Raw genomic sequence first — 113,379 nt, 5'->3', positions numbered from 1 at the left:
TGTGTATATGTTAATTCCAACCTTTTATTTATCTCTCCCCTCCCAGCTTTCCCCTTTGGTAACCTAAGATTGTTTTCTAAGTCTGTTACCCTTTTCTGTTTTGTAAATGAGTTCATTTGTATCAATTTTTAGATTCTGCCTATAAATGATATGATACTCATCTTTCTCTCTGTGACTTACTTCACGTAGTATGATCATCTCTAGGTCCTTCTTTGTTGTGGTAAATGGCATTATTTCATTCTTTTTTTATAGTTGAGTAATATCCTGTTGTATATATGGACCTCATCGTCTTTATCCATTTTCTGTCGATGGACATTTAGGTTGATTCCATGTCTCCACCGTTGTAAATAACGCTGCAATGAAGTTTGGGATACATGTGTCTTTTTGAGTTATTTTTTTGTCGAAATATCCTCCCAGGAGTGGGATGCCGGATCATATGGTAGCTCTGTTTTTAGCTATTTAAGGAACTTCCATACTGTTCTCCTTAGTGGCTGTTACCAATTTACATTCCCCCTAACGCTGTAGGAGTGTTTTCTTTTCTCTAAGCCCTCTCCAGTATTTACTGTTTCTAGAGGTTTTGATGACAGCCATTCTCACTGGAGAGAGGTGATACCTCGTTGTAGTTTTGATGTGCATTTCTCTAATAATTAGCGATGTTGAGCATCTTTTCATGTTCCTTTTGGCCATGTGTATTTTTTCTTTGCAGAAATGTCTATTTAAGTCTTCTATTTATTTTCTATTGGGTTTGTTTGTTGCCGTTTAGAGTAAGTTCTGATATAAATATAGACTTATTAATGCCACCTTATTAATTGCTTTTGTAGTCCTATTGTTCTCTTTTCATTTTTTCCCCCCATCTTTGTAAACTGGTGATTTTCTGTGATGGTATGCTCTTTTCCCCTTTCCTTATCTTTTGTGAATCTACTTTAGGTGTTTGATTTGTGTTTACCATGCATCTTACATAAAACTATCTTTGAAATAAAATAGTTCATTTTACGGTGACAGCAACTTAACTTCTATGGCGTAAAAAAATTCCTCCCTTTTCCCCCACTCTTTTATATTTTTGATGACATCATTTACCTCTTTTTACATTGTATATTTTTTATCAACTTATAGCAGCTGTAGTTATTTTTAATACTCTTTTCCTTTAGCCTTTATAGTATACTTAATTCATTAACACACCATCTTATTACAGAATTAGGGTTTGTAAATATGACTGTATATTTGTCTTTACCAGTGTGTTGTATACTTTCACATGTTTTCATGTCATTATTTGGCCTCTTTTCATTTCAGCTTAAAGAACTCCTTTCTGTGTTTTGCAAGGCAGATCTTGTGCTGATGAACTACTTCAACTTTTCTTTGCCTGGGAAAGTTTATTTCTCCTTCATATCTGAAGGATAACTTTGCTGGATAGAATATTCCTGGTTGACAGTTGTTTTTCTTTCAAGACATCCCGTACGTAATTTTCCTGTAGAGTTTCTGCTGAGAAATCTGCTAGTAGCCTAATGGGGGTTCTTTTGTAGGTTACAATATTTTTTCCTCTGGCTACCTTTAGGATTCTCTTTATCTTTTTATTTTTGACAGTTTCATTATAATGTGTCTTGGAGGTCTTTTTGCATTGAGATAATAGTGTGATGTCTTAGTTTCATGAACATGGATGTCCAAGTCTCTCCCCAGGTTTGGCAAGTTCTCAGCTCTTATTTTTTTAAATAAACTTTCTGCCTGCTATTCGCTTTTTTTCTCCTCCTGGAACCTCAGTGGCTCTGGTATTTGTATGTTTGGTGGAGTCTCATAAGTCATGTAGGCTTTCTTGGCTATTTTTTGTTCTTTTTTCCTTTGTTTTCCTCTGATCACATTATTTCAAAGTTCCTACCCTCGAGCTCACTTATTCTGTTTTGTCTATTGTGCTGTAAATGCTCTCTGTTGCATTTTTCATTTCATTTATTGAATTCATTAGCTCCCGAATTGTTTTTTATGATTTTTACCTCTTTGTTAAATTTCTCATTTTGTTCATGTATAGTTTACGTGATTTCATTAGAATTGTCTTTCTGCTTACTTTTAGCTCATTGAGTTTCCTCAAAAAAGCTATTTTGAATTCTTCGTCAGTTAGATCACAGAATTTCATGCCTTTCAGTTCACTTATTGGATGATTATTGGAGTCTTTGGTGATGATATACTTCCTTGATTCTTCATGTTACTTGTAGTTTTGTGTTGCTGCTTTTGCATTTGAAGCAGCAGATACCTCCTTAAATCTTTACTTGCCTTCAGATGGGATATACAGCTGTAACCTCTTATAGCTGAGGTTTTCTCCTACCTTGTGTGGGTATACCTCCTCCACACTTCTTGCTCCCTCTTGTGGCAGAATTCTTAAGCTTGTATAGCTTCTCTGGGGTTTGGTTTATTCTACAGCGTTACTGCAACAATAGTTGACTAACATAAACTCTTAATGATTATATTTTAAGAAATTCTGTATACATGAAAACATATAGGTACAATTTTACATAAGTGCATAACATAATTATGATCATGTTACACATTTTTTTAAAATTTATTTTTCTTTTCCTTATTAGGTTGGCTACCCCTCTCCCCCCATCCCACTGATGCCCCATTTTCCTTCCCAAGTAATCCATGTTAACAACTTAGTATGTACCTATCTGTATTTTCTCCATATTTATGTACTCACATGCAATGATATGACCACATGTACGTACCAGTGACATTCAAAATATGTAGCAACCAGTATGCACAGTGTCAACCAGTGAGAATAAACACTAGCTGAAACATCCAGTGGCTGTATCAGTTTATGCTGGCCAAATGCCAACCCTGTACACAAACACACACACACACACGATAAGAATTTCTGTCACTGTTTATGTTCTACAAAAATGGAATCATATTATAAACATTTTGCCTTATTATTGTTTTTTATACAATCCCTTAAATTCCAACTGTGATATGGTTTTCTTCATTCTTCTTAATTGCTGTATAAGACATATTAAGTGGGCTGAGTGTATTAACATTTATCCAGCAGTACCCTATTAGTGGACTTCCCCTTTGTTTCCAGTGTTTTTGTTACCATGAGCAATGCTGCCATGAACATTCTTGAACATACATCATTGTGTACTGGTGATTTTATCTCTAGGGCATCCAGTCCCAGGAATGGAACAGGTAGACTGAATGATGAGAGGTAAATTTTGTTAGATGGTGTCTGAGAACTTTTCAAGGTTCTGGGACAATTTACATTTTTATCATGAAGATTTAAAGAAATGATTTCTCCTACATAGCTATCAGTAAGTGGCTTTTTGATTTTTGCCAACCTCATGGGTACAAAGTAACAATCTGCGTTTCCCAAACCAATCGTGAACTCACACACCTTTTCCTGACTTGGCTATCTGGATTTTCTCTTTATATCTCTGCTCATTTCTCTATTGTGTTGTTTGTATCCTTGCCAATATGTAAGAGCATTTGCATGATGCAGATGTTAACCCTATGCCTAGATTAAACAATTTTTTCTTAATCTAGGATTTGTTCGTTGGTTGGGTTTAAGTTACCTCTTGCCTTACAAAATGTTGTCACAGTCATGAAAATGTGCTTCCCTTTATCTCCCTCCTTTCTCATTTCTCATTTCTCTCTTTCTCTTCCTTTCTTCCCCATCTTTCTCTCTCTCTGTGTATGTGTGGGGTGTGTGTGTGTGTGTGTGTGTGTGTGTGTGTGTTTGTTTGCGTGCACACCTGTTTTCCTTCCCCTCGTTCTGCCTTTCTGTGTCTTTCTTCGTGCCTCTTGTTCTCTGTCTACTCCCTCTCACTGCTGCTCACCCCTCCCTTTTCCCGCTCCATAAGAATACTAATTTTCTGTGCAGAGAGCAGTGTATTTTCTTGCTTGTGTTACTTACAAAGCCAAGACAGAAGCGAGAGGTGACTGAGGGCAACACAGTACAGGGTTAAAACAATGCATTTTCAAAATTGGCTAAATTTGAAATCCTTTGAGTTTTTTCTTTTTATATGGCTTCTCCAGTTCACCCTCTGAGATTCTGATTCCACAGGTCTGGAGAGAGGTATAATGTACAAATGGATGTCTATTTTAATATCTCCCCAGGGGATCCCAGTACAGCATCAGGGCTGGAAATCTGCTAAAGCACTAGATCAGGGAGGCTAAACAAATGCTCCCCAGTGTGGCCAGTGTGCTCGGGAGATTGGACAAGCTAGGCTGTTGTAGACTCAGCTAATGACCTTCAGCAACCAACCAGCTCAGCATAAGACAGCATGAGGGGCTCACATGGAGTAGAAACAAGGGTGAAGTAGGTCTGTAGGCCTGATACTCCTCCAATGGCGGAAGAGAGAAAGGTGTGAGGCACAACTCAAGTGCAGCTGCAGTGGGGCAAATGGGCACAAGGGGGCAGTGTGGCTCCATGTGGCTCAGAAGCCAACTCAAATTGAGGCCCGACGCAGGCTCTGGGAGAGCTCCGGCAGGGTGAAGGGCTGTCCCCTTTCCACTCTGAGTCCCTGTCCTACAGAACCTGGCTCTCAGATGATTAAAATTCATGCAACATTTATTAAGTGTGAATGATCTCATGTCAAACACCGTCCTGTATTGTTTTATTTAATCTTCATAGCAATCCAAGGTAGGCATATTATTTTCTTTTTTACCAAAGAGGAAGCTGCAGCTTAGGGAAGTTAATTAATTTCCTAGCAGGTGGGAGAGCCAGGAGTTAGACTCAAGCCTGTCTGACTGCAAGCCAAATATTCTTTTCATTCAACAACTGCTTTATACAGGTAACATTTGATTCTGAACGTATTAATAAATGCGAATTTGCCAAATAATTTATTCATGCATGCTGATTATTTCTTTTCTTCTTTCCTTCTCTCTTAACCAAAGGGATCAGTAAGAATAACTGTGTTAGCTAAAAAATCTTAAAGCCCACAGTCTGCATTTTAACAGGAGACTGAAGAAGTAAAGAATGAATGGCTGGTGGTGGAATATCCCCTTGGGGTTTCCTCCTCTGCAAAGCTGGGCCCGGGTGTCACAGTGAACGTCTGCAGACCTAAGGCAGGATTTTATTTGGCTGACGTGGTGTTATTTAAAAAGTCTAAATTTCAGTTCAGCATAGTCCCTACCATTCCCTTTTCTTTCCTTCTTTATGCTTTACTCATCCGTGCTACCTGCCGGGTATCTGCTGATGGCAGTAGAAGACCCTTTGGGCCTTGAACTTCACCCCACTCTGTCTCCCTTCCCTGGCTCTCCTTGCCTCTAGGTGTTGTCATTGTCACCACTCTGGCTGTTGTCTGTAGCTGGAGGCTCTCCCACCTGCGTTGGCTGCATCCGTGGGTCCCCTCTGCTGCTTCTAGCACCCAGACCAGCCCTAGGTTTGCCAGGGCTAAATTTAACTGCAGCTGCTTCATCAGACGCTTGGGTATTTTCAGCCATAGAGGCATAGGGTGGCTGAGCTGGAAGTTGCTGAGGGCTGCTGGCCAGGGCTCAGACCCAGTGTTTTAGATTGAAATCAGCATCCAGGTTGTTCCAAGCGCTTGGTCTCTCCCCCCAACCCCCGACCCCTGTTTTTTCTTAATTGGAGTTCAGGAGAAGGGAGAAAGCAAGAAGTGATAGAGAATAGGACAGCACAAGGTAGGCCCTGGGGACCCTCTGTATTTGCTCGGTCATTTCTCTCTTCTCCGTAGTCAGTCGCCCTCATGGCACGTGACTGCCGGAAGATCAGGAGCTGGAGACCGTGCTCTCCAGCCATGTCCAGCAAGGGTGATGCACGTGGCTGGGACCACACCCGATTGGCAGCTGAGAGCAGGATATGGTCTGTATTGCACGGTGAGGGCTGCCTGCTGGTCTGTTCTCTCCTGGCCGGCTCGCCCCGGAGTCACTCTCCAGGGAGACACCACCCTTGCTCTGAGCTCCAGCACTCATGTCATCAGGTGTCCTTTCTTGACCTGGGTCTTCGTGGACAGGGCTGTGTTCCCAAAAGCCTTGGTCCAAGGCTCTCTGAAAGTTCCCAGCCGGCGAGTACTGTGGGGTTGGTAGGCCCTCTGGCCAAGAGAGCAGGTGTGTATACGTGCATGACGGCAGGTTCTCAGTGACAATTACAAATAGAACAGGAAAATGGGCCCAGAGATGGAGCGATGGCACTGAAGGGGTGGGGAGGAGAGGCGATACACAGAGAGGGAGGATATAGCCCCCCAGGGTCCTGGGGGCCCTGGGTGGAGGAGGGGTCTGCCCGAGCATGGGAACCAACCCTGGCTATTCTCAACTGCTGCCCTTGGCTGTGAGTGAGATGTTGTCAAACTTCCTACAAATCCAAGTGAAATAGAGAGGATCTTCCCTCTTTCGCTAACTCCACCATGTCCACGGCAGGAGAACCTCTCCTGACTATTTCTCGTGTCCAGTGTACCTACTGGATGGCACCAGCAGCCCACAGCTCTCACACTGGAAGGGGCCTTGGGATGCTCTGTTTGGATCTGCTCACGTTACAGAGGGCAAGCTGCCAGTCTGAGGTGGTTAGTTTTATGTCTGGGCTCCTGACCTATCCTCCCCTGCTGTCCTCAGCACCTTTCTCGTTGTCATGCCAATATTGACAAGAGCTAGCAATCAGGACTCTGCTCCAGGTACATTTTAAACACTAACTCATGTAGACCTGACACCAGACCTACCTATGAGGTAGGCACTGCTATCATCCCCATTTTACAGATAAGGACGTGGAGACTCAGAGAAGTTAAGTGACTTGCCCAAGGTCACACAGGATTTGGAGCTGGGTGTTCTGGCTCTAGAGCTGTTATCCATGGCGTATACTGCCTCTCAAGGTGCTTCACTGGGACTGCCTGTTTCTTGTCCAGCTCTTATACCAGATTGTGAACAACCTGAAAGGGATTGATTATGTTTTAACCCCCTTTGGATCCCAAGATTAACCTAGAGCCCAATATAGTAGAAGCTCAAACAAATGTTGGTTGAATGAGTGAATGAAGAAACAGAAGCATGGACTTCCCTGGTGACACAGTGGTTATGAATCTGCCTGCCAATGCGGGGGATATGGGTTCGAGCCCTGGTCCAGGAAGATCCCACATGCCATGGAGCAACTAAGCCTGTGTGCCACAACTACTGAGCCTGTGCTCTAGAGCCCATGAGCCACAACTACTGAGCCTACGAGCCACAACTACTGAGCCTGTGTGCCGCAACTACTGAGCCCACGTGCCTAGAGCCCGTGCTCTGCAACAAGAGAAGCCACCGCAATGAGAAGCCCACGCACCGCAACAAAGAGTAGCCCCCGCTTGCTGCAACTAGAGAAAGCCCGTGCGCAGCAACGAAGACCCAACACAGCCAAAAATAAATAAATAAATTTATTAAAAAAAAACAAACCCAAAGCATTAGTTAAACCGTTGTTCCTTGCCCTGCATTTCTGAGACCTAATGTCTCTGAGGGGTTGTGAGTGCAGGGTAGAACGTGCTGGCCTCTGCGGGGTAGCAGGCTGGGAGATCCCAGCAACCCTCACCTGGGTAGGAGTCCTCCCGCCTCCTGCCCTGTCCCCTCCCAGCCCCGCCGCCTCACCTGCCTGCCTGTGTGCTTGTGCGCACCTGTGCACGTTCTTCTGGAGCCTGCCTGCAGGTTGATGAGTATGCCAGGCATCAGCTGACTTCCCTGGTGACGGCGGCAGCTTCACCCTTGTGACCAGCCAGAAGCCAGGAAGGCAGTGAAGGCTTCCCTCTTACGTGCCTCACCACTGCCTTGGAGGATTTTCTGTGTGTGTTCGCTGTGTTCTTGACACCCAGGGCCACTCAGGAGGTCTCCCAGCATCTAGTTTTCCGATGCTAATGCAGGCAGAGGTGCCTAACACTCCCTGCAGCCAGGGAATGAGGGGCTAGGTCTTAAAGGGGGACCCTGGGGGAGGCACCATGGCATGCACTACCAGACACTTTTACCCCAAAGATGGCAAGAGAAATGACTAGATGCTGAAGTTGAGAATGGGAAACGGATGAAACAAAGAATGGTCCTCAAACTGTGGTCTTCCAGTCACCAGCAGCAGCAGCAACTGGGAACTGGGTAGAAATGCACATTCTGGGGTGGGATAGGGAGGCTGGGAGGGAGACGCAAGAGGGAGGAGATATGGGGATGTATGTATATGTATAGCTGATTCACTTTGTTATACAGCAGAAACTAACACACCATTGTAAAGCAATTATACTCCAATAAAAATGTTTAAAAAAAAAAAAAAAAAAGAAATGCACATTCTCAGCCCCATCCCAGAACTCATGAGTCGGCCATTCTGGGGGAAGGGGCCCAGGTGCCTGTTTTAACAAGCCTCAGGTGATTCTGATGCAACCACTGTTCCCTCCAAACTGTCCCACTGGCAGGACTGATGAAAGCCTTCAGTGAGCAGTTACTGAGTTCTGGTCCTTTGTAGAGGGCCAATCAAGGCACAAAATAGGTTGGACACAATCCTTGTCTCCCTCTTCCCCCACCCTAATGGAAACTCTGGACCAAGTAATGAACAACAAAGTACGGGGCCAGTCATTACACTGGCCAAAAATCCCACTTCCACAAGAAAGGAAAATCAAGAGATATGTTTCTTATCCAAGATTTGTCACATCTGTTGGCCACCGAGGATCAACAAATGAATAATACATTAAACTAGTATCCTCCAGTCTTTAAACAAATGAAAAAATGCTGGTAACTGATTGGTTAAATTGCAAATCATGATTTGCCCCACAAAGACTCTCAATATGTATAGCTACTTAGAAGCAACAATTTAGAAACCTTGGGAATAAAAGATTGAAGACCAGTACAATGTATCATACAACCAAGCCCTCAAAGCAAGTAGTGTTATTCCAAGAATCTCCAACTAGGACAACATACTTATGAAAAATTTGTTAATTTAGACTGTTAGATTGTTAATTTAAAAATCAACACTGGCCTGTCTCTTGAATCATCATTTATGTAAAATCATGTTAGTAAGTATCCTAAGTTTAAACTCCTACTTATTCAAGAGAAATAGTTAATTTACTAACATTTTAATTCTTCCAAGTCAGGGAAGTTTGCACCCAGTAGATTACAACTGCTTTTTGTATGTAGTACAGAGCTTGATTTGTTTTTAAGCCAATCTGACCATCTCTGTCTTTTAATGGCTAATTCCATTTATTTACTTTTAATGACAATTGATAATGCTCATTTTATTCTGCCAACTTACATTATTTTACTTTGCTGGTTCCTCTTTATCCCTTGTCTTACTTTCACTAGTTTGATCAAGTTAGCATTTATTATTATTATCTGTTAATTTTTACCAGTTATGTTGAGGTATAATTGACATATAATAAGGGCCACTTTTTAAAGTATACAATTTGATAAGTTTTGACATACATATATGTATGTCCATGAAACTATCACCAGAAGCAAGGGAAGGAACATAACCATCACCCCTGCAAGTTTCTTTGTTCCTCTCTTCCCTCACCCACTTTATTTATTATTTTTTAACATCTTTATTAGAGTATAATTGCTTTACAATGTTGTGTTAGTTTCTGCTGTATAACAAAGTGAATCAGATATATGTATACATATATCACCTTATCCGCTCCCTCTTGCATCTCCCTCCCACCCTCCCTATCCCACCCCTCTAGGTGGTCACAAAGCACCGAGCTGATCTCCCTGTGCTGCGTAGCTGCTTCCCACTAGCTAGCTATTTTACATTTGGTACTGTATATGTGTCAATGCTACTCTCTCACTTCATCCCAGTTTACCCTTCCTCCTCCCTGTGTCCTCAAGTCCATTCTCTATGTCTGCGTCTTTATTCCTGTCCTGCCCCTAGGTTCACCAGAACCATTTTTTAAAAAAATTCCATATTATATGTGTTAGCATACGATATTTGTTTTTATCTTTCTGATTTACTTCACTCTGACAGACTCTAGGTCCGTCCACCTCACTACAGATAACTCAATTTCGTTTCTTTTTATGACTGAGTAATATTCCATTGTATATATGTGCCACATCTTCTTTATCCATTCATCTGTCAATGGACACTTAGGTTGCTTCCATGAGCTGGCTATTGTAAATAGAGCTGCAGTGAACATTGTGGTACATGACTCTTTTTGAATTATGATTTTCTCAGGGTATATGCCCAGTAGTGTGATTGCTGGGTCGTATGGTAGTTCTATTTTTAGTTTTTTAAGGAACCTCCATACTGTTCTCCATAGTGGCTGTATCAATTTACATTCCAACCAGCAGTGCAAGAGGGTTCCTTTTTCTCCACACCCTCTCCAGCATTTATTGTTTGTAGATTTTTTGATGATGGCCATTCTGACCGGTGTGAGGTGATACCTCATTGTAGTTTTGATTTGCATTTCTCTAATGATTAGTGATGTTGAGCATCCTTTCATGTGTTTGTTGGCTATCTGTATATCTTCTTTGGAGAAATGTATATTTAGGTCTTCTGCCCATTTTTGGATTGGGTTGTTTGTTTTTTTGATATTGAGCTGCATGAGCTGCTTGTAAAGTTTGGAGATTAATCCTTTGTCAGTTGCTTCGTTTGCAAATATTTTCTCCCATTCTGAGGGTTGTCTTTTTGTCTTGTTTACGGTTTCCTTTGTTGTGCAAAAGCTTTTAAGTTTCATTAGGTCCCATTTGTTTATTTTTGTTTTTATTTCCATTTCTCTAGGAGGTGGGTCAAAAAAGATCTTGCTGTGATTTATGTCATGGAGTGTTCTGCCTCTGTTTTCCTCTGAGTTTAATAGCGTCTGGCCTTACATTTAGGTCTTTAATCCATTTTGAGTTTATTTTTGTGTATGGTGTTAGGGAGTGTTCTAATTTCATTCTTTTACATGTAGCTGTCCAGTTTTCCCAGCACCACTTATTGAAGAGGCTGTCTTTTCTCCACTGTGTATTCTTGCCTCCTTTATCAAAAATAAGGTGACGATATGTGCATGGGTTTATCTAAGGTAATTATTGATATGTATGTTCCTATTACCATTTTTTTACTTGTTTGGGGTTTGTTATTGTAGGTCTTTTCCTTCTCTTGTGTTTCCTGCCTAGAGAAGTTCCTTTAGCATTCGATGTAAAGCTGGTTTGGTGGTGCTGAATTCTCTTAGGTTTTGCTTGTCTGTAAATGTTTTAATTTCTCTGTCGAATCTGAATGAGGTCCTTGCTGGGTAGAATAATCTTGGTAGTAGGTTTTCCCCTTTCATCACTTTAAATATGTTCTGCCACTCCCTTCTGGCTTGTAGAGTTTCTGCTGAAAGATCAGCTGTTCACCTTATGGGGATTCCCTTGTATGTTATTTGTTGTTTTTCCCTTGCTGCTTTCAATATTTTTTCTTTGTGTTTAATTTTTGATAGTTTGATTAATAGGTGTCTTGGCGTGTTTCTCCTTGGATTTATCCTGTGTGGGACTCTGCACTTCCTGGACTTGATGACTATTTCCTTTCCCACATTAGGGAAGTTTTCAACTATAATCTCTTCAAATATTTTCTCAGTCCCTTTCTTTTTCTCTTCTTCTTCTGGGACCCCTATAATTCGAATGTTGGTGTGTTTAATGTTGTCCCAGAGATCTCTGAGACTGTTCTCAATTCTTTTCATTCTTTTTTCTTTATGCTGCTCTGCAGTAGTTATTTCCACTACTTTATCTTCCCGGTCACTTATCCGTTCTTCTGCCTCAGTTATTCTGCTATTGATTCTTTCTAGAGTATTTTAAATTTCATTTATTGTGTTGTTCATCATTGTTTGTTTGCTCTTTAGTTCTTCTAGTTCCTTGTTAAACATTTTTTGTATTTTCTTCATTCTTTTTCCAAGATTTCGGATCCTCTTTACATCATTACTCTGAATTCTTTTTCAGGTAGACTGCCTATTTCCTCCTCATTTGTTTGGTCTAGTGGGTTTTAACCTTGCTCCTTCATCTGCTGTGTGTTTCTCTGTCTTCTAATTTTGCTTAACTTACTGTGTGTGGGGTCTCCTTTTTGCAGCCTTGCAGGTTCGTAATTCCTGTTGTTTTTGGTGTCTGCCCCAAGTGGGTAAGGTTGGTTCAGTGGCTTGTGTAGGCTTCCTGGTGGAGGGGACTGGTGCCTGTGTTCTGGTGGATGAGGCTGGATCTTGTCTTTCTGGTGGGCAGGGCCTCGTCCAGTGGTGTGTTTTGGGGTGTCTGTGGCCTTAGTATGATTTTAGGCAGCCTCTCTGCTAATGTGTGGGGTTGTGTTCCTGTCTTGCTAGTTGTTTGGCATAGGGTGTCCAGCACTGGAGCTTGCTGGCCATTGAGTGGAGCTGGGTCTTAGCATTGAGATGGAGATCTCTGGGAGAGCTCTTGCTGATTGACATTACATGGGGCTGGGAGGTCTTTGATGGCCCAATGTCCTGAACTCGGCTCTCCCACCTCAGAGGCTCAGGCCTGACACTAGGCCGGACCACCAAGACCCTGTCAGCCACATGGCTCAGAAGAAAAGGAGAAAAAAAAGAAAGAAAAAATAATAATAAATAAAAATTTAAAAAATATATTAAAATAAAAAATAATAAAAACTAAAAAAATTATTAAAATAAAAAAATAAAAACAGTAATAATAATACAAAAAGGAGAGAGCAACAAAACCAGTAAACAAATCCACCAATGATAACAAGTGCTAAAAACTAAACTAAGATAAACAAATGCTAAAAACTAAACTAAGATGAAAATCAGAACCAAACCAGTCTCAGACAGCAAACCCCAAGCTACAGTTGCTCCCAAAGTCCACCACCTCTATTTTGGGATGATTTGTTGTCTGTTCAGGTATTCCACAGATGCGGGGCACACCAGGTTGATTGTGGAGATTTAATCCACTGCTCCTGAAGCTGCTGGGAGAGATTTCCCTTTCTCTTCTTTGTTCGCACAGCTCCTGGGGTTCAGCTTTGGTTTTGGCCCCGCCTCTGCATGTTAGTTGCCCTTAGGCATCTGTTCCCTCCCAGACAGGATGGGGTTAAAGCAGCGGCTGATTAGGGGCCTCTGGCTCACTCATGCAGGGGGGAGGGAGGGGTACGGTAGTTATAATTGGAACGCGGGGCGAGCCTGCGGCAGTAGAGGCCAGCGTGATGTTGCAATAGCCTGAGGCACACCGTGTGTTCTCCTGGGGAACTTGTCCCTGGATCACAGGACCCTGGCAGTGGCGGGCTGCACAGGCTCCCAGGAGGGGAGGTGTGGAGAGTGACCTGTGCTCGCACACAGGATTCTTGGTGGCGGCAGCAACAGCGCTAGCATTTCATGCCCGTCTCTGGTGTCCGCGCTGATAGCTGCAGCTTGTGCCAGTCTCTGGAGCTCGTTTAAGTGGTGCTTTGCCTTCTGTGGGCAGACAGGGAAGGAATCCCCTGTTCTCGTGCACCCTGAAACAATGGTCTCTTGCCTCTTAGGCAGTTCCAGACTTTTTCCCGGACTCCCTCCCAGCTAGCCGTGGCACACTAGCCCCCTTCAGGCTGTGTTCACGCAGCCAACCCCACTCATCTCCCTGGGATCTGACCTCTGAAGCCCGAGCCTCAGCCCCAGCCCCCACCCATCCCGGCGGGTGAGCAGACAAGCCTCTCAGGCTGGTGAGTGCCGGTTGGCACTGATCCTCTGTGCGGGAATCTCTCCACTTTGCCTTCTGCACCCCTGTTGCTGCACTCTCCTCCATGGTTCCAAAGCTTCCCCCCCGCCCACCCCCGTCTCCACAAGTGAAGGGGCTTCCTAGTGTGTGGAAACCTTTCCTCCTTCACAGCTCCCTCCCAGAGGTGCAGGTCCCGTCCCTATTCTTTTGTCTCTGTTTTTGCTTTTTTTCTTTTACCCTACCCAGGTACGTGGGGAGTTTCTTGCCTTTTGGGAGGTCTGAGGTCTTCTGCCAGCGTTCAGTAGGTGTTCTGTAGGAGTTGTTCCACACATAGATGTATTTTTGATGTATTTGGGAGGAAGGTGATCTCCACATCTTACTCCTCTGCCATCTTGAAGGTCCCCCCCTCACCCACTTTAATCTCCAGGCAACCACTGATCAACTCTCTGTCACTATAGATTAGTTTGCACTTTAAAGAATTTTATAGAAATGGAATCATACAGCTTGTACGTGTTTTTGTTTGACTTTTTTAGCCAGCATTATTGTTTTGAGAGTCATCAACGTTGTTGAGTGTATCAGTAGCCCATTCCTTTTTATAGCTGTGTAGTATTCCATTGTATGGATATCCCACAGTTGGTTTATCCATTTGCCTCTTCATGAACATTTGAGTTATTCCTAGTTTTTGGCTGTTACACATCAAGCTGCTATGAACTCTCATGTGCAGGTGTTTGTGTGGATGAATGCCCTCATTTCTAGGCTAAATACCTAGGAGTAGAATATGGTCTGAGTATGTTTAACATTTTTAAACACTTTTGTACTGTTTTCTAAAATAGTTGCTCCATTTTACTTTCCCACTATCAATGTATGAGTGTTCTAGTTCTTTCACACCTCAACAACCTTGCTATGTTTAGTTTTTAAATTTTTAGACTTTTGAACAGGTGTGTAATGTTATCTCTTTGTTACTTGATGTTGCATTTCCCTAATGCCCAATGATGTTAAGCATCTTTTAAAAATTGTGTTTATTTGCCATCTTTATATCTTCTTCGCTAAAGTGTTTGTTCATATTCATTGCCCATTTTTATGTTGGTTGTTTTCTTGTTACTGAGTTTTGAGAGTTCATTATATATTCTGGAAATAAGTCCTTTATTGGATATATGATTTTTAAATATTTTATCCCAATCTATGGCTTGTCTTTTCATTCTTAAGAGTGTCTTTCATAGAGCAGAAGTTTATTTTTATTTCTAATGATGTATGATTTAGCAATTTTTTCCATTTATTGGAATTGTGTACTTAGTGTTATAGCTAAGAAATCTTTGCCTAACACAAGATTTTCTGCTAGGTCTCCTTCTAGAAGTTTTATAGCTTTAGGTTTACATTTAGTTATATGATCAGTTTTGATCAATTTTAATTCTTGAATGTGGTGTGATGTGTGGATTAAAGTCCATTTTTGGGGGGATATGTATATAGTTGTTTCAGCATCATTTATTGAGAAAATGGTCCTTTCTCTTCTGAATTGCTTTTGCACCTTTGTTGAAAATCAGTTGTCCCTAGTGTGGATCTACTTTTGGGCTCTATGCTGTTCCATTGGTCTATTTGTCTATCTTTACACTAATACCACACTGTCTTGATATCTGCAGCTTTATAGTAACATTGAAGTCAGGTGGTGCTACTCCTTCAACTTTCTTTTCCAAAGTTGTTTGTCTGTTCTATGTCCTTTGCATTTCTCTATGAATACAGTCTTTCCCCATTGTGTGTGATGTTAGTGATAGGTTTTTCATAGAAGCCCTTTATCTAATTAAGAAAAGTCCTTTCTATTTTGAGTTTGCTGAGACTTTTTATCAGAAAGATGTTGGATCTTGTCAAACATTTCTTCTGTTATCTATTGAGATGATCATGTGGTTTTTCATTTTAGTTTGTTAATATGGTGAATTATATTTATAAAACATTGGTAGATTGTTTTTTTAAATTAATTTTTATTTGAGTGTGGTTGCTTTACAATGTTGTTTTAGCCTCCACTGCACAACAAAATGAATCAGCCAAACACATAAAGATATCCCCTCCCTTTTGGACTTCCTCCAATTTAGGTTACCATAATGCATTAGGTAGAGTTCCCTGTGCTATACAGTATGTTCCCATCAGTTGTGTATTTTATGCATAGTATCAATAATCTATAAGTGTCAATCCCAGTCTCCTAATTCTTCTCACCCAACCCCTTTCCCCCTTGGTATCCATACCTTTGTTCTCTGTGTCTGTATCTCTATTTCTGCCTTGCAAATAAGATCATCTATACTATTTTTCTAGATTCCACATATATGCGTGATTATATGATATTTGCTTTTCTCTTTCTGACTTACTTCACTCTGTATGACAGACTCTAGGTCCATCCACCTCACTACAAATAACTCAATTTTGTTCCTTTTTATGGCTGAGTAATATTCCATTGTCTGTATGTGCCACATCTTCTTTATCCATTCATCTGTCAATGGATACTTAGGTTGCTTCCATGTCCTGGCTATTGTATATAGAGCTGCAATGAACATTGTGGTACATGACTCTTTTTGAATTATGGTTTTCTCTGGGTATATGCCCAGTAGTGGGATTGCTGGGTCATATGGTAGTTCCATTTTTAGTTTTTTAAGGAACCTCCATACTGTTTTCCATAGTGGCTGTATCAATTTACATCCCCACCAACAGTGCACGAGGGTTCCCTTTTCACCACACCCTCTCCAGCATTTATTGTTTGTAGATTTTTTGATGATGGCCCTTCTGACTGGTATGAGGTGATACCTCCCTGTAGTTTTGATTTGCATTTCTCTAATAATTAGTGATGTTAAGCATCTTTTCATGTGTTTGTTGGCCATCTGTATGTCTTCTTTGGAGAAATGTCTATTTAGGTGTTCCACCCATTTTTGGATTGGGTTGTTTTAAAACATTGGTGGATTCTTAAATGTTAAATTAACCTTGCATTCTTGGGATTAAACCTCCATTGGTCATGATGTATTATCCATTTTAAACAGGCAGTTGTCTTTTAAAGAGTTAAATAAGAAGAGAAAATATTGGACCAATATAGTGATCATTTCCAGTGTTCTTCAGTCTTTTGTATGGATCCACATTTTCACTTGGCATCATTTCCATTCCTTTCCCTCCTCATTCTTACCTTTCTGAAGGACTTTACCATTTATTTTGTAGTGTGGAACTGCCAATGAGAAGTTCTTACCACTTTTATATGCCTCAGTGTCTTTATTTCACTTACATTTTTATTTATTTTATTAAAAAATTTATTTATTTATTTATTTTTGGCTGCTTTGGGTCTTCGTTGCTGCACGCGGGCTTTCTCTAGTTGCAGCGAGTGGGAGCTACTCTTCCTTGCGGTGCGTGGGCTTCTCATTGTGGTGGCTTCTCTTGTTGCAGAGCATGGGCTCTAGGCACGCAGGCTTCAGTAGTTGTAGCATGTGGGCTCAGTAGTTGTGGCTCGAGGGCTCTACAGCGCAGGCTCAGTGGTTGTGGCACACGGACTTAGTTGCTCCGCGGCACGTGGGATCTTCCCAGACCAGGGCTCGAACCCGTGTCCCCTGCATTGGCAGGCGTATTCTTAACCACTGTGCCACCAGAGAAGCCCTCACTTACGTTTTTGAAAGATACTTGCACAGAGTATAGATGATTTTTTTCTTTCAGTACTTTAAAGATGTTGCTTCATTTTTGGCTAACTTATATCGTTTCTAACATCTTGCTTATTTTTGTTCCTCTGAATGTAAAATGTCTTTTTTCTCTGTTTTCTTTTAAGATTTTCCCTTTAACACTGGTTTTCAGAAATTTGATATATTATGTGCTTTGGTATAGTTGTATTCATGTTTCTTGTGCTTGTGCAAGGAGTTTGTCGAACTTCTTGGATCTGTTTATAATTTTTATCAAATTGCAGCTATGAATTATTCACATATTTTTGTTTCTCCCTCTCTTTTCTCTCATTTGGAGTCTCTAATTATATGTGTATTAGGCCGCTTGATGTTTTCCCACAGTTCAGTGATGCTCTGTTTATATTTTAGTCTTCTCCCTGTGTTTTATTTTGGGTAACTTCTACTGCTATGTCTTTAAATTCATTAATCTTTTTCTCATAATGTTTAATGTGCTTTTAATCTCATTTTTTTTGGTACCACAAATATTGTAAGTTTCATCACTAGAAGTTGGATCTTTTAAAAATATCTCCAATGTCACTACTTAACATGTTCACTATTTTCTCCAGCTTTCTGGACATAAGGAATATAGTTATAACTACTGTTTTATAGTAGTTATATACTATATTCCTGAAGTTGTGGCCTGTATTTTGAAATTATAACACATCTCTGTGAGGTAAAGAATCTGATTGGCTCAAAAAAGCTTAAGCCTTTATCTCCTGTGTAATATAGCCTTTAAAAACCTCTAAGGACCTTTTGTGCTAATTGGGCTTCAGGGCAGTGATATTCAAATTGAGAACTGTTACTTTAAAAGTTATATAAATGGTCATTTTTCTTCGTCAGACAAAAAATCCTCAGACTCCATGTTTGTATCTTCTCCCTTTATGCCCAAGGCAAGTATATCAATAAACGTGATAAATTCCTTGCCTTCCAGAATGTTGCTAGAGATGTATTATTGGCAAGAACAAAAATGGATCTGAAGCATCAAGTTCTAGGGTATGAGTCTACACACAGAACAAACAAAATAGAGCAAATGGATTTGGGTGATGGAACCTGGAGACATTTGTTAGGTTTCTGGCACTGGAGGAAGATGTACTTCTTGAAGGTACATATCAGAGTGTCAGAGGGGCTGGAAGCCACAGGATGAACACAACATATTGTGGTTCATCAGTTTTACATGTTGATAAAAATTTATAACACGGTTTAAAAGTAAACAGATATATTATGATATATAATGCAAATTTTGCAGGATTTTAAGGTAAAAATCAGACTTAGAAAAAATATTGAGCCTTGGGTTACCTTAGGCCATGCCCTCAGAATTCAGGAGGCAGTGGAGGTTCTGATCATTCTCCTTCATGGATAGGGCTATTTCAGTGGGAAAATTGAGGAGCCTTGCTCTAAAACTTCAGTACCCCTACAAAGGAGAAGAGAAGAGCCCCTTATGGGAGGCCTGCCACTGTGCAGGGGGCATGGAAAGAGATGTTGATGGACTGAACCCATGCAGACACCCTCAAGAGCTACCAAAATGGGGACAAGATCAACTCACTCACCCATCCATCCCTCCTTCCCTCCATCCAAGTATTGAACCATCTATCCCTCCTTCCCTCTCCACCCACCCATCCACCCATCCACCCATCCACGCATCCATCCATCCATCCATCCACCCACCCACCCACCCATCCATCCATCCATACATACATCCATCCATCCATCCATCCATGCATCCATCCACCCATCCATCCATCCATCCATCCACCCATCCATCCATCCACCCATCCATCCATCCATCCATGCATCCAAGTAATCAACCAAACATCAGTCCATCCATCCATCTTATAAGCCTTTATTAAGTGCCTCCTGTGTATCTAAGATAGTAATACTTGATGAAAACTAAAATGGATAAGAAATGGACTCTGATCTCAAGGAATTTAATGTCTAGTGCAGAAGTTCTCAAAGTTCTTCCTGCTGCAACATATATAATTACAACATATTTGCTAAATTTATGAGCAGTGCCAGATATTGTTCAAAGTGGTTGACATGAAATAACTCATTTAATATTTACAACAACTCTTTGATGTAGGTACTATTATCATTTCCATTACACAGCTGAGGAGCAGGGGGACTGTGTTCTCCGGGCTGGGAGTCATCGTCTAGAGGGACAGGCATGTTTATGAGTAATTATAATGCTATAAGTGTGATTGGAACATAAGAATAGTGAGACTAATTGTTTCTAAAGAAGCGGGGATCCCTGATTCCAGATGGAAGACCAACTGAGCATGGAAACCCCAACATGGAAATTCCTTTTCTTTCCTGCGAATTATCACAGAATCACAGAATCTTGGGCCTGCTACACGTATACCTTGTTTTACTGTGCTTTGCTTTATTGCACTTCACAGATATTGTGTTTTTCACAAATGGAAGATTTTGCCCGCGTGGAGCAAGTTGGTCAGCACCATTTTTCCAATAGCATCCGCTCACTTTGTCTCTCTCTGTCACATTTTGGTAGTTTTCGTAATATTTCAAACTTTTTCATTATTATTATAGTTGTTATGGTGATCTGTGATCAGTGATCTTTGATGTTACTCTTGTAAAAAGATTACGACTTGCTAAAGATTCAGATAATAGTTAGCATTTTTAGCAGTAAAGCATTTTAAAATTAAGATATGTACATTTTTTAGACATAATGCTATTGTACATTGAATAGACTACAGTATAGTATAAACATAACTTTTATATGCACCAGGAAACCAAAAAATTCATGTGACTCACTTTATTGCAGTATTTGCCTTATTGAGGTGGTCTGGAACTGAACCCGCAATATCTCTGAGGTCCGCCTGTGTGTGACTTTTCATAGCATTTGGCCTGTTTTCAACAGCTTCAGTGGCAAAGCACTCCTGACCTCACAAGGCCTCCCATTTTGTCTTTGGCCAGGCCTGAATGGTGGGAAATATTATGTTTTATCAAAATCTACCTCCTGATAATTCCTGAAAACCAGCCCTAGTTCTGTTTCTTAGGGCATTTTTTTCTTAAGTTTCTGTGAATGGGATGTTAATAGACATCATATGGGGAAATAGAAGAGAGTTGTGTACACAATAGATACGGTAAATAAATTCTAACACAGGTTTCTATATTAGAGGATTTTCTCAGAATCTTGTTTTGTTTTGTTGGTGACTGCGCGCCACGGCCTGTGGGATCTTAGTTCCCCGAGCAGGGATCGAACCTGCACCTGCTGCTTTGCAAGCAGGGAGTCTTAACCACTGGCCCACCAGGGAAGCCCCAGAATCTTTTGTATGCTAATGTGCTTTGTGAATCTAGGAGGGAGATTGCCTTTGTGGCATTTTCCAAATTTATTCACCCTGCCAACTCTTTTCTTGATAGGCCCGTATTTACATCCCATTGGAAACAGCTGGGGAAGTAAGGCTCTGATGTCTCTCAGTTAGAATTAGCATGATCCTTCTTTCCCAGGCCAGCTTTTCAAATGCTTGGGCTTGTGCTCCAAATATAGTCTTCTCCAAACTAAACATCTCTGCAACTTTCAGCTTCCTTCATGGTTAGGTTTTCAGACCTTTCTCCCTCTGGTCACCCTTCTCCAGTTTGCCAATGTCCCCCCTAAAGTGTGCGGTTCACAACTGAATATAATATAGCCCTGTGGTAGTCTTTGGGTTGGTTCCATTGGACACAATTAGAACCCTCAGAACACTGTCATTCTGCCGTTTTATTTTCGACCTGACTGGTGGGGGGTGGTGGTGAGGGTTAAGTGACTCTAAGCACAGAAATGATGGATGCCAGGGCAAGAGAAGCTTGTGGAATTTGGAGCTGTTCAAGGAAAAACTAGAATGATTTTTATTTTTGAAGGTTTGAAATGTCTTAAATAAGCACAAGTTTGAAAGCCTATTATGTGCAAGGCACTATGGTGGGTAGAGGAGATGTAAGCCATTAGTCTTGCATGCAAAAAGCTGATTGTTGAACTAGGGAGATGGTTAATAGAAAAGGCCAAAAATACAACATAGCATCAATTAGGCAGATTAAGTAGGGTGGTAAGGATTTGAGGAAGATTCACTGTTGGCTGTTTTTGTATTTTCTCCACAATATCCCATATATCCAGTGAGGATGAGTAAACATTGCTGATGGGCTGAAAGAGACATGCCTTGCTTTGAAGAGTCTATAGCTTGGTGGTGAAGTGAAGCTCTGATCACTGAATATTTTTTTCCCGGTGATATTCTATAGTATTAGAAATGTGTTTTCTGGAAGAAAATAATGTTTACTCCAAGTCAAAAATCATGTCCTGAACTGGAGTGAATTTCTAAAAAAGTACTATGCATAAATGCCAAAACAGAGAAGAAGTTTTTTTAGAGTACAAAGTATTACTCAGAATAAGCTAAGAAACACAAATATTTTCTTCTCAAGGCAACTCGCACACCCAAGGCAGAGCAGTGTGGTGGCTAAGAGCACAGCCTTTGGAGCCAGACCTCCTGGTTTCCACTTCTGTCTTCCACTTCTTAAGAGAGAGACCCTGGCTAAGTACTTAATTTCTCAATGCCTTGTTTTCTTCCTTCTTCCCTTCCCTTCCCCTTCTTTCTTTCCTTCCTTCCTTCCTTCTTTCCTTCCTTCCTTCCTTCCTTCTTTTAATATGGGGCTACTAAAAAGTGCTTACCTCACAGTATTGCTATGAGTGTTAATGAGGTTCTATGTGGAAAACTGAGAATACTCAGGATATCCCTTTTTATTTACTAATTGCTATAAAATACATCACCCCAACACTTAGCTTAAAAACCAGAATCATCATTTACTCTCTTTCCTAGTTTCTGTGGATCTGGAATTCCGGAGCAGCTTAGGTAGGTGATCCAGGCTTGAGGTTTCTCGTTCAGTTGCAGCAGATGTCTTCTGGGGCTGAGGTCATCTGAAGGCCTAATTGGAGCTTGAGGATCCACTTTAACTCGCGTGGCTGGCCAGTTGGTGCTGCCTGTTGGTGGGAGGTCTCCATCCGCCTTCAGGTGGGCCTCTCTACAGGGTCGCTTCAGTGTCCTCACAACATGGCTGGAAGCGTCCCCTAGAGTAAGAGCTCTAGGAGACCAGTGTGGAACTGCAATGTCTTTTTTTTTTTTTTTTTTAATATTTTATTTATTTATTTATTTATTGAGGCTGCGCCGGGTCTTCGTTGCAGCATGCAGACTCTTAGTTGCGGCATGCATGTGGGATCTAGTTCCCTGACCGGGAATCAAACCCGGGGCCCCTGCATTGGAAACGTGGAGTCTTACCCACTGGACCACCAGGGAAGTCCCTGCAATGCCTTTTATGACCTAACTTTGGAAGTCACACACTGTCACTTCTCTTTTATTCCACTCTTATTCAACGGGGAGTGGACTACACGATGGCATGATTATTAGGAGGTGACCATCGGTGGGGACCATCTTGGAGGCTGGCTGCCATACCCTTCGAGGAAGTACTGTGTTCTACTGTGTGACTGATATTAGGTATAGGATACTTAAATACAGAAATTTTCTTAAAAGTAATTAATTATTTTTGGCTGCTTTGGGTCTTTGTTGCTGTGCACAAGCCTTCTCTAGTTGCGGCGAGCTGGGGGTTACTCTTTCATTGCAGTGCACAGACTTCTCATTACAGTGGCTTCTCTTGTTGCGGAGTACAGGCTCTAGGTGTGCAGGCTTCAGTAGCTGTGGCACGCGGGCTCAGTAGTTGTGGCACCTGGGCTCAGTAGTTGTGGCTTACGGGCTCTAGGGCGCAGGCTCAGTAGTTGTGGTGCATGGGCTTAGTTGCTCCGTGGCATGTGGGATCTTCCCGGACCAGGGCTTGAACCCGTGTCTCCTGCATTGGCAGGCGGATTCTTAACCACTGCACCACCAGGGAAGCCCTTAAATACAGAAAAATTTAACATCATGTAGTCCATATAAATACTCAGCATTGTTTTCTCAAAGGAGAGTTTTGTTAACATGACTCCATTGCTATAACTCACATTATCAGGGGTTTTGGTTTGCATTCCCCTCAAAGTAGAGCCTGAGACAAGGACTTGGGTACCAGAAATTTATTTGGGAGGTGATTGCAGGAAGTCGGAGGGAGGGAGTGGGGATGTGAGGCAGGGAAGCAGGGAAAGCCAATATAAGGGTGTGTTATGGAGGTTGCTTGCTATGGTGAGTGTGGACTTGATTCCTCTGGGAGCTGCTGAGTAGGGTGCAGAATTCCTCCCAGCATTATCCTCCTGAAGGGAGCATACACTAGCTTCCAACTCCCACTGACTGAGGGTTTCCCCTGGGAGGTGAACTTCCCTGCACGTCAGATCCGTACCTGCAGTCAGGCTAAGAGGCCCCTACAGTGTTGGGGAAGGCTCTGAGATAAAATGGAAACCTCAGCTCTTGCTGGAGCTGGGATGCTGTCAGCACAAGGTGAGTGTGAGCTCACAGGTGGGCTGAGGGGTGTGACGTGGACCCCAGAGGCGTTTGCTACACCAGGTTAGCAGGACCTGGGGCTTAAGTGGATGTGTTAGTTCAGCTCCCCCAAGAAGCAGATGTCAAGAGAAGATTAGATGTGCAAGGAATTTAATGGGAAATATGCCTTGAGGAAGATTGGGGGGGGGAGAGTTGGAAGAGACTGGGAGAGCCATCAGACAGTAATGCAAATCTGAGCTCTGGGGAGGAGAAGGGAGGGAAGAAAGGTTGGGGAGAAAGAGTCTTAGATTGTGGGGCAGGATTAAGAACGGTTCAAGCCAAAATCTCCCATCAAAACCATCCTGGGCTTCACAGGATGCCTGTCCTGGTGTGCAGCGTGGCCTCGTGTGCAGCCCGTGTGCAGCGTGGCCTCGTGTGCAGCGTGGCCTCGTGTGCAGCCCGTGTGCAGCATGGCCTCGTGTGCAGCCCGTGTGCAGCGTGGCCTCGTGTGCAGCCCCTGTGCAGCATGGCCTCGTGTGCAGCCCCTGTGCAGCGTGGCCTCGTGTGCAGCCCGTGTGCAGCGTGGCCTCGTGTGCAGCCCGTGTGCAGCATGGCCTCGTGTGCAGCCCCTGTGCAGCGTGGCCTCGGGTTCACCTCAGCTTGGCCATCAGGCAATTATGCTCCCTCAGTCAGGTCTCAGGCATATTCTCCTGGCAGCCACCATTAGTTTTGTGCATGGACAGCACAGGTAGTTGCAACAAGTCTTGTACTTGGGGAAACCAGAGGTAACTCACCCCGAGATACTAAGATCTATCCTTCCTCCTTTGTCTGCCATACTGTCTGAAACTCCTCCATAAGAAAGTGATCTCCTTGTTTAATTTTTGCCCTGTCTTCCAGCTCAACTCTGAGAGAAGTAACATACTGAGTTACTAACACTTTAGTATGAACAAATTATCCTAGTTATTTTATTCTATGACAGACAGAAGGAATCTGGGACAACATGAAAGCATGTAGGATTTGGGTGAATAGCACTTAAGGGAAGGGACACAAATGTGAAGGATAGGGGACCTCACTGGGTCCACTTTCCAATTCCTGCTGGGAATGGAACAAAACCAACATTCAGACTCTCCATAGTGAAATAACAAGAGAAACGTGCTTTCAACAAGTGTCACCACTCTTTGTCCAGCACCACTGTCCCCTACCTCCTTAATATTTTGAAGGAGGGTATATTTTTCTGGGTCGTTGGAGAAATTAAGTGAATGTTGTCCAGGTGGTTGGAATATTTGAGTTGGGAAGGAGGGAAGAGACTCTGAGATTTTTCAGAAGTTGGTCCATGAGTCAACTCTATCAGAATACCTAGAGCTCAGTAATGTACATTTCTTGCTTTCCCTCCCCACCCATGTCCCCCAACCCCAAACTAATTGAATTAGACTCTCTGGGGATGGGGCCCAAGAATAAGTATTTTATAAGCATTTCTGGTGATCTTTGTGTGAACACTAAAATTCGAGAACCACAGGTTCAAGGGGACTGTAGCTTCTAACACATAATCACAGCTGACCCATATCTTCTCACCTGAATTCCAGACACCAGCTGCCTCTGACTTCCAACTGTGTCCTTGACATTCTTTCTGGGATGTGTACTGGGCTTCTCAGACTCAACATGTCCATAGCCAAATGCCCAGTTGCCTACCTGGCCCTCCTAGGAGGCTTCTCCACCAGCCTTAATGGCACCACAGTTAATGGCAACTCCATCCTTTCAGTTTGCTCAGACCAGATGCGTCCTGCCTTCTCCCTTTCTCTAGTTTTTTATACCCATCCAACTAGCTCAGCTTCAAAATACAGTTGACCCTTGAACAGCACAGGGGTTAGGGGTGCAGGCCCTCTGTGTGGTCAAATATCTGCATTATAACTTTGTAGTCAGCTCTCTGTATCCATGGTTCTGCATCCTGGGATCCAACCAACGGTGGATCCTGTAGCACTGTAGTGTTTACCATTGAAAAAAACTCTGCATATAATGGACCCAAGCAGTTCAAACACGTGTTGTTCAGAGGTCAACTGTGTAGCCAGAATCGTTACACTTCTTTTCACCTCCGCTGCTACAGCCCTGTTCTGGTTGCCATAATCACTCCTCTGGCTTTATATAATAACCTCCTAAGGCTCTTCCTGCTTCTGTCTTTATAAGTTTTCCCTTCCTCTTACCTCTAGGCTATTCTCAGCAGTCAAAGTGACCCTGTACTCAAATCCACACCATGGATCCCCATCTTTCAAGTAGGAACCAAAGTCTTTATGGTGGCCTACCCCAGACCTTTTCTTCTACAACTCTCCTCATTTGCCCTGCTCCAGCCACGCTTGACTCTCTGCTCTGCTGGAATGCATTAAGCATGACCCTGCCCCAGGACGTTTGCGCTGGCTTTTCTTCCTGCCTGGACCACTCTTCCCTCAGATATCTGAAGAGCTCCCTCCCTCACCTTCTTTCCTTAAAAGTTACCTTCTCAGGGAGGCCTACCATGACCACTCTATTTAAAGTTGCAAACTTTCACTTTCTGGATCCCCTTTACCTATCCCCCCCGCCACTTTTATTGCTATATAATTGGCATATAGCACTGTATAAGTTTAAGATGTACAGCATAATGGTTTGACTTACATGTATTGTGAAATGATTACCACAGAAAGTTTAGTTAGCACCCATCATCTGATGTAGCAAAACGAGAAAATATGAAAAGAGAAAGCAAAAAAAGAAAAGAACATTTTTTTCTTATGATGAGAACTCTTAGGATGTATTCTCAACGCCTTTCCTCTACATCATACAGCAGTGTTCACTACAGTCATCACGCTGCACATCACACCCCTGGTACTTATTTATCTTGTAGACTGTAAGTTTATACCTTTTGACAGCCTTCCTCCTATTTCCCCTTCCTCCAACCCCCAGGCTTGGGTAACCACAAATTTGTTCTCTTGTTCTATGAGTCTGAGTTTTTATTTTTTTTGTATTTTTTAGATTCCACATATATGTGGGATCATATGGTATTTGTCTTTCTCTGCCTGACTTATTTCATTTAGCATAATGCCCTCAAAGTCCATCCATTTTGTAGCAAATGACAGGATTTCCTCATTTTTAATCACTGAATAATATTCCGTTGTATATATGTATACATACATATACATACACACAATGGAATATTATTGGATATATATATGGATATATATATATGGATATATAATGTTTTCTTTATCCATTTGTCTCTTGATAGATGTTTCCATGCCTTGGCTTTTGTAAATATTGCTGCTATGAACATGGGGGTGCAGATATCTTTTCGGGTTAGTGTTTTTGTTTCCTTTGGAAATAGTCCCAGAAGTGGGATTGCTGGATCATATGGCAGTTCTAGTTTTAATTTTTCTGAGGAACCTCCACACTGTTCTCCATAATGGCTGCACCAGTTTACAGTCCCGCCAGCAGTGCACAAGTGTTTCCTTTCTCCACATTCTCACCTGCATTTATCTCTTGTCTTTTTGATGGTAGCCATTCTAACAGCTACCAAATGGCAGAACCGGAATTTGAACTAAAGCTGCGTTAGTTCAAAGGTCTTGTGGTGAGCCAGTACATTGTTGCTTCATAGTGTAGACATTCCTAATGATTCTTAACCTCTGTCCTATGCCTCTTTAAAAATCAGTTTACAAGCTTAAAGCTGTGGCTCACACACTATTTGTTTTTAAAAAGGTTTATTTTGATTTTACTACTATTACTTCACTGTTTATTTAGCTAAGGGTTTCTGTTGGCAGTTATGGGAGCATGTGCCCCTTATCCTTGTGCATTTCTGAGATTTGAGAATCTGCTGATCTGTTGGCATCGCCAGTTCTTAAGGCTGCTGGAAAGAATCCTTCCTGTAACTTCAAAGACTGTTTCCTGTCTCCTTCCATCGGACTTTTATGACTCTTTAGCGGTCCCTCTGAAGGCAGTCAGCAGGGATGCCTTTTTTTTTTAATGTATTTAATATTAATTTATTTATTTTTGGCTGCATTGGGTCTTCGTTGCTGTGTGCAGGCTTTTTCTAGTTGCGGCGAGCGGGGGCTACTCTTCGTTGCGGTGCGCAGGCTTCTCATTGCGGTGGCTTCTCTTGTTGCAGAGCGCGGGATCTAGAGCGCAGGCTCAGTAGTTGTGGCGCACGGGCTTAGTTGCTCCGCGGCATGTGGGAGCTTCCCGGACCAGGACTCGAACCTGTGTCCCCTGCAATGGCAGGCGGATTCTTAACCACTGCGCCACCAGGGAACCCCGGGCTGCCTTATAGTAGTCTATTTAATTCAAGACCACGGGTTTCTTGAGTATTTCTGCCCTCGGCTCTGAGAGCACAGAGGATAAAAACATAAAAACGGTCCTTGCCTCCTCGGGCTCATGGTAGAGGCAGGGAGAATGATGGAAAACGACACAGCAGCAGAGACAGCGTCTCCTGGGCTGGCAGGCAGGAGCTGAGCCCTGCTGCAGCACAGGCTGGCGGGACACGTCTGCCCAGCATGGGGGAAACTCCCCGGGGAAGGTGAAGTGCAGGGTGCAGGTGGGAAGGGAAAAGCAGCAGCAATTCTGGCAGCAAAGAAGAGAGCTCGAGACAGGGCTGGGTACAGCCGCATGAGGTTTATTTGGGATATGCTAGAGAACTCAGTGTGGGCGGGGTGAGCTGCAGTGATTGGATTCCAACTGTGAAGAGGCAGGGATGACACTGTAACCCTCACGGAAGGTTTTGAAGGAGGGGATCCGCGACCTGCTTCAGATTACAGTCTGCAGGTGGTGGTGGGGGGGAATAAGGGCCCATTAATCCGTCTAATCCGCCTTTCTGGAAGGAAACCTCTGCCACAGAGCAGACCATTTCTCACTTATCCTTGTGTGCCTGGCAGTGCTCTGCTTAGAGTAGACAATCAGTAAATACACAGTGAAAAAAATGTCTGTTTACATACACACACACACCCCCCAATTTATATTTCTCTCTTTTCTTTTTTCTTTTAAGTAGGGCAATTAGGAATAGATTCAGACACCAGAAGGAAGTTCTCTGATCTCACACTGACTGCAGGGGGCTATAGGCTTCAGTTTCTTTGCACATTGATGCACTCATTGTGAGATGAACGCATTTCCTCCTCTTACTTTTTCATGGGTTTTATCAAAATTTTGACTGCTCCGAGCATCTTCCTCATCAGCACAAATGCATTTGGTATGGAAATAATAGTAGAATATTTTAGGAGTGGATTAACACGAAGATCCTAATGGTTAGCTAGTTGGGTTACCAATGCTACTGCCTGCATACAGGTAAAGGGGAAAAGGTAAAACAGATTCATTTTCTTGCATCCTGGATTTCTTTTAATTTTCTCAGACATAAATCAATTCATAAGTTCAAACAGAAGAAAAAAGTACATGCTTTAAAGAAAAATGGGAAAAACAAGAAAAATCCCTACCAACTACAGTTTTGAAGAATGGAAATATTATGAATTTTTTTCTTAATTAATATTCATTTTTAGTAGAAGTGTGAACACGTGCCTACCACATTCTGTTGACGTTTGTGGATTTATTTTTAGAAAGAGGGAGAAAAATAGAGGAAGATAGACTCAGAGACCGTCAGACATTTAGCTCCTTGTCTGCATTAGAGAGTTTATTGAGATTTAGAATAAAAATTAGCAAGAAGCAAATATTATCCACAAAACGCCAAAAGACTTGGCCTGGCACCTAGAGGTAAAGTTTAGCCCCTTTCTCCGTATGAAGAAGGCACATCTATTTCCTATTCTTTTGGTACCATTTTCCCAAAGCACACACACTCATTAACTGATGGTTGTGATGGAATTCTGTCTTTCTATTTAGCTTCAACAGCGAGATTCTTAACCATTTAAAACTTATTCAGAAATAAAAACCCGCTCTGGTCAATGGAGAAACCACTTTATAGGTCTATATTATTTTCTATTTATATTTATTCTATTAAGTCCTCATTGATCCTGGGAAAATGATGAAGTCTTACATTTTTGCGTTGTTTTATTGCTTACAAAGCATGTTTCATTCATTACCCTATGGAAATCTTAATACTCTAAAGGGAAGACATTTTTATTTGATTACACAGTTAGGAAACCTGAGATTCTGCTATTTCTTGAGATCACTTGGCTAGCATTTCACAGAGTCATGTCCAATACCTTTATAGTCTGACTCCTATATCAAGGTTTGCTCAAAAAAAAAAAAAAAAAAGAAAGAAGGAAAGAAAAGAAAAAAAGGACTGACTATAACACTGCAGTAAACCTGCGAATCTTAATAGGGAAATCAGTTGTGTTCTAATTTCTAAGTACTTGATTCAAGCAGAAATTGAAATAAAAAGTATAAAATTTAAAATGAGCCACTCACATTTATTGATGACTTACCATGTGCTAGGCATTGGAAAGTACATGCATCATCTCATTTAATTCTCCTGACAACCCTAAGAAGTGGAGAAATATAGTCGCTTCTGATTTTCTAGATGAAGAAAGAGTTGAGAGAAAAACAAATAAAAATAATGTTTACTGAGGGTTTCCTCTGCATAGTCATAGTGCTATATGTTTTACATACAATTTCTCAGTTGTTCCTTAAATCTGTGAAGGAGAAACCCATTATATAGATGGTACAATCAAGGCACAGGGAAGTGAAATATCTTGTCCAGGTTCACATAGCTAGTAAGTGGCAGAGCTGGGATCTGAATCCAAATAGTATTCTGCCCAGAATCTGGGCACTTCCCACCTAGCTAATGCTGCAGGCCAGTCTTTTCTCATTCTGTTTTGGTCAAAGGTTGGGAAGATGTGTGATCATTCAGGGTACTCTGGGCTCTTGGGCACGTCACGGGAGCAGCATCATACCTTCTTGGACAGGCTGGTGATGAGCCACCTTTTCCTACAAGAAAAGGAAGAACTTAATAGGAACTTTTACAAGGACTTTGATGTGGGGAGAGTCTGTCTGGAAATACCACATTATTGGGGCTTGAGCAGTAAATATGCTTCAGAGATTTTCACTGTAAGGCAGGGGTTTGGACCAGTTGGAAGTGTGTTTACTCCCATGAGTCTGAAGAGAGAACAAGTTTAGGTTAAGTAGCTATCAATAACAGTTGACGATAAGCAAAAAAAACAACTCTGGGACCGTGATTGTCACAATCTCTTAAATAGATTATCAGGTTAATACTTACTACATGTTTATTTTATATTATTTGTTTTTGGTTTCAGGTGCACAGAATTGGATTAATGTAATCCTGCTTTGTAACACACTACACTGGTCCTTGCAACTTGTTTATACTGATCATTGTTTTAAATAATTCTATTTTAAAGCATAGTTTAGTGCTTCTAGGTACTCTGGACCCAGAGCTACAGCTCTGGTGCATGGTTTATCTGTGGAATCTTTTCCAAAATTCTGGACATAAAACCTAGAAGGAAGTGGCTTTGGAGCATCAGCCCTGAAACCAAGAGGGTGGGGGCAGTGACCCTGCCATTGGTAAGAAGCTTCTCTCCTTTCCACCAGGGGTTAAGGTCTCAGGGCAGGGTCAGCCAGGGACTTGGTGAAGACAGAGTATTCATGACATCCTCCGCAGATTCCAAGGAGATGAAACAAACAAGCGGTCATTTTCCAGGAAAATTGAGGCCATGCTTCCTGTGCCCTGAGAATCCTCATACTCAGCATTCATCTGCCAATTTAAAAAGTTGCTCATACCCTCAACCCTTTTCCTTGGGAGAGCCAGCTGGGGTGAGGCCAGTGCAGCTGCTTCTGAAGGGAAATTGGGGAAAATGCACCTTGCCCGTGGCCTGGTTAGAAGTCCTCTAACCAGGCATTTACAGGGAGAAGTTGAGGTTGCCTTGCAGAGAAATTTCTTCCCATCCAGGAAGACTTTCATACTTGTCTCTTTCTTCCTCATCACAACTTCTTCTTTCTGTGTCTATGGAAAATATATTTGTTCTAACTTCCCTGCCCCCAAAGTGGATTTTAATTGTGATACCAAAGTGGGGCATTTTGCGTTTCTAATGGTTGAGCTCATTGGAAAGACTATTCCTCTATCCAGGGCATTGGGGGGTTAGTTTTGTTTTGTTTTTTTTTTTTGGCTATTTGTTTCTAGTTTGGCAGCACATTGCAATGGCCAAGAGCATGAACTCTGCAGTCATGTTTACTGGTTTCAAGTTCCAACTCCAACATTTACTAGAACATTTTTTTTAAACCTTTGGCAACATATTTAAGTTTGCTAAATTTTAGTCTTTTTCTGAGATAATGGGAACTACTTCATAAAGTTGTCATGCAGATAAATTAAAGCATCCTTTGTAATTCACTTAGCACAGCTCTCAGCACATAGTAGGTCCTCAGTAAACGTTAGCTGTAGATGCTATAATGAAACGTAGGTCTTAATATACTTGTACTTTTATTTCTCCTGGCTGGATGCCCCCAAGTAGGATTTTTGGGTTCAAGAGTGTGTGCATTACACATTTTGTTTTATTTATTTATTTTTAAAATTTATTTATTTTATTTATTTTATTTTTGGCTGCGTTGGGTCTTCTTTGCTGTGCACGGGCTTTCTCTAGTTGCAGTGAGCAGGGGCTACTCTTCGTTGCGGTGCGCGGGCTTCTCATTGCGGTGGCTTCTCTTGTTGCGGAGCATGGGCTGTAGGTGCGCGGGCTTCAGTAGTTGTGGCTCACGGGCTCTACAGCTCAGGCTCAGTAGTTGTGGCACACGGGCTTAGTTGCTCTGCGGCATTACACATTTTAAATCACGGTGCCTGATTACTATCTAAAAAGTTTGCAGCAATTTATAGTCCTATTAATTAGCAAACAGAGTAACCTTCTTCTCCAAACCTTACCAACATTGGGAGATAAGGAATCATCTCAATTTTGGCTAATTTGATGGGTGGAAACAGTTTCTTATTATTTTAATTTGCGTTTTCCTGATCTCTAAAGAGACAGAGCATCTATACGTAGATTTATTGGCCATTTTCGGACTCTCTTCTATTTCTGAACAGTCTATGTCTGTTCACAGCTTTTGTCTATGGGATTTTACAAATACTGCTATTTTGAATAAACAAATATTACTAATTTATAAGAAATCTCCATGAATTAAGGATATTATCTATGTTGAAAATATGTCTCTCATCCTATTATTTGTCTTCCTTTTCTTTTGTGATCTTTTGTTATACTGCCATTTACATTTTTTTATATAGAGCAATGTAACCATTTTTCTTTTATGTCTCCTGGGTCTTCTCTTATTTATCAAAGATGTTTGAGTGCCGTGTATATCCTAGAATCATACTCTTGTTCTCATTTCACTACAGCAAAGGCTCTCAATTTTCTGTGGGCATCAGAATCACTTATGAAGCACTTTAAAACTGTGTTTTCTTGGGCTTGATCATAGGATTTCCAGGAGTGGAGCTTAGATGCATGCTTATGAAAAAGGAGAGTCTCATTTTGAAAAATGAGTCCTTCTTAAAAGTAGGTTCTTTGTTTCCCCCATCCCCACCCCAAAAGTAGGTTCTTAAATTGGCAAAATGTTGATATAGTTGTTGAAGTTGGATGCTGTTATTGGGGCCCAGTAGGTGGCCCCAAGATGTGCCTCAATGGCATACTGATAATTTTGAATTAAAGTTATTTAAGAAATGGCCAATGGAAGAGGGACACTGTGACCCTCTGCTGTCTCCTTCAAAGCAGGAAATCAATCTCTCATGTGAAAGGTGTACTCCTTACACCTACAGGTAGAAGGACACCCTTATTGCCAGAGGTAGGGAATTTGGGCCCAGAAGCCTGTATAAGTAAATCTTGTTACTTCTTTAATTTACTACCCCAAGCCCAAACTCCATTTAGATTTTTCACTAATTGAGCACCCCAAACCCAAGTTTCTTTGTTGTGTCAATTCCTCACAAATTTGTTGCTTCTTTGTCTAAAAAGTATAAAAGCTGCCTACTTTGGCTACTTCTTAGGTTCAATTTCTATGAGACCTCTGTGCACACAATTAAAATTAGTTTCTTTTCTCTTAATCTGTCTTGTGCCAATTTTATTAGTCCAGCCACAAGAACTCAAGAGGGGTAGAGGGGGAATTTCCTCCTCCCAACACTATAGATGGAATGTTTGTATCCACCTGAAATTCATACGCTGAAATCTTAACCCTTAGTATGATGGTTTTAGGAGATTGGGCCTTTGGAAGGTAATTAGGTCATGAGGGTGGATCCCTCCTAAATGGGATTAGTGCCCTTATAAAAGAGACCACACAGAGCTCCCTAGCCCCTTCCCTTCCCCTATGTGAGGTTACAGTGAGAAGAGGACTGTCTGTGAACCAGGAAGAGGGCTTTCACCAGAACTCAACAATTCTTTTTTAAAAAAAATAATTAATTAATTTTTGGCTGCCTTGGATCTTTGTTGCTGTGTGTGGGCTCTCTCTAGTTGTGGCAAGTGGGGGCTACTCTTCATTGCAGTGTGAGGCCTTCTCATTGTGGTGACTTCTCTTGTTGCGGAGCACGGGCTCTAGGCATGTGGGCTTCAGTAGTTGTGGCATGCGGGCTCAGTAGTTGTGGCTCCCGGGCTCTAGAGTGCAGGCTCAGTAGTTGTGACACACGAGCTTAGTTGCTCCACGGCATGTGGGATCTTCCCGGACCAAGGATTGAACCCATGTCCCGTGCATTGGCAGGTGGATTCTTAACCACTGCGCCACCAGGGAAGTCCCAGAACTCAACCATTCTTGCACTCTGATTTTGACCTCCAGCCTCCACAACTGTGAGAAATACCTTTCTGTTGTTTGTAAGCCACCCAGTCTATGCTCTTCTGTTACAGCAGCCCAAACGAACTAAGACACTGGGTGACAGGCACTTGAGAATTCATTATCTGTTCTCCTTACTTTTGAATATGTTTGAAAATATCCATAAGCAGTAACCTTAAAAGAAGAAGTTCTGATAGCGTGTGAAGCTTATCAAAATTGCTGTCCTAATCAGAGTTGGCTAAGCAGCAGAGATGTTAAATCGACTTGGAAGGTCAGCTAGGAAGGGACGTGGCCTCCTCATGGTGGTGTTGAGCAATAGTGCAGCCGCCCATGTGGGCGCTGAGCCAGAGCACGAGCAGCCTGCCAGGGCTGTGCTGGGTCCTTGGACCCTGAACCCTTGGACTCCTCTCTTTCCGATTGCTTCACGGCTTCTCTCTCAGTTCTGCAGGACCCCGTGAAGAGGCAGGAGCAGATATTTCTGTTCCTTGGAGAGGCAAGTAAAAAGTGGAAGTCAGTCTTCAAGTCTCTCTTTGGGAAGATAGCAGCAGATGGTGGGAGTGGTTGTGTTCTCATTTGCCATCAGACTGGCCTCTCTCTCCCTCCATTAAAAATCCTTTGTCAGTCATCTTACACGCACTCTAAATGTTCCATTTTCATCTCTCTCTCTTTTATCCCCAGCATGACATTCTTTTCCTAGTCATGGTAACTTCTTGGTCTTGACTGTGATTTGCTTACTTCTGCAAATCTGCAATGAAGTGTTAGGAACAGTATTAAAATAGAGGCCCTACCCCAGTGACACTTACCTGGAGGCCCATACAGTACCTATTATTAACAGGACGCACAGTTGAAGGAGGATAAACATAAAACACACATAAATCAACCTGGGATGCTTCACCCAGACTTTCCCAATCCCTAGTCCTCACCTCTTGCAAAATACTACTCAGAACACAGCTCAGGGGAAGCCCAGGACAAACTGCCTCTCCATTTGTCAATGTGTAAGGCTAAAGATAACCAGATAATCAAAGAGAACCATCAGTGCAAAGGAGGAGTTGAACCATGAACAAGCAGAACAACCTTCTGCTAGGGGAAAAGGAGATAATGCTGGGGAGGAGGAGAACTTTTGAGGTGGTCTCAGTAGAGATGGGAGAGATTCAAGAGGACATTATATCCATAAATTGAAAGCAAGTTGCCATTGAAAAGGATAGTCAGAAAACTAGAGTTCTTGAAATTGAAATCTTGACAATATGATTATCAAAATTAATTTCAGGGACTTCCCTGGCAGTCCAGTGGTTAGGACTCTGTGCTTCCACTGCAGGCAGTGTGGGTTTGATCCCTGGTCAGGGAACTAAGACCCCACATGCTGTGTGATGTGACCAAAAAAAAAAAATTAATTTCAAAATTCCACGAAAGTCTGAAAAATAAAATAGATGCAGCCAAGGACTGAAATCGAAATCTGGAAGATAAAGTTGAAAAAAGAAATCTTCTGAAACTTAGAGACATGATGTCAAAAGAGATAAAAAAAGGTTGGGAAAAGATCGAAGAAGTTTACCCTCCAATTCCTCTAATAGGAGTCTCAGAAGACGGAAATAGAACACGGAGAAAGGATGTGACTTTTCTCAAAAGAGAGAAATGACTTCGTCTTCAGATTGAAAGGGCCCATCTCGATACATATTGGTGACACTTCTGCCCTACAAGGATAAAAAAGAGTATCCTTAAAGTTTTCAGAAAGAAAACATAGAATTGCCTGACTAAAGTCACAATGGATCAGAAGACTCCAATCAGCAACACTGGACGTTGAAAGAAAAGGGAGCACCAAGTTCCATGTTCTGAGGGAAATGATTTGAACATATAGATATACCCAAGCTAGGCTAAGCCTAAAAATACCTTTGGACACAGGCAAGGACTCTGAAAGATTGTCTTCTCTATCCTTTTTCTAGAACAGCTACTCAGCACTGTACTAGAGCCAAGCAGAAAAGGAACCCACGAAAGAGAAAAACATGGGCTCCAAGGAACCAGTCTAGGAGGACAATGACATGACATCCCAAGACAATGACATGACATCCCAAGACAATGACAGTTGCATCGCACACCTAGACAGCAGTGAGTCCAAATTAGAACAGGAACTTAGAGGGCTCCATGGAAACAGTTTTCAGGAAGAAAGTGGGTAATATAACACAAGTCTTGTGATTAGGATCTAGAAGTCTCACCACAGCCTTCGATCAATGAGATGGTGGCAGAACTCTTTTTTTTCCCCCTCAACAAGAAAAAGAATGGCCACTAGATATTCGAGAAATAAAAGGAAACACTCTACAAGAAAGTCATGGTCTGAATATGAAGCAAGTCAGATTTTGAGCAGTTAGTGTATATGAGAAATAGTGATACACCCTCTGAATTAAATATCAATACAATCTGTCGATACAATCTGTTTGAACTTGTAATGGGTACTCGGTATACACATTTGCCTGTGTTGAGTGTGCTTTTTTAGTCCTGAAAGTGATTTGCCATTTTTATAGCACATTTTCTTTACATATCAGCTTTTCCCTAATAATTTTTTTGAAGAATCACCCAGAGAATAAACTTAGGTATAAATTTTGTTCTCATTGTTTCTCTTTCCCTCTCAAAAAAAAAAAAAAAAAAAGGAAATGTGATTTTATGGTTTTTAACATAGTATTGGTGACTTTGGATTTGCTTTTTTGTTCTCATGTCAAAGCTTATATTTATTGCCTATCTTTTTTATATTTTTTATTTTTTAAGTTAATGTTCATTGGAGTATAGTTGATTTACACTGTTGTGTTAGTTTCTGTGGTACAGCAAAGTGAATCAGTTATACATATATCTACTCTTTTTTAGATTCTATTCCCATATAGGTCATTACGGAGTATTGAATAGAGTTCCCTGTGCTATATAGTAAGTTCTTATTAGTTTTCTATTTTATATATAGTAGTGTGTATATGGCAGTCCCAATCTCCCAATTTATCCTCCACCCGCCATTCCCCAATGGTAGCCATAACTTTGTTTTCTACATCTCTGACTCTATTTCTGTTTTGTAAATAGGTTCATTTGTACCGTTTTTTAGATTCCATATATAAGCGATATCATATGATATTTGTCTTTCTCTGTCTGACTTACTTCACTAAGTATGACAATCTCTAGGTCCATCCATGTTGCTGCAGTTGGCATTATTTCATTCAGTTTTTATGGCTGAGTGATATTCCATTGTATATGCATATCACATCTTCTTTATCCATTCCTCTGTCCATGGACATTTAGGTTGCTTCCATGTCCTGGCTATTGTAAATAGTGCTGCAATGAACGTTGAGGTGCATGTATCTTATCTTATCTTTTATTTATTTATCTATTTATCTATTTATTTATTTATTTATGGCTGTGTTGGGTCTTCGTTGCTGCGTGCGGCCTTTCTCTAGTTGTGATGAGCGGGGGCTACTGTTCATTGCAGTGTATGGGCTTCTCTTTGTGGTGGCTTCTCTTGTTGCGGAGCATGGGCTAGGCGTGCAGGCTCAGTAGTTGTGGCTCACGGGCTTTAGAGCGCAGGCTTAGTAGTTGTGGCACACAGGCTTAGTTGCTCTGTGGCATGTGGGATCTTCCTGGACCAGGGATTGAACCCATGTGCCCTGCATTGGCAGGTGGATTCTTGACCACTGCACCACCAGGGAAGTCCCTGGGGTACATGTATCTGTTTGAATTACGGTTTTCTCTGGATATATGTCCAGGAGTGGGATTGCTGGATCATATGCTAGCTCTATTTTTAATTTTTTAAGGAACCTCCATCCCGTTCTCCACAGTGGCTGTTACCAATTTCCATTCCCACCAACAGTGTAGGAGGGTTCCCTTTTCTCAACACCCTCTCCGGCATCAGTGGTTTGTAGATTTTTTGATGATGGCCATTCTGACTGGTGTGAGGTGATACCTCATAGTAGTTTTGATTTGCAGTTCTCTAATAATTAGCGATGTTGAGCATCTTTTCATGTGCCTCTTGGCCATCTGTATGTCTTCTTTGGAGCAATGTCTGTTTAGATTTTCTGCCAATTTTTTGATTTGATTGTTTTTTGTTTTTTTTTTTGATCTTGAGTTCATGAGCTGTTTGTATACTTTGGAGATTAATCCCTTTTCGGTAGCTTCGTTTGCAGATATTTTCTCCCATTCTGTGGGTTGTCTTGTTATTTTGTTTATGGTTTCCTTTGCTGTGCAAAAGCTTTTAAATTTAATTAGGTCCCATTTGTTTATTTTTGTTATTTTCATTAGGAGGTGGATGAAAAAAGATGTTGCTGCGATTTATGTCAGAGAGTGTTCTGCTTATGTTTTCCTCTTAGAGTTTTATAGTATCAGGTCTTACACTTAGGTCTTTAATCCATTTTGAGTTTATTTTTGTGTATAGTGTTAGAGAATGTTCTAATTTCATTCTTTTACATGTAGCTGTTCAGTTTTCCCAGGACCATTTGTTGAAGAGACTGTCTTTTCTCCATTGTATATTCTTGCCTCCTTTGTCATAGGTTAGGTGACCATAGATGTGTGGGTTTATCTGTGGACTTTCTATCCTGTTCCACTGATCTATATTTCTGTTTTTGTGCCGGTACCATACTGTTTTGATGACTGTAGCTTTGTCATATAGTCTAAAGTCAGGGAGCCTGAGGACTTTAGATTTTGATTAGACAGTCATTTAAGCTCAGCATCTGGAAACTTAAACTTATGGACATTAAGAAGCATAAGCTGAAAAAAATACCCATTAACCTTAATGTCAGACTCATATTTTTGTAATCTATTTGAAGTGTTCCTTAGTAACTAATAGGTCTTGTTTTGAAGAAAAAAAATATATATATGTATAAAATTCAGCCACTCCTCTAGTTTCACTTCACTTTTTTCCTGCTCTATCCAAGTAAAATGAAATGAGAGAATTTTTTAGAAATTTTATTTTTTTATTGACGTATACTTGACATACAACATTCTATTCGTTTCAGGTATACAACATAATGATTCAACATTAAAGAAATATTTACAGCAGTTATCTTTGGGTTGTGGGATTGGAATGGTGTGTGTGTGTATATGTGTGTGTGTGTGTGTATGTGTGTATAGTTTCCTTCTTGATGTCCCACTTTCCACTAATCATTGCTTTCACACTTGCAGACTCATATTTTTTTTAAAGGAGCTCACCTACTTACTGATAGCAGGTATAGGTTTTCTTGTTGAATGCTCCTGCCTACAAGATTTTAGTTTCTCAAGGACTTGGCCTAGGCCTCTACCTTGTTCCTCTTCCTCTGGCCTGGCTCACCCAGCCTCAGGCCTCCCCCACCTGGTCCTGGAGGGTGTCCTGGGCAGATGAAAGCCTCTTGGCCCTGTGCCCCATGATCCCTGCACTCTCATGGGCACCCCACATGGGGTGAGGGAGAAGGGGAGGCAGCCGGTCCAGGTTCGGGTAAACATGGTGATGGGAACCCACATTGCAAGAGCCTCGAGTTCTCTGTACCAATCATTAGACTTTCAGAGTTGCATAAAGTATAAATCTGAGGCCCAAATGCTTACTAATATCGAATCAGCACAATAAACAAAGTAATCAATAAACAAAATAGTCTGGGAGGAACAGACTAAACTCAGAGCCTCTTCCCATGAATAAGTATTTGTGGGGACAGAGCATTTTTGGAGAAGTGAATCGGCTCATTTACCTGTAGAGATGTGGGGAATTGTCGCAAGGGCCTGAAAGGGTAACGAACATAGGAAACTCTCAGTGTTGGTATCATTGTGAAAAAGCCTTTCATGGAAAGGAGAGAGACTAGCACAAAATGTGTTTCCTCCCCTTAAACCATAGATTCTTCTCCTTGCCGTGCTTTCCTGCAGACAAGGAAGGCCTCTAGCAGAGAGAGTGAGAATAGAAAGGGGAAAGGAGAAAATGGAGAGAGGACATGGAAGCTGGTAATGAGGATGAAACCCCGAGAGGCAGTGAGTACTTCAAACTGCACCATGAGTCATCGAGTGACGCATAGGTCTGTGGGTCAGTTTCCTGTCTTTGCCCCCAGATCTTGGCATTATCTTGACTTTCATCTCTGTGTTCTGCTTGTATCATCTATATTCCAAAGGGCAAGGCCATTTTTAACATCTTCATAGCTCCTACATGCTTCCTGTTGGAAGGCAAACTCGTTAGAATACATCTACATCCCAAATTAAATATAATTTTTTGGTAAACATTTTTGACAGGATACTACGTTGAACCATAGGAAATTGCCATTTTTACAGACCCCCAGAACTGTCACACGTTAGCGGTTTCATATTGTTCAATCTAATAATTTTGTCTTTGAAAGTATTTGGCTGTAAGTTCTGTCTTTAATTGACCATTATTTGGAATTCCCTGGTTGTCCAGTGGTTAGCACTTGGTGCTTTCACTGCAGTGGTCCTGGTTGGGGAACTAGGATCCTGCAAGCCAAAATAAATCAATAAATCAATAAATCATAATTTACCATTAGCTAAGCTTTCTCTGCAAGTACTACATAGAGGCTGGGAATTTACGTAAACTGAGGACTTGTAACCTACAGATTATTATTCGAGGTAATGACACTTTAGATGCTCGTAAGTACGAAAGGGAATAATTAGTGGAGTTGACTTAAGTGGCATCTGTAAACTGTCCTTTAAACATTTATTAGCTAAAACCTCCTCGCTGTTTTTATTTTGGGGCTGTGGCCGGTTGGCTCCTGGTGGCAGGCTCTGATGAGTGATTGGTGTGCGGGAGGTTTATTAGAGGAGATGCTGGGCTAGCACCCGTGGGGGAGGGGAAGGAGCCACACTGGACAGAGGCTGGGCTGTAGGGTTGTCACATCCCGCCTCAGCAGCCGCATAGAGAGCTTGGAGCAAGGATGGTCTTCATGCTGTCCAGTTTGGGGCACCGGCCGCTGGATGTAGGCTGCCATCTGCCCTGAGAGGGGACTGTCCAGAGAGGGCCAGCAGCTGAGGGCTTTAGCCAACGATGTTCCCAGCAGCTGGGGAAACAACCCTGTTGTCCTGACGTGGGGCTCTAGTCAGTAAAACACAGCATCCACGACAGTGCCAATTTTTTTTAAGGCCTTCTCGTAGCACTCTAGCACTGGGCCTGGGGGGCAGAGGGGTCAGTGGCCTGTGTGAGAAGCTGATGGGGCTTGAGGCTTTTAAATAGACTTTTGGCATTTAGGGAGAGAAAGGCTTTCAAATAGACTTAAGAGGAAAAGGGAGAGTATTGGGTGAGACTTGCCAGCAGATGTCAAGGTGGAGAGAGGTCTGGGTAGGGTCCCAAGTCCTGCCTGTTGGATCCTCAGTGGTCTTACCTGTGAATCAAGGGGGGTACAGACCTGATGAACCCCATCTCTTCTTCCAGCCCTAGCACTGGGCAGTGCTCTGAGTCTCGCCCCAGCGATCCCAAAGTAGAGCAGATCAGAGTCACTAACTGATTCAGATTTGAATTAGGCAGTTTGTGGATCTTTTCCTCGTTCCTTGCTCACTCCTGGGGATTGGTGAGGCAGAGATGAAGGCAGGATCCAAGCCAAGCCATTTTACAGAGAATCACATTGATTTCTCCTTCCTCTGGCTCGAGACTCTGAACAGGCACATATATGAACAGGACAGTCCGTTTCATTACCGAGCAGCAGGCAGCAGGTCACAGAAAGAAAAAAAAGAAAAAAATTGGAGAGGAGCTGAGAATTAGAAAACCAATGGCTGAGTCACACGCCCGCTGTGTTCAGTTGGGCAGCACATGGAATAATACAGAGACAATTAGTGTGGCCCCTGTGCAAGGATGACACAGCAACGCGTGAAACATCCTGTATTTTTTCAGGGGTGATGAAAAAGTTCTGGAGATGGATAGCAGTGAATGGTTGTACAATGATGAGAATGCACTTAATGCCAGAGAACTGTGCACTTAAAATGGTTAAACGGTAAGTTTTAGGTTATGAATAGTTTGCCACAATTTATTAAAAAAACGGACATGGCTGTAAGGGATGGGGGGTTGGATAAAAATGTCATAAAGTAAAAGTCATGCAATTACACTGATGAAATCAATTACAGCCAAAAAATAGCAAATCTCAAAACCCAAATGCAGGCAGTGACGTGCGCACCCCGGCATAAATACAAAGTAGCGGAAAGAGCCAACCTGGAATCAGCTGGGTTCAAAGCCTAACTCTGCCACTTCCTAGCTGTGTGACCTTGGACAAGACACCCAACTTCTCTGAGCCTGTTTCTTATTTATAAAATCAAAATGATGACATTGGGGCATCCCTGGTGGCGCAGTGGTTAAGAATCTGCCTGCCAACGCAGGGGACATGGGTTCGAGCCCTGGTCCGGGAAGATCACACATGCTGCGGAGCAGCTAAGCCTGTGCACCACAACTACTGAGCCTGCACTCTAGAGCCTGCGAGCCACAACTACTGAAGCCCACGTGCCACAACTACTGAAGCCTGTGTGCCTAGAGCCTGTGCTCCGCAACAAGAGAAGCCACTGCAATGCGAAGCCCTCGCACTGCAACGAAGAGTAGCCCCTGCTCGCCGCAACTAGAGAAAGCCCACGTGCAGCAACGAAGACCCAACGCAGCCAAAAAATAAATAAATAAATAAAATAAATCTATTAAAAAAAAATTCAGAATGCCTGTGCTTTAGTCATGGTTCTGCCACTGTGAAAACATGGGCAAGTGACTCACTTTTCCTGGATTTTGATTTTCTTGTTGTGAAACAAGAGTTGTACTCAATGACCTCTGTGATTAGTTCCTGCTCTAACTTGCTTCTGAGCTTCACAATTTCAGAGCACTCCAGACCTTTACTGGAAAGTGTGTGTCCGGGAAAGGTGAAACTCAGAAGAGCCAGTTCTGTTAGTTTGCTAGGGAGACCATAACAAAAGTACCAGGAACTGGTTGGCTTAAACAATGGAAATGTACAGTTTCATAGTTCTGGAGGCTAGAAGTCCAAGATCAAGGTGTCTGCAGAGTTGGCTCCTGTGGGGACTTTGAAGGAGAACGTGTCTCCCACCCCTCTCCTCGCTGCTGGTGGCTTACCAGCAAGCCTTGGCGTTCCTGTCTTCTCTGCCTTCATCTTCACGTGGCATTCTCCCTGTGTGTCTCTGTCTCTATGCCCACATTTCCCTTTTTATAAAGACACTGGTCATATTGGATTAGGCCCACCCTAATGACCTCATTTTAACTTGATTACCCTTGTGAAGACCTTATTTCCAAGTAATGTCTCACGCTGAGGTACTAGGAGTTAGGATTGCAACATATCTTTTTTGGAGGACACAATTCCGCCAGCCCGTAACAGCAATCATAATACGTGGTTAAAAATTTCTGTATGGAAGGAATGAAGAAGTGGACTAAAAATAGGTCTTTGAATTTTTTCAGTTAGGTGATACCTTTTTCTTATTTCTCTGGAATACCTGAAGTTGAGTTTGTCAGGTATTATCGGGTTTGAGATGCAGTGTCCTTTCAAATGCTCCCCTCTAAGGAAATTTTACGTGTTCCTTTTTCTTTCTTCTCCCCCCTACTTGCTTGTTCCCCTCATTCTTTTGTGTCTCCAACTCTCATTGTATTAATTCTTACTCCATTCTCCTTCATCACCCTACCTGGATCTCAGAAAATAAGGGAATATCTGTTCTTTATTCACCATCCAGAGTAAAAATGTAGCCATCATTCTCACTGAATCATGACTTCTGCTTTCAAAGCCTCTTTTCTTCCTCCCCACTTTTCCAGGGACTCAGAAACCTTGGGCCTGGAAGGGGCCTGAGATGTTTTCTGAGCCCAGAGGTGGCTTGGGTCTCCTTGAACGGCCTATATTTTTAGGCTGGGCATGACCATCTCTCCGCTTTTCAAGTATGTTAGATATCTCTTTCTTATGTCAATTTAAAATCCGTTTCCCCATTCTGTCGCCAGTGAGCTCTCTAGAGTGTGACAGAGCGAAGCCATTGCATCTCCCATGGGAAGCCCTTGGAAGCAACACCGGCCACACAGGTTCAGACTCCTCGTAACATTTGAGAGGTAGTTTTCTCTGGTTCTGCTAGTTATTTAGCCAGTCAGCTTCAGGGTCTGGGACTAGTTAGCTGAGGTCACTTGGGTGGGTGATATAACCTCTTTGAGCATCAGGGTCCACATCCTTGAACTGAGTTACAGCTAAAAGACTTGAACTTAAAGGGCCTGCTTTCTTCCTGTCTAGCTTCACTTTTCTGAATCTCAGAAGATCATAGTACTGGGGGCTTCCCTGGTGGCACAGTGGTTAAGAATCCACCTACCAATGCAGGGGACACAGGTTTGAGCCCTGGTCCAGGAAGATCCCACATGCCGCGGAGCAACTAAGCCCGTGCGCCACAACTACTGAGCCTGCGCTCTAGAGCCCACGAGCCACAACTACTGAGCCCGTGTGCCACAACTACTGAAGCCCGAGAGCCTAGAGCCCGTGCTCTGCAAGAGAAGAGTAGCGCCCACTTGGCGCAACTAGAGAAAGCCCACGCACAGCAATGAAGACCGAGTGCAGCCAAAAATAAATAAATAAAAATAAATAAATTTATTTTAAAAAAAAGATCATAGTACTTACCTTCCCTCATGGGACTGCTGTGAAATCAAAGGTGATAGTATTTGTCAATTTTGTTGCTGTTGATGTTGTTGTTGTTGCTAGTAACTACTGCTGCTGCTGCTACTATAAAGGGCCTGGCAGGAGTTCCTCTTTCCAGGCTGGGTTAACAGCAGAAGTAAATAAAAAACTTTTGCTGCAAGTCACCCTGAGCTTATAGGAAGTGGTTGGGGACAGGATGTGTGGGAAAGCCAGGAGGGTTATTCAAAGAATTATTTCCAAAAAAAAAAAGAATAATTTCCAACCTGTGACCCAAGTTCTGATTGTTAGCCAGCTTCTAGAGCTGTCTGGGAAATGGCCAAGTTCAATTCTTAGAAGATCAAACCTGGGAGAAGTGCATTCACTGTTTCGGAACAAATTAAGCAAAACACAGGATGACTGGCATCCTTTTGATCCCATCCCTCATGCATATCAAGAACTAGCTCCCTTTGATTTCAGAGACTTTAAGAAAAAAGGTACAGAAATGAGTTCTTTTGTTTAAAAAAAAAATCACAAAAGAAAATAATAGGGGTTTGTATCTTCCTGGCTGGCCCTCTTTCTCACACATCTCTCTTCTGGCATGAAGTAGAACAACAGAACTCTGTGTGGACAGATTACAGTGCACTTACCAATAGAACTGAATGGGCCCTCCCTCGTGGATGTGGCTCAGAGACTCCCACTGGGTAGCACTGATGGCCAGTTGGGTCCTTTCCACGGAACCACTGAGCGTTATTTCATCCTTGGGGTTTGCAGGGTGAGTTTGCAGCCATCCTGGGCTTCTTGTCGCCTAGTGTCTAAGAGAGCATCTGGTGGTCTTTCCAGCCACTCTAATGAAGAGAGCAGAGAGGTTGCTTTCAAGAGCCCAAGGGCTTCGCATCTGTCATGCTTACACACGAATGATTTTAGTATCCAGAGAATCACATCAGGAGCTAGTTAAAGCCATTCCTAAATTATTTATCTGGGTCAGATTTTTGTTCACTCTCTTATTCAAGATAAAGAGACTGTTGCTCTGATAGTATCATAAAACCTCTTAACGAATCTTCCATGTTTGCTCTGTGCATTTCTGATACCCTAGTGATTGTTAACTTTGTTTGGGACCTGACCTTGGTATAAAAAATCTACAAAATTTACCCAAGTCTTTATTACCTCTACGTGTAATCAGCTGAAAACTTGTTATGTAGCACTGGTGAAACCGCCTGGTAGTGGTATGAATGTATATTTAGAGATGACAGAACTAAGGAATTTGAACCTTTATCATTAAAAAAAAAAACCCTAAAGAAAGCAAAATATAAAATATACATAATTTTTAAAAGATTAAGGTACCCATATTAGAGCAGTCGTTCTCAAACTTTTCTATTTATCAGGGTTACTGCAGTAGGTCCTTGGCATAGCCTTTCAAAATCTGTTTTTTAAAAACTCCACTGATGATTCTGATAGGCTCCATTCCACAAAATAGTCTTTTATATTTTTAAATTCAAACTCTGTCACCACTGGCCCTTGTGCTGTTAGTTGTTCTCACTAACTCAATTAATTCCCTTCACTTTAGTTATAAACCATAAGCTGAACTTATTTATTGCATACTTTAAAAAAAATATTTATTTATTTTTGGCTGCATTGGGTCTTTGTTGCTGCGTGCAGGCTTTCTCTAGTTGCAGCGAGCAGGGCTACCTCTCATTGCGGTGTGCAGGCTTCTCATTGTGGTGGCTTCTCTTGTTGCAGAGCATGGGCTCTAGATGCATGGGCTTCAGTAGTTGTGGTATGTGGGCTCAGTAGCTGTGGCTCGTGGGCTCTAGAGCTCAGGCTCAGTAACTGTGGCGCACGGGCTTAGTTGCTCCGTGGCACGTGGGATCTTCCCGGACTAGGGATCGAACCTGTGTTCACTGCATTGGTAGGCAGATTCTTAACCACTGCGCCACCAGGGAAGTCCCTACTGCATACTTTTAAAACATTTAGACTAACTTACAAAATCTTAGCTAAGGAATTCTATTGCTCACAAAGTAATTTCTCTTTCATCCCTTGTTAAGCTTTTATTTCTTTTGTCTTTAATCCTCTTCTAGCTAAAAACAAAACAAAAAAACCCCAAGAAAAACAAGAGGAGTGAATAATTTGAGAAAAATCCTTTAAGTGGCCATGTACATGTGTTTTCATGCATGTAACTGTGTTAGCCTGGGGCTTTTTGGGTTGCAATATCAGAGTCTGCCTCAAATGAGCTCAAGCAGAAAAGTGAATTTATCGGCTCATGGAACTGGAAAGTCCAGGGATGCAGCTGTGTCAGCTTGATTCAGAGGATTCGAATCACCCCAACTTCCTTCATGATCTGAGCCTTCTTTTCTCTCCTTGGACATAGGCTTCCTCCATGTGGCTAAAAGCAGTGTCCACAAGCAGCATGAGATTCACAAACCCGTAGCCACGTACCCTAATAGAAAGACCTCTCTTCTAACGTCTGCTTTTTAATTCTATGGACGACTCCATTTATTACCCCTGCTTGGGTCCCATCTCATTGGTGTGATGGTGCACTGTGATTGACAGCGCCACCTAGACTATACGGAATGCAGAGGAACCCTCCAGAGAAAAAGTTGCTCTAGAGTAGAGGTTAGCAAAATTGGTTTCTCAAGGGCCAGAGAGTAAGTATAGTAGGCTTTATGGGCTACATGAATCACTGCTGCATATTCTTTTTCTTCTCCTACTAAGCTTTCTTTCACACTGAGGAAAAAGTACTGGGAGTAGGATCAAAATTGAGCAGAAAAAGGAAAATAGGGACAAAGGAAAAGAGGGAATGCAGAAAAAATGGGTGAGGGTAAATTGGTGCATAATTTAGAAAGTATTAAGGCCATGTTCCTTATTACAAAAGAACAAAATAAGCTCTAGAGCTGTGAGGCTAGAAGAATGATTATTGGCATCCACCCTTTGTGAGAGTAAAAGGAAAATTCATTTCACTTAAATAGGAGCAACTGGAAAAGACTGTGGTTAATGTCCATACAACGTTCTTGTAAGAAAATATATAAGGAGCAGAATAACGTTCCTTCAGATAATGAAGGCACACAAGAAGGACATGGTCACGAAAGAGATGAAAACCATAAGCTAAATTTAAAAAAAGCTAAAATGAAATAAGAAAATGATAGAAGCATGGAAGAACAACATAAATCAAAGGTACAGAAACTCATACATGAAGTATTTGGAAAAATAGGAATATTTGAAAATAAAGGTGACAGAACTACCTCAGACAAGAATTGGAAACTTAAAATCATTTTAGAAATAAAGATTAAACTATACTGAATATAAGAGCAAATAAACACATCTAATTCATTTTATTTATTTTTATATATTTATTTTTGCTGTTTTTTGAAATATAGTTGATTTAAAATATTATATTAGTTTCAGGGTATAACATAGTGATTCAATATTTTTATAGATTATAGTCCATTTAAAGTTATTATAAAGTATTGGCTATATTCCCTGTGCTGTACAATATATCCTCGTAGCTTATTTGTTGTATACGTAGTAGTTTGTACCTCTTAATCTCTTACCCCATCTTGCCTCTCCCCCCTTTCCTCTCCCCGCTGGTAACCACTAGTTTGTTCTGTATGAGTCCGTTTCTGTTTTGTTACATTCGTTTGTTTTATTTTTTTAGATTCCACACATAAGAAATGACATACAGTATTTGTCTTTCTCTGTCTGACTTATTTCACCTAGCATAATACACTCCAGGTCCATCCATGTTGTAAAAGGCAAAATTTAATTCGTTTTTATGTCTGAGTAATATTCCATTGTGTGTGTGTGTGTGTGTGTGAGAGAGAGAGAGAGAGAGAGAGAGAGGGAGGGAGGGAGATATCACATCTTCTTTATCCATTCATCTGTTGATGTATACTTAGGTTGCTTCCATATCTTGGCAATTGTAAATAATTCTGTGAACAGTGGGGTGCATATATCTTTTCAAATTAATGTTTTTGTTTTCTTTGGATATATACCCAGGAGTGGAATTGCTGGATCATATGGTAGTTCTATTTTTAGTTTTTTGAGGAACCTCCATATTGTTTTCCATAGTGGCTGTACCAATTTACATTTCCACCAACAGTGCACCAGGGTTCCCTTTTCTCCACATCCTAACCAACACTTATTATTTCTAATCTTTTTGATAATAGCCATTCTAACAGGTGTGAGGTGATATCTCATTGTGGTTTTGATTTGCATTTCCCTGATTAGTGATGTTGAGCACCTTTTCATGCACCTGTTGAGCATCTATATGTCTTTGGGAAAATGTCTATTCAGATCATCTGCCATTTTAAAAATGAGATTGTTTGGGGTTTTTTGTTTGTTTGTTTACTATTGAGTTATATGAGTTCTTTATATAGTTGGGGTATTAACCCTTATCAGAAATGTGATTTGAAAATACTTTCTCCTATTCTTTAGATTGTCTTTTTATTTTGTTGATGGTTTCCTTTGCTGTGTGGCAACTTTTTAGTTTGATGTAGTCCCACTTGTTTATTTCTGCTTTTGTAGCCTTTTTGCTTTTTGTTGCCTTTGCTTTTGGTGTCAAATCTAAAAAATTATTTCTAAGACCATTGTCAGGGAGCTTATGTTTTCTTCCAGGAGCTTTATGGTTTCAGGCTTTGTGTTCAAGTCTTTAATCCATTTTAGTTGATTTTGTGTATGGTGGAAGATAGTAGCCCAGTTTCATTCTTTTGCACATGGCTGTCCAATGTTCTCAATACCACTTATCAGAGAGAATATCCTTTCCTCAATGAGTGTTCTTGGCTCCTTTGTAATAAATTAATTGACCATATATGCATGGGTTTATATTCGTGCTCTCTATTCTGTTCCACTGATCTATGTGTCTCTTTTTATGCCAATACCATCCTGTTTTGATTACTATAGCTTTATAATATAGTTTTAAGCCAAGCAGTGTGATGCCTCTAGCTTTGTTATTCTTTCTCAATGTTGCTTTGGCTACTCAGAGTCTTTCATGGTTCCATCCGAATTTTAGGATTATTTGTTCTATTTCTATGAAAAAATGCCATTGGAATTTTGATAGGAATTGCATTGAATCTATAGATCACTCTGGGTAGTATGACTATTTTAATAATACTAATTCTTCCAGTCCATGAGCACAGATGTTCTTTCCATTTATTTGTGTCTTCCTCAATTTCTTTCATCAATGTCTTACAGTTTTCAGAGTATAGATTTTTCACCTCCTTGGCTAAATTTATTGCTAGTTATTTTATTCTTTGTGATGCAATTGTAAATGGATTGTTTTCTTATTTTCCCTTTCTGAGAGTTCATTATTAGTGTAAAGAAACACACTGATTTTTGTATATTGACTTTTGTATCTTGCAACTCTAATGAATTTATTATTTCTAACAGTATTTTTTATGGAGTCTTTAGGGTTTTCTATATAAAATATCATGTCATCTGCAAATAGTGACAGTTTTACTGCTTCCTTTCTGATCTGGATGCCTTTTATTTCTTGCCTAATTGCTCTGGCTAGGATTTCCAGTACCATGCTGAGTAAAAGTGGTGAGTGGGCATCCTTATTTTGTTCCTGATCACAGCAGAAGAGCTTTTAAGTTTTTTCCCATTGTGTATAATATTAGCTATGGGTTTGTCATATATGGCCTTTATTATGTTGAGATATGTTCCTTCTATACCAACTTTGATGAGAGTTTTTATCATGAAGGGATGTTGTTGAATGCTTTTTCTGCATCTATTGAGATGATCATATGATTTTTATGTTTCATTTTGTTAATGCAGTGTATCACATTGATTTATTTGGAGATGTTGAACCATCCTTGCATCCCTGGACTAAATCCCACTTGATCATGGTGTATGATCTTTTTAATGTATTGTTGAGTTTGGTTTGCTAATATTTTGTTGAGGATTTTTACATCTGTGTTCATCAAGGATATTGGCCTATACTTTTCTTTTCTTGTAGTATCCTTGTCTGGTTTTGGTATCAAGGTAATACTGGTCTCATAAAATGAGTTTGGAATTGTTCCCTCCCCCTCTATTTTTTGGTAGAGTTTGAGAAGGTTTGGTATTAATTTTTCTTTAAATGTTTGCAGAATTCACCTGTGAAGCCATCTGGTCCTGGACTTCTTTTGTGGGAGGTTTTTGATCACCAATTCAATCTTCTTACTAGTAATTAGTTGGTTCAGAATTTCTATTTCTTCCTGATTCAGTTTCGGTAGGTTGTATGTTTTTAGGAATTTATCCATTTCTTCTAAGTTGTCCAGTCTGCTGGCATATAATTGTTTATAGTAGTCTCTAATGATCCTTTGTATTTCTGTGGTGTCAGTTGTAATGTCTCCTCTTTCATTTCTGATATTTACATGAGTCCTCTTTTCTTGGTGAGTTTGGCTACAGGTGTGTCTATTTTGTTTATCTTTTGAAAAAACCAACTCCTAGTTTCATCGATCTTTTCTATTGTCTCTCTTTCTCTTTTTATTTGAAATCTTTCTCATTTCTTTTTTTTTTTTTTTTATAAATTTATTTATTTATTTATTTATTTTTGGCTGTGTTGGGTCTTCGTTTCTGTGCGAGGGCTTTCTCTAGTTGCGGCGAGCGGGGGCCACTCTTCATCGCGGTGCGCGGGCCTCTCACTATCGCGGCCTCTACTTCTTGCGGAGCACAGGCTCCAGACGCAGGCTCAGTAATTGTGGCTCACGGGCCTAGTTGCTCCACGGCATGTGGGATCTTCCCAGACCAGGGCTCGAACCCGTGTCCCCTGCACCGGCAGGCGGATTCCTAACCACTGCGCCACCAGGGAAGCCCCCTTTCTCATTTCTTAATGTAGGCATTTATCACTATGAACTTCCTTCTTAGAACTGCTTTTGCTGCATCCTGTAAGTTTTGATATGTTGTATTTCAATTTCATTTGTCTCAATATTTTTTGGTTTCTCTTTTGATTTCTTCTTTGACCCACTGGTTGTTCAGTAGCATGTTGTTTAATCTCCACATATTTGTGAATTTTCTACTTTTCTTCTTGTAATTGATTTCTAGTTTCATACCATTGTGGTCAGAAAAGATGCCTGACATTATGTCAGTATTCTTAAATTTATCAAGACTTTTTTTGTGGCCTAGCATGGGATTTATCCTGAAGAATGTTCCATATGTGCTTCCAATAGACTTTTTTTTTTTTTTTTCCTCCCCTGTGCTATGTGGCTTGCGAGATCTTAGTTCCCTGACCAGGAATTGAACTCGGGCCCCCTGCGGTGGATGCGCAGAGTCCTAACCACTGAACCACCAAGGAATTCCCTCCAACAGACTTTTAAGAACTGCAGGACAATTGAGGAAATTTGCACACTGACTAGATAGATATTTGATGATATTAAACATTGTTATTTTTAGGTGTAATGAAATATATTACAAACAATGAAATTTGGGTTTCATTTAGAATGGGGTGAAAATGAATTCCTTCTCACTTCTGATATTCTATCAGAGGAATCAGCTCATTGATAATGCTAAAAATTTGTTTGGAATAGATGCTACTATTCCTCATTAAGAAGTGTGCTTATAGATATATGGGTTATTTAAGTGTCAAAAACTTTTGAAAAGGAGCTAGCTCTGAACACAGACATATAAATCTTCAGATATGTGATAAGCTGTGAAAACAAAAAAGAAGTCATCGACTATGCTACAGAATGCTATCTTTCTCACATTACTCTGAAAAACAGAGATAGGTTGAAAAACTAGTTCATTTTAGTCTACTTGAATCAAAACAGAAATACTGGTTCAGATTATTTGAAAAGACCTGATTTGTTCTTTCGGGCTAGAGCTTCTTTAAGCAAATGTGTAAATTCATACAAATAGAAGAACTGAAAGACAGTTTTTCTGCAAAGTACTAATTATCACTCCTAATGTGGGTCTCTTAGAATGAAAGTGTTAAGTATAATCTCTTTGAATATTCTATATATTCCATATATCTCTGTATATCTATACTCTCTCTGCATATTCTTAAACCAGTAGATTTAGAAAAGTTTTCAAAAGTGAGATTGGATCAGGATATGTGCTGAATTGTCACCTGGGCAGTTAGATTTCTTTGAGTGTTCCAGTCTGAAGAAGGACATATTCCGATCAAAGGAATCTGTCCTGTGTCTAATAGGCTCAGCCCCCTTTACCAGGGTGTGAGTGCAGGATCTCCAAGTGCATAGTCTTCGCAAGTTGCTCCCAGTTTCCCACGGTACCACGTACACTGGAAAACCTTTGAGAGCTTAAGGAAGAGGTCAGGGTGGAGAGCCCACCTCTGGTTCTTTTCATGGTTTTGCCCTTAGGGGTTGGTTCGTTGCAGATTTGTTAGGGTGCCCTCACCTCCCTCTTTGTTCTTTGCTCTCTTTTCACCCACAGCCCGAGCTGGCTGAGGTGGCAGTCTGGATTGCTGGTGGACCTTCTGGATTGCCTGCTCTTTCTTTCCCCACTTGGAAAGCTCTGCACATATGATTTCTTATTTTTCACGCCTTGTCCCAAACCTGCAGGCAGTCAGCTGCCTGAGAAGTTGTTTTGATGAGGTTGATACAGCCCTTCTCATCTCCTACCGGCTCCTCAGTGAACAGCCTAGGTCAGAGTCAGACGGCACTAAAAACAGCTGGAAATGCCCTAGCTAGTCATTCTCAAGTAGCTGGGTCAGATGAGGCACCCAAAGAAAAGAATCACAGAGACTGATGTACAGCCCTGAGACCTGCAAGTGCTGATTTACGGAAAGCCGGTGTGTGATTCTGGCAGCAGAAGAGCAACAGACATGCACGCATTCACACACACCCATACTGCACACACACTGCACACACATTGACCAAGCACTGCAGAACCTCGTGGAAAAATAAAGTGCCAGTTGTACATCTAGAGTTTGGCAGAGAGTGGCTCTTGGAGGGGCCTTCCTGGAGGAATGAGAGAAGGCCAGATCTGGAGTGAGGTGCTGCATGTGGACAGGCACAGGGGTGAGGGAAAGAAGGAAGGGCTCTCCGGCGTGGCTGATGCAGTGCAGTCAGGAAGACGAGCGTGGTGGCTTGCGGAGTCGCACAGCCCCGGCTGGAAGTCTCACTCTGTTCCTCACTAGCTGGTTACTTTCTCTTTGTTTTCGTCAGTTGTTTCACCTCCGAAGTGGGGATGACGACTACCACAGAGAGCTGCTGAGGGGGTTAAGGAAGGCCATTCATGCAAAGTACCTAGCATAACACAGAGTTAGCGAGCGTAATTTTTCATTTCTTTCTTCACCTAGGAAATGGCACAATGAGAAAGTTTGTTTACTCACCACATTCCTGAAGCTCATCCGGTTATAGTCGGAGCCCCTAAGTTTGGCTTAGGAGCCCACATGATGTGAGGCTTCCTGGAGAGCTACGATCTTGTGCGTATAAGACCAGGGTGGGCGATGCTGTGCTGGGTCCATTTAGGCCCGTGGTTTTCAGCTGCAGGTCATGACCGTTAGTGGTTCAAGATCCCGATTCTGTGGGCTAGAACCAGCATTAAAAAAACCCAGTAGTGTAGGATTAAACCAAACAGAACAGATTTGGCTGTATCAGAGGGCACTGCACCAAGTAAGGGTTTCAGTAACATATGTATATGTGCGTGACGGAGTTGCAGTATGAAATGTGTTTCTTACTGAAGGTTGTTGTCAAAAAGAAAAAACAAACAGGCAAAAATTATGGTGTGGAGGATCAGAGATTGTATTTAGGGAGTTCTGACTACCCTGGGAGTTCAGGCCTTCTGATCAGTGAATTCCTGAGATCTTTGTACCATTTGTAGTAATCTGGGGGTCTGTTGGGGAACGATCTCATTTGACCGTTTTTTGCATGAAGCAGCTGGAAATTCTAGTCCGGAATTCCCCACAAGATGCAGATGAACGAGGGCTACTTGAATGGTTGACCCATTCCCACTCATCTTTTTGCCTTAAAAAGCATGAGTATTTGGCTCCAGGTAACGAGGACCTGGGGGCATGGAGTAGGAGAGGCAGGTGGAGGGTGAGACGTGGCTGGACCGTGAGGGATGGAGGGAGGAAGAAGCGAGTGTTGTAGGATTATGAAGCGCCATTAGCTCAGCAGGTACCTGGTAAATGTCTTCCGGGGGTCAGGCCCCAACTTAGACCTGAGACATGCATGTGCGGCTAGAAGGTCAGGCATTGTGCCTGCCCTCACAGAGCATAGCATCTAGTGGGGAAACAGATAAGGGGCTGCCGAAGTAATTATTTATTTATTCCAATGAGTTATATTTTTTTGCCTATTAAGAGTTAATGTGTCCCTGGATGTAACATGGGACTGAAATAGCTTTTTAACTGTTTGTGGCACATATATTACTTTGTTCTGTTCCTAGTTTCAAAACTAGCTGACAGGGAATGAGGTATTTCTCCCTGTGTATATACATACACTCACACGTGCACACACACACGTACACATACGTACACAATGCTAAGTTAAGTTGTGAGTTTTGGGATCCTCAGTTTTTTCAACGGGCTAGTGACTCCCAATGGCAGAAAGCTCTCCTCGCCTACCTCCGGCAGTTGGAGAAACTCATTTCCAGAGGCGTCCTGGGCACCTCGCTGATGAGGCCAGCACTTGTAATTCTGTTTATCAAAAATGCTTTTTGTCATTTCTTGGTAACAACAGCAATACTTGCCCCTCGTGGAGAACATAGATAGCAGAGAAAAGTATAGACCTAGAACTCTTTTGTACATGGAAATTATTGTTAGAAACCTCTTTAGAGGTTAATTTTTTCCAGGTTATCATATGTGAAGAGGAGAGGAAAGAACATTTTTAAAAAATTGAAGCATAGTTGATTTACAATGTTGTGTTAGTTTCAGGTGTACAGCAGTGATTGTTTTATATATGTCATCTACTTTTTTTCAGATTCTTTTCCATTATAGTTTATTACAAGGTACTGAATATAGTTCCCTGTGCTGTACGGCAGGATCTTGTTGTTTATCTATTTTATATATAGTAGTTTGTATCTGCTAATCCCAAACTCCTCATTCATCCCTCCCCCACCCCCTTTCCCCTTTGGTAACAAGTTTGTTTTCTATGTCTCTTTTGTAAATAAGTTCATTTGTATCACGTTTTAGATTCCACATATAAGTGCTATCATATATTTGTCTTTCTCTGACTTACTTCATTTAGTATGATCATCTCTAGGTCCATCCATGTTGCTGCCAATGGCATTTTCAGTCTTTTTTATGGCTGAGTAATATTCCACTGTGTCTGTGTGTGTACATGGGTGTGTGTGCATTACATTTTTGTCCATTCATCTGTTGACAGACATTTAGGTTGCTTCCATGTCTTGGCTATTTTTTTTTTTTTTTTTAAATTATTTATTTATTTATTTATGGCTGTGTTAGGTCTTCATTTCTGTGCGAGGGTTTTCTCTAGTTGTGGCAAGCGGGGGCCACTCTTCATCGCAGTGCGCGGGCCTCTCACTACCGTGGCCTCTCTTGTTGCGGCACACAGGCTCCAGACGCGCGGGCTCAGTAATTGTGGCTCACGGACCTAGTCGCTCCACGGCATGTGGGATCTTCCCAGACCAGGGCTCGAACCCGTGTCCCCTGCATTAGCAGGCAGGTTCTCAACCACTGCACCACCAGGGAAGCCCCTTGGCTATTTTAAATAGTACTGTTATGAACATTGGGGTGCATGTATCTTTTCAAATTAGAGTTTTCTCCGAATATACGCCCAGGAGTGGGATTGCTGAATCATATGGTAGCTCTAGTTTTAGTTTTTAAAGGAACCTCCATACTGTTCTCCACAGTGGCTGCACCAATTTACATTCCCACCAACATTGTAGGAGGGTTCCCTTTTCTCTACACCCTCTCCAGCACTTATTATTTGTAGACTTTCTGATGACCATTGTATTGACAGATGATTTGTAGACCATTCTGACTGATGTGAGGTGATACCTCATTGTGGATTTGATTTGCATTCCTCTAATAATTAGCAATGTTGAGCATCTTTTCATGTGCCTACTGTCCGCCTGTATGTCTTCTTTGGAGAAATGTCAATTTTGGTCTTCTGCCCATTTTTAAATTGGTTTGTTTGTTTTTTGCTATTGAGCTGTATGAGCTGTTTGTATATTTTGGAATGTAAGCCCTTTCAGTCGCATCATTTGCAAATATTTTCTCCCATTCAGTAGGTTGTCTTGTTGTTTCGTTTATGGTCTCCATTGCTGTGCAAAGGCTTCTAAGTTTGATTAGGTCCCATTTGTTTATTTTTGCTTTTATTTCAATTGTGAAAGGACATGTTTTGCCATTACTAGATGGAAATGGTTTGAAGTCATTCTCCTCTTTCCTCCCTGTAGGAAAAATGCTGTGACCTTTGTTTCCTCAGGCAGGCTAGGGTGGGGACAAGTTGTATAAACCTCACAGAACCATTCTTGGCCATCTTTCACAGTGCCTTGTTCTCTAAGCAGAAAGGAGGACACTGCTGGTGAAGTTTTAAGATGGAAGTAACAAGGTTTGTAAAGCGCTTATAGTCCTGCATCAATATTTGGGTAGTGGTTTATATAGAGCAGTGAGTCTCAACCAGAGATGATGGGTGTTTACGAATTCTCTGGTGGTTTATCCAAACTACAGAGACCTGCTGTATAGCACAGGGAGCTCAGTTTGGTGCTCTGCGGCGACCTAGATGGATGGGATGGGGGTGGGGTGGGAGGGAGGTCCAAAAGGGAGGGGATATAGGTATACTTATAGCTGATTCATTTCATGTACAGCAGAAACGAACACAACATTGTAAAGCAATTATACTCCAATAAAAAAAAAATAGAAACGAACACAACATTGTAAAGCAATTATACTCCAATAAAAAAAAAATAGAAACGAACACAACATTGTAAAGCAATTATACTCTAATAAAAAAAATTAGAAACAAACAAAAACAAAACAAGAAACAAACTACACAGACACTTTTAACTGTCATATCCAGGAATGTATCAGATGTTCAGGAGTAAGTTTATGTTTCAGAAAAGCCCCACAGGTAATTCTTACCCTATCCCTCTCCTACTCCACCTACTGATACAAAGGGGAATGCATGGAAACCCTGCTCAAAGATACAGACAGTAGAGTTGAAAAGTATAAACAGTGGAAGCTAAAGGGTTCTGGACAAAAATAAACAGGAGGCACTATTTCTCAGATGCATCTTTTCCTGCAGTAAAGCATCCACTGACATCCCTAAATGTGGCTTCCCAGGCATCAGCATAACCTGAGGGGAGACAGCTCTTTGCCAGAGGTACATATTATCCCCAAAGCTTGGTAAATACAGCTCTGAACCAGAGCAGGCAGGCTCTCCTCCTTGTGAGTGCCACACTTTGTTGGCACGGCTTGGGAGCCCAGTGATGTAATGTGTAGTTTCAGCCTGCCTTGTTCAGAAATCCCAAGCAAACAAGTCCTCTGATTTAAAGGAAAATAGCAGCAATTATTTTCAGTAAATTATTTAATTTAAAAAATATTTTCATCCTTTTGGCATCTTATACTTTAGACATGTCTCTTGTAAGCAGCAAATAGTTGGATTAAAAAAACATTCTTTTAACTGATTGTGTGTTTGTGTAGGATATGTTTATGTACTATTGACATATATGTTATATATATTGAATGTATGTAGCATGCATCCTATTATTATTATTATTCTTTTGCTGTTTTTGTCCCACTTGTTTTTGTTACCTTTTCTCTCACTTTTGGCCACCTTTTGAAAAATTTTGATCTTTTCCTGTTAGTTTGAAAGTAACATACTTTGTTCCTATTCCTATTAATTCAACATACATACTTAACCAAAGTCTAAAATTGATCAATAAGTTTAACCTCCTTCTGACGATTCAAGTGCCGTAGAACACTCTGAATTCCATTTACCTTGCTCCTGAGTTATGCTATACCTGTAGACTTTAAATATTGTTTAACTTAAATCCATAAGACATCATCATTGTTTCATACAGTTTTGTTTAGTTGCCCCACATATATTTACTACTTCTATTGCTCTTCATCCATCTCTTAGAATTTTCTTTAGTGAAGGTTTGCTAGTAACAACCTTTGAGTTTGGTGATCTGAAAATGTCTTTATTTTTATTCTTGAAAATTATTTTTCAAGGGAATAGGGTTCTACGTTGGTAATTATTTCCTCTTAGGTCATCGCGTTGTCTCTTGGCTTCCACTGCAGCTTGTGGGATCTTAGCTCCCTGACCAGGGATCGAACCTGGGCCCTCAGCAATGAGAGCACAGAGTCCTGACCACTGGACTGCCAGGGAATTCCCACAATCTCTTTTTCTCTGGCTGCTCTTAAGACACTTTCTGTACTATTGTTGATTTGCAGTTTCACTATAACATGTCTGGGTGTGGCTTTTTAAAATTTATCTTGCTTGGGATTCACTGAGCTTCTTTAATCTTTCACTTGTTGCTTTTTATCAGTTCAGGTAAATCCTGAACCCTCAGATCTTGAAATATAGCTTCTACCCCATTTTCTTTCTTCTTCTAGAGCTCTGATTAGACATACGTTAGGCCCTTCTGCTCTCCCATGTTGCTTACCTTCTTTTTGATTTTGTCCATTTGTTTTGTGTTGCGTTCGGAATAATTCCTTCTGACCTGTCTTCCCTTGGGTTCCCTCTACGGCTGTCTAATCTGATTGTTAATCTCAGTTTCTGTATTTTTTATTTATACAAATTCCGTTAATCCCTTTTTCAAATCTGTTATTAAAAAGATTTCCTATTCCGTGTAGCTTCAAGCTATTTCATTAACAAAAATATTATGCATATTTTATAATGTCTCATAATTTCTGTATCTGAAACTTTTGGATTTTTTTTGTCACTCTCATTCATGGTGTCCTGTTTCCTTGTGTGATTACTTTTTGAGTTGCTCATTTTCCTTAGAATATTATTTTGGGAATTCTTTGAGGCTTAGGATGAAACAGTATCCTTTCAGAGAGGATTTGCATTCTGTCAAGCATTTAGGGAATTCTCCCAGTCCAGTTTAATCTAAATTTACAGCTTGAGGTTTTTGTAACATGTACGGGGTGTGAATTTGGGTTGCAACTAGGTGCAAGGGCTAGCTTGCAGTGACAACTTGTCAGAGGTTTTTCTTAACTCGGTCTGCCCAGAGCTAAGGCAACTTTTCTTGCAGGGCCCTAGTGGTGTTGGGGTAAAGGTTTACTACTGGTTCACCCTCATCCTGAAGTAGCCCTTTGCAGGACCTGCTTTATAAAGGGTCTTTGATTTCTGTTCACATGTCCTGTCAGGCCCTAGAAACTGAAGTTCATAGTCCTCAGGTTTGGTGGATACCCCAGGACAAAAGTACCTTCAGTACTTGGTTCTCTATTCCACATCCCATTTTCACTTGGATTTTGACCTAGTAATTTCTTACTGATCTGTTTGTTAGTTCAATACAAAAAAAAAAAAAAAAAAGTTACCCATTAGTTTTTGTTGGTTTTTAGTGAAAGCCGGTCAGAATTACCTAGTCTGTTTACATTTCTGGAAACAGAATCGTCTAGTTATAAAAATACAGAGAAAGCTTTTGTCAAAAGTTTGGTGTTGCTTGGTTTACAGAGAAGATTCTGTTTCTCCATCTGTAAAAGAGACGTTTAAAATAGCCACCAATTTTGGAATCTGCATCAGTGAAGTCTGTAGAATCCCTTGCGAGTTGAATTAAAATCATATTTACTTACTTTGCCTTGTTCCGAAAACAATTTAAGGTGATTAAAACCTTAAAATTTCTAAGAGCACCACTAGACGTTCAAATAAAGAGGGAAGGGCATTTGGTAAAGCGCACCCTTAATCTCTGTTCTGCAATTACAGGCATATGTCATTATTTTACTGTACTGTTTTACTGCGCTTGTTTTTTTTTTTTTTTTTTTTACAAATTGAAGGTTTGGGGCAACCCTGCATGGTCAGATGATGGTTAGAATTTAGCAATAAAATATTTTTTAATTAAGGTACATACATTGTCTTTTTAGACATGCTATTGTGCACTTAACTGACGGCAGTATAGTGTGAACATAACTTTTACAGGCACTGGGAAAGCCAAAAGTTCATGTGACTCGCTTTATTGTGATGTTTGCTTTTTTGAGGTGGTCTGGAAGAGAACCCGCGATATCTCCGACGTCTGCCCGTAACTAGGAGCTCTCATGGCGGAGTCTGTGTAGCAACCCCCTTAAGTTATATGCAAATTGTTTTATTTGCAAATGAGAGTTCTTCTCTGAAGAAGGTCCACAGCTGTAAGCACAGTCTCAGAGGTCTAAGATCCAAGGAGAGTTATGAACTACTTAAGTACATACAAGGAAATCTTAGGCAAATAATTTATCCTCTTTATATGTTAGTTTTCTAACCTATATTTTGATGAAACAAACACTTCATGAATTTACTCTAAGGGTTTTCCAAAAAGACAGTAATATGTGAACATGCTTTGAAAAAGTCATCCGTGTTTAAGAAAACAACTTAGTAAAACGTTCTACTCGTTTTCTGGTTTTTTTTTAAACACTTATTAAAGTGTTCAGGGTACTACAAAGGGTACCAAAACACTGTAGAAAAGTGTTCATCTTAATGACATTTACTCAACAAACATTTAAATATACTGAATGCAGGAGATACAGATGAATAAAACACCATTCTATATTGCCTCATGCAGGACCCAGAACCATGGACTGTAAGAGCTGTTTTAGAAATACACTCAGTACCTATGGAGGCCAGAGGAAGGGCATGTGGGGTGGGGATGGCAGATGAGCGAGTTGTTGCACAATTCTTGGGGGCGTTACCACCTAACACCTAAAATGAGTTAGCCAAAGGCAGCGTTAGTAAGGAGAGGAGCGGGGAAATGGTGTGATGTGTGTGCACGTGCAGGAGTGTGTGTAGGCAGAGCAAGTAGGTGCTGCTGGCACAGAAAACAGAGGGCAAGACATGAGGCTGCGTGTGTGGCAGGGGCCAGATCAGGGAGGGTTTTGTGGGTTAGGTTGGATTCTGAGCATCATCGTGGGCTAAAGACAACACCAAATGCTTTAAGCAGGGGACTGAAATGATTCGATTTTGTTAGAACACTTTTTTGGTAGTACACAGCAGGAGGGGGAGGGGGCTAAGGATGGAAAATCTACTTAGATATTTTTTGTATTGTTTCAGGAAGAGATTTGTGCGCCTAAAGTGGGAGTGGGAGAGAAGATAGATTATAACATTATTTAGTAGGTAAATCGATAGGAATGTGTAATTGAGGACATGTGTAGGGTAACGGAGAGGGAACTCTCGCTCGGGCGGTTGGCTGAACCCCCAAATGAGGTAGAGAATCAGGAGGAATATGCTAAGTTTGGCCTTGTTGTATGTGAGTAGGTATCTGGGTGGAAATGCATCACAGGTAGAAAAGTCTGGGCTAGAGAGAGAAATGCGTGGAGGCTTGAGTCAACAGGTGATTGCTGAGAGCATGAGAGTGGCTGAGATCAGCCGAGATAAATATGGAGATAAGTAGGACACGCCAAAATTGAAAAGGTAAGTGTGTGAAGAGCCCCAGAGAGAGAAGGCACCCGAGCTGTTCCAGCACAAGATGAAGCAGTTTCAAGGACTGAATTACTAACAGTGGCAAATACAGGGGAGATCCTCTGGTAAGATAAGAACTAAACATATTCATTTGACAATCAAGAGGCCTCTGTTTTGTTTAATGAGGGATGAGAACCAGATGGGAGATGAACAGCAAGTGAGGCAGTAAATGGAGAGGAAGTGTACACAGAGTTTGGATATGAAAAGGAGAAGGGCGACTAAGCTGGTGCTATCAAGGGAGTGACTTTTTTTTTTTTAAGGACTGGAGAAACAGGAACATGTTTGCTGGCTGAGGAGGAAGGACTAGAAAGGGAGAGGTTGAAGATAAGCGTTGTTTTTGCCCAGGCTCAGAGTTCAGGCTACTTAGGAAGACCTAAAAAGAATTAAATGTGTAGTCAATCCATCAGGAGGGCTCCTCAGCCCAACAGCTGATCCATCCATCTTAATACAAACTACAGAACGTCTTCCCTAGTTTACCTCAAAGAAGTAACAGCTCAGTAGGCAATTACAAAATTAGATAAGAAAATAAAGTAAGTCAGGATAACTGTACTTTTAATACTATTTTGCTACCAACCAAAGAAAGATGCTTCTTTTCTCTGGGATGAACGTAAATCAATGTAAACCAAAATTGTATTTTTCTGCAGAGATTATGCTATAAACTGGTAGAAAAGTCAATTGACAGCTTATTCTACTCGCCAAGAGAACAGTATGAGCCCTGAAAAGTGGTAAAAAGATCCCTTGTGAATATACCAACTAAGTCACCAAGAGTCCTATATACCAATAAGGTGAGGGGTCAGTCAGCCCATGTGAGAGCATGCAGGCAAAATTCTTGATTACCAAGGACCCATTTTCATGTTAGTTAAAAAAAATTTTGGTGAAGTCGGTAATTTGAGTGAGTCTAAAATTCCATTCAAGAATATATTTCTCTTTGCTGGAATAACAAATAAATAAGTTTTAATGGAATGAAGAACTGTGAACCAATTAAGATAGAGTTGTCTCCGGGGGGGGAATAAATAATAATTAGAGAAACTTTTGAATAAAATAAAATAATTTGAGGTGGGAATAACCTGAATACCTGAATAAGAGGTGACCGATTTTTAACTGGCGCAGAATGCTTTGGCTGGTTTCTTTAAAAAAGAAAATGTGACTCTTAAAACATTAAAAACAAAAATTCAAAAATGTATTTAAAGGCTGGAACACTTGGGCCTATGTCAGTTGAAAGGGGATGCTGCAGCAAGCTAGCAAAGCCAAGAAATTTTAAACCGAGATTATTCCTTCCTTCCGTCTATTCATTAGCTCAACAAATATTGCTTAAGCATCTGGTAAAGGACATCAAGCCTTTGGCAATACACAAAGCACTTTTTAATCAGTTTGTCCACGCATGTTTGGACCCTTCCAGGAGGCGGAGCTCCTCCTCTTGCAGGCTCGCCTGCGTCAGCCGTCTCCACTGCCTGATCCCTTTGAGGCTCACACCCCTCCTTGCTGCTGCCTCCTGCTCCCTTCCCTTCATTCACTGAACACACTGCCACCTGACTTAGTTTTCCTCTCCACTACGACTCTGGATGATCTTAATGTCCACCTGTCCAACCCACTTGTCTTTTTAGGTTTCGTGATCTTGTTTCGTCTCCAATGATCTTCCTTAACTTCATGTAGCCACTGCAAGGTCATGCCTTGGATCGTACTTCACCACGAACCTGCTCCTCTCAGATCACTAATCCAAGCATCCTGGTCTCAGGCTAGCATTTTCTGTCCTTCCCAAGCTGCTTGTTCAACAACTCCCAGTAGATCAGAGCTGTCGTCAGACTGTCCATTGGGCTCTCTACTGTCTTCCCAACACTGTGTGTTGCCTTCACGTCCTTACCTATTCAGTTTAAGTACCGTAGGACCCTTTTTCAACAACTCAATTTTAATAATTATTCAGTTATTGTCCTTTGTTCTATCAGACTTATCTGGCAAAACTCCAAGTATCTCAATTTTCTGTGCGTCTGTACCTAGGCATCAGGGTGTTACTAGGGAGGGCAACAAAAATACAACCACAAGAGGCAAATTTTCAGTATAAGTTCTCAATCACCAACTAGTTGGGGAACTACAGAATGGTGCGGAGGACCCAACACCTCTGGGCACTTTACTCTCCACAATAACTGTTTTAAAACTTGCATTTTCAACCATCTGCCCTGGTCTCAAATTTCACAGAGAAAACCAAAGCCTGCATACGCACTAGCTTCTCCTTTCTTCTAGATTAAAAGCACTCTGTCCATCGGAAGCCAATCCTTTGGACCCCATCCTCCTCCACCTTCTTTGGAACCCAATACCATGCTGATTCCTTTGACTCTCTGGTCTTCCACTTCTCCCTCTTTCCTGGGTCCTTCTCAGAGATAAAGCAGTACCTAAAAAGGGAAAGGGAGACACACTGTTGCCTCATTCTCTCTTCCTTCACACTTCCAACTTTTGGGAGCTATGCAAGATAGCTTCTTTCTGACGTCTACCTCCTCTACTACCTGGAAGGGCATGTCTCTAAGCTGCCAGTTATTTCCAGGAGGTCAAATCCAATAGATGCTTTTGAATCCCTCACTCTACTTGATTTCTCAGTAGTATTCAACACCTGTGCAAAAAAAAAAAGCCCTTCCCTGGGCTTCCATGACTTTCATCCTCCTGGTTTTCCTTTCATTTCTTTAGCTACTGCTTGTCAGTCTCCTCTGCCTGCTCATCTGCCACTTAAAACTTTTGAGAGTGCCTATGGTGTTGCCCTGGGCCCTCTTTTCTTTATAGCAGAGATCCGCACATTTTTTTTTTCTTTAAAGGGCCATATAATAAATTATTCTAGGCTTTGCAGGCCGTAAGGTCTGTCACAACTACTCAACTCTGCCACTGTGACATGAAAGCAGCCATGAACAGTAGTTTAACTAATCGACGTGGCTGTGTTCCAATAAAACTTTATTTACAAGAACAGATGGTGGGTTGGATTTGGCCTATAGCCTGTGGTTTGCCATGCCATACTCTATACTCTGCCTAGAGAAGCATCCTCTCTTGTGTCTCCAGTGACCATCTATACATCACATTCATATCCAAATCGGTATCTCCAGCTACCTAAAATCCACATTTAAATGTCTCAAAGGCATCTCAAATCTTACCTGAGGAATTGTGCTCTCTGCCCCCAAATCTGATCTTCCTCCAGTGTCCTTAGTAAAAGGCACTGCCATAGAGTGCACAAGGCAGAAAGTAAGAGGCATCCTAGATGTTTCTCCCTCTTTCATTCTCTAATTCTTTGAACTGGAAGAATACCTAAAAAAGGTAACTCTGTAAATGCCATTATTTGAAGCACACAGTCAAATTTAACATTTCACTAATAGAGCTAAACTTTATTTCCATGTTTATTACATGTTTATCTTTGATGTTGAATACATATTAGATTGATTTAACATACAACTTGGGAGAAAAGCTGACATTCTCCACTAGATGGGTTAAAGAGGAATGTAAAACTACAAAATACGTGTTTAAGTTTGAATTCTAAATTATGGCAAACAGAACAATAATTACCTTGCCATTTTTCTCTTTCTAGTTTTCCAAGATGGATTTCATTATAAAATGTTGTTCATAACAATTCATTTCAAGAAAGGAAATAAGGGATAATCATTAAAACCATTTTACTTTAAGTATAGAGTACAAATAAAGAGTCTTAATGCAGAACTCCTATCTCCTATTTAAAATACAAATAATACTTCAGGATATTATGAACTGAGGGGGACTGACTGTTGTAAACTGCAAATCTAATGACTTGAGCAAACCCACACTTGCCATTTGCTTTTGTCTGCAAGAGTCAGGCTGATTTAAGGGTGACACAACAGAGTTCTATTTGATGTCTATGTCACCCAGTTGCTACTCAGAATGGGGATGGCCAAATACTAAGTGCTTACGTGATGGGGATTCAGGATTAATCAATTCCAAGTGGCTAAGAGCTATAACAGAGTTCATCATTCCATCCCCCAATCTATGGCCATGTACAAATGTACAGATTTTAGCATTCACTGAAAGTTGTAAAATAAAACTCCTCTAGATACTCTGAAACGGCTGAAATTCAGAGTGTATAAAGACTGTTATCTGTAGTATAATTGCAGTGTTGAAGCAAAATCAAAATTATGCGTGGTTATCAAAGTTGTTACTGGTAATAGTTTCTTTTCCTTCTCTATAAGCCCCTTAGCATAGTTTGTGAAGAAAGGTGTGTTCTTAATACTCCTACTCTTTACTTAGATTTAAAAAATAATAAATCAGCTTAAAATGATTTTCTGCCAGGGATTACAGGATGACAACTCTTACTGGAAGTGTGAATGATGCCTACTGTTCTCATCAGACAAGTGTTTAGAATCATCTGCAAAAACCCATATTCTTCTTAATAATAATGCGTACAAAAGATGTTTAATAAAGATAACTCACCTCTAATTAGATTACTCTAGTGATAAAATATTTTCTCATGTAACTGTTTAGGCCAAATGATTTATGGCTTTTCCATTTTTAAAATTTCACTTTTAATGTCATGTTGTTAAAGCTTTTCTAAATACTCTTCTAATATCAGATTCTTAAGTGAGAAAAGACAAAAGAGTGAAAAACTCCGTCTCAAGACACACTCCTTTTCTTACAACAAGGTCGACACACTTTTCTGTAAAGGGCCAGATAATAAACATTTCAGGCTTTGTGGGTCACAGGGTCACTATTGCAATGACTCAATTTCTGCTGTTCTTGTGAGAAAGCAACCATAGACAATATGTATTTATAGAAAGAGTAGTCCGAATTTGGCCTGCAAGCCATAGCTGGCCAATCTCTGCCTTAGAACAGAAAGGACATCTAAAAAATCCTGGTCTCTAGTCAAATGTGATGACTGATTCAAAATCTAGCAGTTTAATCAATCACTCTAGAACACGTTGATGTTGAACACCGAATTTAGCCAACTTTCCGCTTCTGGTTCAGATTATTCAAACTCATGTCATCATGCTTTTCATTTGGGATAATTTATCTTCATTTAAGAACTTGCCTAAGCATTATTTACTGAGGGATTCAGTTTAAAATTAATAAATGATGTCCATAAAATTGAATATCCAATTTAATTTTTGAAAAAAATGAAAAATATAACAGAATCAAAACATTAAAAATAAGTACACTCACTACCCATTCCAGTAATTCATTTAAGTCATATCAACTACAGAATAGGAAAAATAAATTCAGAAGTGTAATTACTTTAAAATACACTACTTCCATTTCTGTCAATATTTTACATTTATGTATATATTCTAGAGTGTAAGCAGAAATTCTCTCTAAAAATCTCCTTAAAATCTTGAGGTGCATTATTAGAGCCACAGGCAATATCTGACATATAAAATTGCAGTACAGGCCTTTCAAATTTGGCATTTCACTGGTACAATACAATGACCAACGTGTATAATCACTGTACAGTGCCTAGACATTCCAGTAAGAACCATTATTTTCTTTAATGTAGAATGATTAATACATATTCTACAAGGGGCAGTGAGGTTTAGTAATTCTATTGGGTATATCCTGACATAATTTTCAAATTGTATAATAACACAAACAACTTTGTTAAGGCCATGTTTTATTTGCTGATTAATGGACAAAAGGCAATGTAATTTATTTTCAAGTATTTTCTTGAAAGTCTGTGCTCATAAAAATCATGAAAAGTTGGAAAGGCTGTTAAATCACTGAAACTTTAAATATATCTTACACAATCTTGTTTGTACAAAAATACAAGTTAAATATAAACATAAAGTAATCATGATAATTTTATGCAAATCTGTTTTACGTGATCTTCAGTTATATATAAAAGTTTCTTGGTTCTGTTTGTGAAAAGATCAATACCAGATTGAATTACTATCTATTGGCAAAGGGCCCTAAAAAGCTTACTTTAGCAATTATCTTTTACATGGTTAAGAGCATTTCCTAATTTGAGATCACCTAAACACTGGAAAAAAGAAAAAATGTAAAGGGCAGTATGTCCATAAACCAACAAATAATGTGGCTGTAATGTATCATAAAACACAAAGAAACCCTACACATCTGTACAATAAACATTATGTATTACATACTCACACACACAGGTGTATACGTGTGTGCATGCACGTAAACACACACACACGCACACGCAGGCACGCGCACACATACCCAGTCATAAAACAAAGCCTAATGAGGTGTTGCTTCCAGTTCGATATTCAGCTGTGCATTTTTTCTTACTTCATCAAATGAATAGCTTTTTGTCACCTTCCCATTCTTGAAGACAGTATGGAGAAGATCCTGCACAAATATAACAATATTAAAATTTAATGATATTAGACTATCAAACGAAATTCTTAAGTAATGCTTTGATGAATTAGGTTAGTCAAATACACAGAGATGTTGATAGTGTTCAAATTATGAAATGATTTTATTCATAAAGAATGCTGGTGGAGCAGGCATGATCTAAAATGGGATGTAGAGATATTTAACTTTTATGGAAAGGAATGATCTGAAAAGTACATTCTTAAAACAGTTTTTCTTAAAGGAAAAATGAAAAAACCTAGTTGACCCATCTCTTTTTTTTCAGGTGGAAGATGCTTACTGCTTTGGTTGCCCAGAAGAACTATGGCTGTCACTGATAATCACGACTGACAGATCAGCAAGGAAAGCCTGCCAGACCTTCCCTCGTTCCTAGCCAAGACTCAACACCGATTAAACTTCTCAATTTGTAATTTACTAAACTTCCTAATCACAAGTTTTGGCCTTAAAGAAACAAGCAAGCAAACAAAGCCAACACTAAAAACAAGCAACCAAACCCCAAACAGAAACATAAATATTGATTTCTTGACTAATGCATAGCCACTGATTTTAAAAACTCTGTGTATATTCCAAAAGTCACTGATACGTGTAATCCATTTGATCCACACAAGGATAAAACAAAGACAAATTAAGAGAATTAGGACTAAATTCCCTTTTGAGTCTGGTAAAGCCATTCCTGTCTCACTAAGGAATTATCTGCCTCTAGTTTCTCTCGAAAAATCCATAGAAGTAATCTACCGAAGTTCTGTGCCGAAGTTTTCCATCTCATCTGAAGGTGAGGAGCATACAACGTTATCTAACGTTTTTGTCATTATGTTGTTTCCTTTTTATCCTACGTTTTATTTTTTATTTAAAAAATTTTTTATTGAGGTATAGTTGATTTACAATATTAGTTTCAGGTGTAAAACATAATTTAATATTTTTAGATTATAATCCATTTAAAGTTATTATAAAATATTGGCTATATTCCCTGTGATGTACAGTATGTCTTTGTAGCTTATTTATTTTATACACAGTAGTTTGTACCTCTCACTCCCCTACCCTGCCCCTCCTCGCTTCCCTCTCCCCACTGGTAAAGACTAATTTGCTGTCTGTATCTGTAAGACTGTTTCTGTTTCGTTATATTCATTTGTTTTATTTTTTAGATGCCACATACAAGTAATAACATACAGTATTTGTCTTCCTCTGTCTGACTTATTTCACATAGCATAATACCCTCCAGGTCCATCCATGTTGTTGCAAATGGCAAAATTTCATTCTTCTTTTTTTTAATGGCTGAGTAATATTCCATTGTATATATGTGCCACATTTTCTTTATCCATTCATCTGTTGATGGACACTTAGGTTGCTTCCATATCTTGGCTATCGTAAATAATGCTGCTATGAACATTGGGGTGTATATGCATTTCAAATTAATGTTTTTGTTTTCTTTGGGTATATACCCAGGAGTGGCACTGCTGGGTCGTATGGCAACTCTAATTTTAGTTTTTTGAAAAATCTCAATACTGTTCTCCATAGTGGCTGTATCAATTTACACTCCCACCAACAGTGTAAGAGGGTTCTCTTTTCTCCACACCCTCTCCAGCATTTGTTATTTGTAGACTTTTTGATGATGGCCACTTATTCTGACAGGTGTGAGGTGAAGCCTCATTGTGGTTTTGATGTGCATTTCTCTAATAATTAGCAAATGTTGGGCATTTTTTCATGTGCCTGTTAGCCATCTGGATGTCTTCTGTGGAAAAATGTCTATTCAGTCCGTCTGCCCATTTTTAGATTGGATTGGTTTTTTTGATATTAAGTTACGTTAGCTTTTTGGATATTTTGGATATTAACCCCTTGCTGGTCATATCATTTGTAAATACTTTTCCCATCATGTAGGCTGTCTTTTTGTTTCGTTGATGGTTTCCTTTGCTGTGCAAAAACTTTTAATTAGGTTCCATTTGTTTATTTTTGCTTTTATTTATTTTGCCTTGGGAGACTGATCTAAGAAAATACTACTATGATTTATGTCAAAGAGTGCTTTGCCTATGTTCTTTTCTAGGAGTTTCATGGTATCATGTCTTACATTTAGGCTCATTACTGCTTTGGACACATTTTATATCTTTTTTGTTTTGTGTATCCCTGAACTACTTATTGCGGATATAGGTGATTTTACTGTTTATCTTTTAAACTTCCTTAGTATATGCTTGATTCGCTACCTTTACTATATATCTGCCTTTATTGATGAGGTATTTCCTTTTGTAATTATCATGTTTCTAGTTACAGCATTTTTCTCCCGTTTAGATTACTCCTATTAACGTTTCTTGTAAAGCTGGCTTGGTGATGCTAACGTTTAGCTTTTGGTTGTCTGTAAAACTTTTGATATCTTCATCAAATCTGAATGAAAACCTAGCCAGGTAGAGAGTATTCTTGGTTGTAGGTTTCACCCTGTCATCACTTTAAATATATTGTGCCATCCCTCTGGACAGCAGACTTTCTGCTGAAAAGTCAGATTATATAGCCTTATTAGCGTTCCCTTGTAAGTTGTTGCTTTTCCCTTGCTGCTTTTAATATTCTCTAATTTTTGCCAATCTAATTACAATGTTTCTTGGTGTGGTTCTCTTTGGATTTGATCCTTTTGGGGCTCTCTGTGCTTCCCTTTCCCAGGTTAGGGAAGTTTTCAGCTATTATGTCTTCAAATATGTTCTCTGCCCCTTTCTCTCTCTTCCTTCTGGGACTACTACAATGCAAATGTTAGTTGCTTGATGTTGTACTAGAGGTATCTTAAACTGTTCTCATTTTTTTTTATTCTTTATTCTCTTTAGCTTCAGTGATTTCCATTACTCTGTCTTCCAGTTCACTGATCCATTCCTCTGTGTCATTTAATCTGTTGATTCCTTCTAGTGTATTTTTAATTTCAGTTATTGTATTCTTAATCTCCGGTTCTTTATATTTTCTGACTTTTTGTTACAAACTTCTAACCTCTCACTCTGGTTAGCCAGTCTTTTCATGAGTTCTTTGATCATTTTTAAGATCATTATCTTGAACTCTTGTACATGGTAGGCTGGTTATGTTTTCTGACCTTTGAGAAGTTGCCTTTTGTAGAAGTCCTGTGTGTCCCAGCAGTGAATCTCTTCTGGTCACCAAAGCTATATGCTGCTCTAGGGCTCCTCCTATGTGGGTTGCTTGGGTCCTTCTGTTGTGGCAGAGTGACTACAGCAGGCAGTCTGGTAGATGCGGCTGGCCCCCAGTCTCGTTGGTTGCCAGGCCTTGTGTGTAGACTGCTCGCGGCTGGTTGGTGGGGCTGAGTTATATAAGGCTGCTAGCTGTGGAACCCCGGGGCTAGTGTCAGCCCACTGCTGGGCAGAGCCAAGTCCTGAGGGCTGGTGTCAGACAGCTGGTAGGTAGGCGCAGTTGCTAACACAGCTGGCTGTGGGGTCCAGGGTGTCCTGAAGCTTGTGTTGGCTTGCTAGTGAGTGGGGCTAGATCCAAGAGCAGCTAGCTGAGGGGCCCAAGGTGTCTCCAAGGTCAGCTACTGGGTCTGATTCAGGCTCCTTTCAGACTACTGCTTCTGCCCTGGGTCTCAGAGCATGTGTAAGTTTGTGTGTGCCCTTTAAGAGTAGAGTCTCTATTTCCCACAGCCCCCTGGGTGTCCCGAAATAAGCCCTGCTGGCTTATCTTCCTGGTGCAGGACCTGCCCCAGGCTGGAGAGGCTGAGGTGGAGCTCAGACCCCTCACTTCTTTGGAAGAACCTCTGAAATTATATTCTTCTCCTGTTGATGGGTTGCCCACTTGCAGGTATGGGTCTTGACTATACTGTGACTCTGCCCCTCTCACCTGCCTCGTCATAGTTCCTTCCTTATAGCTTTAGTTGTAGATCTTTTCTGGTAGATTCTGGTCTTCCTCGTCAGTATTTGCTCTGTAAATAGCTGTAATTTTGGTGTGCCCATGAGAGGAGTTGAGCTCAGGGTCTTCCCACTCCACCATCTTGAAACAATCTTATCTGTCCTTGTGTTGTTTCAAATCACACTGCTCTTGCTGTGACATTTTCTTTATGAATTTAACTTTAATCTATTGAGGAAAGGTGGTTCCTATTAAATCAAAATGTCTAGATGATCATAAATTGATTGATTAGTGACTCAAATGTTCTTGAGTATCATTCGCATACTCTTAAAATCAATGCCTTGTTTTACTCATAGTTATGACCATGTCTAAAGTGACTTTTGTCCATGTGTGATAAACCAATTCAGCAAAGTCTTGGTAGTACAAGAATTAAGTGAAGGCTATGCAAAGAACTGCATAACAGGCTATATAAAGGAATCTAATTCTAAAAGTTTTAGGGACTTATACATATTTTTCATTAAACAGAAAAATCATATTGTATTAATTCTGGCTCAAAATCTTAAAAGAATATAATAAAAGTAAGCAAAATATGTGATGTGGTATAAAGGATCAAAAGTTAAAAACGTCTAAAGTAATAAGTGTGTTTATGTTTAGTGTAAACCCTCCTCTGAGAATATGAATATTCATGAGTAATTCTCCTCTAAAAAGGAGTACTTTCTTTTTCAATCCAGTGGCTTAAAAACAGAAATTTTATAAATATTGAGTTCAGGAATATAAGTGTACTTTTGTATGTTAACGAGCATAGAGACTACTTTAGCATACTATATGTGTTTCTAGTTTCGTTGACTAAAATCAGAAGACTTGGTTAAGTCTAGGTTTCACCATTTATTAGTTATATAATCTGAATCAAGTCTCATTGTTTTCACATCTTACACTACTAAGATAATGTAATTTGCCTTTTTTAGTCATTAGAGCTGCTGGGAGAATCAAATGAGACTACAGAAAACCATCTGAACTGGATTCTATTGTTTTGAAAAAGGGAATTATCTTTAACATTTTAGAATTTGGATAGCCCTTCTTTTATCTAATAAAATTACCAAGTTTTACTATAACATAAACAGCTATGAGTAGTCTAAGAACAGCATCCTTTAAGTATTCTTAACTATTCCTGTTCAGAAACGATTCACTGCTAATTGGCAATAAGAGTTAAGATCAAATATATGCAAACTTACTGAAGCTCATCAATCACTCCCTGCTGGTCACTATGTAGAAAACCGTAATTTTTTTTTGAAATGTTACAAAATATTTCACCCAATGTATGTAAAAGTCTCATATTTACTATCTAGCCATTTCTTGCTTTTCATTGCATTTTGGAAGGCTAGGTCAGCAACTGTAAACACTTTAAATAAAATAGAACATAAAAGCTTCCTTTCTTAATTTGAAGAGTCAACCTACTACTGTTTAAAAAACAAACCAAACCAAAAAAAAAACCCAAATCAGCATAGATACATACATGACCATATTCTTCAAGGTCTCCTTTTCCTTCCTCAAGTGTAACAAAATTCCCTGCTGGTGTCCTATGCAATGATAATCGGCCCTTTTTGGACCTTTTGTTGGGATCAGCAACCGGGTCCTTGAAGACATTAATCTGGAATCCAAATTAAGAAAGTTGGAGAAATAGAAGACTAATCATCAGAAATGTTCACTCAACTCCCATTTAAAAAAAAAAAAGTGTGTACATAATTTATATAAATTTTAAGGCACTTTGTACGTATAACTAAACCAATCCACACCTGGCTTTTAGAGACAAGACTCTAGCCTGTTTTGGAGGACAGAGTCCTCTGTGATGAAAAAGGTATGAACAAAATCCAAATCCTGGATATCCTTTCTTACCAGTGTAGAATACTAATACTCCATCTGTAGTAAGTCTTTGAGGTTAACAATGTGATCCTTAAGGTATCTCCTTTTGTATTATGCCTTGCCCTTAAACTGATCTAAGTATAGCACATGTGTGTTACTGAAAAATTAATCTAGGTCAACTCAATTATATAATCTGTGGCAAGGGAAGGAGGAGTTTACTGCGATAAAGCCTTTCCTATTTCATAACCTTTTCCCTTTTGTTACTTTTTATTCTATTACCTTGTTACTGTCAGAAGCAAAGAAGACCTACAGAACCTAGAGACCTAGAGCACAACGTTTCAGGATCAGAAAGGAAGAAGCAACTGGAGATGGCTATAAAAGGAGAAGCAGAAGAGGCAATCCCAGAACTCGCCAAATAAAGATGGTGGTGAACTAAGGTAGGGAACCAACCCATGTCTTCTTAGGATCCCCTACACACACCCTTTAATACACAGACTCTCAAGAGCTTTTGAAGAGTTAGGGAGACTGTTGTTCAGCTGCTTGCAGCTTGGGTTCCCTTGTTTTAAGGCTACCAGAACATGATTCTAGTAACACAACTCAAACGTCATAGTTCACCTTCCTAAAACATTCTTTGACGGTGTTTACATATTTGCAGAGTTTACATACGTGATGGCTAGGTTAGCTGACATTCTCGCTCAAATATGGTCACCTTTTTGATTCAAAGGTATATACTGAAGTAGTGGAAATGAATTGACCTGCATCATCTCTCTTAAATAATCTCTCATTTTCCCAAATCTCCATTTTTTTCTGAAGTCAAGTTATCACGCCCTGTCTCTTTTCCTTCTTTGTTTCTGCCTCAAGGTCAGGGGTACCTGACAATACAGTAACAGTTCAGGACCATATTATCCTTGGACTATTGCGTTCAGTAAGTGCATTCAACATACATACATAAGATAGTAACAACACAAGAGTAAAAGTTCAGTGACATACCCCAAGGCCATTGGTTACAACATAACTACATTTAAAGGAACAATTCAGGAGATCTCTTGTTAACTTCTGTAGCAAAGCTCCACCAGAACCGAAGGAAACATTTTCTATACTCCATTTTTTTTGCTTCATGCCTTCCACAATCTAGATTAAAAGTAAGATATAAATAAATAAATAAATAAATGTAAGCCAAGTAATTTGGAAGAGGAAGGAGGTAATTTTCCATGAGCCATATTGATGAATAAACCATCCAAAGCTGTTTTATAACACAGTAAATAATGAGATAAGAATAAGGTCTACACAAAGTTACATTCCACTCTTTTCTTTTAAAAGACCCACCAACCCCAAAAAGGGCAGCCCAAGGGATAAGTGTAGAAGGAGGGGATTTCATTCAAAGTTCCTGAATTTGTGTTGTAGTCACAGTGATTGTGGTTTAGGTTGGGGGAGGGAGGAAATGAGAGGGAGAAAAAGAATAGCTATAAATACCTAAGGTTACTTGAGTAAACTCTCATCTACCTCTTGCAGTTACTGCCCAGATGCCAGTAGCACAAGCAATGGGGCCTGGACGTTTGCCCCAAATTACTAGATTCTAGAAATGACACTCCTCATCACTAATAAATCTCAATACATGTTATCACATGTCATAGTGCATGTCATATGTAATGGGGCATTTAAAAGTCAACGGATATTGGTGGTAAAACAGTATAAAATACCCTCTCCTGCGTAGCAGTTGAGACATTGGCAGTCATCTTCCTCTGGCTGGTACTCCAGTGCCATAATCAAAATTATGAACTGACTGGGTGTTAAGATTTATCATTGGATCATTTTTTGGGAGAATGATCATCTAAAAGCCACAAAGAGAGACCTATATGAACACAGAGTTCCAGGAACTAGAATAGTTCTTTCAAGGGACACATAATTTAAAAGTTACATTAATTTATTAATCTACGTTATTATCAATATCATTTGTATTTCTTTTTCCTAAGCAGGACTTACTTATTTATCTAGCATCTGTCTTCTTATTTAACATATTCCATCACTTTTATGGTAGAAGGTGGCAAATAAAATTTAATAACCATTTTTAATTTCTTAAGAATAGTTGAAAGGAAGTAATTGGAAAGTCTGGTTTCATTTTATTTAAACAGAACTTTCAGAAGTGATCAGAAAAATCATAAGCAAGTTTAATAGTTTTAAGTGAATCATTAATATAAATTTGCCATATTCCTCCCAATACCAAAAGTCTCAAACTGACCTTTTATCTATGCCTTATTTTCAACCTTGCAAGACACAAATAGATAAACTCCAAGGACCTTCATCTTTTAACAAGCCCACATTTAAAAAAAAAATCTCAGCCATCTAATTCTCCTGGTATACGTCAGGAATCAAGATGGAAACATATATAATTTATTTTAAAGTGATTCCTTAGGCTGTACATAAACCCAGACTCATGTCTTTTATTATTATACCTGAACCCAAAAGTACTCAAGGGCCCTGAATTCAGATTTATTTTTCACTGAACTAACTGTAAACTAAGTATAACTAAAATAATCATAAAAACCTTATAAAACAACACAAAATTAAGGCATGTTCTAAAAAGTGAATTTCAATACGGAAGAAATACAAGGAGTAGAACAAAAAAATGGAGGATAAGAAATGGAAACAGATAAAGATGGAGGGTAAGGAGATTTGGGTAAAATATATAGAGAAAATAGTTTCAGACCTGTCACCTGATTTTAGGTAAGCCTCAGAAGCACAAGAAGGAGTAAATCACAAAGAACAGTATCACCTAATGTCATATCTCTGTATTTTAGGACCAATTTCTTTAAGATATTCTTCCCATATAGCTTTGCCAAAAGTTGTGAAATTTAGACAATTTAAAGTTTAAGTGAATTTTTCTATTAATGTTACAGGAAATTATGGAATTAGAGTAAAAATTACTTTTTAAAAATATTTGCACATACAAATCAGAAGGAAATCTGACTAGACATAGCAAAAATGCTACATGAATTCTTTTTCTTGCTTCTAAAGACTTACTTTGACACACCTCCAGTATGAAGAAAGCAGGTACTACCCTTTAGGTAATGAGTGCATCCGCATTAACACCAACTATTCATTCTCTGACTGCTCTGTTTAAGGTTTCACCAATGCCAGAGAATATCTGTCTCAATATTTAACTTCTTGCTCATGGAGTTTTAAAAAAAAAAAAAAAAAGGTTCAAGTTCTGAACTGATTCTCAACTTTAAAAATGCATACACATTTTCAAAGTTTATTTAGAAAAACAAAAAGAAAAAAAAAAAGAAAAAAGGAAAGCCAAAGAGCTTCAGTTTTTAAAGGGAAGTTCAAATACCTGATGGAACAACTGAACTTAAAGAGCTGCCCCTAAGAACAAGGAAGGGTAGGTATAAGCAACGGGAAGCGCGCTGGGCTAATGCGTATTCTGATATACAGTACCCTGCCCACACTTCTTCATCTGAAAGGGCAATAAGTATGTGTGAGGGTACCTGCTAAAGTGGAGGTATGGGTACTAGTTCTTAACTGATACCAAGGTCAGAAACCTTCAATTCAGCTGAGCGACAGGACAACAGCAATTAAACATGCCAGCTGAGATTTCAATGCTCAGGTCCTCCTCCTTGCTGCAGATTTTTCTTCTATTTATTTCTTCCTTCCTTTTCACATCAAAGCCTTAGAAGAGCAGGGGAAGTTTCCACTTTTCTTAGGCAAGGCAGTTTGGGAGAGTTGGTAGAGGAAACCTCATTTCTGTTATTGCAAGACATCTATTCCAGACATCATGTTCGAACTCTAAATGCATATCGCCACAGAAGTACTGATAGTTATATGCAATAGTTCTTACTTTTATTTATTTAGTTTAATTTTTTTTGTTTTTGGCCACCCTGTGCGGCATGTGGAATGTCCCCGACCAGGGGTGGAACCCTTGGCCCCTGCAGTGGAAGCATGGAGTCGTAAGCACTGGACTGCTGGGGAGGTCCCAATAGTTCTTACTTCTAAACGAACCTTTGGAAAACAAACTATTTATAATTTGGGTACTGACCTTACTCTAACCACACTGAACTCTTTCAAACAGAAGGTTCCATCTGAAACTATATACATTAAAATTTCAGTGCTTTATAGTAGCTGACAGTCTACAGCATGGTATCGCTGACAGTCTTTACTTTTAATACCTAAAATACTCCATAAAAACTGAGTTCCTCAGAAGCTTATCCGAGAAACAAAAGAGGAAAAAGTTTTAAGATAGCATAAAACTTACGCTATTTGGTTAATAAATCTAACAGTAATAGTGGTAACAGTCAATGCTAAATTTAGAAGAGGTGACAAACCATTCGATAATTTTTGAAAAAGCACAGATGAATATCATTCAAGTTTCACACTGTTAGAGTATATGAAGCTCCATTCTATTAAAACTGAGACCTATTTGTACAGTGTCAAGACTTTGTTTTATATACAAAAAATATTCCTTGACTGGCATTTTCTTGTCTCCTAGTGACACTTCTTTGGGCTCATCATCCAGGGTGGCCAATGAGGATTGGCAGCATGGTTCGGCCGGTACGTCTGTATTTTAAGTTAATATATTTTAAATATACTTCTATATTTTAAATTTTAAGCAATTAACAGAAAAGACATAAACCATCTTAAACACTTATTATAAGAATCACAACTGTACTTAAATTATTAATGTGTTCTTTAATTATAAGGATTGCTTTATTGAAACTTTTAATATAAAATACGTACCTCTTGTAAGGTATTAATATCTACTCCATCCCCTTGAATAACTCTAAGATAAGGTGGCAGCAACTTGTAGCCCTCTGAGTTCTCAGTAACAGGGAACTTCTTACCTAAAATATCCAAAACCTGTATGGAAAAATACACACCCAAACACAAAATAACTAATACTGAAAAAAAAGTGTTAAAGCTTTCCAAAGTTTAAAAAAAAAACAAGATTGTTAGCAAAGCAAGGTCGAGAATATAAAAATTAATCAAATTAAATTTTACAATACTATGTATAAGCCTTCTAAAATTTTGTCTCAATTCCTTTTGATTATGTTAGAAACAGGCATGCAATTTTCTACCAAGTAAACTTATACTGTAAAGTGGCTCAGAACACAAGTAGTTTTCCCTCACATTTTTCAAATTAGATTCAGGAAAAAAAACCCCTTTAACATTAGGAGCTTACAGTGGTAAATATAATCTTTTTCAAAGGTATATAAAACATCATTTAAAAAACATGATTATACTTTTGATTTGGATTTTTTTCTGCTTGTGCTCAATAATTTAATTTGTCTGATATAACTCAAACATGAATCCACCTGAATTACAAAGTTCAGAGAAATCATGATATGCAGATAAAGCTGGAAATGAAGCATATATAACCCATAGTTTCTCTGAGGTGCTTCTCACTTAACGATGACACCCATTATTTTAAAACCAAATTGCTTAATATGCCAAGCTGTCCCACTCATTCATTAACTACTGCAAGTTTGGGAGCAGCTGAAATACCTCAACACTGACTGAAAATTTCTCAGAAAGCTTGGTCAGAGATTCCAAAGATCTACCCAACAATCACTCCCTTTTCCTAAATAAATTGGTTTAAAATTCTAACAATGAAAACATTCCATACTGATAACTTTGTTGATTCTTGAAACTAGGTTTGTATATTTTTTATTCGGTAACAGGAAAAACATGCGACCTGTTCAGTTTGCTAAAACCAAATCTGTTCATATTTCAGGCTAAGATCAGACCTTCAGATTGGCCTATTTACTTAACAGGATAGGAAAAGACCTCCTTGATTCTACACCCCGCTTTCTTAAGGGGTAATTCATCACCTAGTCATCAGCTGGGAAACTGTGGTAAAGAGGGAAGGTGATAGCCACAAAGACCTACGTTGGATACTTGGCTTATTTTACATGTTGTGTGACCTTGAGCAAGTTTATTTTAACCTCTCTAAGCTGGTTTCTTTGTCTATAAAAAAGAGATCGTAATATTGATCATAGGGTTTTCATAGAGATTAAATAATGACACAGCTAAAGCAAAGCACACATAGCACTCTATTTTTCTAGTAGTAAGCATCAATAACCTGCTCTTATTAGTGCTTTTCAAAGAAGGTAAGCCAAGTCCTAAACACTAAAAAAATGCAACAGGGCTACATTGACAATCAATAGTATCTCCAAAGAATCTCTACTTGAAAACTATTTTCAAATTATTTTTATTCCACATTACATTGCACGTATTTCTTTTGCACTAAAACCTTCAAAGGTACAGCAATGATAAAGGAAAAAGAAAGAAACCACAAACTTGGTAACCAAATCACAGGACTGGTTAAAATGGTAACACTATTAATTAATTTTGAAGGTAAAAAGAAAAAATATCCATTCAACAGTACTTAACTGTTTCTTTGACAGTATATAAATAATCCATAACTCTGGATATCCTTTCTCTGTTATTAATGCGTGACCTTGGGCAAATCTGTTACTCTCTGGGTTGCAACTCTAAAATAAGGGGACTGGTCCAGGTCCAGAGAGTTCTGAAATGATGTGTGTATAAATGAAATTAAAAGTAGTGTCGATGCAGCTGGTCTATAGGCACTTTAATAGTCAACTTACGTATTAAAATTTACCTTTAATACAGTGTCAAGAGGATTTCCAGAATCAGGTCTGATTATGAGTGGTGCCTCTGTACTTCTTGATACTATTAAATGTCTTAGATCTTCACCCCAGATTTTCTCACACGCATTATAAATGTCATAGCTATCGCTGACCACAGATACAGGCACTGATGAAAATTGTGTTACTATATGTTCAAAAGCATCTTTTTCATGGTCCTTCCCCCAAGCTGTTATGGTACTAGAAAACAAAATGAAAATACAGATTTACTTAGGCAGACACATTATATGTTCCTGAATCATATCTCATGTTTACTATACTACACCTTCAACACTGCAGAGAAGGTGAGTGATTTAGTTTAATAAATGCACGTCAAAAGGTTAATTGAATATCTGAGCCAAACCACTCCTTGGCCAATTTTTAAGACTATAAGTAATCTCATTCGTCTCCAGTAGTTATTTAAACTCTTAAGTCATGTTCAACCAACTATAAACTATGTTTAGTATTCCTGAACCTACCCATTTAAAATGAGTGAGCTAAAAAGTACCTGCTGCAGACACTTTCTACGTTACACTGAGATGTCAGAAGGAATGAACACATACTCCCGCTATTCTGCTAGGCCATGCAAGCACTTGGCTCCCTTCTGTGCATTTTCAAAACCATATACCAATAATAGTAGGGACACATTTTATCTTTCTTACATTTCAAAATCTTACACTTAAAAGCAATTAGTTAGGCAATTATTTATACTATACCATGCATAGATATAGTCAACTAACTCTTTACCTGTTATATCTTCAATTGGCCAGCAACAGGTAGTCATTTATTTCACTTACAGATTATCCACTAGTACTTAATATATGCTCCGGGAATAAGAATTATAATATTTAGTTTCAGCAAAACATAATTAAGATGGGAAATAAAGCGTGTGAGTTTCTATTAGGCAAGAATGATTATAGTGATTTTTACACTGTCCTCAATAATGGTGGTTCTTTTTGAACAGATTAATGACATGTAACCTAAGTACTTGCTGGTTAAAAATTACTTATATTATATATTAGTTAAAATTCTTAAAGAAAACTTCATAATGAATTTTAGAATTGTTACCATTTTCTCATGCCAAGCAATTTTTCTTTCTCCCTAATTTGCTACTCTTTGCCTCTACCCCATTTTCCAAAGTAAAATGATGGAAAGTAAAACAACCCATTCATTTAACCCCAATGCAGATATAAGATTATCTCAAAACTGTTTGAAAAGTCATACTAATTTATTTTTGAAATTGTTGTTTTATTCTTATTTTTTTTCCTAAAGGACTGAAGTAAACAACTTTTCTTACGCTGGGGATGGCAGAGCATGCACATTTCAGGGGTATCAAGACTTAGCTACCCAGAACTACTCTCGTCTGAAATGGAGAGAGAGCATATTTATATAAAACTCATTTTACAGTGAACAAAGTAGCTTTGATGCCAACTCTCCGCTCAATGCAAGCGTCTGCAGGCTAAAGGGAAACTGAGAAATAGATCAAGAGAAGCCCCTTCTTCATATCAAGAACTGCTAAGGTCCCCTTCATAAGGGGGAGAATTAAGCTCAAAGAGTACCAACACTGGAGAGCTCTGCAATGTAAGAACAAACTCTTAGAGTTAGAGGTCACTGTTTATGCACTTAGTTTTTACTAGCATTGTATCAACAGTCAGCTAACTCTGCTATTTGTATCATGTCTAGCAAACTTAATGGTTCATTTTTCGTCTTTATCTTACTTGCCTTCTCTTTGGCACGTGAACTTTTCCGAAGCTTTCTTTCCCAATGACTTCAGTGACGTACCCCACGTTTTGATTTTTTCCCCATACTTCTGTGGGTCCTCTTCAGTTTCCCCTAGATGCTCTCCTTTCTCAATATGACCTGGGGCACTGCTCTCTCTCTACACCTCCCTATGTGAAAAACACTCAAAGCTTTTAAAAAATACCTTTGTAGTGAGGTATTTGTACCTGTACAAATCTGTACCTTAGCCCAGGTTTTTTTTTTCTGGACTACAGATCCATTTTGTTTGTTAGGGAGGAAAATGAGTTTCTTCACCTCATCTTCCCACAGACATTTCCCATAGCACCCTCCACATAATCTAATCATAATAACATCTAGTATAATATTTGGTATATGGAGATCATAAATATTTGTTCAATGAATTCTACTTATGCTACTGTTCCAATTTCCAGCATCAAATTTAACTTGATACCTTTCCAAAGTTTGAGGAAGAGTTACGTAATTGAATATTTTAAAGTCCAGATTCATATATATTCTTTAAGAAAATATGTATAACAATAATGACAATGTTCTAAATTTTAGCGTTTTCTTATTTTAAAGTTCTCTTGGATGTTAGTTCATTTTCCCTCAATGACCTTCTGATGTAGGAGATGTAAAATTTTAGCTCCTCCTTTTGTTGGGTTGGATGGAGGAACTGAAGAACAGAGAGATAAATGACTTGCCCAAGGCCACCCAGTATGTCAGCTGTAAGGTCACTCAGATTTCCCAACTTTCAGTCTAGAGCTCTTTTCACTATACTTTGCTGTTGTTTAAACGACTTGTCTATTTAAGAACACCTGACACATTAAGGAGTCAAATTTGCAGATGTAGTAAATATTTCGAGACTATAAAAATACAATAGATTTTCAACCTGTTTTAACATGAAAGCCCTAAAGAAGGTATCATCTTTATTCTCAGATGTATAGTATCATACTCATGATGTTATTACTTTGAAACAAAAGCATCAATGAAGAGTCTAATTATGAGAAGCTTTTTAAAAGGTGTACATATATCCAAGACCAAAAATAAAAATACTGCAGCCCTAAAATCCTGGTCTGTTAATGTCACTCTTATTTTTCCAGTTTCACCAGTCTTGAAACTTACATGTGAAAGAATTCAAGTCCCTACTAATAAAGCAATGCTAATAAATGTTAGCTGAATCTACCCTCTACTGAGCCCCAATTCAAATCATCACGCTGCAGCAATTTCATCTCCCAAGCCAATGCTCGTGTTTACCCCCTTCTTTCCATTTATTTAGCCACTTGGTTCTGAACCTCGTCATCTCTCAGAATTATTGCAACAGCTTCCTAACGTTTCATTTCTCTCTATTTTTCAGTTCATAAGATAGCCCACTATTAAAGTAATCTTTCTACAGTATTTCTCTGATGACATCACTTATTTGCTCAAAAGCTTCAACGCCCACTTCCATTTGAAAATGGAATTAGAATAATCTAGCATGATGAGCAAATAGTTAACATCCAATATCAAAATAAATTTGAGGGCGTTTACTAACCTGTCTTTCCACTCTACCCTACATTCCCTACAAAATCTCCCTACAAAATACATTTCAGCCCTTATTCCCTAAACACATCCATACCTGCCTCTTTCATTCTTGCTCTTTCAGGACAATGCTTAACACATGGTAGACATGTAATAAATACTTAGAGAATGAATAATCTCCTAATGTCTGCCATTAAATGTCACCAATCATTCAAGAAGTCAAGATTTGCATACCATCTCTATAAAACCTTCCTTGATCCAACCCTACCGGTGGAACGTGACCCTACTTTTCCTTCCTTTGCACTGCTACAGCACTTTAACTGTACCTCTTTAAAAGCACTTAACAGAGCACAAGGCTGCTAGTGTACTATTTTTAATCCAAAAGATAGGATTAATTCTTTATATCTTTCTATCCCTTGTAGCACCCAGGAGACTGCCTGGGATCAAAGCTCAGCTTTACTCACTGCTGGTTTTAGCACCCTGCAATATTCAAGTATGAGTAGAATTTAATAAACTGCCCCGAACTAATTGTATTAAATAATTTGTGTTATAAGAACCAGAAATAAGCTTTGGCATACATTTTAAAAACTCCACTAACTTTCAATAAAATTAACTCTAGGACCAGAGCAGCTGTAGCCTAGATTATAATTGTCTTCTAGTTTAACTTGAGATGCTTTAGTAAAATCTGATAAGGAAGCGTAAGAAGACTCTGAACACTCTTCCTTTCATCAAAAGGGCTAACTTGCTCATCTACAATTGAGGGTACTGGGTTCAGAAGATAACTTCCAGAACAAAGATGAGTGAAGTCATGCAGAAAGCAGGGAAAGGGAAAACACTGACCAGGCTTCACAGTGAGTGCTTCTAGACTTAATGAATACAACCTATCTGCACACGGCAATAGAGAAGCTAAAAAAAAATCCTTAAAATAAAACCTATAGAGCAATATATATAAGAGTTGGAAAAAAGCTCCTAAATTGTTTCTATTAGGACAGTTAAAAGTTCTCTACCTCCCCGAGACCAGTCTTTATACAGAGTATAAATACTGAATTAGTATTGCTTAAATTCATGAAGATTTACTGTGCTACCTGGCCCTGTAGTTAAACAAAACATCACTGAGTTACAAGAATGAAAAAATTTAGTTATAGAAAACCAAGGTTAGATAATAGGAGGATGAAAACAGAATTTTACCTGTGTTCTGCCGCTGGAACAGAATAGCCTGGAACAGGATCTTTCGTTCCATAGTATTTTTTAATTAAAGCAATTCCTGCTACTGTATCTGTTCCTTTGAAGTTAACCAAATGAGCAGATGCTCCTATGCCAGCAGTCTGGAAAATAAACCATAAACCAAAATCCAAAAAAAGAAAAGACCCATACTTGAGGTATAGAGCATAGCCCCCAAAGCAATTATTGTCTTCAGTTAAAGAGATATTTAACTATTATCAGAGATAATAGTTTCTTATGACAAAGATCCAGTTTTTCCTAAATATTTAAGGATTCAACTGTTACCTCCTCAAAGAGACCTATTTAATAGCGATCCACCCCCACTTCCCGTCACCTCCTTTTCCCTTACTCTGCCTTGGCTTCCCTGTAGCATTATCTGACATCTGCTAATATTTATTTTACCTGTTTATCCACCTGTCCATCCATCCATCCAATACATAAAGGACAAGGATGTTTACTGAAGGCTGTATTTCAGGTATTTCTAAAAGAGGCTAACACATCTTAGGTATTTAATGTATATCTCTGACTGAATCTCTGGAATTTCAAAATGTGGCCTACTTAGAAGGAAGATCGATGCCAGTAACTTCCCAAAAACTTTACAGTGGTAACTGTAACCTAACCGACAATCCACATTTTATTAATTGAGGTTCACTTCAGTTTCTTACCTCTTGGGAAGAGACTCCTCTGTAGCCAAAGTCGTGTAACTTGTACTCCAGACCATCTAAGTTACCAGACGTTTCTAACAAATATTTGGCCAATATTTTCTTCTGCTCTCTGGAATTTGTGGCCACTGTGATTGGATACCAGGACTGAACAAGAATAGTCTGTAGTAATAAAATCAACCACAAACATTAATACATAAAAAATTGGGTTCTTTCTGAGGAAAATCCTAGCCTTCTCTGGAGGTATGTCCTGGACTTCCATACTACTAGAAATACCAACTGGACATTTCAACTGTATGGCAGGACGCCTACCACATGCATTTCAGATACAGTGCCGAGCTCAGCTCTGAAATCCGCAACACAAAGGATAAGCAAACTCGGTCCTGAACAGTAGAGAATGTCAAATTACCTATATTCCATCCAAAGCTCCAATGAAGCAAATAATATTTAGAAAGACTATCTGTGATGAAGGACCAATGTATTTTTTTATTTTCAATCTATTGTGGACCAATAGTTTTATAAAATATACTCACACTTGGATGTTGAGGCAATTGCCATAAAAGTTTCTAAATGCTTATCCTTGATTTCTGTATTTAATGTGGACCTGCATCAAAGAGTTCATGGACCAGCACTGGTCCTTGGACTACACCTTGAATAGTCTACATCTAAAGAAGTTATTTATTTACTCCTCTAGGTAGTACTGGATCTAATTTTTCCTTGGATCTAACATGACTACTGGTAGGTTATGTACTTGAGGTATTTTTGCATAGCACTAGACAATTCTATTCATTGAGCTATGCTTTATGTCCTTGGTTTTTATCAAAAGTCAGTATGAGAGCCACATGAAACATTTCTGCATATGCTATAAACTTGTGAGGTCGCTGTCTATTTTATAACTCAGTTCCTATTACACAGGTTCCCAAATGAGGAAATGAAAGAATTGCTGGGTTCCTACTTTCTGCTAAGAACTGTCCCTTGGTTTCCCTTTTTTCCCTTGGCTGCCAGGAAACTCCAAAGAAAGTCTGATGCTTAATCACAGCAACTATACTAATTATTATGGCTTAGGAATTCACTCCTCCATTCTAGGATCATAATTTTCTATCTTTTATTTTGTAAACCAGATAGTCTGCTATTACAAGCAGCTTCAAATTTGTTTTAGAAAGAGCTGCTAAGATGACAACAATGTCTGTGCTCACTCAAAAAGCTATACTTCCTTAATTAAATTTTACAAAACAATCTTTTACTGAATACCAGCTAAGTGACCAATAAATAAAATAAGTAAAAACAAACAAAAAGATTATTTACCCTTGGACTTCCCAACTCAGTCACCTAAGAAAAACTGCAGCATTAGATTCCTATGATTGATTAACTATGGCTCCAAATTCTTTGCAGCTCCTCCCATCAAGAGATGGAATCTATCTCTTCATCCCTTGATTCCGAGCTGTCCTTTTGATTTGCTTTTGACCAACAGAATGTAGCAGAAGCCATATTTATGACTTCCAAGCTTCTCTTTCGAGAGGTTTTATAGCTTCTACTCACATTTTCTTAGAACCTCGAGACTGCTGTGTTATAAAGAAGCCTAAGTCATGAAACGAGGTCCAGCAGTCCCAGTTACCTGAGCTGAGGCCCAGACATGGGAGTGAGGCCATTTCAGACTGTTTTATCCGAGCTGAACCCTCAGCTGAATGCAGACTCATATAAGTCCAAGCAAGACCAGCAGAGAACCATCCAGTCAACCACAGAATCATGAGAAATAGCAGTTGTTTTATTTTGGGGTAGTTTGTTACATAACAGTAGAAAACTGACGCAACTCCTAACTTGAACTCTGTGACAAATCACCTCTATCTAAGCATTCTGCTCCTGAAATTATTCTTTCGTAATTTCAGTGATTCCACTGCCACTGCCCATGATTATCCTACTTCTAATTTTGAGCTTCTCTGACTTACTCTTTATACTGCCACTGGTTATCCTTCTAAAGTTAAGAGTTTTATTCAGGTTTTGTCATTCCTTAAAATCCTTTAATGGCTATCTATTGTCCACAGAGGAAGAAGGCCAATTCGTGTTGAAATTTGAGGGCTTTTACAGTCTTGCCTGTTTACCATCTAAAGATTTATCCCTTACGATATTTTCCACTTTTATGCTATAGTCTCCCTTGGGCTACTTGCCATTCTAAGAATACCTCAGCTCTTCCTGTCCCTTATTAAAAGCTTATTTTCCACTTCATGATTTCTTAGACAGAATTCCCTATTTTTGCTACCAATTCAGCATTCTTACTTATATTAGTGGTTAGTTAAGAATAAGTCGCTCCTCCTCCAAAGGCCCTTAAGTAAGACATATCGTACTCTAATTTCTGTGCCCAGGATTTTCTGGGTATATAACTGTAATCAATACTCATTTGCTAAATTTAATTCAATCAACTCTCACATTTTTAATGTGACTTAGACTGATATTATCTAGGAGTATGAGAAAGATAGAAAACATAATGTGAAAAACTCTAGTTGAGTTATAAAGGTAGAAGATTGACCTTACCCCTTGAAAAATGCCAGGGAAGGAGAGAAATAACTATGAGACACAGTGATCCTTCACATCACCATTTCCTTTTCATAGTCCAACAAAATCAGCTTAAATTATACTCTTAATAAAATCACTCCCCTTTAAAAAAGATCACTGTAGGTGTAAGCAAGGGAAAAAAAGGCAAGTTAGTTTGGGTTAATCCAAGGTCTAACAAAGTGGCCTTGTTGGAAACTTCTGTAAAACAGCAATTTGCCCACACAAATCAAGATAAAATTTTTAGCTGAAAACTAAGACTAAAGTAAATGAACCTGCAAGTTTTATTTAAGAAGTGTTCATTATAACGTTACTGTGCAGGATAAGGAATTTTAAAGAATAAGAAATGGTGTGGTATAGTAGAAAGGGGACTGGACCTACACTGTTAACTAGCCCATTCACCTCTCAAGGCTTAATTTCCTCATCTGTGAAATGAGGGCATTTGATCAATGTAATAGTTTTAAAGTCATCTTTTCTTTTTAACAGCAAAAAGGTATTGTTTTGTTTTTTTTGGTTGGAAGAAACGGTTAAGTTTAGCCCAATATGCTCATTCTTCAGCCCCTCATAAGTCTGAGACACCTCTGAAGAACACTTAGGCTCTCTTAAACATGTTCTGAAATCTGATTTGAGGACTAAGGTTTCTTCTAGCACCGATACTGAAATTGATAAAGCAATTCAATAATTTTAGTGGGTTTTAAAATTCAGTGTACGGTGAATCAAAGAATGTTGTTATTAATAACTTTGCACTGGGAATTCCCTGGCAGTCCAGTGATTAGGACTTAGCGCTTTCACTGCCCGGGTTCAATCCCTGGTCAGGGAACTAAGATGCAGCAAGCTGCGCAGTGCGGCCAAAAAAAAACCACACACACACACACAAACTTTACACATACTGGCAAAGGGAACTGGAAGGAATACTACTTAGTACTGTTATTTAAAATGTTTTAAATCAAAGATTTCCTGAAGAAAATCTCAAGTTTTTAAATAACAAGTTTGTTGGATTTGGTAACAGATTCCATTTATAAGGTGGTAAACTTGGGCTGGAGATGGATAAGAGGAAGATGAACCTCCTCTAACCCCACAGAGAAACCCACGCAAGAGGCAAAGTGACTCTGAGAAAGCGTCTTCCGGAGACCTGGTATTTAGATTACACACAGTTCTTTATAAAACATAGGATCTATCACAAAGGGATTGTTTCAGAACATATATTTTTGTGCCTTAGATAAAAATACCTACCAAGGAATGAAATTATTTAAATAATATAGATTAGAATAGAAGGTAAACTCAATAAACAAATGAAAACAGGGAATTTTTTTTCTTCAAAATCTAATAGTATCATATTGGATTTTATGTTTAATAATTTTTAAACTAAAAATATTTTTATATTTGCTAACAAGCTACTGCTAAGATGGCCATATATAAACTTTTTTACTTCATGGTTTTTTTAGTGAAATACACCAAAATACCAATTATTAAAACAGGTAGTTAAAAAAAAATTTTTTTTAAGGCTAGTGTTTTTCACTTTCTTAAGAGGATAAAGAAAAACATACATGAAAAGCAAGGCAGACTTGGAACTAGTTCTCTGCTAAACATCTGCTTTATGAAACTCCAATTCAACACAGGGGAAGAGTACTTATTGACTAAATCCTCAATCAGAAAACTAAAAAGAAAAAAAAGTGAAGAAAGATGATTCACAAATGATGATTTTCAAAATAAGATTTATCTGTTTGGGATCTTTTGGCACTGAACGTAAAGGATACACTAGATGATGCGGTTCAGAACTCTTCTACTCTTTTTATAATGCCTTCCCCTCAAAATAAAATATCTGCCAGTAAAATAGTATGAGGACTGTTAATAATATGTTTCCTTTTACTCTGAGTTTATGAGTTAATTCAAAGTTTTAAGACATAGCAGTAAACTATTTTAAATCTTTACTTTAGTTAATTGTTCACTGTTTCAGAGCCTGTTAGGCTACTATTAGTTGATGGCCCACCCAGAGTCTAAAAAGAAAGTTTTAAATTTCCTGTCAACTTAGCAAAAATGTATTTCAGAAATATTCCTGACCTCTTACTTTTCCTGAACTTTTTCCAGTCTTTATAAATGAACCTCAAATGTGTTATTTTATAATAGAACAACAAATTAGTTTAACCAATACATTAATAAGATATAGACTATTAATATCAAAGCGATGAGGCTGTGAAAACATGATTGCTTAAGTATAGATACCAGGAAAACAAACAAAAGCCTTGTAATATAAACTCACAGTCTATAATGTACTCTCCTTTTGAGATTAGAAATTAAAACGATCAGTGAATCTTGAATATATTTAAATGAGAAATACCAGGTGGTAGAGTCTAGGCCCTAAACTGATTAGATAAGAATAAAGAAAACAGTTACTAAGAAGTTGAACAAAATTCTTTTAGTCTAACTGGAACAGAATAGCCATAAAATGTCTTAAGTTACTAAAAATACACCTGTGCTGTTTTTGTAATCTTTCTCTATGATGGTATATATTTAGGATTGCAACAAATAAGATGGAGGCCAACTGAGCTTTAACAGTAATAATTATTTACAATTTGATTTTAAAATCTCAGAAGACTAGATTTTACTGGAAGGAAACTTAAAGATTATTTAGTCCAACTGTCATTTTATAGGTGAGGAAATTGAGGCCTGGAAAGGTTTAGTAAATTGTAGGAGGTTACATAACTTTATTGGTAGCATTTTTTAAACTAGAATCCCAGTTGAATGGTTTTTACATCTACAACTAATGTTAAGTAAAAGTGAAAAGCAAAACAAAACAAAACAATTCACCTCAATCCAATTTGTAAGCCAGTAACACTCTGGATCTGTGTTTTCCACTGTGAAGAGAACATTTCCTCTGGGAATGACAGAGCCCTCAGGAACAGCTTTTACTTCTATTGGAAGATGCCCATCATATTTCTGGTAAGAGACAATAATGAAATTATTAATTCAACAGGTGGTATGCCATTACCTGTTTAAATAAGGTTCTTTATATTTTACAGAAGCTAAACTTACTGTCATAGAAATTGCAATTGTAGATCTTATTATATTGCTAGTAATCTGGTCAGAATATCCTTATCCTCCTGAAATAAAATTAGCTAAAATGATTAACAGTTTAGTACTAGCATTAATTTTTAAATTTTATGCTGTAAAAGTACTTCTGCTAAGAAAACTTGTCACTTGAAGAGAATTTCAAACTGATTTCAAAACAAAAAAGTTGTTTCCTATTCTTTCCAAAAAAAAGACAAGAGTTTATTCCAACATATTCTAAGAGCACTACCTTTCTTCTAAGTAGGTCATTTTCATAAAAGAAAGGCTAAAGACTGAAAGATAAAATAATGGACTGCTATTAGAGAGCATAACAAAATGAATAAACAAAGTAAAAGAGAGCACTCCTTGCCAGTAGAAGAATCTTAAATAGGTTTTCTCTACACTGGTAGTAGACCTGACACCATTTTGGCAGTAAACAGACCAATCATAGGTAAACTTTCTAGAGCTCTGGCAGTCAATATCCAAGTGCAATAATTCTCTCCCAAATTAGGCTGAGGATATATAGTGGCTACATGGTATGTTACTAGATATTTAATTACGCCTCCCCCTTTTTAAAGATAAAAGCTGTGGCTAACTTTTGGCTAGTAAGGTTTATTTATGTGATTTGGGACAAGGTAACTAGATAAAAAAAAAAATCATGTTAGAGGAGAAAGAATAATGCCTTAAAATCCTAGCTTGGATGCAAAAGCAGGTAGGAAACTGTGGGCAAGTCATTTAGAATCTCAAGGTCTCAGACTTCATGCTTGTAAAAGGGGTTACACAAGATTATCTCTAGGGAATCTATGAATCCCTAAGATTCTCTGAATATAAAATAAAAATATTTACCACCCTGGCCACTGAGAATTCTATTACTAAGCATAGCACTTAACTTACCTATAACTATAATCCTCACAACAAACCAAATGGGTTAAGTGTCAACCAAATGAGTTAGTCAACATAACCAAAATATGTTAGCCAACATATTTTACTGACCTTACTTAAGATATGGGAAAACTAGCAGTGTGCTTACTCAACTTCTTCAAAGACCAATAATTACCAAACAGTAAAATTCAATATTACGATATAGGCAGGAAGTTAAAGTATTTCTAATTACTTTGTGTTTGATAGTTTACAATGAAAAAGACATTCATTTTAAAGATAATGAACACTTAACATAGCAAGATGCCAACAGATCCCATTCCCAAGCTATCTTTGTAACAGAGAAAACCACCAGGGGACATTCAACACTTATGACTCAATTCCCATGTCTTTGGATGCCCAAAAGTTTAAGCAAGGAATCCAAACATGTTAGGTAGGAATATTACAGTACAATAAAGAATGAAAATTAACTTCATAGATTTGCACCAAACCATTCTTCTAACTATTCAGTAAGGGAAATGTCCTAGAAGTATTGCATAGTGACAGACTCACAGCATCTATTTTCTTAGATAATGTACAGTCCAGAAAATAGGCTTAAAATTTCAAATTGCCAAATAACCATGCCCTTTCTTAATTATAATGTATTTTCAAAGAAAGGATTAAATTACCTTCCTGAAAAATGCTAGTTTTTTAAATTGTAATACATATTACAACAAATTACTTAGATATGCTATAGATTTTAGATACTAATGATGTGTTACCAGGAAAAAAAAAAATTAAACATTACCATTAACTTTTCACAAGAATGTCTAAATAGCCATTATATTTATAGGGTCACAGACAGAAAAGAGTTATAATTACAGTTGACCCTAGTACAATACGTGTGTTAGAGGCACCCACCCTCCTCTGTACAGTCAAAAATCCATGTATAACTTACAGTCAGCCCTCTGTAACTGTGGTTCCTCTGTATCTGTGGTTCTGCATCTGCGGATTCAACCAACTGCAGATTGTGTAGTACTGCAATATCTACTACTGACAAAACTCCACATGTAAGTGGACCCATGCAATTCAAACCTGTGTTGTTCAAGGTTTGAATACCTGTGCTGTGTATAGTCTAATCTTCTATTCAAATTCCATGGCAAGAAATTCTGAACTAAAAGCAAAACCAAAATACATAGGTCAAAACATGAAACCATTTTTTACCTCAAGAATGTAGTTCCATCCCTTTTCATTAAAGACATCGTCTTGGAAATGCTCTTTGTACACCTCTTTGGCTTCCTGGATCTTCTCTTTGGTCACTACTTTACCTAAAAAAATAAACATCTCCTGTTTACATTTCTAAAGGCATGCTGTGAGTTGCTGAGTTGTCATAGGATTAATGTCTCTAGCTATTTCGCCCATTCAGTGGATTAAAAAAACAAGAACTGGGCTTCCCCGGTGGCGCAGTGGTTGAGAATCTGCCTGCTAATGCAGGGGACACGGGTTCAAGCCCTGGTCTGGGAAGATCCCACATGCCGTGGAGCAGCTGGGCCTGTGAGCCACAACTACTGAGCCTGCGCGTCTGGAGCCTGTGCTCCGCAACAAGAGAGGCCCGCGATAGTGAGAGGCCCGCGCACTGCAATGAAGAGTGGCCCCCGCTTGCCACAACTAGAGAAAGCCCTCGCACAGAAACGAAGACCCAACACAGCCATAAATAAATAAATAAAAAAGAAACAACAACAAAAAACCAAAAAAAACCCAAAAAAAACCCAAGAACTGAGGTCAAATGATTCACCCAGAATCAACAGCAGAGTCAGAAAAGGAACTTGCACTTCTAACCACTCGCTCTAAGCATAAATGTTAATTTCTTATTTGAAAAGCAAATTTGCAAAAGAAGAGATTATTACATGTATAGTATTTTTAAAAAATCACAGTAATAAATTAACTTTTGGGAGATTTTTTAAAAATCTCTATTAATTTATACAGTCTTCAGATTTGAGAGTAAGCTTTTGATAGGTGGCTTTCCAGGTGAATCTGCTCACTTTATTCATAAAGGATGTCTGTGGGGCTGATAATCCAATAATTTTTACAATGCCTAAGTTTTTGCCCCCCAAATACACTTTTAGCTAACTTTATCTGTAAAATGAAGGTAACAGTAGAGTACCTACTTTTAGAGTGGTTGTGAGGACGAAATGAGTTAAGACATCTGAATTAAAGCACTTAGAATAATGCTGGCCTATAACAAACAATATATTTTAGCTGTAATTAATAATAAATAACATTTTATAAAGTTTTTAAGCTGTAGAAAATTGAAGTGTGACATTAGTCTTTGGTAACTTTCTCTAAATAAGATCGCTAGTAAACTCATTTATAACATCTTGGGTAATCTTGTTGCAGTGAAGTACTTTGGATATCCAAGTAGACTTTCAATAGTATAACATATCTGAACTATCTGATCTTAAAATTGCCAAGGTTATAGAAAAACGTCATTATCTGCATAAAATTCAAGTTATTCTGTATTCAATTCTGAGATTACTTTTATTTGAAAAGGTTAGAAATGAAATTTTCCAAAATGTATAAAAACCTTGGGAACTGTTTCCCCCCCCAAATACCATTACAAAATAAGACTAGAAATGGACTTTCAAATAAGAAAGCACAGAAATTATTTCAGGGATTTTTTTCTTCTTTAAAATGCATTTGAGGGACTTCCCCAGTGGTCCAGTGGTTAAGACTCTGCCTTCCAATGCAGGATGCAAGGGTTTGATCTCTGGTCTGGGAACTAAGATCCCACATGCCATGGGGTGCGGCCAAAAACTTAAAAAAAAATGCATTTGAGACTAAGTCCACCGTTACAGGTAGTTTTGAAAAACAGGCCTTTAAGGTAAAACTGACTAGCAAAACATATTCTAATTATAATTGCTACCACAATTCAAAATGAGTTCCCAGGTCAGTAACAAATCCTTTATTTTGAATTAATGACTAAAGTCTATTAACAAACCAGATTAGCCTCAGAAAATTACTCACTTTTCTAAATTTATTCCCAGTCTTACTAGTTTTGGAAAATCTTTGTCATATTTAGAACACCAAGCACATACATCAAATTATAAAATTTAATGCTTTCAAATTAACATATTTCTAAAAATTCCAAAAGAACCCCTAAAGTAGTTAGGGTAATTAAATAAATATCAAACTAGGGCTTCCCTGGTGGCACAGTGGTTAAGAACCCGCCTGCCAAGGCAGGGGACACGGGTTCAAGTCCTGGACCGGGAAGATCCCACATGCCGCGGATCAATGAAGCCTGTGCGCCACAACTACTGAGCCTGCGCTCTAGAGCCCGCGAGCCACAACTACTGAAGCCAGCGTGCCTAGAGCCCGTGCTCCGCAACAAGAGAAGCCACCGCAATGAGAAGCCTGCGCACCGCAACGAAGAGTAGCCGCTGCTCACCGCAACTAGAGAAAGCCTGCGTGCAGCAATGAAGACCTGATGCAGCCAAAAATAAATTAAAAAAAAAAAAAATCAAAATTAGACTATTCAAAAAGGTACTTAAAATAATAATACAACAATATCGGAGGAAAACTATAATGAGGTATATAAAAGCAGTGTTTTAAACATATTAGGAAAAACAATACCTTTTAAGTACTTATTAAGAATGTACTGCAACCCATAAAATACTGTTTCCTCATATTTCACCTTCCTTATTTTGGAGTTTTCTGTCTTCTTTTCACGGCATTCAAAGTAGGAATAAACTTTGCTTGTGTTGGGTGGGTACTGTTTATAGTGAGTAACCTATATGAAAGAGAAAATACCTGAATTAGAAAATACCAGAAGAATAGAATGTAAATTATGATAAAAAGAGCCTGAAATTATTTAAAACCAGAGAAACTACACTTATTTGCTGTTGATCAGCTTCTTCTCCTGGCTATAAGGAATCAAAAGTAAGTATCATGCTTATTAAGATACTTTTAATAGTTCAGTATCTTAAATTCAAAACTGCAGGAGAGTATTAAATTTTATAAACAAACGGACTGAACTTAAGGAAGTACAAGGCCTCTAAGCTGGACACTTGGAAAAAAAATGCCAAGAAAGATCTCATTTACTCTTGGGGAACAGCCTTCATTCGGGAAAGAGAAGCAGCTGCCTGGGGGACAAACACATGATATAAAAGAATGAACTGAAAGCAGAATTTGGTACTGTTCCTATATAAGTGTGGAACTCTCGACAAGTCAATAGTCAATGACTTCTCACGACTCTCCTTCATCTGTATAATGAGGTACTGAAAATGACCCCTTCTAGTCTTCATAATGACACTGTGAAAACCTGGATGAAAGCAATAGCAGCAGCAGTGGAAAAAATATCCTGTTTTGTAATCTTTCTTTTTCTCAAATTACCTCTGAATTGGGAAATAAATGCCTATCCAGTGCAACATCAAATCCTTATGAATTTAAAGATATGAAGAGGCATTATCACAACTTTCTCTTCCATGAATTTGGGTAAGAGCCACTGTTGAAAATTTTTCTGTTTTTGTTTTAAGAAAAAAAAAAGCGAGTGTTCATTATAATGTGAATTTTATTATATTTTAATATGGTTACAACATTTTATCAATAAAAAATAACTGGAAGAATAGTGTATATTTTCCCATTTGAAAGAAGAGGAATAATAATGCCTTAAAGCTTAAGGATAGGGTGGTGAGTCAGGGTAATGGTGGAATAAATCTTTGCAGACCAAGTTTCATGGATGACCACTGTGAACATAAACCATTTTTTCTGTTTAGCTCTGATCTCAAGTTTAGGAAAACTACTGTGTTCCTTGTTTGGCTGCACAATCTCAATCCTAGTAAAACTTGGTTTTAACCTAAAGAAACTTTGTGGCTTTGCACAAAAATTCTAAAACGAATACAGAGAGAGAAAAAAAAGTCACAAGTGTTTAAAATATGTTTCCTTTCTAATAGAAGCAACTTGCAACTCTATAAAAATAGTACCCTGATGCAGCTTATAGGTAATCTTGCAGGTGAATCTTTACGTTAATACGTGGTTTGATTGCCTAAGTCAGGTAAGAGAGCTGGAACTTTCTGTTTTGCTCAGGTACACATATCTATATACTACAAGGTATACGGAGGCCTCATCAAAATCTACAAGTATATGTCAGTTTTTTTAAAGTCAGAACCCAGGGACTGATACCAGGGTAAATTTAAGATTTAAGAAGTAGCTAAGTGAAGTAGCTAATACAGAATCCAGAGCAATTAAATCCACTAGCCGATTCACTAAAATGCAAAAACATGTGTATATATGAACGATACCATAATAATAAATGACTACTACTTTAACTACTTAAGAAACTGATTAGAAAAAGATATCACCACTTGAAAAGGTACCCAAGATGTATATAAAAACGAAAATGTCCAGTTTATAATCTAAATAACTCCAACTCCCTTAGTGGGAATAAGCAGTGAGGTGGAAGAAAAGTCAACCACGATGAAGTAAAATTTGAAAAAAGTCAGATTCATAGCTGTGTCTCAATAGTTACATGTGACCTTCTTTACAGTTCAGATACTTAATGGTGCATCTTTATAAATTTGTTTTTCCTGTATCAGATTTAAAAGTATTAGAAGGCAAATGAATTATTTTCATCTTCTGAGTAGACCAAGCAGTCAAGAGTTGAATGGAAACTGTCCCTAAGCTATTTAACTCCATCTTGGTCTAAAAGTATATTAAAAAATTTCCATCATACAAATACAGTTCCTGTTCAGGACAATAATTAAATATGTTTATAATTTTAAAACTTTACTTCAGTTGTATTCTTTAATTATGGTACTTAAAACCCTTGCATAAATATTCAGAATGCCTCTCTGAAAACAAACGTTATTAAAAATACAAAATTGTCTAGGCTTGATTAGAAATGAAGTATGACTTCTAAAATCTTCTTTGGAGAAACTTAAGAAAACTGTTTCAGAATTTAGCTAAAGAATCTAAGTCACGTAAGGCAAACTCTGGCAATTAACTATGAAACGTAATTTACTATTAACTCCCTACTCACACCCAATATGTTTAAAGAGGAATAAAATAGTATTATTCAAATCTATTTATATTGGCATATACACATTGTTTTAATGGGAAACAAATTTAAACAGAGCTTCTTAGTAAATATTTTCTAAGAATACAGCCAATAGATAATTCTAGTTTTGCTAGGTTTACTGTCCTCTTCATTTTACTTTCTGCTAAACTTATCACCCTGAGCCCCTTGGAACTTTCACCAGAAGATGAGATGATATAGCAGAAATACAAATCAATAAACTGTTATTTTATAAATAGTTCATGCATTCACAAATATATACTCTGTACCAACTGTGTATCAGGCACTGTTTCAGATGCTGAGGATGGGGAAGTAAAACAGACTGACTAGCCCTTACTCTCATAGGGCTAGTGAGGGCTGAGAGATCATAAACAAAATAATTTGAGCTAGATGGATGCTATGAAAAATTAAAAGAAAATGATGGACCAGAAGGGGCCTAGGAGACTAAAGTGGAGGCCAAGAAGGCTTCTCTGAGATAGTAACATGTGAGCAAGGTCTAAATGACGAGGAAATAGGAAATATCTTGACTTCAGGGACAGAAGAGAATGAAGACCACTGTGGTTGGCGCTTAGAGAATGGGGAGGAGGTACATGGTAAGGTCAGAGAGAGAGAGATGCAGGGACAAGATCATGTAAGGCTCACAGGCTACCAAGGAGCTTGAATTTTACCTGAAGTGCAGTGGGAAGCCATTAGCATGCTTTAAGCTGGAGTGAATATGATCTGATTCACATTTGACAAGGATCAGCTTGGCAGAGATGGAGAATGGATTACGGGGTGACCAGAGTGGACACAGAGCATTAAGAGGCTATTGCCAAAGACTAGGTTAGGTGAGAGACCGGCTCGGTGTCTTTGGAGAAGTAGGCTGATAGATTAGATTTGGGAATAAAGAGGGGAAGGAATTAAGGATGTCTCCTAGATTTTTGGCTTGAGCAACTGAGTGAATAATGGTGCCATTTACTGAGATGGGGAAAGCCATGGAAGGACTGGGTAGGGAAATCAAGAGCTTAGTTTTAAATATGTTAAGTAAACACTAACAAAAAGTTTCATAATATGCAAAATTAAAGTGACCTGCCAAAAGGGAGCCCTTAAATCATGTTGTTTTTCAGCACTGCTTTGACTTACATCACTAGAGAAAATAGTTGTACAATAAATTTAAAATTATTTATAAGATGAAGAGAAAAAAACAAATTTCTCATAATATCCTCAGCAAACATTACCCCTAAAAATGTTTCCTCAAGTGGCATAGCCTTCCTGCAACTAACAGAGTACTGCCAGTACATAAATATATGTGTGGTAAAGAACAGAGGCACACAGAAAAATGTAGCTCTTCTAATAAAACTTAGCTTCACAGTTAGTTATGTGGTTGATTTACTTAATGAAAAAATAAGCTTCTAAAAACTGCAGTCCCAGATATCCCTGTATAGCAGTTCAAGAGAGGTATGAGAAATATTTAAGTTGCATAGAATCTTTCTGTGAGAGCGAAGTATAATTTTCTCCTGAGTTTCTCTAGATTTCCCATAAGGGTGACGTGATAATATTTCCAAGAGCTTTCCTCCCACAATGGGATCACATGACCAAAGGCAACTACTACTAACCTCCTTTTACAGTTAATCACTAAGAAATAATCACAAGCCAACATTTTAACAACACCATGTGTATGGAAGAGCACATGGAATAACGGACCCAAAGTCACAAACTAAGCTATGTTACCTATGTAATGTCTAAGGGCACTCATAAGAGGCACTTACATTGGCTAAGACTCTCTGCCTCTTCAAAGGTAATGTGCCAGAAACAGCAAAAATCATAACTGATTCTTTCCTCTTTTCAATATTATTCAAGATTTGTCAAGCCCTGGACTTCTGTTGCCCCAGAAAATAATTCATTGCTATTTGGCTTTTGAAGCAATAATAACTTCAAAATACAACTTAAGGATTTTTGGATTACATTATTTTGGTGAAGGGGATAAACTGTAAAACCAGCCATTATCATTATGCTGCCTCTTCCCTTAAATCAGGCAGAGTTCCCGGCAACTTGTACCTTTTTTTGCCACACCTTTAAGAGAGATTTCATAAACTGACAAAAAGGATACCAGTTTCTGGTATTTTTGTTTTGCAAGATACTCTACAATTATTACTGACCTAATCCAATCTTCCTATGAGGTATGTTCATGATTTACATACAGGATTTTATTTCTGTTGCCTGGGTTTTTCCAATAATTTATAACATAAAACTTACTGGAAAAACTCTGTCCTAAGAATGAACAGGTACTCTCTGACATACAAACTGCAGCAGGGCCACATGTCTCACAAGGCTTAGGCTGCCGCTGTGACCATACTTAAGTGCCTGTTCAGAAGCGGTGAAAGAGAAGCAACTATGAAAAATAGGAACAGCTCAGAGGAAGACACTGCGTAGCTAAAAGTCCAAGGCAGGACTAACTTGCCCATAAGATTCTCATTTATCCCCAAATCTTTTCCTCCAAAAAGCCCCAAATTAAGATTTGTTATTCCGCTACGAATGAGGAAGCAAGCTCTTTTTTAAAAAAAGCTAACTTGGGTGCTTAATCATCATACATGGATTATACAGCCTTTTATAACTTTTCTAAAATCAACTTTCACCCATCTTAGATTGTAAGGGACATCTTTCGTATTTTATAATATCTAGTAGGCCTCCAATATTTATTAAATTAATGCATGAAAATGTGCTGAGTTCTAGATAACCAGTTTTAAATGACCTTTTGAGAAGCAACCCACACTGGACAGCACATTTCATAACTAACGTGTGATGTGGTTTAAACTGTAAATTGCTTAGGGATTACTTTCTTGTGCTATACATTATTTTTTCCAACTAGGGCTCAATTGACAACATCATCGATTTTAATCTGCTAACAGGTAAAATGTTCAGAAATGTTAAAATGATTCTCTGCTGTAGTTTGTTACAAACATTATCTACATAGGAGGGGAAGGAAGAATGGAACAGAAATGAATCTTTTAATGATCTGGTTATACAGAAACTGATCAATGGCTATCCCAGAAATAAGTGAAAAAAATGACCTGTCTCTTTTATAAAAAAACATTCCAAATGCTTTTTAAGCACTGCAATGGCTAAGGCCAGCCCAAACGCACCTTTCTCTAGCTGGCTTAGCACAATGTAAATATAACACAGTAGATAATTTTCCTTTAAACCATTTTGAAAACATAAATGGTTAACACTTAAGTGTCCTTTTCATTTGTAACAAGAACCCAGGATAAAAACAGAAGAAACAACCACATTCACCTATTTCCTTAGTTCATCAATATGTATAATAAAGTATGAGATTACAGAAATGAATATGCATCTTAAATGCCTCTCCTTTGGCCCAAATTGTCCCCATCCCTCTGGAAAGGATACAAGTGAAAACAAAATTCCCACATGTTGTCATGCGCTTGGACACTATCCCATCTACTTGCAAAACACCTTTCTATAGTGCCTAGACAGCCAATTATCCTTGCTTCAGTTCTAGAAAAAATAAATCAACAATATTCTGCTCTCTTCCATCAATACATCTAAAGCTGTTAGCTACCTACTTTAACTGGCCAACAGGATGCAAGTACTGATGATATGCATGTAACATTCTCATGTAATTTCCTAATAAAAGTGAATTTCACCACTTCTAGACTCAAGATTACCATTTCTGTCTCCTCTTCATCTAAGAAGATAAAAAGCCGAAAATGATAAACAGGCTATAAGGACCACTAAAAGTGTAAGGAAAATGAAACTTAAAAGACTAAATTGTGAGTGTGCAATACACTACTTATTTTACTGTACTGCTGTAAACCACTGGTATAAAACATATCCTGACTGAATCCTCTTGAGGGTTTTTTTTGTGGGGGAGGGAGGGAAATGAAATATCTTACAAAGATGATAATCTTCTTAAAAGGTTTTATATTCGAAAGGGGATAACATACACCAGTCTGACTTGCAAATTGACAGGAATAAAGTTAATTAAATAGATGCAAATTCTGATAGTGTAGTTAAGAATGCCTTGCTAGCAGATTAGAAAACTTTAAGGTAACCACTCTTACCTTTCATCCCAGGAAACTGATGTTAAAGCAATTTACATTCCTTATATATAATGGCTAGAGGAACTACAAACCAAAGAAGCTTACACACTGTTTTGTAATGTTTAAACCATTTTGAAAATATAAATGGTTAACACTTAAGGGTCCTTTTCATTTATAACAAGAACCCAGGATAAAAACAGAAGAAACAACCACATTTACCTATTTCCTTAGTTCATCATTATGTATAATAAAGTATGAGATTACAGAAATGAATATTTATTTATTTAAATTTATTTATTGTATTTATTTTTGGCTGTGTTGGGCCTTCGTTGCGGTGCGCGGGCTTCTTATCGCGGTGGCTTCTCTTGCTGCGGAGCACGGGCTCCAGGCACACGGGCTTCAGCAGCTGTGGCTCGTGGGCTCTAGAGCGCAGGCTCAGTAGTCGTGGCCCACGGGATTAGTTGCTCCGCTGCACGTGGGATCTTCCCGGACCAGGGCTCGAACCCATGTCCCCTGCATTGGCAGGCGGATTCTTAACCACTGTGCCACCAGGGAAGCCCTGAATATATACTTTAAACGTCTGTTTCGTTTTTTAAAGTTGGACCAATCAACCTCCGTTTACATTTCCCATTTTCAATAAAATAAGTTACTACATTAAAAAATTTGAAAATTATTTTAAAGATTTAGTTAAGGATAAAGTTCTAGAAAACTATGCATGAGACCATTCTAAAATCACTATTAAAAATACTCAAAACACTATAATTGAACTAAGAGACCACAGAGGAGCACAAGTAAAAATATCCTTGATAGCACTATGATATCCTTGCAATTGTGTAGATTTCCACTTTAAAATTCCATTTAAAAGACCACTTGTTAAAGAAACCTGGTTCTACTTTAAATAATAACCCACCTAAACTATCATAAGTAGAATCTTAAACCAGCTGGGAAGGAAAGTTCAACAGAGAACTTAACTAAAATAGGATTCTCCAAAATACTTTACCGGAAAATTTAAGAAAAAACAAAAAGCAACAAAAACCACAACGAAAACCAAAATCTGAAAACATTATGCTTTAATCACTATATTCCAAACTACGATGCTGCTCAAGTAAAAACAAACATTTATTCTGCGAAAGTGGAGTTTCCAGTCTGACATGTCATCTTTTAGGTGTCCTAACAAAGCTTGTTAGCAAAGTATAATCCAGTTTATTTCATATAATTTGTAAACTAGGGGAAAGGATATTTGCCGGATTTCTCTTTAATCACTCTTCCCTTTACAAATGTGGGTTTCAAATAAAATTAACGGGTCAGCTATACATGCAAGCGTCCAATAGCCACAGTAAGAGAATGTTGTGTCGCTTCTCTCTCAACAAGTTCTCCAAGGTTAACTACAGTTCATTTAACACCTCGTGTTTCACTTTCCTTTTCACAGAAATCTTGTAGTGGTCCTAACGGAATAAGGGCAGATCGGCCTTTCCAACAAGAGATAAGGAGCGTGAGTGATCACCAGGAGCAAAGGAGTTTGAAACGGAGCCCAGTGGAGTGGGACGGGGGAATCCAGGAGGGCTACCAGGGACAGATAAGTGTCCTCCGCACCCGGGCCACAGGCAGAGGAACGTGGCTGGCTGCTCTGGCACCCCTACTAGGGCTTCGCCCGCCCGTTCCTCGGGAAGGGGCGTACCTGCCGGCTAAGGGGTGAGCGCGCTAGACTCAGCTCCGCGGGGAAAACCCCACTTCTCAAACCCGGCTCAGTCTTTCCACCGTGGAACCCAAGGGGCCGTTACCTAACTGACCCGCTCCTCGGGCGAGCCCTCGCCCAGCCCGGCCCGGGGCCAAAAGGCCGCGCTCCTGCGGAAGACGTGAGCTCGGCCGGTGACGCCCCAGCCACCCCAGCCGCCGGCCCGCTGAGCCGAGCTGAGCCGCCCCGAGCCCCGGGCAGCGGGCGCGCGGCACCAGCTCGGGCCCGCCTCAGCCCCTCGCCGCGCCCCCCCCTCAACCACGCACCCACCAGGCCCCGCCTCCTGCCGTCTATCCCTCCATCCCTCCTCCATCCCTCCTCCATCCGCCTCCTCCCCACTGCGGCGCCAGCCTCACCTGCCCCTAGTCGCCGCCGCCGCCGCCGCGCCTTCCCTCGGGGCCGCCTCGCGCCACGACCCCAGCCCGGCCGCCCCTGCCCCGCAGCCTCGCGCTGGTCCCCGACGCGCCCTCTCTTCCTCCGTCACCTACCCCCGCCCCGAGCTTCTACCTTGTACGAGTCGGTGGCCAGGAGGATGTTGAACTCGGCTTCTGCCGCAGCATTCATCTCGGGCCGGAGTGTAGGGGCCGCGCGCCGCGGGCTGCCCGGCGCGGCTGCGAGGAAGGAGAAAAATGGGCTTCACCGCGCTCCGTTGCTTAAGTCACCGCTCTGTCGGAGGGGGAGGGTAAGAGGAGGGGGAAACGGAGCTGGGAGGAGGGACCAGAAGAGGGCGGGCCTGGGAGCAGTGACGCGGCGGGGGAGGCGGTGCGCGCGCTCGTAGTCTAGGGACTCCGGCAGCCTCCTCACCCCAGCTCCCCGCCCCCGCCCCAGACCCATCGCCCCGGCAGGGACGCGAGGGGCGGGGCGCGGCCGCGCGTGCGCAGCGCGCAGGGGGGCGGGGCGGGTAGGACGTGAGGCACGCTCCCTTCTCGGAGTCGCCCATCCTGGGAAGCCTGAGGCTGCGGGGCCGCCCCGGCCAGTGACCCGGGCGCCGGCTTGGCTTTCGTTTCCCTGCCCGGCGCAGTGGGGCGGGGCCGGGAGGGGGCGTTCCCAGCCTCGCCACCTCTGCGATTAGCCGGTTCGCCCGCCCCGCTGGCACCTTTCTATCCTACCCAGTCCTGGCCCGTTTTCTGAGTCCTCTTGAAGTCACGCCATCCGGCTAGGGGCCCAAGGAGCCTCCCTCTGCCCGTCTCCCCGTCCCCCTCGCGCAGTTACTCACCTTTGTCTCTGGCTCGGATTAAGGATCGAGCCTTTTGCCTCCATCCCTCGTGTCCCTCCTGGTCCTCCTAACCCTCGCTTTAAAATCTGAAGAGCTGCGGTGAGGAATAGGTCTGGGGGGCCCCTTTAATCTGAAGCATCGACTCCGCTTTCCTCCAGCTCTATGGCTGAGCTCTTGATCCTCTGAGGATGTTTAGACTTTCCCCGAGAAAATAGCCTGCGCCCAAAGTCGGGGGTTGAATTCAATCCTCACAGATAATCAGAGGACAAGACCTAGTTGAATCTAATATTGCCGAGAAGTAAACGGCAACGAGCCAAGTCTTTGACAGGGTGCGAGACTGACTTTAGTCATCGTTGTAATCGCTCAATCTTGGGAAACGGGTTGGCAACCTGGAAATAAAAAAGCGAGTGAAGCGACGTCGGATGACTTCAGCCAAATGCGGACCATCCATTTGCGCAGTTCTCATACGTGGTTGCATTTTTGGGTAAAACTATGATTCCCTTTGTCCCCATGATCAATAGCTGCTTCTCTCTCTCTTTTTTTTTTAAGATTTAGGTTTTACAAGATACAAGTAGCTGGGAAACAGCGATTTAATGAAAACCAGTACGGGAACTTTACAGATTGTCATTCAAATTAGTGAAAGTCTCATTTTATGGGGGTGGGGGGTCGGGGTGGAGGCTGTGAATTTAGAGTTTCATTGCGCGAAAACTGACACCGCTTCAATTAGAAGCAACTTCAGTCCAGACAATGTCACGGAGTCAGTACAGATTCCTGACAAATGCCTCCATCTATAGGTAGATGCAGTACAAGCAAAGATCACAGAAGTAGTGAGATATCCCTAGGCACTCACCAAGGTAGTGAGATATCCCTAGGCACTTACCAAGGTAGTGAAAAATGCTAATGCATTTAGAATTATTTTCAACAACAAGGTTTAAAACAAACGAGGCTTTTTTGGTTGACCTTACGTGTGTTTACTACGGAAAATTACTTTTAAAACTATTTAAATAATTAAAATATTAAAAATTTTATTAGGGGAGATTCTGTTATATTAGTTTAAGCAGTGCCATTCAAAGAAAAAATATGATCCTTTTTGCTCCTCTTAATTTGGAGCTTTTTTCCCTTCATTCATTTAAAATTTCTATAACCTACTTTACTTAAATGACAAATGCTTTTTGCTTAGCTTCCTGGAATCCATGTATGTATATAACTGACCATTGTTCTATGCACCTTATGCAGGAAAAAAAAAAAAAAGAATTCTGATTACAAAGAGGGCTTTGTTTATGGTAGCATTTTTTTAAAAAGTCAAAATAAAATTTGAACTGCATTCTTTGAGCTGAATTTACAGTTTTAAGGTGAAAAGGCTTAATATCAGTGCAAGTAAAAATGTCAATATTACATTGGCATTGCTTGTTAAACGCAGAAACTCATAAAGCCTGCACCCATATTAGCAACTTAAACCCTCACAGCAGTCTCCAGAGAGGAAAAAGAAGTCATGTTACCAATAGAAAATCACCATTTGTCTAAGGTAGAATTAGGCACACTCTATATGTAACTACATGGCTAAGCAGGAAGAATTTTGAGTTAGTCAGGATTTACAACTATGAAATTATCACCAAATACAAAGTCAAGGTTTCATTTTGAAATGGCCTTCCCTGAAGGACAATTTAACAGCTAGCATTTAGTATGTTTATCTAGTAGCATATAATAGATCTGAGAAACTGTTTCTCATAGGTCCCCGCAACATGACAAATAATGACGAAAACAAAGACTCAAATGGGCCCCCCCTCACTTTGTTCAAAGTCCTGGATTAATCTGCCATTCCTACCAAACAGCCAGTCAAGCTTGGTGAATTGGGCATCCAGCTCCTTGTCTATCTTCCTCAGAGAGCTATGAAAGGCCTGTGACTCATACATTTGATCAAAGTGGGTTTTCCTGCACTAGCCTGTTTCCACACACCCTTCCAGACAGCCTTTGGTACACTTTTGTATTTCAAAGTTGCCTCGGATATTCTAATCAAACCTGAGTTCACCTCAGTAATAACACTGGAGATGTAGGTGTGGGACTCACCCACCTGGAACTCCTGACAATGGTCCTAGCCATTACCCTACATAACTTTCTCTAGCCTTACCAAGGAGCAAAAGCTGTCGCGAAGACAAATGTAAAACAGGAATTTTAAAATTAAACTTAAACCTTTTTCTTATTCAAACTTCCATGGCCCTTTGGGGACACCCCAGAGTTCTAATTTTGTAAGGAAAAGGTCTCATCTACAGAAAGACATGGGTCTTTGTGAATCTGATTATCAGCGCTGCCCAACCCTGACTCAGTTTGCTGGGTCCTCTACAATCACATAGAGACGCACAGAAAACTGCTGAGTCTTAGTCTAAAAGTATAGAAGTGATAGAGTAAATGTAACCCACATACAGGAAGAATTAGCACACATACTTGGATTGTTCATAGACCTTCCATTACAAAATGTTCTGGTACACTTTCTATGGTCTTGTGGTCTGACTGTGCTACACTCTCCTAACCAATTATTTTCCTGGGCAAAGTAAGGAAAATGTGTACATGTTATGATGCTATGAGTGGGGATTTGGATGTCATAATTACTTATAAATTTTGCTGATGGCCACTTTTAGACTCAATGGCCACAATCAATGACTGAGAGAATGAGACTGTTAGGACTATAAAAGACTGTCGAGATATTTTCATGCAGCGTTCTAAGAGAGTTTTTATCACTGATGGTAGTATATGGTACATATCAATGGTACACAGATATGCATTTTTATTTTAATCATTATGTATTTATTTTTAATGAGTTTTAGAAAAATATAACTAGCACACAAAACTCAATTTTTTTCTTGGGAATCATTACTTAGGATGAAGCCAAAGTTGATGGGCACTTGGACTGGTGAACTTTGTTATTTTCCTTGCCTTTCCTAACCTGTCAGCTGCTTTCATATCTTCAGCAGAAGACTGGTTTCCTTGAAGAAGCTAAACAGAAAAGGCTACATACTGTATGATCTCATTTATATAAAATTCTAGAAAGGCAAAACTAGTGTGAAAGAAAGTGATTGTCAGAGGCTGAGGCTAAGGGTAGCTGACTGAATGCAAAGGGGCATGAGGAAACTTTTTGGGGTAAAGGAAATGATATGTGTGATAGTGATTATACAACTGTTCACATATGTCAGAATTAATTGAAGTCTATACTTAAAATTGGTGAATTGTATTGTGTATAAATTATATCTCAAGAAAACTAAAGACTGGTTTTCTTGAAATCATTTAAAATATTTTCCCCCTCTTTTCCCATTCTGTTTTCTTATGTTTCCATTTCCATGTTCCCATTTTACTTTACAGGATTTGGAGATGAGCACCATTTTGCCCTCCTTAGAGAAAGGACAGTTGTTAGAACAAAAAAATCTTACAATTTGTATGGAAACACAAAAGACCCCGAATAGCCAAAGCAATCTTCAATATACAATGGAGAAAAGACAGTCTCTTCAATAAGTGGTGCTGGGAAAACTGGACAGCTACATGTAAAAGAATGAAATTAGAACATTCTCTAACACCATACACAAAAATAAACTCAAAATGGATTAAAGACCTAAATGTAAGACCTGATACTATAAGACTCTTAGACGAAAACATAGGCAGCACAGTCTCTGACATAAATCGCAGCAAGATCTTTTTTGATCCACCTCCTAGAGTAATGAAAATAAGAAAAGTAAACAAATGGCACCTAATTAAACTTGAAAACTTTTGCACAGCAAAGGAAACCATAAACAAAATGAAAAGACAACCCACAGAATGGGAGAAAATATTTGCAAATGAAGTGATAAACAAGGGATTAATCTCCAAAATATACAAATAGCTCATGCAGCTCAATATAAAAAAAAAACAAAACAACCCAATCAAAAAATGGGTGAAGGATCTAAATAGAAAGTTCTCCAAGAAGACATACAGATGACCAAAAAGCACATGAAAAGATGCCCAATATCACTAATTACTAGAGAAATGCAAAACAAAACTACAATGAGGTATCACGTTATACCAGTCAGAATGGCCGTCATCAAAAAAAAAATCAACAATAAATGCTGGAGAGGGTGTGGAGAAAAGGGAACCCTCCTACACTGTTGGTGGGAATGTAAATTGGTACAACCACTATGGAGAACAGTAAGGAGGTTCCTCAAAAAACTAAATATAGAACTACCATATGATCCAGTAATCCCACTCCTGGGCATATATCATAATTTGAAAAGATACAGGCACCCCAATGTTCATTGCAGCACTACTTACAATAGCCAAGACATGAAAGCAACCTAAATGCCCATGGACAGAGGAGTGGATAAAGAAGATGTGTTTCATATATACAATGGAACACTACTCAGCCGTAAAAAATAATGAAATAATGCCATTTGCAGCAGCATGGATGGACCTAGAGATTGTCATATTGAGTGAAGTCAGACAGAGAAAGACAAATACCATATGATATTGCTTATATGTGGAATCTAAAAAAAATGGTACAAATGAACTTATTTAGAAAACAGAAATAGAGTCACAGATGTAGAAAACAAACTTATGATGACCAGGGGGCAAAGGGGGGGAGGGATAAATTGGGAGATTGGGACTGACATATGCACACTACTATATATAAAATAGATAACTAATAAGGACCTACTGTATAGCACAGGGAACTCTACTCAATACTCTGTAATGACCTATATGTGAAGAGAATCTAAGAAAGAGTGGATATATGTATATGTATAACTGATTCACTTTGCTGTACATCTGAAATTAACAGAACATTGTAAATCAACTATACCCCAAGAAAAATTTAGAAAAAAAACAAGAAAGGATAGTTGTTGAAGTTGCTGAACATTTATAGAAGCCCAATGTCAAAAGGAGTTTCTTGCTATTGAGTAGGAAGCAGGAAAAGGAATACAATTAAGTTCAATAGGAATATAAAAACACCTAGTATATACATAGTAATGTACAAAGAAGCATGAAGACTTCAAAAAGAAATGTCACATTTGTCCTCTGTTCTTTTCCAAAGCAGGTATGAAATGTCTGGGATCTGGAGTTGGGGGAAATAAAACAGTACAGGTAGCTACTTCATAATCCCCAGTATATTCAGCATTGGACAGTAGAATCAAGATAAAACTGCATATACATATGACCCTTAAATACAGGAACAACTTCTAAGGAACAATCAAGGCCTGGATAAAGATCAACCACCTCCCACCCAACGTCCACACCCTGGACTTTTTCTCTACCAAGAACTGCTCCACCTGTGAAACCTTAAATTGCAGCCTGCTTTCTCTGGTCAGTATATCCTGCTTTTCTCGTTCACTCACTCACTCTCCTCCTGGAACTTTGTTGCCCAGCATTTGCCCATAAGACTTCACTTTCCTCCTTATCTAGACCTAGCCCTGTTCCTTCTAGTGTCAGCATCATCTGTGGCCCCCTTATTTCCTAGTTGGCCCTCAGATCCTTACCTTTTTTGCCCTTAGAGTATCCAGGCTGCTGAGCACCAGTAGGAAACGTCACACAGCCATGAATCTATCATCCACAGCAGGACAATGCGGTGCTGCCTGGCAGTCCTTTTATTCCCCCCATTCAGCAGTCTTTCCCATTTTGCTCAGCAGTTTTTTGAAATGTTTACCTCTCTCCTCAAACTCTTTACCCTCAAACAACTCTCTTCCTCTTAGCAGAGGATAGAGTCCCCTATGTAACAAAAACCAAGGTCATCAATAGGAACTCCCTAAACTATAATAGCTATGAGAGCAGTAGTCTGTCTTTTTTAGAAGTCTATTCTCAGAGCCACGTGTAGTGCAAGGCACACAGCAGGGGTTTAGTAAATATTTACTGGCTGAATGGAGCTATTTCTATCACCAACAAAAGCAGGATGGACCTTGTGGTAGATTATATCATTTGCCCATGTTCAAAGTCCCTCTCTTTTGCATTGTTCACCCGTATTCAAAGTCCCTCTTCCACGTCGTCGTCCTATCAAACTCAGGCATGACCACAGGAGTTGCTTTAGCCATGAAATGTGGACGGAGCTGATAGGCATCACTTCCCTGCAGGAGCTTTAACTCAGGTGTGGTTGTCATTCTCTCTTTTCTTTCTGCCACCAAGACTGCAGGGTTCCAGATAGGGGCTGAGCCACGAGCCTAAATCCTGAAATGTGGGTGACACCGAACCAAATCAGAGCCAACAGGCACTGGACGTGTAATGTGAGTGAGAAATCAACCTTTCTCGTTGTAAACCGTGATGATTTTGGAGGTTGTTACCACAGCATAACTAGGTTTATCTTGACAGATATAAGCCTCTACACACGTTTTCTTCTTTCTCCAGGCTCAGGGAAAGAGGTGCCCTTCTCTCTGCCCCAGGTTAGTCTCCCTCACCTGTGCTCTGGATCCGCCTCTTGCCCCCTCCCCCCACCATCTCCTTAGGTCCCATTCCTGTTAGTCATCACCCTTCTCTCTTCTGAACCTTCAAATGCCCCCTTTCTGCTGACTTCTTCCTGGTGTACAAACATAATTCAATCTCTCCCATCTTCAAACAAAACCGAAAGACCAATTTCCTTTTCCAGATATCACAGTGTCTCTCTCCTTTTCCAGAAAAAGAGGTCTGCACCTCCCATTTCTACTTTGTTTCCTCAGTCTGTGTGGCACTGACACTTTGGCCAGATAAGCTGGAAGACCCAATGGTTATATTTCACAGATGTTGGCTAGTAACACCAGTAAAAACAGAAATAATCTCTTTTCTTCATTTAACCATTATCCCTCTTGTTTCTGCCTGTGACATAAGGTTGAGAGTGTTTTCTCCAAAGGAAGTCTGAACCTATTATTTCACAGTTCCATCTGCCACAGAACAGGAAGAGACCACCTGTTATCTACCTTACAATTTATCTGAGCCTGGGCTAGTTCCCTCTTTCTTTCCCAATGGTGAATTTACCATTCACCTATAGCACCTGTTAATCAGAGGCTAGGGAACATTTTGGAGCCCATCTTTGTCCAGGGCTGTTAATCCTGGGGCCAACTATCAGTCCCAAAGGGCTTGTCCCCATTTTTCATTGTGGCCTGCTCTAAAACTTAGAATTCTGGAGTTGGGCACATGGGCTGAATTCCCCAGAGATATTTCACACTCTAAGTTGCATATAAATTCATCCAGACTCAGTAAGAATGAACAGGGGCGCTACCCTGAAAACCGAGCAGCATGTCTCTATATAGTACTTAGTTAAAATAATCCGATTTAATTAAAGCCCATGGCTCTTGCCAAGGCTTTTTAAGTGTTCTGTTCTGCTGAGCCACACCTATGATACATTAGACACTCGTATAAGAAGTCATTGTTCTAGATTTCCTTTTGTTTCTCCAAGTCACACCAACCTTGTGGGATAATCAAGAACTTGGGAAACAAACAAAATGGTTTAGCATCTACAGTCTTCTCTTCCCCTTCTAAATTATTACAGCTCCTCCCTTCCCAAGGTTTCTAAGACACTCATTTCAATGCACTGGCCACTCTTGGATTGGGGGTCATTCTCTCTGCTCTTTGCTCTGATGCGTGGTAGCCTCTTCCAGCCTGCTTGTCATCCTTCTGCAGCCACAGGCCTGCAGTGTGCTCATGCAGTGGCTTTGTACTTCTGAAAATGGTAGTGCTGGGGAAGGCTCTTGGCCCACTAGTGATTAGAGCTCATAATACACCTTTAAAAAGAATTCTGGCTTTCATTGTCCTCTCATCTCAGACACTTGGGACAACTTTCCCAGGGCTTACCTAGAGGGTGTTGGGA

General features: G+C 39.6%; 1 protein-coding gene and 2 long non-coding RNA genes across 7 annotated transcripts; 1 reads left to right on the top strand and 2 right to left on the bottom strand.

The window, feature by feature from the left end:
• The first annotated feature begins 1,119 nt into the window (after positions 1-1,119).
• On the top strand, positions 1,120-80,907 carry LOC309666295. Of its 4 annotated transcripts, none has more exons than XR_014267016.1 (4): positions 1,120-5,619; positions 68,884-69,390; positions 74,591-74,734; positions 78,206-79,024. It is a non-coding gene; the product is annotated as an uncharacterized lncRNA (long non-coding RNA). The 4 variants fall into 4 exon arrangements; XR_014267015.1 differs by lacking the exon at positions 1,120-5,619 and adding an exon at positions 80,026-80,907 and having other exon boundaries at positions 68,601-69,390; positions 78,784-78,845; XR_014267017.1 differs by lacking the exon at positions 1,120-5,619 and having other exon boundaries at positions 68,601-69,390; positions 78,784-79,024.
• On the bottom strand, positions 33,917-44,807 carry LOC309665812. Of its 2 annotated transcripts, XR_014266725.1 has the most exons (3): positions 41,581-44,807; positions 40,619-40,699; positions 33,917-40,407 (listed from the first exon to the last, which is right to left on the bottom strand). It is a non-coding gene; the product is annotated as an uncharacterized lncRNA (long non-coding RNA). The 2 variants fall into 2 exon arrangements; XR_014266724.1 differs by having other exon boundaries at positions 33,917-40,699.
• On the bottom strand, positions 67,377-105,887 carry NAMPT (nicotinamide phosphoribosyltransferase). The gene is made up of 12 exons (XM_082473578.1): positions 105,594-105,887; positions 104,885-105,043; positions 96,163-96,319; positions 93,757-93,860; positions 91,435-91,563; positions 86,083-86,241; positions 85,385-85,521; positions 80,914-81,139; positions 79,032-79,151; positions 75,288-75,428; positions 73,951-74,085; positions 67,377-68,594 (listed from the first exon to the last, which is right to left on the bottom strand). Exons 2-12 carry the CDS (start codon positions 104,939-104,941, stop codon positions 68,484-68,486), a joined length of 1,476 nt encoding a protein of 491 aa, XP_082329704.1. The 5' UTR covers positions 104,942-105,043; positions 105,594-105,887; the 3' UTR covers positions 67,377-68,483.
• Positions 105,888-113,379: the final 7,492 nt, after the last annotated feature.

Source organism: Balaenoptera physalus (assembly GCF_965194825.1).
Source record: "Balaenoptera physalus genome assembly, chromosome: 8".
Classification (NCBI taxonomy): Eukaryota; Metazoa; Chordata; class Mammalia; order Artiodactyla; family Balaenopteridae; genus Balaenoptera; species Balaenoptera physalus.
This window is presented reverse-complemented; position numbering and strand designations above follow the sequence as displayed.

Excerpts from the sequence above, each read along its gene's own strand:
- NAMPT (XM_082473578.1), bottom strand. The coding sequence starts at position 104,941 with ATGAATGCTGCGGCAGAAGCCGAGTTCAACATCCTCCTGGCCACCGAC. Across the intron at positions 86,242-91,434 it reads GGCTTACAAATTGGATTGAG|ACTATTCTTGTTCAGTCCTG; the intron begins GTGAATTGTTTT and ends TTATTACTACAG. Across the intron at positions 75,429-79,031 it reads ATATTAATACCTTACAAGAG|ATTGTGGAAGGCATGAAGCA; the intron begins GTACGTATTTTA and ends CTTTTAATCTAG.